We start from the raw sequence: 141,200 nt of genomic DNA, 5'->3' as shown, positions 1-141,200 counted from the left end.
GACGGTATTTGTTGAGCGCCCACCAGGTGCCCAGCGCTGTTGTAAGCGCCGAGGTGGGTATCGTGGAAAGAGCCCGGGCTTTGGAGTCACGGGTCATGGGTTCAAATCTCACTTGTCAGCTGGGTGACTTTGGGCAAGTCACTTCACTTCTCTGGGCCTCAGTTCCCTCATCCGGAAAATGGGGATGAAGCCCGGGAGCCCCACGTGGGACAACCTGATTACCTTGGATCTCCCCCAGCGCTTAGAACAGTGCTTGGCACGTAGTAAGCGCTTAACAAATACCAACATTATTATTATTATAGTAATAATAATAAAGTCATGATGGTATTTGTTAGGCGCTTACTAGGTGCCGAGCGCTGTTCTAAGCGCTGGGGTGGATCCAATAATAATAATAATAGAGTCCTGATGGTATTTGTTAAGCGCTTAGTAGGTGCCGAGCGCTGTTCTAAGCGCTGGGGTGGTTACAATAATAATAATAAAGTCCTGATGGTATTTATTAAGCGCTTACTAGGTGCTGAGCGCTGTTCTAAGCGCTGGGGTGGATCCAATAATAATAATGATAGAGTCCTGATGGTATTTGATAAGCGCTTACTACGTGCCGAGCGCTGTTCTAAGCGCTGGGGTAGATACAATAATAATAATAATAGAGTCCTGATGGTATTTGTTAAGCGCTTACTAGGTGCCGAGCGCTGTTCTAAGCGCTGGGGTGGATCCAGTAATGGTGGTATTTGTTAAGCGCTTACTAGGTGCCGAGCGCTGTTCTAAGCGCTGGGGTGGATCCAGTAATGAGGGTATTTGTTAAGCGCTTGCCATGTGCCGAGCGCTGTTCTAAGCGCTGGGGTGGATACAATAATAATAATAAAGTCCCGATGGTATTTGTGAAGCAGTTACTATGTGCCGAGTGCTGTTCTAAGCGCTGGGGTGGATCCAATGATAATAATAAAGTCCTGATGGTATTTGTTAAGCGCTTACTAGGTGCCGAGCGCTGTTCTAAACGCTGGGGTGGATCCAGTCATGATGGTAGTTGTTAAGCGCTTGCTAGGTGCCGAACGCTGTTCTAAGCGCTGGGGTGGATACAACAATAACAGTAGAGTCATGATGGTGTTTGTTAAGCGCTGACTAGGTGCCGAGCGCTGTTCTAAACGCTGGGGTGGATCCAGTAATGTTGGTATTTGTTAAGCGCTTGCTATGTGCCGAGCGCTGTTCTAAACGTTCGGGTGGGTACAATAATAATAAAGTCATGATGGTAGTTGTTGAGCGCTTACCAAGTGCCGAGCGCTGTTTTAAGCGCTGGGGTAGATACAGTAATAATAGTAGTCATGATGGTATTTGTTAATAAGCGCTTACTACGTGCCGAGCTCTGTTCTAAACGCTGGGGTGGATCCAGTAATGAAGGTATTTGTTAAGCGCTTACTATGTGCCGAGCGCTGTTCTAAGCGCTCGGGTGGATACAATAATAGTAAAGTCATGATGGTATTTGTTGAGCGGTTACTGTGTGCCGAGCGCTGTTCTAAACGCTGGGGTGGATCCAGTAATGAAGGTATTTGTTAAGCGCTTACTATGTGCCGAGCGCTGTTCTAAACTCCAGGGTGGATCCAGTAATAATAGTCATGATGGTATTTGTTAAGCGCTTACTATGTGCCGAGCGCTGTTCTAAACGCTGGGGTGGGTACAATAATAATCAAGTCATGATGGCATTTGTTAAGCGCTTACTATGTGCCGAGCGCTGTTCTAAACGCTGGGGTGGGTCCAGTAATGATGGTATTTGCTAAGCGCTTACTATGTGCCGAGCGCTGTTCTAAACGTTCGGGTGGATCCAGTAACACTAAAGTCATGATGGTATTTGTTAAGCGCGTACTATGTGCCAAGCGCTGTTCTAAACGCTGGGGGAATACAAGAGAATAGTAATAATAATGGTATTTGTTAAGCTCTTACAATGTGCCGAGCACTGTTTTAAGCGCTGGAATGGGTACAAGAGAATAATGAAGTAATGATGGTATTTGTTAAGTGTTTACTGTGTACCGAGCACTGTTTTAAGCGCCGCGGTGGGTACAAGAGAATAATAAAGTAACGATGGCATTTGTCAAGCGTTTGCTATGTGCCGAGCACTGTTCTAAGCGCTGGGGTGGGTACAAGAGAATAATAAAGTAATGATGGTATTTGTTAAGCGCTACGTGCCGAGCATTGTTCTAAGCGCCGGGGGGATACAAGAGAGTAATAAAATAATGATGGTACTTGTTAAGTGCTTACTATGTGCCGAGCACTGTTCCAAGCGTCAGGGTGGGTACAAGAGAATAATAAAATAATGATGGTATTTTTTAAGTGCCTACTATGTGCCAAGCACTGGAGAAGCAGCGTGTCTCAGTGGAAAGAGCCCGGGGTTGGGAGGCAGAGGACGTGAGTTCTAATTCCACCTCCGTCGCTTGTCTGCTGTGTGACCTTGGGCGAGTCGCTTCAGTTCTCTGGGCCTCAGTGACCTCCTCTGGAAAATGGGGATTAAAAAAGTGTGAGCCCCACGTGGGACAACCTGATTACCCTGTACAGTAATGATAATGATGGTATTTGTTAAGCGCTACACTGTTTGAAGCGCTGGGGTGGATACAAAGCGATCAGGGTGCCCCACGTGTGGGGCTCACAGTCCTCATCCCCGTTTTCTAGATGAGGCCACTGAGGCCCAGAGAGGTGACTTGCCCAAGGTCACACAGCCGAGAAGTGGCGGAGCCGGGATTAGAACCCACGACCTCCGACTCCCAAGCCCGGGCTCTTTCCGCTGAGCCACGCGGCTTCTCATGGGCGCTGGTCATCGTGGCGGTGCCCCGCACTGCCCTAAGCGCTGAGGGAGGCGGAGGACACCCGGCTTCATTCGTTCCAGCGTATTTATTAACCCGTCTCTATCTGTTGCCGAATGGTACGTTCCAAGCGCTTAGTCCAGTGCTCCAGTGCACATAGTAAGCGCTCAATAAATCAGTGGAGTGAGTGAATAGTGGGCGCTTACTGGCTGCTGAGCACTGGACTAAGCGCTTGGGGTCCGGGCTGTGGTCCACCTGGAGCTCCCAGCCCCAGGACCCCCCTCTTCCCACCCCGAGGCCGCCCTCGGGGGATGCGAGGGTGACCCAAAAAGAGAGAAAATTGGCAACCTGGTGCCAAATTGGACTAAGAAGCAGCGTGGTCTAGCAGCTAGGGCACGTCTTGGGAGTCAGAAGGACCTGGGTTCTAATCCTGGCCCTGCCATTTGTCTGCCGAGTGACCTTATAATAATAATGATGGCATTTGTTAAGCGCTTATTATGTGCAAAGCACTGTACTAAGCGCTGGGGAGGTTACAAGGTGATCAGGTTGTCCCATGGGGGGGCTCACAGTCTTAATCCCCATTTTACAGATGAGGAACTGAGGCCCAAAAAAGTGAAGTGACTTGCCCAAAGTCACACAGCGGACAGTTTGGCAGAGCCGGGATTTGAACCCATGACCTCTGACTCCGAAGCCTGGGCTCTTTCCACTGAGCCACGCTGCTTCTTGGGCAAGTCCCTTCACTGCTCTGGGCCTCAGTGACCTCATTCAGAAAATGGGGATGAAGACAATGAGCCCCATGTGGGCAGGGACTGTGTTCAGCCTGATTACCTTGCATTTACCCCAGCGCTTAGAACAGTGCCTGGCACATAGGAAGCGTTTAACAAATACCATCATCATTATTATTATTCTCTGTGCCTCAGTCACCTCATCTCTAATACAGGGATTAAGACTGTGAGCCCCTTTGGAGGACAGGGTCTGTGTCCAGCCCAGTTTGTTTGTATCCACACAAGCGCTTAGTACTGTGCTTGGCACGTAGTAGGCACTTAACAAATATCGTCATCATTATTATTATCCTTTGTGTCTCATTCATTCATTCAGTTGTATTTATTGAGCGCTTACTGTGTGCAGAGCACTGTACTAAGCGCTTGGGAAGTGCAAGTTGGCAACACAGTTACCTCATCTCTAATACAGGGATTAAGACAGTGAGCCCCATTGTAGGACAGGGTCTGTGTCCAGCCCAACTAGTTTATATCCACACAAGCGCTTAGTACAGTGCTTGGCACGTAGTAGGTGCTTAACAAATACCGTCATCATTATTATTATCCTCTGTGCCTCATTCATTCAATCGTATTTATTGAGGGCTTACTGTGTGCAGAGCACTGTACTAAGCGCTTGGGAAGTGCAAGTTGGCAACACAGTTACCTCATCTCTAATACAGGGATTAAGACTGTGAGCCCCATGGTGGGATAGGGACCGTATCCAACCCAGTTAGCTTGTATCCTCTTCAGCACATAGTACAGTACCAGGGACACAGTAGTGCGTAACAAATATCACAGTTATTATCATTGTTGTTGTTATTAAATTACCGGAAGATCAGCCCCCTCTGGACAGGGCCCAGCCAAAAAGTAGTAAGCTCTTGATCACTGCTGGCAGTGACAGGGGTGGAAGTTTGGTCAGAAGGAAAGACGGAGAGGAGATTGTGGTTAGTCACTTGATCAGTCCCCTCTGGAAATCCTGCGGAAGGAAACTCGGCCATCATTAGCACCATTTTCATTTTTTTCCTCAAAACCAAACTGGTGTATTTGGCCTTCTGCGTCTCATAAGAATTCGGTTAAGTTCATGCTTTTATATTTTAACGGGAAGAGAAATCTTTTCTTGGAATTTTTGGTTGTGGTGGAAAAAAAGAGCAAAAGTATTCCAAAGCCGAGCCCACGTTCATTCATTCAGTCTTATTTATTGAGCGCTTACTGTGTGCAGAGCACTGTACTAAGCGCTTGGGAAGTACAAGTCGGCAACATATAGAGACGGTCCCTACCCAACAGTGGGCTCACAGTCTAGAAGATTTCTTCTCTACCGACCGAGTCACACGAATGCCACGGAGAGAAGCAAATTGGAATTTAAATCTGCCTCAAAACGTAAAGGAAAGCCAGGGTTTGTAAAATAAACAAACCTAGAGCCTGATGATTCTTAATCTACCTCTAATCTCTTGCTTGGTTTTAAACATTCCCTTTTCTGGCTCTAATCCGTGAAGAATGTCTAACTGTCCAAGCAAACTCATTGCCAGAGATGCGGTGGCCTTATCTCCCATGAATTTCTGGGGGTGCTAAAGATATCTGAGCTTTCCTCTTCCCGGGGCAATAGCAAGACAATGCAGTAATGCACACATCAAGCCGCGACCTGCCATCGAGAGAGCGTCGGCAGAGTTGCATTCACCTGAAATGTTGGTGCAGACAATAGTTTACCCTTTCCGAGGAGTGTGAAGGTTTGATACACTTCTCATCGCACACCCTTTTGTGTGGTGTATCTCCCAACGTGTCGCTCTGTGGGGTGGGTGAACGAGAGGGGTGTGTGTTTGGAGAATGGTTCATAAAGAATGCTGATAAACCTGCTCTAGAATGAATCACACCCAGAAGAGCCTTTTTTTTTTTTAGCGTGAGTCATGTGGAATTATAGAGGAAATGAGTCGACAGAAAGCGAATTTTGGTAGGGTTTACTTGCAAGGTTTTTTCTAAAAAAGGAAATTAACTCTGCTCACCCGCAGACGGCATCGATATTGGCTTTCAATCGATTAACCTTAAAAATCTCCAGAGGAATTTTCTCCCTTAATCGTCTGGAATGACCATCGCAATCCGAGATCCTGGCTTCCTGGCGGATTTCTCCCGCTTCACGCTTTTGAAATTGGACGCCCTGTTGAGGATCTGAGTTCCCCCGAATGCCATGGGGGCCAGTCAGCCAGGTCTTCTGAAGCAACCAAAAACCAGTCGTTAGCGCAAAAAGTCGAGAGCGACTCGGTAAATTTTCTGCCTTTTGCTGAGAGAGGAGAACGGTTATCTGCCCTCTGTGGCCACGTGCACGGGCAGCTAGGGCAAACACCGTCGTCCAGTCTGAGACGAGAAATGTGCCGAACCCTGTCACTTTGGGGTTCTCCCATCTATCTCTAACTCTTTCTTTTATCTGAATAACCTGGAACCTCATACGGCACCATCCCCCTGCCCTGCCCACTGTTAAAGGCAGAATATTTAGAAACACCGAGGCAGAGTAGGGCTGTTTAATAATAATAATAATGATGGCATTTATTATGCGCTTACTATGTGCAAAGCACTGTTCTAAGCGCCGGGGAGGTTACAAAGTGATCAGGCTGTCCCACGTGGGGCTCACAGTCTTAATCCCCATTTTACAGATGAGGGAGCTGAGGCACAGAGAAGTTAAGTGGCTTGCCCAAAGTCACACAGCTGACAAGTGGCGGAGCCGGGATTTGAACCCTTGACCTCTGACTCCAAAGCCCGGGCTCTTTCCACTGAGCCACGCTGCTTCTCTTAGGCTTTATCCTCAGCGAAACTGACGATTCCCCCTGTAAAAAGAAAAAAAGTCCTGAAACTGCCACAAACACAGCCAGGTAGCTTCGCGTCGGAAATCGAGAGGAGGTATTTTGTGTCAGTTGCTCCCCACAGCTGCGGTTCCTGAGAACCCTCTGCTGGAGAAAAATAATAATATTAATGATTGTGGCATTTTGTTAAGCGCTTACTATGTGCTAGGCACTGTACTGAGCACCAGGTGAATACAAGCAAATTGGGTTGGGTACAGTTCCGTGTCCCACATGGGGCACGCCGTCTCAATCCCCAATTTCCAGATGAGGTACCCGAGGCCCAGAGAAGACAAGTCACCCGGCGGGTAAGTGGTGGAGACTGGATTAGAACCCGGGTCCTTCGGCCTCCTAGGCCCGGGCTCTGATAGGAACGCCCCCCTCCCTCCGCCTGTGTCTCACCTAGGGATCCGATGATTTCTTTGCAGAGGTTTGGGGCAGTGCCCAGTCTCCCAGCCATGCCCACTGGCGGATGAAGCCCGAGGGAATGATGGAGCAGCTGCAGAAGCAGCAGCCCCCAGCCCCGCTGCAGATGGAGTCCCGAGAGAGGCAGGAACGGCAGCTGAGAGAAGCCCAGCTCCTCTACGCTCAGCAGCTGGCGGCCCAGCAGGCGATCCTGACCACCACGTCCGGCAGGGCTTCCGGCGGCCCAGCCCTGGGGCCGCTAGCCAGAGGCCCGCCGGCCACGGGAGCCCCTCGGGCCTTCGACCAGAGCAGCGTGACCTCGGAGCCCGATGACGATGAGGAGGAAGGGGGCTTAGAAGAAGAGGAAGGGGAAGGCGAGGACCCCGAGGGGATGGAGAAAGACAGCCAGGTGGCCCTGAAGTACTTCCCCACCCAGAAGGTCACCCACCTCGACTCCAGGGCGGCTCCGGCTTCCAACCCCGCTCCGGCGGCGGGGCTGCCGCGGGGGCCCCACGGGAAGGAAGGGCAGAGTAAAGACGCCCCCAGAGCGGCGCCTCCGGGCTCTCCGCCGGGACGGCCCACTTGGAACCTGGACGAGCAGCTCAAGCAGGTCAGTGGTCGCGCCGTCGTTTTGGCCCAGAGGAGAGGTGTTAGGCCGACTCCGTCTGTGGCCGCCGGTGGCCCGCCCAGGTGAGAGCCCGGCCAGTGCGTCAGCCCTCCCTTTGCCCCTCCGGGGATTAGGCCGGGAAATCCGGACACCCGAGGTCCTCTCCCGGTAGCTGACGCTGGCTCCCCGGACGATCTCGGACGAGGTATCCGAGCTCTCTGCTTCCGAAAAACGGGGCTCTTCGCCAGCTACTTGAGACGAGGTCAGGCGAGGCGAATGGGCCGAGCGTCTGGGTTTCCCCCCGGGGTTGCATTGCCCTCCGGGACTCCGCTGTACCTCGGCTGGGGCTTGGCGGGGATTCGGGTCGGGGAGTGAACGAGGAAAGGTCACGGGGCCGCAAGCGAGACCCCGCCGTGTCTCGAAAATCCGAGTCCTCTGAGTTGAGGCCTCCTGAGGGGAGATTCTTCGGCTCCCAGTATTCGGGGCAAGTGTCAAAGGCCTGACTTCACCTGGTCCCACCTCTCGTGTCACTGTCTTTTGTCGTCTTCACCAACGTGGCAACTCTGAGTGGGTAGAGTGGGGCTGGGATGCTTCCCTGTCTCATCATCCGGGGGGAGGATTCGAATCCATCCCTTCCCCGTACCCTCCCCGCGGGGCACCTGATCAGAAGCCAGCGGCAGGGCCGGAGGCAGGAGTCCCGATCCCCGAGGCCGGGGACGCCCCTTGGCCACCGGGCTAGGTACAGCCCCGGCTGATCACTCTGCTTCTTGGTCCCACCGGCGAAGGGGCAGCGGCTCCGCCCGGCGGGCAGCGGGGCCCATCTGGGGCGGCTTCCCGACAGCGCGAGGGAAGTGCCGGCGGGAGGCGGCTGGCGGGGCCGGCCGGGGGCTTGGCGGCCGGCCAGGCTCCTCTCGCACCCGGCCGTTCCTCGAAAGAGCAGCCCGCCGAGCCAGCCTCAGAGCCTTTCTTCAGGAAATGAGGCAGAGTCGGGTCAGGCCCCGAGTGCCTGGGGAAAGGCCCTTTCAGAATCGGCAGAGAGAGCGAGGGAGACGCATTGAGGGGCTGGCAGCGGGAGAGACACACAGAGAGAAGTAGCGGCAGAAGTCCCTCAGTGGGGCCCACCGAGACCCGCCTCCCGTCTCTGTCGTTCGGAGCGCTCTGGTGCCCAAGGGGACCGTTGGCCCAGTTGCTTTGCGTTCCTCTTTCCTAGCCAGTTGCCAAGCTAGTGCAGCCCACAAGCTCGAGTTCCCATTCCATCCGCCCCTTTCTTTGCCTAGAGAGCTGCTTACCCCGCGCCTGCAACTCTCCCCTCTCCGGGATCCGGACCGACCGAGAGGTCGTAGTAGACGGCCTCGATCTGAGGGAATTTGGCTGCATTTGGTTTTTAACTCCCTGTTCTGAAAAGGTCCCCTGACCCTGCTCTCTCCTCCCCGACTCTCTCTTCAGCTGGAGCTCAAGAGCCTAGATTCTCCAGTGGGGAACATGTCCCGTCTTTGCAGTCTGAGCTCACACCCCTTGTCCCGCTTCTGTTTTGTGTGGCTCCTTTTTTTGAAATGTTGTTAGCACTGCCCCTGAACCGGGCTCTGTTCTACGTACTGGTGTAGATTCAAGCTCAGCAGGTTGGACACAGTCCAAGTCCCACAGCCTTAACCCCATTTTACAGACCAGGACACCGAGGCCCAGAGAAGCAAAGTGACTTGCCTAAAGTCACCCGGCAGACAAGCGGAGGAGCCGAAATTAGAACCCAGGTCCTTCTGATTCCCAGGCCCCTGCTCTTTCCAGTAGGAGCAGAAACCATCTATTCACTCATCAGCACTGAGGCCGTCTGGCGCGCCGGGCCCCTGGGTTTGAATGCTGTTTTTAGGAGGAAGTAAATTGTGAGTGGAAGTGGCGAACAATGGCCACAGAGTTCAAAGCAGTAGCCAATTTAACTCAGTAGCCATTTTTTGTTGGTGGTTGTGGTTTCGTGTTGCTGTTTCTTTTTTTAGATAAGTGGTGATCCACAGATGAACAGGGGATCTCGGTTGGATTGCATTTTGTTGGTAGCTATTTGATTGAGAAAACTGCTAATCTGAGATGAATTTGGAAAAGGCAGTTTGTTTTTAAAAGGTTTTCAGACTCAGCAGAAGGCAGGCTAAACTTTGTCGTAGGTGGGAGGCTGCATTTAAAACTCAGGTTTCAATGCAAACCAGAAAACGCTGAGCTCCGAGGACACTTTCGCTCTGTGATCTAAATAGTTCAGCCCTTCCCGCAAAAGCCACACTTCCTGAAACAACTATTTAAGTCTCCAGAGGTGCTTTTGTAAGTGTGAATCAGGAGGTTCTCGTAGACCCAGATGCGGTGAATTGATTGTGCCTTGTGTCTCGATCTTTCTTTTCTTTTTTTTGTTCTTTTGTTGTTGTTGTTGTTGTTGCTAAACACTTATAAGGTGCCAAGCACTGGGGTAAATACAAGGTAATCAGGTTGGACACAGTCCATGTCCCACGTGGGACTTGCAGTCCTAACCCCCGTTGTACAGATGGTGATGATGGTGCTCGTTAAGCGCTTGCTGTGTGCCAAGCACCGTTCTAAGCGCTGAGGTAGATACAAGGTAATCAGGTTGTCCTATGTGGGTCTCACAGTCTTCATCCCCAGTTTACAGATGAGGTAACTGAGGCTCAGAGAAGTGAAGTGACTCACCCCAGCTCACTCAGCAGACAAGCGGCAGTGCCGGGATTAGAAACCAGGTCCTTCTGAATCCCGGGCCCGTGCTCTCTTTACCAGGTCACGCTGCTCTTTTTGGTCAACCCCAGAACAGCCCCAGAAAAGAATGGCATTTTAAAATTGGAATACCAAGACATCTGCTGGGACTCTGGGGCTTCACAGAGCACCGTGAGGGACCCTAGACTTCTCACGCTTCCTTCTAAGGTGCTCTCGGAAAATATTTGCTTCCCTACCCCGTAGCGGAGGTTCTAACGCCGGGGCGGTGGGAAGACAGACGACTTTTTGAGTCCTGCTTCCCGAGCCCCGTCAGTCTCCGTCGGCCAAGTAAATAACGGTAGATCAAGGGAACGGGCTGAAAAGCCGATCCCCTCTTGACACCGGGGTGGTAGGAGAGTCCTGTCAACACAAAGCAGATGAGCAGCGTTGACCGCTTGTTGGGGGCGAGCCAGGAGGATGGGGGAGCAGAGAGGAGAGGAAGAAAAGTTATCCAGCACCTGCATGAGGGACCAGATTAAACCAGGGCTTAAATTTAGAGAGGCAGTGTGGCCTAGTGGAACGCTCACAGGCCTGGGTGTTGGGAAGACCCAGTTTCTCATCCTGGCTCCACTCTTCTCTTGCTGGGCAAGTCAGTTTGTTTCACTGGGCCCCAGTGACCTTGTCTGGAAAACGGGTATGAAGATCGGGTGCCCCATGTGGGAAAGTGGACTGATCCAGGCTGATTATCTCTAATCTGCCCCAGCGCTTAGTTGAGTGCCTGGCAGGTAGTAAGTGTTTAACCAATACCATTTAAAAGAAGCCAAAAAAAACAACAAACCCCAAAACCAAAAGAGCTCCACTTCCCTAGGTTATGGAGAAGGTGAATCAGGGATGGGCCAATCGGATCCAGGGAGAACGGGATTTTGAAAGCGTGTGAGGCAGCGGCTGGGATGGTTGTGTTGGACCGAGCGGTCACCCCGGAGCGGGGAGTGGGCGACCCCAGGGGCAGCGGGTGGCTCGGGCTCTCCGGTCCCTGGCACCCATCAACCAGAGACCCCCGTGGAAGCCTGATGGGACCCTCCGGGCCAGACCACACTTCCCTGGCAAGGATCTCTCTCTGCAACGTGGTTTTGGAGCTCAAAGCCTTTGGGTTCTTCTAAGTTGGACAGAAATCCGCCGGGTCTCCAGAGGCCTAATTTCCCGGCCAGCCTGCGGGGTGGAATGGGAAGAATGGACCGCCGGGCCCGGCCCGGCCCGTGGCCTTCAGGGAAAGCAGATGTTCTGAGACCAGGAGAAGAAAAGGTGCCGGGTGACCTTGGGCAAGTCACGTCACTTCTCTGGGCCATAGTTCCCTCAAACTGTAAAAATGGGGGTGAATGCCGGTTCTTCCTCCTCCTTACGCTGTGAGCCCCAGGCGGGACAGGGATTGGGTCTGCCCTAATTAACTTGTACCTACCCCAGTGCTTAGAACAGTGTTAGACACATAGTAAGTGCTCAACAGATATCCTCTTCACACACTCCCCCCCAAAAAAATGTCACGGAGAGCTGTAGGTTACAGGACCTCCCCTCCTGGGGCCAGTGGATGCAGCGGGGAGGGGCCAACCCTCTGGTCACTTTTCAGGGGTGGAGGGGGAAGGTCTCTGCACTGTCCTTATGGTTTCCAAAGACAGCCAGTAGGTCCCTGTGGGGCCATGTCAGTAGAATCGGTTCTGGGAAGGAGACTTATTTGGGCTTCCCCTCCTTCCTGCTCCTCCTGCCGAGGACCTGGGTCCAGAAGAAGCAGGGAGAGAGAGTCTATTCCCAGTCGGGCCCCCCGGGTCACCCTCTGGCCGGGGTAAGGCGGGAGCCAGCTCCCTCCCCGAAGCGGTGTGCGGACAGTGCCCTGAGATCGCTGAGCATCAGGTGGGCCGAAGTGCCACCGAGGGGCTGGGGTGCTCGGCGAGGAGAGGGCCGGACCGCTTCCCCATCAGCAGGAGCCCATGCCAGTAGAAACAAGGCAGGCCCGGTGAGGGCGAAGGCCCAGTACGAGCCACGTGGGCATCAGGTGTCTCCCTGGGGAATAAGCATCTTTCCCGTATGTCCTTGTACCCCAGTTCACCACATTGGCCCTGACGGTTTCAATGCTTCCAGCACCGAGACGAGATTGAAATTAACCTTCGGTCTTCTGCCAGAAGCCACCTCTGTCCACGGAGCCTTTTGAGTCGTGGCAGCCATTTCCTTGCCCGGCCAGGGAGTTCTAAAGATGTTTTGGGAAGGGGACAGTGGACGAAATCAAAATACAGGGAGCTCTGGCTGCCTGCCTCTCCCCGTTTCCCGCCACTTAATGGAGGGAGGTGCGTCTCAAGGTATTTTTCCAGGCCTCCGACTCGGAATCGATCTCTGTTGCTTGCGTAAGCAGCGGCCCGGGATTTTCATCGGTCCCTCCTAAGGTTACAGAGGAGGGAAGGTGTGGATCTGGTAATTATAACTCTAGTCCTCCTGGTGTTTGAGTGCCTGCAGCACCGAGCAGTAATCCTGATCTTATCGGGAGGGTTTTGTAGTGCAACAGTGCCTTAGAACAGCATCTGTTTCACTTCCTGGGGCTCCTCTCCACCCACAGAAGGAATTTCTGCTGATTCCCCTATAATCCTGCCATCGCCCTGTGCATGTCTCATTAACTCTGGGCGGTGGTTAAACCCGGTGGGGGCCGGAGGGGGGGCTTCATGGCCAAAGACCTGGTAAACAGCCACCGGACAGCGTGACTGCATTGAGAGTGGGGGTTTTATATGCTGGGCTTTTTTTTTGTTTTGGGTTTTTTTTTTTAAAAACCTCAAACTGCAAAATCCAGGACGGACTGTGGCACAACCCCCAAGCCACAGGCCAACGTAAAGGCCATCCAATTGATGGAGCCCCCAGGAGTCCCAAACTGCTTTCAGAACATAGTGACAACTGAGCTCTGTTGAAGACAAGCAGTGTGGTCTGGTGGCTAGAGCACGGGCCTGGGCGGCAGAAGGACCTTGGGACCTGATTATTTTGTATCTGCCTCAGAGCGTAATACCTGTAGCAGTTGCTTAATGGACATCACAGTTATTAGTAGTAACTTCGAGGGGCAGCTCTACATTGCCTTTTAAGTGTGAGGGAATAGAAATCAATAAAATGGGGTTAAATTCCAGAATTCATACCCGATAAGCAGCATGGCTTAGTGGAAAGAGCATGGACTTGGAAGTCAGGTCGTGGGTTCTAATCCTGCTCTGCCACTTATCAGCTGTGTGAACCTGTACGTATTTACTATTCTATTTATTTTGTTAATGATGTGCCTCTAGCTGTATTTCTATTTCTTCTGATGACCTGACACCTGTCCACATGTTTTGTTTTGTTGTCTGGCTCCCCCTTCTAGACTGTGAGCCCGTTTTTGGGTAGGGACCGTCTCTATATGTTGCCAACTTGTACTTCCCAAGCGCTTAGTACAGTGCTGTGCACTCAGTAAGCGCTCAATCAATACCATTGAATGAATGAATGAATGACCTGGGTTCTAAACCTGGCTCTGCCACATGTCTGCTGTGTGTCCTTGGGCAAGTCACTTCACTTCTCTGGGCCTCACAGTTCTCTTGTCTGTCAAGTGGGGATGAAGCCTGGGAGCCCCATGCGGGACAGGGACTGTGTCCACGATTTGCTTGTATCCACCCCATCGCTTAGTACAGTGGCTGGCATGTGGTTAGTGCTGAAATGCCATTATTATTACTAATATCATCGATAGAAGCCGAACCCCTCCACCCAGAGTAGGCCACGGTGTAAACCCTCTGGGGAAGGTGGGATGGTCACCTGTTGGAGCCAGCACCCGGAGTTGTGGACCTTGGAGTTTGGAGGCTGTTAAATTTTAGACAGTAGAAAGAAAACCAGCTTGGATTTCTCTCTCTCCTCCCCCAACGCCCCAAGTCCAGAGACTCAGGGAATCAGTAGGAATTTGCCTTGGTAAGAAAGAAAAATAATAATGGTACTTGACTGTAAGCTCCTTGTGAGCAGGGAATGTCGTGTTCTCTTCCAGGAACTTAATAGTGTGCTCTGCACACAGTAATCGACTCAATAAATACTATCGAGTGATAAGCGCTTGCTGTGTGCCAGGCATTGTTCTAAGCACTGGGGTAGATACGAGCAAATCGGGCTACATTTGCCCAGAAATTGAGAGACTTGTAGAGATTAACAGGGGAGCACGGAAGCAAGTGACTTTAGGGTATGGCCTCGATTCCTCTTACCGTAGACCTTAAGGGAAGGGTTAATGGTTTGGGGGAGGAGCGGAGAATGAGAAACTGAAATTGCTTTGGACATCTGATCTGTGCTTTAATAAGATATTCCAGGTGGTCAGGGAGTAATCCTAAAATAGCCTGGACTCTTAATTGCTTTTAAAGTCAGGCTTCTGGTCTGCGGGGAGGGGCAGCCCTAAGGACCTTAGTGCTGGCCTTTGGAAGTTGGGGTTTGAGGTGTTTGGTTGTGGGTTGTAGGGTGTGTGTGTGTGGGTGTGTATTAGGTTTGTTTTTCTAGGGACACTCACACATACACACAACCCCCACCCAGATTTCTGTGTTGAATGGGGAGATATTGACAGAGTGCTCAGATTTCCTGCCTCTTCCCAGCAATGGCAAGCTGACCCCCAGCCTCTGACTTCTTCTCAGTCTACCTTTCTCCCAGCAAACATTTGAGGTCACACCTCTCGGGGGGCTCCCCCGTACCCCCGCCACAAAGACACACGGCCCAGTGGATAGAGAACTGGCTTGGGAGTCAAGAAGCGCTTGGGAAGTACAAGTTGGCAATGTATAGAGATGGTCCGTACCCAGCAGTGGGCTCACAGTCTAGAAGGGGGAGATAGAGAACAAAACAAAACAAATTAACAAAATAAAATAAATAGAATAAATATGTACAAATAAAATAAATAGAGTAATAAATGCATACAAACATATACATATATACAGGTGCTGTGGGGAGGGGAAGGAGGTAAGGCGGGGGGGATGGGGAGGATGATGAGGGGGAGAGGCTCTGCCTCTTGTCTGCTGTGTGACCTTGGCCAAGTCCCTTCAGTTCTGTGGGCCTCAGTCACCTCATCTAGAAAACGGGGATGAAGACTGTGGGCCCCACATGAGACACGGACTCTGTCCATGTATCTACTCTAGGGCTTAGTACAGCACCTGGTACTAAATAAGCGCTTAATAAATACCATATACAAAAAAGTTATGGCCTGGGAGTCCAGGAGTTCTGTTTTCAGCTATCCCATTTTCTCACTGGGGGTTCAAGAATTGGGAACTGTAGACTCTCTCAGCTTCAGTTTGCCCATCTGGAAAATGGGGAAAATCCTCAATCTTGGGATGTCTTGAGGAATAAATAATCACTGAATTTACTGCCCATCCCCCCCGACACACACACGCACACCCAAAAAGGGCACTTAAATGATAAAAGAAAGAGGCCTGGTGTTTTCTTTGAGATGCTTATTTTATAGTAAAGCACTAATGAGACTAACTGTTTTCCAAAGCATTCCTTATTCAGAGGGCTCTCCCTAGGTCTTAGTGTTATTTCCTCCAGTAGCTCTCCCATTGCCCGGTGGGAAAGGTGTTGATTTCTCCAAGTGTTGCTGCTAATGCAGTGTGAGCTTCTCCCAGCTGCTGTGCTTGGGGCGATTGGTCTTTCTCCCCTGCAAAGTAGAGTTTTGAGGGGAGCTGACCCCTTTGACCTCCAGGTCAGGTGATTTATAAAATCAAGAAGCCCGTTATTATTTCGCTGGTTCCAGGCTGGAGGGTCCTGGCCCGTAGCAGGGAGATGAGGGAAGGGAGGATTGACACCTTCCTCCAGTCCCATGTCTGTCTCCCCCTCTAGACTGTAAGCTCCTTGTGGACAGGGAATCTGTCTACAGACGCTGTACCGTACCCTCCCGTGCGCTCAGTAGAGCGCTCCGCACACAGTACATGCTCAATAAATGCCATCGATGATGGTGCTATCATTTGAGCAGAGACCTGGTGGTTGTCGGGTAATAATAATAATAATAATGGCATTTATTAAGCACTTACTATGTGCAAAGCACTGTTCTGAGTGCTGGGGAAGATACAAGGTGATCAGGTTGTCCCACGGGGGGCTCACAGTCTTAATCCAGGAGGATTCCCAGATTGAGCCCCCTCTTTCCTCGCCCTACCTCTTTCCCCTCCCCACAACACCTGTATATATGTATATATGTTTGTACGTATTAATTACTCTATTTTATTTGTACATATTTATTTTGTCAATATGTTTTGTTTTGTTCTCTGTCTCCCCCTTCTAGACTGTGAGCCCGCTGTTGGGTAGGGACCGTCTCTATATGTTGCCAACTTGGACTTCCCAAGGGCTTATTACAGTGCTCTGCACACAGTAAGCGCTTAATAAATATGATTGAATGAATGAATGAATTAATCCCCATTTTACAGATGAGGGAACTGAGGCTCAGAGAAGTTAAGTTGACTCGCCCAAAGTCACACAGCTGACAAGTGGCGGCGCTGGAATTTGAATCCATGACCTCTGACTCCAAAGCCCGGGCTCTTTCCACCGAGCCACACTGCTTCTCTATGCAAAATGAGCGAGCGAGCCCCCCCAGTCTGGAGCTGGAGCCGGAGAGCTGAAGGAGGCCCGGGAAACTGGATCTTCTGGACTGAGGCTAGCAAGTGGCTTCCTCCCACTAACAACCTCCAGGCTCCCTAGGTGGAGGGGGCATTCTGTGGGCAGTCCCGCTACGACAAGGGTTGCCATCACACCATTTGGACATTCATTCATCGCTGGTACTCATTGAGCGCTTACTATGTGCGGAGCACTTGGGAAAAGTACAATACAACATTTAACAACAGAGAAGCAGCATAGCATAGTGGCTAGAACATGGGCCTGGGGTCAGAAGGTCATGGGTTCTAATCCCGGCTCCTCCACTTATCTTCTGTGTGACCCTGGGCAAGTCACTTCACTTCTCTGCACCTCAGTCGCCTCATCTGTAAAATGGGGAGCGAGATTGTGAGCCCCACATGGGACTGTGTCCAACCCAATATGCTTGCACCCACCCCAGCGCTTATACAGCGCCTGGCACATAGTAAGCGGTTAACAAATGCCATAATTATTACATTCCCCGCCCACAACGAGTTTACAGTCTATGGGGAGGGGAGACAGACATCAATACAAATACATAAAATTACAGCTTTGTACATAGGTGCTGTGGGGCTGGGAGAAGGGAAGAGCAAAGGGAGAAAGGGCAATTCAGAAGGGAGTGGAAGATGAGGAAAAGTGGGACAGTCTGGGAAGGCCTCTTGGAGCAGATAATAATAATGATAATGGCATTTGTTAAGCACTTACTATGTGCAAAGCAATGTTCTAAGCGCTGGGGAGGTTACAAGGTGATCAGGTTGTCCCACGGGGGGGCTCACCGTCTTAATCCCCATTTTATAGATAAGGGAACTGAGGCCCAGAGAAGTGAAGTGACTTACCCAAAGTCACACAGCTGGCAAGTGGCCGAGCTGGGATTTGAACCCCTGACCTCTGACTCCAAAGCCCGTGCTCTTTCCACCCAGCCACGCTGCTTCTCTATGAAGATGTGCCTTCAATAAGGCTTTAAAGGTGTGGGAGAATAATTGTCTTATCGGATTTGAGGGGGGTAGGATGTTCCAGGCCAAAGGCAGGATGTGGGCCAGAGGTCGGGGGTGAGACAGGTGAGGCCCAGTGAGAAGGTTAGCACCAGAGGAGCAAAATGTGTGGGCTGGATTGTAGAAGGGGACAAGGTGATGGAGAGCTTTAAAGCCAATGGTGAGGAGTTTTTGTTTGATACAGAGGTAGATGGGCAACCACTGGAGTCATTCCAGGGTATTTTTCGAGCGCTTACCAAGTGCGGAGCGCTGAACTTGGGAGGAGATTATACAATCGAGCGGGTCGATATAGTCCTGGCCCTCAAAGAGATGACGGTCTAGGGACCCGGTGGAAGGATTAGGGAACGATCCTCCGCCAGCTCCAATCTGTTCCGTTTGCCATCCACAAGTTGGCTCCAGTCAGTTTGGGGGCGGAAGAGCCAGTTTTGCGTCTGGGCGCAGCATCAGCCGAGGCCCGATAGGCCGCTGAGCTTCCCGGGCTCGGCCCCGGCCTTTCTGGGCCGTTGGGTACGTGGGCCCGTGCTTAGTACAGTGCTCCGCACACAGTAAGTGCTCAGTAAATACCACTGATGGCCGACGATGGTGATGGCGTTTCTGCAACTCCCCAGGATTTACAATGCTCTAAACATTGGACGGTAATACCGAGAAGCAGTGTGGCCTAGTGGATAGAGCGTGGGCCTGGACATCAGAAGGGCTAATCCCAGCTCTGCCACTCGACTGCTGCGTGACCCTGGACAAGTCACTTCACTTCTCTGGGCTTCAGTTCCTTTATCTGTAAAACGGGGATTAAGACAGTGAGCCCCATGTGGGACAGGGACTGTGTGTCCCCCAGTGCTTAGTACAGTGCCTGACACAGAGTAAACGCTTAACAAACTCCACAGTTATTACTGTTATTACTATAGTAAATACAGCATGACAAAGAGATAAAGCATTCTGGTTGTGGAGGACGTAAGAGTCCAGGCACTCCTCAGGCTTACAACACAATCGGCTCCTGAAAACGGCACCGAGCCGCAGTGGACGTTGCGGTCAACTTCCCCAGGAGGGACCGGTTCCCCATTTTGACCCAAATGACCCAGAGTGGGGTTCTCAGATTAATTCTAGCAGAGCCCCATAGTTACATTAGCATGTTGCTCTTGCGAAAGGCAGCCGACTGGTAAAATGGACGGGGCCCCCCTCCCCGGTGACTCCCTTCCTCCAGCTGTCAGCACCTTCCCTCTCCCGAATCACAGTGCCACTAGCGCTTTTTAAACTTCCCCCTTTTATCTCCCCCCCCCCATCACACACAGAGACATACACACACCCCGCTGATTTCAAAACAGCCTCTCCATTTCCCCGCAGCCCCCCACGCACGGGGGGTACCCACCCTAATGCCGGCAAGGTGGCCGGCGCCGACGAGTCAAAACCCACATGTCGCCAGGCGGGGACCAAGAGGCAGATTTGTTCATCCAAACTCACTAGGGCTTCCCGACTAGAAATCTGGACGGAAAACCCGGCAGTCGTGTTGGGGTCGCCCAGTGCCCCCTGCCCCAACCCGTCGATCCCCAGGGAAACGTCCATCACTCCGACGTGACCTTCCCATAACACGCTGCTCATCGAGAACAGAGCGGCCTTTACCTTCTGGCTCCTTTCATTATCTGGGGGGCTTTTACCTAATCAAAACATTCTCCGGAGAGGGGGCGGGGGGCTCAGGGGGCCACGGTAGCTACAAGCCGTCAGCTACTGCTTGGGATTCGGAGAGTGTTTGTGTCAGGGGCCTCCGGTGAGGTCCAAGATTTATGAAGAGGGCAGAAAGCCCACAGGAAGTATAACTAGCCCTGAGGGACCTTTTGGGGGCTGGGCTATCACTGGCCTCCCCCTCCTACCCTTTCAGGGTTGTCCGGTCCTCCTTTCAGTCGTATTTATGGAGTGCTTACCGTGTGCAGAGCACCGGACTAAGCGCTTGGGAGAGTAAGAGAAGCAGCTTGGCTCAGAGGAAAGAGCTCGGGCTTTGGAGTCAGAGGTTATGGGTTCAAATCCCAGCTGCGCCAGTTAGCTGTGTGACTTTGAGCAAGTCACTTCTCTGTGCCTCAGTTCCCTCATCTGTAAAATGGGGATGAAGACTGTGAGCCCCCTGTGGGACAACCTGATCACCTTGTAACCTCCCCAGCGCTTAGAACAGTGCTTAGAACAGTAGTATTATTATTACTACGGTACAACAATAAACAGACACATTCCCTGCTCCTGTCAGCAAGGCATCAAAGCGTGTGCCTTTCCATGTCCTCAGGGTTGTGCTTTGCCATTGTCCGAGGGCCAGGTGAGCCAGAGCCTCCTCTTGATGTCCACATTATGTCCCCAAAGAGCAGTCAAGAGCAGGGTCCCTGGCCCCCACGTCCATTTTCCGAGCCCCGAGTTCCCGACCGGTCCCTCCTTGGCTCACGTCGACCGGGACGTAATTCAGTCCCTGCCACGCGGTGATGCTCCTCACGGTTGCCACGATTAGTAGTCCCACTGGCCAAAGAGGAGAGCCAGGACAGGCGTGAGGTTCCGGAGGAAAACCGCAAAGCAGGGGGGCTTAGTGGCTAATAAATAATAATAAAATAATAATGGCACTTATTAAGTGCTTACTATGTGCAAAGCACTGTTCTAAGCGCTGGGGAGGTTATAAGGTGATGAGGTTATCCCAAGGGGCTCACAGGCTTAATCCCCATTTTACAGATGAGGGAACTGAGGCCCAGAGAAGTTAAGTGACTAACCCAAAGTCACACAGCTGACAAGTGGTGGAGCCTGGATATGAACCCCTGACCTCTGACTCCAAAGCCCGGGCACTTTCCATTGGGCCACGCTGTGCTTGGGCCTGGGAAGCAGAGATCCTGGGTTCTCATCCCAGCTCTGCCATTTGCCTGTTATATATCCTTGGACAAGTCACTTCACTGGGCCTTGGTTACCTCCGGGAAAATGGGGATTAAATCCTCCTCCCTCCCACTTAGACTGTCAACTCCTTGTGGGACAGGGACGGAGCGTTCAACACGATGAAATTGTATGTACCCCAGTGCTTTGAACAGTGCTTGACACACAAAGCCTAACAAATATCATATCAAACCCGCGTTCAACCTGATAAAGTTGTATCTACCCCAGTGCTTTTAACAGTGCTTGATACGTAGTCAAAGCCTAACAAATATATCAAACCCGCATTCAACCTGATGAAGTTATATCTACCCCAGCGCTTAGAATAGAGAAGCAGCGTGGCTCAGTGGAAAGAGCCCCGGGCTTTGGAGTCAGAGGTCATGGGTTCAAATCCTGCCTCCGCCAATTGTCAGCTGTGTGACTGGGCAAGTCACTTCTCTGGGCCCCAGTTACCTCATCTGTAAAATGGGGGTTAAGACTGTGAGCCCCCCGTGGGGCAACCTGATCACCTTGTAACCTCCCCAGCGCTTAGAACAGTGCTTTGCACAGAGTAAGCGCTTAATAAATGCCATTATTATTATAACAGTGCTTGACCCATAGTAAAAGCATAACACATATCATAACGAATCTGCCCGTAGTACAGTGCAGAGTGCTTAATAAATGCAATTACTGCTCCTCCACCCCTCTTCCCCCCCACGAACAGTGTTTTAGCCCTGAGGAAAGCATTTACTCCTCCTGCCATAAGACAAGGAGGGAATGTTCTGACTTGTCTGGGGAGATGGGTTAAACAATGGGATCATTTAAAGGTTCCATTTAGTTCCTGCTGATCTCCGGGGGCTTGATAGTCACTGTGATTAGGGAGCTGGCTAATGGCATTGCAAGTTAAAATCCTATCTAAGCTCTTTAAGAAGTTTGCACTCTGAGGGCTCTCCAGGCCTGACCTGTCTTGGGTGGGAGGCCTGGGGTGGAGACGAGCCTCTGAATCCTCAGTCAATCAATCAATCAGTCGTATTTATTGAGCGCTTACTGTGTGCAGAGCACTGTACTAAGCCCTTGGGAAGTACAAGTTGGCAACAGTCCCCGATGAAGGCACCCCGGGTGGTTTCATCTGTTTCCCACTGCTCATTTTGGCCCTTCCCGGCTGAGCGTTCACACATACATGCTGCTTTTCACATGCATACTCACCCATCTCACACATGCATGTTTGTTTTGTACTCCCAGCTCACGCAAGGCACACTCTGTTGTGCCTCTTCCTCCCCCTTGCCTCCTGCTGAAAGAGTTCAGCGTATGGATTCTGCTCCGTCAAACCCAGCTGAGTGTTAACTGGCTTCAGATTGAACTTCCTGGAGCAGCTGGAGGTTACTGTAATTAGCCAAAAGCTGCCTTTTAATCTCCCTCTCAGGGAGGAATACACAGATGAAGCCTCCTGCGAACAAAACCCCGGGTTCAGCTCTCCGACTTGGGAATCGACCTGCCGCAATAAACAGCTGACATAACAGAAGCGGCAATAATCCCCCATTAAACGTCTTTCCGCTGATGGGGGCTCACTGGGAAATTGACTTTCCAGCAGGAATTACTGGCTGAAACGAATTAGGTCGGCCCACGGCTCTGTTTGAAAGGGAGAATGAAACGCCGCCTGGTTTTGCTGACGGGCGCTGTTTATCTTTATATTTCAGTGGGTTGGCCACAACCGGGTGACTCCGGGGTTCTGGATCTGAAAACGATTCTACCTGAGATGCAGTCGGGGTCGATTCTCCTCTTCTCCCCCTCCTCTTCCCCATTGGGTCGTTAGCTCTCCTGAGGCCGGGAGGGGGTCTGGGGCCAAATGGGCAGGCCTGGTGGATCAGTCAGTGGCATCGGTTGAACACTTAATATGTGCAAGGCATTGTACTAAGCGCTCGGGAGAGCGCTGGCCTCTCCGTGAGCGAGTCAAGGAGCCACCGGGGCACGGTTTGCGTCGCCAACTGGGCCGTTTTCCTTGCCCTCTTCCTGCCACCGACCCGTCCGCCGGCTAACCCGCCGCTGCCAGAAGAATTAGAACACCTCTCCAAAGCTTACCACTTCATCCCGGGAAAATCCAAACTAGTGGAATCGGGCAGTGGCTATCGGCTCCAGGTTGGACCACCCCAGACCTCGTGTCATCCATCCATCTATCCCGGAAGACCAAAGGCCCAGCTTCGTGTATGTTCTTTGCACTTCCTAGCTCACCCCAGACATCCACTACATGTTAATGATAATTGTGGCATTTGTTAAACCTTTACTATGTGCTTGGCACCGTACTAAGCACTGGGATAGATACAGGATCATCGGGTGCCACATGGAACTCACAGTCTTAGTAGGAAGGAGGACGGATTTTGAGTGCCCACCTTGCAGGTGAGGGGACTGAGACCCAGAGAAGTGAAGTGACTTGACCAGTGTCACACAGCGAGTACGTGGCAGAGGTGGGATGAGAACCCAGGTCCCCTGACTCCCAGCCCTGTGCTCTTTTTTTCTAGGCTTCATCGAAATCCAAAGTCAGTGACTTTCTACTCTTTCCCCCTCGGGTCTTCAGTCTTCCCCCAGACCGTGCTGTTTCATTTGTTGTAGAGTCATTTGCTTAGCTAGATGGACTCAGGTATTTTAGCTCCCCTAATGAAAATGAACTTTTCACCTCTGTGCAACAGCGCTTCACCATTCCCTTGGGCGAGATACGGATTCACTGGCACTTCCCATTCCCGGGCGGGGGCTTCTGGTTGTTGGGTTAGCTAGGCAGCGGCCTGAGTAATGATAATCCGGGGATGTGTTAGGCGTTCCCCCCGTGCCAAGCACTGTAGTAAGCGCTGGGGCAGATACAAAATAATCCAGTCAGACACCGTCCCTGTCCCACATGGGGCTCACAGGCTAAGGGGGAAGGAGAACAGGAATTTCATCCCCATTTTGCTGACGAGGAAGCTGAAGCCAAGCGAAATTGTGGGTCGTGTCCAAAGTCACACAGCACGCAGTTTAATAAGACTCAGAAGGCAGGGAAGTGATGGTCTGTCAGTCGACGGATCGTATTTCTTGAGCGTTTACTGTATGCAGAGCGCTGTGTACTGAACGCACAGCTGGGCTTGGAAGCCAGGTCCTCCAACTTCCAGGCTCGGGTTCTTTCCACTAGGCCACACTGCTTCCCAAGGTAGCATCCTTCTACCCGCCGGTCTCTTCGCCCAGTGCCTCAGCCCATCCCGCGAGTTGGAGCCTGTAATCAGGGAACACAACTCTCTCTGAGGAAGATGGAGGGGTAACAGGACAGACGCAGAGAGAGCGGCTCTCCTCAGATCCAGACTCCGGACCCTTCTGGCCTTCATCCGTGGGGTCTCCAAAGCCCAGAAGTGATCACGTTATAGCTAAGTTGGAAACCCTGCTCCGCTCCCACTTCCTTGGATTTTCTTGAACTTCCCCTCTAACGAAGATGCAGAAACACAGAACTAGAGAAGCAGCGTGGCTCAGTGGAAAGAGCCCGGGCTTTGGAGTCAGAAGTCATGGGTTCAAATCCCGGCTCCGCCACTTGTCAGCTGGGTGACTTTGGGCGAGTCACTTAACTTCTCTGGGCCTCAGTTACCTCATCTGTAAAATAGGAATGAAGACTGTGAGCCCCCTGTGGGACAATCTGATCACCTTGTAACCTCCCCAGCGCTTAGAACAGTGCTTTGCACATAGTAACCACTTAACAAATGCCATTATTATTACTATTATTATTAATTGTGTGACTGAGAGATTTCACTGTGGCGGTCAGCTCAAAGGCCTTTTTATTGTCACGCTAATCGACAGCATCTTCCCCAATAAAGTAAGATACGCATGTAATGTGTTTTGAGGGTAGGGATGTCTCTAGTCCCACCGCCCCACATCATAGGATGAGAAAGGGAACCGTGCCGTGAGAGGACCGCCCAAGCCCATCCCGGGCCTGCTCTTGCTCCCCGACTGCAGATTTGGAGACAGGATCCAGAAGCCCAGGATCCGAGCCGAAGGGAGGGACCGGAGTTCTCATTCCGGCTCCCTCACTTTTTTTGTGTGTGACCTGGGGTGAGTCACTTCAGCAGTCCACCACCTTTCATTCATTCAGTCTTATTTATTGAGCACTTACTGTGTGCAGAGCACTGTACTGAGCGCTTGGGAAGTACAAGTAGCATGGGAGAAGCACCGTGGCTCAGTGGAAAGAGCCCGGGCTTTGTAGCCATTCATTCATTCATTCATACAGTCATATTTATTGAGCACTTACTGTGTGCAGAGCACTGTACTAAGCGCTTGAGAAGTACAAGTTGGCAACATATAGAGACGGTCCCTACCCAACAGCGGGCTCACAGTCTAGAAAAGCACTGAATGTATGGGCTTGGGCGGTCCTCTCGCGGCACGGTTCCCTTTCTCATCCCATGATGTGGGGCGGTGAGACTAGAGACATTCCTACCCATTCCTGCCCTGAGAGACATTCTCAGGTGGACAGAACCGTCTGGGAGCCACTTCTGACACCGGGGTCAGAGACCTGGGGGGAGGCATCAACCCCTCCCCTTTCCCCCTGCACTGCAGACACCAAGCCTTCGGTGGTTAATAATGATGAGAGTAATAACAGCGGTCTTAAGTTCATTCAGTTGTATTTATTGAGCGCTTACTGTGTGCAGAGCACTGTACTAAGCGCTTGGGAGGTACAGATCGGCAACATATAAAGACGGTCCCTACCCAACAACAGGCTAACAGTCTAGAAGGGGTAGACAGACAACAAAACAAAAGAAGTAATACAAGTGCATGGTGCATTTAATTCATTATACTCATACACCATAGTAAAAAAAAGGCCATATACACGAAGAGAAAATAATCAGGTTGGAAACAGTCCCTGTCCCACATGGGGCTCACAGTCTTTATCCCCATTTTACAGATGAAGTAACTGAGACCTAGAGAATAATAATAATAGTAGTAGTATTTGTTAAAGGCATAGTATGTACCAAACACTGTTCCAAGCTCCGAGGTAGATTCAAGTTACTCAGGTTGGACAGTCTCTGTCCCATGTAGGGCTCACAGCGTGAATCCCCATTTTCCAGATGAGGGCACTGAGGCCCAGAGAAGTGCAATGACTTAGAGCTTACAATGGGCCAAGCACTGCACTAAACCTGGGGTAGGTCCAAGATCATCAGGCCGGACGGAGTCCCTGGCCCATGTTGGTCTAAGCAGGAGAGAAAACACCTATCTTGCAGATGAGGAAAATGAGGCACGGAGAAGTTAGGTGAATTGCCCCCGGCCGGTCGGTCAGTCAGTTAATCAGAGGCGTTTATTGAGTGCTTGCTGTGTGCAGAGCACTGTACTGAGAGCTTGGGAGAGTAGAGTAGAACAGATTCAGTAGAAACATTTCTGGCCCACGTGGGGCCCGCAGTCTTAAGCAGGAGAGAAACCTCTATATTGCCAATGAGGAAAATGAAGCACGGAGAAGTTAGGTGACTTGCCCCAGCTCGGTCAGTCAGTCAATCAGAGGCGTTTATTGAGTGCTTGCTGTGTGCAGAGCACTGTACTAAGAGCTTGGGAGAGTAGAGTAGAACAGATTCAGTAGAAACGTTTCCCGATCACGCAGCAAGCTCCCGGCCGAGCCGGGACAAGAAGCCGGGTCCTCCAACTCCCACACCTGGGCTTTTCCCACTAGGCCCCACCGTCTCTAGCCCAGGACCGTAGCGGAGGGAGGGTGCCAACCTTCTGGACCGGGAAGGCCGCCCTGCTAATGCCATGAGGAAACCGAGGAATGCCGAGGCGGCCGATAAGCCTCCCTCCGAAACGGGGCAGTTCTCGGACCGTTTCGGCCCTGCGGTGGAGTGAATGGTGTTAGAGCAGAAGTTCAGCGTGTTAGCCAATTCTTTCTCTACGCTCCCTCTTCTCTTTTCCAGGTAACCTCCCCCCTGTCATTTTGTGTCTCTCATAGAACGGCGGTCTGACCTGGAGCGACGATGCCGACGGAGGCCGAGGAAGGGAGATCTCCCGAGATTTTGCCAAGGTCTGTGAAGGTTACTCCGGGGGGGATGAGGAGGCGAGTGATTGGGGAGAGCTTATTCAGAGGGAAAGCAGAGAGGGTTGTGAGCACTAGAACCAACCCCTTCCCCACTCCCCTCTCCCCCCCAACCCCATTACGGTCACCCGACGCAGAGACGAGGCCTCTTAGTATCAGCAGCGTGGGCCGGGTAGCAGGTTGGGATTGTGACGGCATCGTCTCTCTGCGGGGGGTGGCCTCTTGCAGCTGTACGAACTGGACGGGGACCCCGAGCGCAAGGAGTTCTTGGACGACCTCTTCATCTTCATGCAGAAGAGGGGTGAGTGTACGCTTTGCTCTCTGTCCGGCTGCCCCGCCCCGGACCGCTGTCTCAGAAGGCCCAAAGGGGAAGGTCACCGGTCGTGGCAGGAATGAGCTAGGGACTGGCATCCCGTCCGAACGGAGAAAACCTAGGTTGGGGGCCGGGAGAGCGGGGACTGTGGCTGAAATGGAGAGTCAGCCCTTGCTGCTTGGTTTTTGCCCTTCTCCCCCATTTAATGGGCTCCCCAAATCAGGGGCACCTGCCTCCATTTTAGCTCCACAGCCATTTTCTGACTTCTAGTCTCCCTGCCTTGGGCCCCAAACCTGTACTTGGGCTCCCAGCAGGGCCGCTCTCCCTTCGCGGAGAGCGAGAAAGGGAAACGGAAGAAAAGGGCTCCTTGTGATTCATCGGGAATAATCTGAAATAATCTTTCGGGAGGCGGGGCTGACTTTTCTTTGTTCTCCAATGACTCCTTGATCGTGATTTTTATTGTCTGGGGTGAGACAGTTAGTCCCTCGGCGTTAGCGCTGTTCGATTCTGCTGCCTACAGCCTGTCCGCCCTCCCCGCCCCTCGGGGCCGTGGCGTGACAGAGCCCTCGGGACTCAAAAAGCCACCTTCCTGCCCGACATCCTGTTGTAGGAACTGGGTCACTTGCCGGGTCACCCTCTCAGGAAGCCCAGGAAGGAATCCCCAGCTCGTCCCTCCACTCCGTTTCCCACCGACCTCAGCAATCGGGAGCCGTGGCGGGTGGGAGGGGAGTGGAGTGCCCTTTGGCCTCCTCGCTGCCGAGTACTTGAATTCCATCACTGGGTTGGTCTCCGGGTCCAGAGCGGGAAGATCTGTGGAGCAGGGGACTCCTTGAGGTTATGGCCCTCCCGTTCCCCCGAGCCTCACCGGTAATGTCCGTCTCCCACCGGCCACCTGAGGTCCTTTCCACCACCGGGCCGGTCCTTAGTGGTCCCTAGCTAAGACTTGCTGACGGGTCGGTAATTCAAGCTTTGCTTACTACGGGGGCAGCTGAGAGGCCCGAGCCCCCCACCCACCCTCCCGTCTCCACCCCAACCCAAGCGTTCAACTTCTCAGTGGACGGGGCCTGAGCGGGCCTAATCAGTTTACACGGATAACCGTTATCCGGGGCTCCTCACGGCAGCGCGAGCAAAGAAACAAGAATATAATCCCGAAAGAGGATGTGATTGGCAGCAATGAAAACCTCCCGGTTGCCCTGAGAGGGAGAAATCCACTTAATACTTTGGTCTCTCCTTCCAATTACCTTTTAATTATTTACAAGCTCCACAGGCCCAGCTGGTGCAGCGCAGGAGCCGATCCCGTCTCAGAGGGGCTGCCATAGCAATATAGATTTTAATCAGTGGTGTATTTCCACCGGTTTATTTTCCAGTTTATTGCCGTGCTCGTTTCCCCGAAGGATTTTTCCAGGGAAATGGAAGAGCACCAGCAATCCCGGGGAAATGAAACGGTGGTGTTTCGGGCCGCCGAAAAGTCGAACCGAAGGTCACGGGACCATCGGGCTATTCTCCTGCCTCCGACTCCCCCGGCCCTCGGTCAAAAGTCAGGAAGCGGCTGGATCGGGCCGAATTTCCAGCCGCTCCGTAGCCACCGTCTCACGATGCCGTCTCGTCGCCCTTGTCCGCCGGCGATGGATGGGGCCCCAGGCTCCATTCATTCACTCGATCATATTTATTGAGCGCTTACTGCGTGCAGAGCACTGTACTAAGTGCTTGGGAAGTACAATTCGGCAGCAGATAGAGACGGACCCTACCCAACAACGGGCTCACAGTCTAGGGGGTCAACAGAACAAAACAAGTAGACAGCCATCAGTAGCATCAAAATAGATAAATAGAATTATAGATGTATAGACATCATTACTAAAGTAAATAGAATAATAAGTATGTACAAATATACTCAAGTGACGTGGGGCGGGGAAGGGGGTAGAGCCGAGGGAGGAGGAGCAGAGGAAATGGGGGGCTCAGTCTGGGAAGGTCTCCTGGAGGAGGTGAGCTCTCAGAAAGGCTTTGAAGAGGGGAAGAGAGCCAGGGCACATCACCAACCTGGGGGAAAGGAACTTGTTCGTGGACGTGGGCGGAGGAGACAGATCCTCCGAAAGGTTAAACAGCAAAGGGGGAAAGAAAGAAACGAAAATAAGTAGGCTGAAAGGCAAGGTGCTTAGTACAGCCTCCGGGACTTGCCGTTGTCCCAGGTGAGAGGGTGGAGAAGTTTTCCAAATGGAGCCTCAATGGGCCAGGGAAGCCCATCACTGTCCGGTGAGGGTGACGTGGGGCGGGGAGACGGGGTGCCACACAACAAGGGGGTCTCTCCATTCTGCTGTTCTATCAACGCCATCTTACCCCAGAGGAACAGTTCGGTGAGAGCTTTTCAGTCCAGCCCGCTCTCAGTCGATCAGGTGATGACCGATCCTGGTCACTTGGCATCTTTCTCCTCCTTTCCTCGTCAACTGCCCACCTCTTGGGGATTTCCCTCCTGGCTAGCGTCTGGGCCGGACAGTGGATAAGGGAAAGGAGAAGACGTGAAACTCCCAGGAGCCCATTTTACTACTTGTCTCCTCTCGTGGCGATCCGACCTTATGGGAGAAGAGGTCGAAACCGGGGTCCAAATGAAATGCCAGGTTATCCCTGGATTTCAGTTATTCAGGCCGTCCCTGTCTCGGATCATCGAGGGCGGACAGTATCCGGTCTGGCCCCGGCCCCAGTTGAAATATTTCCTTTTAGGGGATGCTTCTCGTTCTAGGCACCGCACATGCCCCGTGTCTCTTCCACTTTCGACCTCCTCTCTTCTCCTCCCTGAAGCTCTTTTTGCCACACGAAGTGAAACGGAATGTCTCTGGGCCGAAATGTCTCTAGACTGTGAGCCCACTGTTGGGTAGGGACCGTCTCTATATTTTGCCAACTTGTACTTCCCAAGCGCTTAGTACAGTGCTCTGCACACAGTAAGTGCTCAATAAATACGATTGAAAGAGAATTTTTCTTCTGGGCGGCCCGGAGCGGCTCGCCTTCTCCCCTAGCCCTCCTAGGGCCGGAGATGGCCACTAGGATTGCCCCCACCCCAAAGTCGGTTATCGCCTATCGAGAATAAAGCCGGAAGGTCGGACTTTGTCCAGAGCTCTCCTCCCTCTCCCCTAGGCCCCATGGCATATCGATAACACCCCAAAGCTTGGGCTTCTCTGGGAGCCGGCTACAAAACGGGGCCGAGAGGAACCTGGAGTGGGCCGGGCCTCGGCTGCAGGAGGGGAAGCGGAGTGCCGGGCCAGTGAGGGGCTGTGGGGCCCGGCCCTGCTGTTTCTTGGTTGCCAGCAGCCACGGCTTCTCCCCAATCCCCGCCGCCACTCGATTCGTGCCGTCCCCAATGCTCTGGGCTGTGTGTTTTTTGCATGCTCTTGGAGCCAGGAGGGGCAGTGAGGTGATGGCTTCACTCCTTGCCCTCCGCTCACGGGTCGTGGCCCCCGGGTCCAGGAACTTGTGGGGGTGCCCATGGACCTCCCCTCCCTCTCCTTCCCCTCCCACCTCCATGCATGTGTGCACACACACAGAGCCCACTGTCCTCAGTCACCCCCAGGTTAAGGTTTGTTTTTTCATTAGACTTTCACCTATGGTTATGTTTCTTGGCGTGCAATCAATCAATCAATCAATCAATCAATCGTATTTATTGAGCGCGTACTATGTGCAGAGCACTGTACTAAGCACTTGGGAAGTACAAATTGGCAACACATAGAGACAGTCCCTACCCAACAGTGGGCTCACAGTCTAAAAGGGGGAGACAGAGAACAGAACCAAACATACCAACAGAATAAAATAAATAGGATAGAAATGTACAAGTAAAATAAATAAATAAATAGAGTAATAAATATGTACAACCATATATACATATATACAGGTGCAGTGGGGAAGGGAAGGAGGTAAGATGGGGGGATGGAGAGGGGGACGAGGGGGAGAGGAAGGAAGGGGCTCAGTCTGGGAAGGCCTCCTGGAGTAGCTGGGGGAAAGAGTAGCCCCCAGCCCCGCCTTCCGTTGGGAACGCTCCCGAGAAAGGCGGGTCGGCCGAGATTTGGGAATCGGGCTGGCTGCCGGGCCGAGGAGCCCGGCCCCAGCCACTGGCCACCCACAGCTGCACGGGATGAAACGGCCTTTCAGCGACCGTCAGGTCGAGCAAGGCAGGGGAAGGGGCAGGCGTGACTATACCTTTATGTGGACCGCTCTCCTTTATTGCCCTTTTTTTATGGTATTTGTTAAGCGCATACTATGTGCCGGGCGTTGTACTAAGCAGTGGGGTAGATACCAGTTATGTTGGACACAGTCCCTGTCCCAAGTGGGGCTCACAGTCTGCACCCCCGTTTTACAGGTGAGGGAACTGAGTGAAACAACCCGCCCAAAGTCACCCAGCAGACGTGTCGCGGATCCAGGATTGGAACTCACAGTCCAAGTAGGAGGGTGTAGGATTTAATCCCCATTTTACAGTTGAGGAAACTGAGGCCGAGTGAAGTGAAGTGTCTTGCCCAAGGTCATACAGCAAGGAATCGGCAGGACAGGGATTAGAACCCGGGTCTTCTGATTCCCGGGCCTTTTCTCTTTCCACCAGGTCACGCTGCTTCTCCCTCGTACTTAAACTGTGAGGCCCCATTTTGGATAGAGATTATGCCGGACGTGATTATCCCATCTCCCCCAGCGCCTGAGTACAGTCCGTGGCACATTAGGAAGTGCTTAACAAATACCATCATTATTCGTTATCATTATTATTTAGAGATTACCTTCCCAGTCTCCCTGTTCACCCACACACTCTCTCTGCTCTCGCTGATATTCTTGTAGGAGCCAAAGAAGCCATTCCCGAGCTGTTTGCTAGTTTTCTGGGTGGGGAAGAAGGGCTCAGCCAGGGGGCCACTCCAGAATTGAAATTGTTGGGAGTTCCAAATCTTTCCAAAATGTGTTAGATCCGGATCTCTTTTGGGTTAATGAAATTGCCCTGCTTTCCTCTCCATCTGTTTGGCAAACACCTTTTCCTTTTCTTTTTTTTTCTTTTCCTTTCCTTTCCTTTCCTTTCCTTTCCTTTCCTTTCCTTTCCTTTCCTTTCCTTTCCTTTCCTTTCCTTTCCTTTCTTTTCCTTTCCTTTTCTCTCCTTTCTTTTTCTTTTCTTTTTTTTTTTGGTAAGTGGTATTTGTTAAACGCTTACTACGTGCCAGGCACTGTTCTAAGCGCTGTGGTAGGTACAAGCTAATCAGGGTGGACACAGTCCACATTGGAGCTCCCAGTCTTAATCTCCATTTTACAAATGAGGTATCTGAGGCCCGGAGAAGTGAAGTGACTTGCCCAAGGCCATACAGCAGACGAGTGGCGGAGCCTTGATTACAATTCATCCATTCATTCGATCGTACTTTTTGAGCGCTTACTGTGTGCAGAGCACAGTACTAAGCACTTAGGAAAGTACACTGCAGCAATTAGGAGAGACAATCCCTGCCCACAATGACCTCACAGTCTAGAGGGGTGGAAAACTTGTACTTCCCAAGCGCTTAGTACAGTGCTGTGCACACAGTAAGCGCTCATTAAATACGATTGAATGAATGAATGAAAACAACCTTCTGACATCCAGGCCTGGGCTCTATCCACTAGGCTATGCTGCTTCTTCCTCAGAGCACGCTGGGGAAGTAGCCTGGCTCAGCGGAAAGAGCCCAGGTTTGGGAGTCAGAGGTCATGGGTTCAAATCCCGGCTCTGCCACTTATCAGCTGTGTGACTTTGGGCAAGTCACTTAACTTCTCTGGGCCTCAGTTACCTATCTGTAAAATGGGGATTAAAACTGTGAGCCCCCCGTGGGGCAACCTGATCACCTTGTAACCTCCCCAGCACTTAGAACAGGGCTTTGCACATAGTAAGCGCTTAATAAATGCCATTATTATTATTAAATGACTGGCTTGGCTTCAAAATCTCTTCTCCAGGCACAAGTCTCAAACAAATGGTCTAATTTTCCTGCCTTTGGTGGGTCTTTTTAGAGGCCCGGGCCACGAAGGTTCTCCGTACTTTATCATCTCCTGAAAGAGAAGCATCTTGAAGTCCCAGCCCGGGCAGTTTCTCCCCATAAGGAGCGGGCAAACCCCTTCTCTTCTGAAACCCCCCCATTTCCCTCTTGCCGCCCCGAGGATCGTGCTAATGACAGGTGTCTCCCCCCGGGTCACCGCGAGGTGAGTGGCTGGACAACAGCGGCTCCTTGTAAAGCCGGAGGTGGTGGGTTGACGTGATGTTTTTGCAGAAGAGGCTCCTCTTCTGCTTAAAGACCTGGACGGAAACTTCAAAGGCCCAAAAAGATGAAGTCAAGTGGGACGGTCTCAACTGCCCACTTAAATAGCCAGTAGAACTCCCGTTCTGTAACATTTATCTGTCCCCATCGCCAACAGTCTTCTTCCCTCCCCCCAATCAGAGTATGCTGACGTGATAAGGTAGGAAGCCGTTTTGTCGACATTTTAACGCTGGCTTCATGGCCACTCATTAGACCACCCTGATTGTACGGGCTTCCTATTTCCCCTCAAGGTTGCGAGCTGACCTTGGTTTTTCCCAGGTGGATTGTTGGCTCTGTTTTCGATGTGGATATACAAAGAGTTGCCTGTGGGAAAGGAGCTCGGGTAGCCCCAGAGTGCAATTGGAGTGTTTTTCCTTCTGTTGTGTGCTTATCTGTACATCTCAGGCAAGGAAACACTCGTGACATATGTATATTGCTTGGCCTGCTGCTGGTAAAGCACTTTCTAGTGTATTCTTTTCATCCTGCCATAAAAGTCCCGGAGCTCCAGACACCCTTCCTGGAGAGTCTGCAGTGTATTGTCACTGGGAAAGGAACCTTCCTCGCCGGAAAGCTTAAAGTTCATCTTGAAATTCGAGGATTTATCACTCAGTCAATCAGCGGTATTTTATTGAGCACTTGCTATGTGCAGAACACTATACTGAGCTCTTGGGAAATAGCGGACACGTTCCCTGCCCGTAACAAGCTTATAGTCTTCAGGGGAGGACAGACGTTAGCATAAATAATTATATAATTTAAATATATCGACTGTCCAGAGGCCACAGATCAAAGATGACGCAGAAGGGAGAGCGGGCCGGGGAAAAGAGGGCTTAATCAGGGAAGGCCTGTTGGAGAAGATGTGACCTTCACAAAGCTTTGACGGGAGAGTGATGGTCTGGCTCATATGGAAGGGGGAGGGAGTCCCGGGCTGGGAAAGGGGTCAGCGGCGAGATGGAGGAGATTGGGTCACAGTGCTTGTGCTAGAGGAGCGGAGTGTACGGGCTGAGCCGCAAGTAGATCAGTGAAGTGAGATAGTATGGGGCGAGCTGACTGAGGGCTTTAAAGCTGATGCTAAGGAGTTTCCGTTCGATACGGAGTTGGTTGGGCAGCCGTTGGGAGTTCTCGAGGAGCGGGGAGACCCGGACTGAACGTTTCTTTTGAAAAATGATCCGTGCAGCAGAGGGAAGTTCGGACTGGAGTGGGGAGACATCGAGGACTGGTGGTCAGCGAGGAGGCAGGTGCAGCCTTTGAGGCAAGATGGGGCAGAGAAGCAGCGTGGCTCAGCGGAAAGAGCACGGACTTTGGAGTCAGGTCAGGGATTCAAATCCCGGCTCCGCCAATCGTCAGCTGTGTGACTTCGGGCAAGTCACTTCACTTCCCTGTGTCTCAGCTACCTCATCTGGAAAATGGGGATTAAGACTGTGAGCCCCCCGTGGGACAACCTGATCACCTTGTAACCTCCCCAGTGCTTAGAACAATGCTTTGCACATAGTAAGCGCTGGCTGAATAAATGCCATCATTATTATTATTATTATTGATTGGTTCGGCATGGTAGCAGTTTGAATGGAGAGGAAAGGGCAGATTTTAGTGATGTTGTGAAGACAGAACCGACGGGATTCGGACACAGCCGAAATATGTGGATGGAATGAGAGAGATGACTCGAGAAATCTAGGTTATGGGCTTTTGAGGGACAGAGAGGATAGTAGTATTGTCTACAGTAATGGGAAAGGCGGGGAGGACAGGGTCGGCGGGGGAAGATAGGAAGTTCAGTTTTGAATATTTTGGACACTCTTCCAAATGGAGTTTTGCATTCTCTCTCCCTGCTCTGACTTTCTACCAGCCCTTCGGGGTGCATTTTTCCTTAAGCCCCATTCCCCATCCTTAAGGCCCATTCGGCCCTTTTTTCTTAAGGGAGGACTGTTTCCCCGAGTGGTTGTGTAGATCGTGAATTCATCCCAGTTAAAAATTGCTTTAGGTGGGCTCTCTCTGAGGAGAAATCACTCTGGCGTTCATTCAGATCCCCTGAAAGTGCACGCCTAGTTCCCCTTAGCGCTTCCCAAAACTCGTCTCGGCTGGAACCCTCTGCCTTTCAGGCGTTTTTCTCAACAGCGTTAACTCACCTTGGCCCCACCAGCCGGAGGGTCTCACTCGGGCCTTCCGTTTGGAAAGCTGGGCAGGGGAGCGGGTTTCCCGTTCAGCCGCGCAGCCAGTAGGGAGGACAGCGGACTGGGAACGGGTCACCGGGGACCAGCATCCATTTCCCGAGGCCTGTAGATTTGCCGTTTCAGAAATCTGCCGCCCGTGGCCAGGCACTCTTTTGGCGGGGGTGGCGCGGCGATCCTATCCTCAGTTCTACCGACACGTGGGTTCCCGCCCTGTCCGTCCACCGGCGCAAGCCCATCTGGGTGCAGCCGGGTCAGAAGAGGCGGTTTTGCCCGAACCCGAACACTGCAACATGGCTTCCCCTTAATGCCATGAGGATGCCCCTCCCTCTTCGGCTTGAGATGAATGAGAATTGGACCCTCTTTCAGCTCTCCCTAGTCCAGCTAGCTGTCTGGTCCATCCAGCCCGACGAGTAACGCTCCCCAATATTCCGGTAAGTCGAGAAGCGAGCGTGATCGAAATTGGAGTCAGCGGCGCTGGTGGTGGTTATGAGCCGGGCACGAGGGAAGGCCCCCAGTGTTAGTTTCCAGGGAGTTGGTTTCTAATTCAAATTCTCACTGGCCCCGCTTCGCAAACACCTCCCCTCGGGGAGCCCCGCGTGGGCCCGGGATGCCAGCCCCGGCCAGGCTTCAGTTCTCCGGGCATAGGCCTGCCAACCTCGTTGTGTTGTCCTCGCCTCAGTGCTTAGTTCGGTAAGCGCTCAATAAGTACCACTGACTGATCGCCCCAGTTGGGGGTGGGGAGGCGGGAGGGTAGAGAGCACCCGGCAAGTCCTCCAGTCCAGGCATTTCCCCTGACCAGGCTTCCTCCCTGCCCACCCTGAAATCAGTCAATCAACTTTATCAGTGGTGTTTATAGAGCACTTGCTGTGTGCAGATCACTGACCTAAGCACTTGGGAAAGAGAGCTGGTAGACACCTTCACTGCCCGCCAAGAGCTTACAAGTGCTTAGTACAGTGCTCTGCACACAGTAAGCGCTCAATAAAGTCGTTTCCCTGTCCAATCCCGGAGAGGACTGGGCTTCAGGGGGTGAAGTGTTAGTGTGCCAGGGCATGGCTTGGGATCCTATTTATTTTATTTTGTTAGTGTGTTTGGTTTTGTTCTCTGTCTCCCCCTTTTAGACTGTGAGCCCACTGTTGGGTAGGGACTGTCTCTATATGTTGCCAATTTGTAGTTCACAAGCGCTTAGTACAGTGCTCTGCACATAGTAAGCGCTCAATAAATACGATTGATGATGATGATGATCCCCGCAACCCCCCAACCGATTTGACGGTCCTCTGTGCCAAAATGACGAAGGCCCCGCCTCCAAGGCAGCACAGACAGTCAGGCTCCAAAGCAGGGCTAGGCCCCGGGCACGTGTAGCACCACTAAAGCAGCGTGGCTTAATGGAAAGAGCCCGGGCTTGGGAGTCAGAGGTCATGGGTTCTAATCCCGCCTCTGCCACTTGTCAGCTGTGTGACCCTGGGCAAATCACTTCTCTGGGCCTCAGTTGCCTCGTCTGTAAACTGGAGATGAAGACTGTGAGCCTCACGTGGGACAACCAGATTACTTTGTATGTACCCCAGTGCTTAGAACAGTTCTGGGCACATAGTAAGCGCTTAACAAACACCAACATTATTATTATTAAAGGGCAGCAGGGGCTTCTACTCAATCATTCAACCGAGAGGATCTATCAAGCGCTCAACTCTGTGCCGAGCACTGTACCGGGCGCTTGGGAGAGAACAGTACAGTGGAGCATAGACATGTGAGAGTAGGAGGGATGTCTCTAGAGTTTCCAATCCTAGGTTCTCCTTGCCTCCACCTCTGTTCTTTTTGCATTCATTCATTTATTCATTCAATCATATTTATTGAGCACTTGCTGTGTGCAGACCACTGTACTAAGCACTTGGGAGAGAACATACAACAATAAACTGACACTTTCCTTGCCTACAGTGAGCTTAGAGTTTAGAGGAAGCTCTCTTCAGCTCCCCCAGATCCCACTCCAGGTTCAGCCAGGACCCAGGCAGCCCCCCACACTCTCTCATAGCTCTCGTCACTGGATAGGTGGCTTAAAGAAAAAAAAAATTTAAAAAAAGGATGTTTGTTGTGGGGGGGCACGGAGCAGTACGGGAAGTCCTCGGACTTATGTCACAATCAGTTCCCAAAATCTGCATCTTCAACCGCAACATAAGGAAGAGCCCATTTACCCCTAGGAACAATCTTGCAGATGGGGTGGCGTGGTTCCTGACCCAAAGTAGATCACTTGTTTGGATCAAAATACAGCAGAATCGTGGACCGGGCAAACTAGTAACACAGAAGCACAAGCGAGTTTCTCTCCAGTCAGAGAGGTTCTGGGATAGGGTGATTTGACTTTCCGTTCATCAGAAGTAAAGTGAACGGGTTGACCCTCCCTGGCTGCTCTGTCTGGCGGTTAACCAACCCGCCCCTCCTCTCCCGACCTCCCTCCCCTCTGCCTCTCAGTCCACCCCACCTTGAAACTTCCCTCTTCCTTTTCTCACCCCTTCGCTGCTCGTAAAACGATTTCCCCATTCCCCACCTCCCCCGGTGCCATTAAGGAGGCGAGTGTTGTAAAATCGAAGCCGGCGCAATGTAAGGGTGAAACCTAGTGACGATTTAGGACTATCCTAAGTGCCAGGAAGCTTGTCTGGAAGGACTTCCTGGATGCCATGCCGAGCTAAACTGACTGGCCCGTTGGAACTGAATTTCCTTGGGGAGGATGGGAGGGGGATTGAGAGGACTTTCCCCTCCCTCCCCTCTTCCTGGATCCAGCCAGGCGTCCCATCCGGGCTCGGGACTTCTCTCCGATCAAGAGAACGGTACAATCAGTCAGTCGGCGGTATTTGTTGAGCATTTACGGTGTGCAGAGCACTAAGCGCCCGGGAGAGGCCCCTAGAGTTGGTAGACACGCTCCCTGGGGGCCTCAGGGGATCACTCGCGTCTAGCTGGTGATCGGGTCCCGTCCGCGGCCCCCAGTCAATGCCAGGGCCCGACAGCCTTCCCACCTCCAAGAGTTGAAGCCCCAGGAGTCCCGGCTCCCCTGAATGGTTTTTGCGGGCCGCCTCCGGGCACCACCACCACCTGGCCATCTGATAAGGAGCCTCTTTGTTGGAACTGTCAGTCTCCTTTATTGAGGAGGGAACCCGAGCCCAGTGGCATTTCTCGGGGTGCAGATAAGACCCAGGACTGCTGTCAGAGCGCATGATTAATCGCCTTCAATCCTAGCTTCCGCTTTGATAGCGGTGACTGACCGTCCGCAGGCTTAAGCGTCAGGGCCCCCTCCCTGTAACACCCGCGCCCGGGGATGCGGACGATGCCCGGGATGCCAGAGCCAAGGTGACTAGTTTGGGCAGCGGGATGGGGCCTGCTCTTACAGTGCTCTGCGCTTCTCCTCGGGTGGACCGTCTGCCTGAGACCCGGCGGGCTCGAGGCAAGGTGAAGTGAGGGCTTTTGGGAGAGAGGACCCTGCTAGGGCGCCTGGTTTCGTGGGCCCGGGGGCTCCCCCCGGGCTGAGCAGCCTGCGTTTCTATATCCAGAGCCTAAAGGCGCTTCGGAGAGGAAGTGCGATCCCAAGCCTGATGACCGGACATCTCAACCCCAAAGTCTCAGGGCACCGACCCCATCTGAAACGCCCAAGGCCCGTTTGAAACCGTTTCAATAATCATCGCCCCATGGTGGGGTTTTAGGTGGCCTCTAGCCCCTCCGATTCCCCCAAAACCTCCACCTTCCGAGTAAGTAATGCCTGCTTGGAAGAAGCGTTTCTTCTGCTCTGGTTTGGCGCAGTCACATGGCAGTGAAGTTCCAAGCCGTGGGTTCCCACTCAGTTAGTCAACATCGATCGATGGATGGTGTTTATCGAGTGCTTACTATGTGCAGAGCACCTGGACTAAGCACTTGGAGCACCTTACAGAAGAATTAACAGATGCGTTTCCTGCCCATAATGAGCTTGCAGTCTAGAGGGGGAGGAGAACAGGCACTGATGTGAATAAATAAGTCATGTATAATGTATAATTTAAAGATAAGCACATAAAAGCTTTATTGAAATCTCCCCTTTTGAAATCCGCATCAGTTCTAAATTGTCCCCCGCCTCGTCCCGCCAAGCTTCTACCACGTTCTCCTCACGCTCTGCTTTGCCACCCCTTTCTGTTTAAGTCCCTGCTTCCTCCTCGCGCCCCCCCGGGTCTCAGGGCCCCCCCTCCCAGCTCCCATCGGCCAGCCCTCACCCCATTTCCCCTCCGCTCACCTTTGACCCCGCGCAGTCAGTCACACAGTGGCGCAGACCCCGAAGCCGGGGGTGGGAGGGAGTCAAGGGCAAGCAACCCACAGTCAGTAGCGTCAAGACCTCCATTTCTCCATCTGGAACCCCCCATCCTGCCCCGTTAACCTCAGTAGAACCCGCTAGGAGTAAGTGGAACTCCACTGACGTATTCACAGGCCGGACCCTTGAATGAAGCCAGTGAGGAGACGGAATGACCAGATCCTCAACTGGGAAAGAAATGAAAATGCTCTTAACCAATTTCCATCCTGGGTCACCTCTGCTTCGTTTGCGTTTCCTCCGCTTAGTCTCAGCCACACTCCCCACCCACGTATGGATGCAGCGACGATTAGTACAGTGCTCTGCACATAGTAAGCGCTCAATAAATACGATTGATGATGACGATTTGCCAACTATCTGCTTGGGCCCGGATGAACGGGGACCTGTTGCTCGCCTAACCCTGCCCCTCCCGTTGCAACGCTCTGCGGCCCCCGCCTCCCAGAGCTTGTTCTTGGAGGGCCGTAGGAGTCTCCCAGAAGGACAAGGGAAAAGGCGATGCGGTCAATTCAGTAGCCCAAAGGAGCTGGCACTCCTGGGCTAGGCTGGCAGCCTTTGCCCGTTCCAGGGGCTTACGGGGCACCAGGGAGTAGAAGGAAGGAGGCCGGGTTTGGTTTGCTGATCCACCACAGGCTCTTTCAGTGGCTGTAGGCCACATCCCCTGCCTCCTTTTCCCCTTTTGAGAAACGGTGAGAATGCTTCGGGAATCTAGGCGGGAGGACGATGCTCGGATTCAGGGCTTGCCCCTGCCGTACCCCGTGATCCTGAGTGAGCTGTTTCCGAAGCGGTCGGCGGGGAGCGGGACGTTGATCTTTCTCCTCTGGAAAATGGGGTATTGTGATTTTTCTCCAGTGTTCCACCCTCTCGGGAAAATTTAAGGAGAAGAAAGGCATTTGGTGACGTGGCTCGACAATTAGAACGTGAACTTATTCCCCGTGGGTCCCAAATGGACAGGCCAACGTGCCAGAGAGTTTCCAAATCAAAGAGGCTCAGCCTCTCCTTTGGCCTTGACCTTGAGGAGATGACAGACATGTGTTGGCGACGGGGGGGGCTCCCCGACGTGTTGAGTTGGACCCGTCGCTTCCCAACGCATCGAACCGATCCCCGTCCCGTCCCCCTCTACGGACACACATCCCATTATGCCATCTACGGAGGGGGCTTGGGAGGCAGCTCCGTCTGACTTTGATTATCCTGTCACAGAGGCAGCCCCGGGTGGCGGGCTGCGATTGGGAACCCGGGCGGGAAAAGATCCGTTCCCTTCTTTAAAAGAGCCAGGGGAAGGGAAACGTGGGGAGCGGAGACAAACCGCCCTTATCTGATCGAACTGAATAAGAGATCTCCTCAAGCCAGGGGGCCTGGGGGAAGCGGGGGGGGGGGGGACCGTACACTCCAACGAGTTTGCCATCAAAAGGCAACAAGTCTCGTACCCTGCCCCCGGCCGCTGACCCTTCCCTCTGGAATTCTCCCCTCTGACCTCCGGATCATTAATCCCGAAGCTGCCAAATGACAGTAATCCATCACGGCCCCTGACAAGCGGCTGTGAAAGGGTGGGCCGGCCCCCGGCCCCCTCCCCGCCCCGTCCCCCGATGCTCGTTAGCAGCCCTTCCTGCCCGGTGCCCGGTTTCCTAATAAAATCCCCGGCTCTCGGCTCTTCCCATCGTTGGCGGAAGCGGTCTCGGCGCCCCCCCCCCCTCCACCTCCCTTTCAGGGGGCCGGCTCCCAGGGGGAGGGGGCGGGGATCCCCCGGAGCCGGCTGCCTTCCAGTCCCATCGAGACCTGTCTGTCCAGCGGCTCCCCTGACCCGGCGAAACGCCAACGGCAGAAATACCAGAGCGCACGGGGAAACGGACCCGCTGCCGAACCGGTTTGGGGAAGCCCGGGGTGATGATGATTTCGAAACGCTCGTTTCGTGCCTTACCCCCGCGGCGGAGGAGACCCCCGCGGGGTCCCTGGAATGGGCAGGACTTGGTTTATCGGCCGCCCTGTTTACGGCTCTTATTTAATGGGTATTCGCTATTTAATAGGCCACGGGATGGACCAGAGCCACGACCAGGCTTTGCTCTGGAGCTGGTGATCTAAGTGGGATTCCAGCTCCTGGATGGTGATGTTGGGGTTTCCTCTCCAGAGCGGCCGACGAGCCTGGACGCCACCAGGCACTGCCCGTCACATACCCCCCGGGGCGCGGAGTGCCACGAGCAAGTCGGCAGGCAGGGGTGCCGCACGGGCCCACCGTGGCCTGAATGGGCACAGCTCAGAAGCAGCGTGGCCTAGTGGATAGAGCACGGGCCTGGGAATCAAGGACCTGGGTTCTAATCCCGGCTCTGCCACGTGTCTGCTGTGTGACCTTGGGCAAGTCTCTTAACTTCTCTGGGCCTCAGTTACCTCATTTGTGAGACGGGGATTAAGACCGGGAGTCTCACGTGGGACAGGGACTGTGTACCACCTGATTAGCTTGTATCCTCCCCCGCGCTTAGAGGACAGTGCCTGGGACATAGTAAGCCCTTAATAAATACCTTTAAAAAATGGGGAGGCAGCGCCTCAAATCAAGAGGTGCTTGTGTGGACAGCCACTAAGGCTTCAGGCAGACACCTTCAGCTCTGGTGGCCAAGCCGGGACTCGAACCCAGGTCTCCCGATTCACAGAGAGTCCTTTAAAACCAGACCATCAGCAGACGGCATAAGGCCCGCACGCTCCGCCTTTCTCGTTGGTTCCCATCGGGTCCGGTCTGGACGTTGGGACTCCCGGATGCAGCCCAGCCTCCGAACACCCTGCAAATAATAATAGTAATAATTGTGGTATTTTTCTAAGTGTTTACTAGGTAATAATAATAGTAATGATGGCATTTGTTAAGCGCTAACTATGTGCAAAGCACTGTTCTAAGCGCTGGGGGGGGAATACAAGGTGATCACGTTGTCCCACATGGGGCTCACAGTCTTCATCCCCGTTTTGCAGATGAGGTAACTGAGGCTCAGAGAAGTGAAGTGACTTGCCCAAGGTCACACAGCAGACACGTGGGAGAGTCGGGATTCGAACCCATGACCTCTGACTCCCGAGCCCAGGCTCTTTCCACTGAGCCACGCTGCTTCCGAGCACCGTTCTAAGCACTGGTACAAGGGGATCATGGCGGACCCGATCTCTGTCCCACATGGGACTCGTCGTTTCAGTAGGAAGGAGAACAGGGATTGATTCCTCGTTTTACAGACGAGGAACCTGAGGCCCCGAAGAGTCAAGTGAGTTGTCCAAGGTCACACAGCAGGGAAGCGGCAGAGCTGGGGTTAGAACCCGGGTCCTCAAACGCCCACCAGGCCACACAGCCCCTGTAAAACACCTTCCCGGTCTCACTGAGAGAGGGTGAGGGTTTGCCAGGGGGTCCAGCTTGGGTTCTCGGGGCTGTTGAAAAGGGCACCCGGAGAGAGGATCCTGCCCATCCCTTCGGGCCCGGGCCTTGATTTTGGTCCAACCAGCCTGCGGACCGATTCCTGGGCACCCGCACCTAGCCCTGGAAGGGGGAAAGACCGCCAGGCCCCTCCCCGCCCCCCAAAATGACCTCTTTTCCCAGCGGGTCCCCCAAACCCGGCCCGTCCTCCCCCCACCAAAACCCCTCTCTCTTCCCCCCCTCACCTTCTCTCCCTCTCCTCCCCATGGGGTTTTGGCAGGCACCCCCATCAACCGGATCCCCATCATGGCCAAGCAGATCCTGGACCTCTACATGCTGTACAAACTGGTGACGGAGAAAGGGGGCTTGGTGGAGATCATCAATAAGAAAATCTGGCGGGAGATCACCAAAGGCCTCCACCTGCCCACATCCATCACCAGCGCGGCATTCACCCTGCGGACCCAGTGAGTCCCCTGGGAAAGCGGGGCCGGGGGGTGGGAGGGACCCCCCCGCCCCCCAACTGCAGTCCTGGTTCACAGAGGAGGCGGGAAAGTCATTCACACCAAGACCGGGCAGGAGGGGAGGGAGAGATTACGGTGTGGAGGTGGGTTTCTGTCCTTCCCAAACTCTCTTTTCCCCCACTCTGTCCTCCCACCGACCCTCCCAGGAGATGGTGGCAGGACGGGCCGGGTTTGGGGGAAATAACAATAATAATAATGATGGCATTTATTAAGTGCTCAGTATGTGCAAAGCACTGTTCTAAGTGCTGGGGAGGTTACAAGGTGATCAGGTTGTCCCCCGGGGGGCTCACAGTCCTCATCCCCATTTGACAGAGGAGGGAACTGAGGCCCAGAGAAGTGAAGTGACTTGCCCAGTTGGCAGAGTCGGGATTCAAACCCACGACCTCTGACTCCAAAGCCCGGGCTCTTTTCCACTGAGCCACGGTGCGGGGACGGCTCCTCGTGGGGGCTTACCCGTGAAGAGCAAGAGGACTTCTCTGGTCTACCCCGCCGGTGGTCGTTTGTTGCAAATTGTCCTAGGAAATCCCCCACCCCCCACCAAAATGGGGTACGGGTTGGTGTTTTTTGTTTGTTTTTCCTCCACAAAGTGCCCAAACCCCACTGGACTAAAGAAGGTGGTCTTGGGAGCATGGCAGTCTTCGGGGCCCAAAATAGGAACGGGGGAACCCCTGGCCGGTGGAGAAGACCGCCGACCAGACAGGCGGGAGACGCTTGGCGCTGCCTTGGGGGTTCCGTGCGGACGCACCGGGCCGCTTCGTTCAAGCTGGGGTGGTCAGGACCTCCCACCCTTCCCGTTCCCTGGTCTGTCCTCCCACGTTTGGCTTGGCCTTCGTTTAGGAGGCTGGGTGGGTTCAAAACGCCACTGAGTCCTGAGCCAAATTCTCCCTGGACCTCAGCTAGCCGGTCAGTCGGCGGTGTGTGTGGAGAGCCCTGTGGGGAGACAGTACAAAATCAGGATAATAGTAATAATAATAATTGTGCTATTTGCTTAACACTTAGTATGTGCCAGGTGGTGTACTAAGCACCGGGGTGGATACAAGCACATGGGGTTGGACAAAGTCCCTGTCCCATGTGGGGGTCACCCCCCCACACCCTTCTAGACTGGGAGCCCACTCTTGGGTAGGGGCCGTCTCTATATGTTGCCAACTTGTACTTCCCAAGCGCTTAGTACAGTGCTCTGCACACAGTAAGCGCTCAATACGATTGAATGAATCCCCATTTTCCAGGGGAGGGAACTGAGGCCCGGAGGAGTGAAGCGACTTGCCCGAGGTCACCCAGCAGGCGAGTGGTGGAGTCAGAATTAGAACCCAGATCTTCCCGACTCTCAGGCCTAGGCTCTGTCCACTAGGCCATGCTGCTCCTCTGATTTCCCCGCCCTCTGGGAGCTTAAAAAATTCCGTTGGCGAGCCAGGGACGATCGGCCGCCGGAGTTGGGTTCGGGAGCCCGAAGCAGGTCCTGGGAGGTGCGACGGCCCGAAGGGGGAAGGCGGTTTCCCAAGGTCACCAGCCCGCGGGGGACCGAGGCTCTCGGGATCCGTAGCCCCCTCTTCCCGGCAGTCTCGGGGAGGGGACGGCATCCGCGTGCAGCCCCCTCCTCTGAGCGTCTCTCCCCTGCCCGCCCGCCCCAACCAGGTACATGAAGTACCTGTACGCCTACGAGTGCGAGAAGAAGGCCCTGAGCTCGCCGGCCGAGCTCCAGGCCGCCATCGACGGCAACCGGCGGGAGGGCCGGCGACCCAGCTACAGCTCGTCTCTCTTCAGCTACTCGCCCAGCGCTCCCAGCGGGCCCCCTTCGCTCCTCTCCCCGCCCAAGATCCGCTTCCCCATCCTGGGCCTCGCCTCGGGCGGTACCAGCAGCCCCCGGCCCGCGTCTTCGGCGGCCGCCCTCAGGAAAGGTCGGTGACGCTCGGGTTTCTCCTGGGATGTGGTGGCGGGGGCCCCAGATCCAGCCGGCGACTCGTTTCTCCCGCCCGGGGTGGTCAAGCGGAGGGTTTGGGCCAGTCCTCCGGGCGTTGGTCGCCTGGCAGGCCGGGGCGGCTCTGGGCTCATCGAGGGGCCTCGCGGTGGCCCCTGCGGGAGGTCCCGAACCCCGGGCGGGTCCGGGCAGGTCAGCGCGCGCGCCGGCACAGCTCGCTTCCTTTCCAAGGCGACGGGGTGCCCCTGACGGTGTCCGTGCCCAACCGCCTGGCCGTGCCCGGGCCCTTGGCGAGCCAGCCGGCGGGCGCCCGGACGGCCACCCTGGAACAGCTGCGGGAGCGGCTGGAGGGCGGGGAGCCACCGGAGAAGAAAGCGGCGGCGGCGGCGGCGCGCATGTTGGAGGAGGAGCAGCGGCTGGTCCAGCAGGCCTTCCAGCGCAATCTCTTCAGCGTGGCCCGGCAGCTCCCCATGAAGATCAAGATCAACGGCAGGGGTGAGTGCCCAGAGCGGGGGCTCCTGCCCGCCCCTCCTTGCGGGAACCCTGGAGGGGGGTCTTCAGGGGCAACGCCTCTTTTCTCTTCCTCCCCACTGATCCTTTCGAGCCACTCAAATGAGAGAGCTCAGCCTGCAGCCAGTCTCACCTCCAGATGGAGGCCAGGCCCGGGCCGGGGCGGAGGACGAGGCGGCCGGCCCGAGCAGAGCCCTGCCGGGACAGGGGAAGGGCAGCGGGGAGAGCCCTCTGACCTCTGTGAAAGTCCCGGGCCCTCAGGGTGACCAAGAAAAAGGAGCGGCAAGTTGGGTGGCATAATCGGCCGCTCTTCCCCGCGCCGTTTTTTCCTCAGCCTCCCTCGTCCCAAATGCCCCTTGGCCCCACCCAGCCTCAGGAACTGGAGTCTGACCCGGCGGCCGAGGCATCAGTCCCCAAATCCGCCCCCTTTTCCAATCCTCACGGCCTCCACATCCTGTCGGTCCCCCCTCCACGACATTCCCAGAATCCACCCCTTCCTCTCCATCCAAAGGGCCACACCATCACTCCAGCCACTTGTAGCGTCACACTTCGACAACTCCGTCAGCCTCCTCGCCGACCTCCCTGCATCCAGTCTCTCCCCCGCGCCTGTCCGTGCTTCACTCCGTTACTTGGAATTTGAACCCATGACCTTCGACTCCGAAGCCCGGGCTCTTTCCACTGAGCCACACTGCTTCTTTATTTCATCTTTTTTGGGGGGGTTTTGGTGGGTTTTGGGGGTACTTGTTAAGCCCTTACTACGTGCCAGGCACTGTGCTAAGTGCCAAGGTAGCCGCAAGACAACCAGTTCGGCCATTGGCCACTGTCCCGGTCTTAATTGGGAGGGAGAGTTGAGGGACAAGGGACCGGGTGTGACGGAAGCATACCCTCCCCAGCACTAAGAATAATGTGTGACACATAGTAGGGGTTAACAGATACCATAAAAGCGCTTAGTACAGTGCTCTGCACACCGGAAGCGCTCAATAAATAGGACCGGTCCGTTCTTGGCTCCCAGTCCCGTTCAGGTAGTGGCTTCTCCTGCTGGCTCTCAGTGGGACTGAACCCCCCATCCCAAGGTTGATCCAAAGATGCAGGGACTTCCCTTTTTTCTTATTTCATCTTTTTTGGGGGGGTTTTGGTGGTTTTGGGGGGTACTTGTTAAGCCCTAACTACGTGCCAGGCACTGTGCTAAGTGCCGAGGTAGCCGCAAGGCAACCAGGTCGGCCATTGGCCACTGTCCCGGTCTTAATTGGGAGGGAGAGTTGAGGGACAAGGGACCGGGTGTGACGGAAGCATACCCTCCCCAGCACTAAGAATAATGTGTGACACATAGTAGGGGTTAACAGATACCATAAAAGCGCTTAGTACAGTGCTCTGCACACCGGAAGCGCTCAATAAATAGGACCGGTCCGTTCTTGGCTCCCAGTCCCGTTCAGGTAGTGGCTTCTCCTGCTGGCTCTCAGTGGGACTGAACCCCCCATCCCAAGGTTGATCCAAAGATGCAGGGACTTCCCTTTTTTCTTATTTCATCTTTTTTGGGGGGGTTTTGGTGGTTTTGGGGGGTACTTGTTAAGCCCTAACTACGTGCCAGGCACTGTGCTAAGTGCCGAGGTAGCCGCAAGGCAACCAGGTCGGCCACTGGCCGCTCTCCCGGTCTTAAATGGGAGGGAGAGTACAGTACAACAGAGTGGGCAGACACATCCCCTCCCATAAAGAGCATACAGTCGAAAGAAGTCTTTAATTTCCATCTTACGGATGAGATGACCTAGGCACGGTGAAGTGACTTGCCTAAGGTCACGCGGCAAACGAGCGACAACTTCCTTTTCCACCGTACTTAATAATTGCGGTAGTCGTTGAGCACTTTAGGAAGTGCCAACGGTAGGGCAGCTACGAGATAATCAGGGTGGACATGGTCCTGCCCACCTTTAATAAAGGGTTGGGGGGTGGGGAACAAAAAAAAACCCATGCTCTCTTCACTAGGCCTCGCTATTGCCACGTGGTTACAGGGCACCGTGGCCGTCGGGATTATCTCGAAGCTACCAATGATCGGATTATCTCAGAAGCAGCGTGACTCAGTGGAAAGAGCCCGGGCTTGGGAGCCAGAGGTCGTGGGTTCTAATCCCGGCTCCGCCACTTGTCCGCTGCGTGACCTTGGGCAAATCACATTCATTCATTCAATCATATTTATTGAGCGCTTACTGTGCGCAGAGCACTGTACTAAGCGCTTGGGAAGTCCAAGTTGGCAACATATAGAGACGGTCCCTTCCCAACAACGGGCTCACAGTCTAGAAGGGGGAGACAGACAACAAAACAAAACACGTGGGCAGACGTCAGGTCATCAGAATAAATAGAAATAAAGGTAGATGCACATCATTAACAAAATAAATAGAATAGTAAATACGTACAGGTTCACACAGCTGATAAGTGGCAGAGCAGGATTAGAACCCACGACCTCTGACTTCCAAGCCCGTGCTCTTTCCACTAAGCCATGCTGCTTATCGCATCACTTCTCTGTGTCTCGGTTAGCTCATCTGTACAATGGGGATGAAGACTGTGAGCCCCACGTGGGACAACCTGATTACCTTGTATCTCCCCCAGCGCTTAGAACAGTGCTTGGCACATAGTAAGCGCTTAACAAATACCATTACTATTATTATTTTTATCACCCCTGCTCGGCACATTATAAGCAGTGTTAAATGCCACTATTATCATTTTCAGCCCCTGCCCTGGGGGCTAAGCGTCATAAACTTGTACTTCCCAAGCGCTAAGTACAGTGCTCTGCCCACAGTAAGCGCTCAATGAGTGTGATTGACTGAATGAATGAGTCAATCAGTGGTATTCAGCGCTTACTGTACGCGGAGCACGTCAATCAGTGGTATTTATTGAGCGCTTTCTGTACGCGGAGCACTCTACTAAGCGCTTGGGAGAATGCAACAGAGTGGGTAGGTACGTTCCCTGCCCACAATGAGTTTACAGTCCAGAGGGGAAGACGGGCATCAATAGAAGAAAACGTCAAGGGGAGGCACTTGCGGAGGGGGAGGATTCCAGCGTAACAGAGCCCCGATTTTTCCATGTCCCCCGTCCCCCCCGACTCCCCAGCAGAAGATAAACCGGAGGCGGCAACGGCAGCGGCACTAAACTTGTCCACCAATGGGATCGGCAGCATTAACATGTCCATGGAGATCAATGGCACCATCTATGCAGGTGAGGAGCCCCCTCCTTCCTTCACGGGTCCCGTCTCCCTCCCCAAGCCCTCCCACGGCCCAAGATCAATCAATCAATCAGTCGTATTTATTGAGCACTTACTGTGTGCAGAGCACTGTACTAAGTGCTTGGGATGTACAAGCTGGCAACATCTAGAGACAGTCCCTACCCAACAGTGGGCTCACACTCTAGAAGGGGGAGACCGAGAACAAAACCAAACATACTAACAAAATAAACTAAATAGAATAGATAGGTACAAGTAAAATAAATAGAGTAATAAATATGTACAAACATATATACAGGTGCTGTGGGGAAGGGAAGGAGGTAAGATGGGGGGGATGGAGAGGGGGACGAGGGGGAGAGGAAGGAAGGGGCTCAGTGTGGGAAGGCCTCCTGGAGGAGGTGAGCTCTCAGTAGGGCCTTGAAGGGAGGAAGAGAGCTAGCTTGGCGGATGGGCAGAGGGAGGGCATTCCAGGCCCGGGGGAGGACGTGGGCCGGGGGGCGATCAAGATCAAGAACCCAATTCCTCAGGCGGCAGCCGGACCCGTCCCCCCCGGCGCCGGGGTCAGCGAGAAAGGCAGGCGGCGAACGGGCCTTCAGGGAGCTGCGGGGAAATGGGCTTCCTCTGTCAAACAATAATAATAATAATAAGGATGGCATTTATTAAGCGCTTACTATGTGCAAAGCACTGTTCTTAGCGCTAGGGAGGATACAAGGTGATCAGGTTGTCCCACAGGGGGCTCACAGTCTTAACCTCCATTTTACAGATGAAGGAACTGAGGCCCAAAGAAGTTAAGTGACTTGGCCAAGGTCACACAGCTGACAACTGGCGGAGCTGGGATTAGAACCCATGACCTCGGACTCCCAAGTCTGGGCTCTTTCCATTAAGCCCCACTGTTGCGTGCTTACTATGTGCAAAGCACTGTTCTAAGTGCTGGGGGCACACAAGGTGATCAGGTTGTCCCCCGGGGGGCTCCCAGTCTTCATCCCCATTTTACAGATGAGGGAACCGAGACACAGAGAAGTGACTTGCCCAAAGTCACCCAGCTGACAAGTGGCGGAGCCGGGGTTTGAACCCATGACCTCTGCCTCCAAAGCCCGGGCTCTTTCCACTGAGCCACGCTGCTTCCCTTGGGGCTTACAATCATAATAATAATATTAACGGTATTTATTAAGCGTTTACTGTGCACTGTTCCCGGCGCTGGGGGAGATACAAGGTGATCAGGTTGTCCCGCGTGGGGCTCACAGTCTTCATCCCCGTTTTCCAGATGAGGCAACTGAGGCCCAGAGAAGTGAAGTGACTCGGCCAAAGTCACACGGCTGCCAGGTGGTGGAGCCGGGAGTAGAACCCACCATCTCTGGCTCCCGAGGCCGGGCTCCCGCCACCGAGCCCCGCTGCTTCTCCGTTACCCCTCTCCGATTGTCATCATCATCATCATCATCAATCGTATTTATTGAGCGCTTACTGTGTGCAGAGCACTGTACTAAGCGCTTGGGAAGTACAAGTTGGCAACATATAGAGACAGTCCCTACCCAACAGTGGGCTCATTATGAGAATTAGGGTTGGCAAAGGAAAGTGCCAGAGGAGGAAGTGTTCCTTCACTTTTCACTTCCACTTCCACTTTCAACTTGTTGCCAACTTGTACTTGCCAAGCGCTTAGTACAGTGCTCTGCACACAGTAAGCACTCAATAAATACGATTGATTGATTCTTTCAGCGTAGACTTCCGGGGCCGGTGGGCACCTTCATCCTCCCCTCTCAATCAGTCGATGGTATCTATTGGGCCCTTACCGCGTGCAGAGCACTGGGAGAGAGTCAGCAGGCGCTTAGAGAAGCAGCATGGCTCAGTGGAGAGAGCCCGGGCTTTGGAGTCAGAGGTCATGGGTTCAAATCCCGGCTCCGCCAACCGTCAGCTGTGTGACTCTGGGCAAGTCATTTAACTTCTCTGGGCCTCAGTTCCCTCATCTGTAAAATGGGGATTGACTGTGAGCCCCCGTGGGACAACCTGATCACCTTGTAGCCTCCCCGGCGCTTAGAACAGTGCTTTGCACATAGTAAGCGCTTAACAAATGCCATCATTATTATTATTATTATTTCCATGCCCACGATAAGCAGAAAGCCTCCACCCTGCATGGCTGAACCCGGGATGTGCTCACGCTGGGGGTAGAAAATAGGGAGACGCTCACCTTTATCATCATCAATCGTATTTATTGAGCGTTTACTATGTGCAGAGCACTGTACTAAGCGCTTGGGAAGTACAAATTGGCAACACATAGAGACAGTCCCTACCCAACAGTGGGCTCACAGTCTAAAAGGGGGAGACAGAGAACAAAACCAAACATACTAACAAAATAAAATAAATAGAATAGGTGTGTACAGGTAAAATATTATTCTTATTTCCATGCCCACGATAAGCAGAAAGCCTCCGCCCTGCACGGCTGAACCCGGGATGTGCTCACCCTGGGGTAGAAAATGGGGAGACGCTCACCTTTATTATTATTATTATTATTTCCATGCCCACGATAAGCAGAAAGCCTCCACCCGGCACGGCTGAACCCGGGATGTGCTCACGCTGTGGGTAGAAAATAGGGAGATGCTCACCTCAAGCCAGCGGCAGAAACGTTTCCCGCGCGTGAGAGTCGGCTGGCGAGCCGAGGGCACGACCGCTCTGGGCCGGTCCCCTCGCCGTTCGGCTCTCCCCGGGCTAAAAAATGGGCCAGCCGGATGCTCGCTTCCTTCCTTCCTTGCTTCCTTCCCGCTCCGCTCACCCCTTCTGGTGTCCCTTCCCTCCGTCCAGGTGTGCTGTTTGCCCAGAAGCCCGCGGTCCACCCTCCGGCCGGCTCCGGCCCGCAGAGCGGCGGCGGCAGCGGCGGCGGCAGCAGCAGCAGCGGCAGTTCCCACTGCTCGCCCAGCCCTACCTCGTCCCGCGGCACCCCCGGCGCGGAGCCCTCCACCAGCTGGTCCCTCTGACGGACCCCCCCGGGACGGGACCCCCGGCCCTCCCCGCCTCTCCGGCCGGGGGAGGGCCCGCACAGAATTATTACCTCATCTCACAGAACCCGCCCTCCCCACCCCAGAGCGTGCCCCCTCTCCTCTCCTCCCCGCGCGCCCTCCCATCTTCCCATCTCCCGGGGGCGGTGGGCGGGCAGCGTTGTCCAATCAGGGATCATCCCAGGTGGCGGTGGGAATGGGTCCGGAAGGGTCGTCGGGACAGGTGGCAGCATGTGGCGGCCCCGGGGGTCCGGGGGATGGCGGGGGAGCGTCTCCTCCGGGCTCCCGTGGGCGGCCTCCTAACCCAGGGCACAGTGTATTGACAATCTGAGAGTCAGGGGGTTGGCTCCCCTCCACCGGCCCCTCCCCTTTAATTTATTTCTCCTCCGATTCCCCCTTCCCCCACGAGGCCGGGGTCACCGGCGTCCGCGAATCCCCTGGGACCAGCGGGACCTCCGGGGTCAGCCGCCCCCTCAGAACCGAGACCCCCGGCCCCAGGAATCGGAGCGAGGGTCTCCCTCCCCGCCGGGGGTGGACGGCGAGCTCCCGAGGCCGGACAACGGCGGCCCGTGGGCGGTCTCCCACCCATCCCCTTCCACCTGCAGACCCAGGGGCTTCAGGCCCCCCGCCCTTCCGCCCAGATCCCCCCGCCCCCGGAGATGGTCCCCCTTCCCGCCCCTCACACCCGTCCCCAAGCCCTTCGGGGGTTCTTTGAGCAGATGAAATACCTCAGATTTGTAATTGTTGATGTTTGATTCTTCAGGAAGTATTTGCATCTCTGAAATCTTTTTATATGTGTTTTGCTGACCTTTTTTAATTATTATATTACCGTAGCACCAAAGACGAGAAAAAAAAAAACCTACAAAAAAAAAAAAGCACCAACCCGCTAGCCGAGCGAATGGAGGCGTGTGGCTTTGCTGCCCCGTCCACAGTGGCCCTTCCCCGGGGCCACAGCACGGGTACCAAGGAGGGGCAGAGAAAGCAGGAGGAGGAGGAGACAACTCAGGGATGGGGGAAGAGACTGGGGGGGGGTCCCCGTCCCCCCCCCGAATCCCGCAGGAGCGGGGGTCTCGCACGGGTTCCCCGCCGAAGCAGGGTGTCCCCCCGACACGCTTCCTCTCCCAAAGCCACCACGTCCCGCCGACTCGGGCGGGGCCGAACAACACACTGGCCGGCTCCGGCCGGAAGAATCGGACACGATGGCGCCGAGGCGGGGAGCAGAGCTCAGGGTGATGGGCCGGGGGTCGGGCGAAACGCTGTTGGTCGCACAGAACGCCCATCTCCAGTGAGAAAACCGAGACCGACCGGGCCGTCCACGGGTCTGCCGGGGCGAAGAGCCGCCGGCCTGGGGTGCCCGCCCCCCCGACGCTGTTCCCGTCCAGCCCAAGAAAGGGAAGGAGAAACGTGTGAATGCAAAACAGATACCTCAGTCAGATAAGCTGCACCTCTGGCCCGGAATAAAGTCTCCCTCCACGCTGTAGCCACGGAGAGCTAGGGGCCGGAGCGGGAGGCGCCCCGTGCCCCCCTCTCGCCCCCCAACTCCCCGAGCCATTGGAGGGAGGGGGATGCCGGGAGAGAGGTCGGGCCCGCCTCGGTCAGCTCGTTCAAGACTAACTATTGTGTCGTCGTTCTCAGGGTTTTAATTGTGCAGAGAGGACTGTCCCCGGCCGGGGGAGAGGGGCGACGCCACGCGACGCCTTGGCATCGCCCGGCAGGGCCCCCCGGGAGTCCGCCCGCCCGCCCGTCCTCGCCAGCCTCTTGGCAGCGGGAGCGGGCGGACGGAAATCCAAAGCCGGGAGACCCCCCCGCCACCCCGGGGCGAGACGCCCTCGTCCCGCACGGGGGACCGGCTCCCCGAAACCTTTCTCTTTTCGTTCGTTTGTTTTGTTTTTTAACCCAACAGCAATGGCAGCCTTGTTACCTTTCCCTCCTATCTATATATTCTAAGAAAGAAAAAGAAATGTGATAGCACACAGATAGCCTAGGCGGTGGATAAATACCTCAGATGTCTCCTACAGCAAGTGTCTGTATATGTTGTTGTTATTTTCTATCTTTAAATGTTCTCTGAATGTTTATATTCCAATAAACTTCTACCTCTTCACACACCCCGGCCTCTTTCTTGGGCTCCCCACCCATTTAGCCAATGTTCACATTACAATAAACTTCCACCTCTTCACACACTCCGGCCTCTTTCTTGGGCTCCCCACCCATTTAGCCAGTGTTTATATTCCAATAAACTTCTACCTCTTTTCATTCAGTCAATCGTATTTATTGAGCGCTTACTGTGTGCACAGCACTGGACTAAGCGCTTGGGAAGTCCAAGTTGGCAACATATAGAGACGGTCCCTACCCAACAGCAGGCTCACAGTCTAGAAGGGGGAGACAGAGAACAAAACAAGACATATTAACAAAATAAAATAGAATAAATATGTACAAACATATATACTGGCACACTGCGGCCTCTTTCTTGGGCTCCCCACCCATTTAGCCAATGTTTATATTCCAGTAAACTTCTACCTCTTTTCAGTCGTCATTCAATCGTATTTATTGAGCGCTTACTGTGTGCAGAGCACTGTACTAAGCGCTTGGGAAGTCCAAGTTGGCAACATATAGAGACGGTCCCTACGAAACAGCGGGCTCACAGTCTAGAAGGGGGAGACAGACAACAAAACAAGACATATTAACAAAATAAAATGAATAGAATAAATATGTACAAATAAAATACAGTAATAAATATGTACAAACATATACAGGCACACTCTGGCCTCTTTCTTGGGCTCCCCACCCATTTAGCCAAGGAAAGCCTGTTTTTTTTTTTATGGTATTAAGCGCTTACTATATGTAAAACACTGTTCTTTTAGACTGTGAGCCCACTGTTGGGTAGGGACTGTATATGTTGCCATCTTGTACTTCCCAAGCACTTAGTACAGTGCTCTGCACACAGTAAGCGCTCAATAAATATGATTGATTGATTCTAAGCCCTGGGATAGATACAAGTTACCCAAGTCCCCGTCCCTCGTGGTGCTCCCAGTCTAAGTAGGAGGGAGAATAAGAGAACTGAGGCCCAGAGAATCAATCAATTGTATTTACTGAGTGCTTACTGTGTGCAGAGCACTGTACTAAGCGCTTGGAAAGTACAATTTGGCAACAGATAGAGACAGTCCCTACCCAACAGTGGGCTCACAGTCTAGAAGGGGGAGACAGAGAACAAAACCAAACATACTAACAAAATAAAATAAATAGAACAGATATGTACAAGTAAAATAGAGTAACAAATATGTACAAACATATACATGCCTCAGTTACCTCATCTGTAAAATGGGGATTAAGACTGAGCCCCAAGTGGGACAACTTGATCACCTTGTATCCCCTCCCAGCGCTTAGAACAGTGCTCTGCACATAGCAAGCGCAGTGACTTACCCCAGGTCACACAGCTGACGAGTGACGGGGCCAGGAATTAGAACCCAGGCCCTCTGACCCCCAATCCTGGTGTTCAGAGGGAAGCCGGCCCTTGGCCTAGTTCACCTTGTAACCTCCCCAGCGCTTAGAACAGTGCTTTGCACATAGTAAGCGCTTAATAAATGCTATCATTATTATTATTATTTTATTGTAGCAGCCGGCCTCTCCCCCATCGCCAGATGGGAGATGGCTTAGTGGGAAGCAGCGTGGCCTCGTGGCAAGAGCCCGGCCTTGGGAGACAAGAGGACGTGGGTTCTAATCCCCGTCCTGCCCGCTGTGTGATGTTGGGCAAGTCGCTCGACTTCTCTGTGCCTCAGTTCTCTCATCTATAAAACGGGGATTGAGACCGTGAGCCCCACGTGGGACAACCTGATGACCCTGTATCTCCCCCAGCGCTTAGAATAGCGCTTGGCACCTAGTAAGCGCTTAACAGATGCCGTTATTATTCCCAGCGAACAAGCTTGCACTTGAAAATAATGATGAAGGTATTTGTTCAGCGCTTACTAGGTGCAAAGCACTGTTCTAAGCGCTGGGGAGGTCACTAGGTGATCAGGTTGTCCCGCGGGGGGCTCACAGTCTTCATCCCCATTTTACAGGTGAGGTAACTGAGGCACAGAGAGGCTAAGTGACTTGCCCAAAGTCACACAGCTAAGCGGCGGAGCCTGTGGGACAACCTGATTTGCTTGTATCTACCCCAGTGCTTTGCACATAGTAAGCACTTAATACCATCCCCTCCCCACCAACCCCGACTCAGTCTTTGCTCCCCATCTTACCTCCTTCCCTTCCCCACAGCACCTGTTTATATGTATATATGTTTGTTCATATTTATTACTCAATCAATCAATCAATCATATTTATTGAGCGCTTACTGTGTGCAGAGCACTGTACTAAGCGCTTGGGAAGTACAAGTTGGCAACATATGGAGACGGTCCCTACCCAACAGTGGGCTCACAGTCTAGAAGGGGGAGACAGAGAACAAAGCCAAACATATTAACAAAATAAAATAAGTAGAATAGATATGTACAAGTAAAATAAATAGAGTAATAAATACGTACAAACATATATACATATATACAGGTGGGAGACAGAGAACAATACCAAACATACTAACAAAATAAAATAAATAGAATAGATAGGTACAAGTAAAATAAATAAATAAATAGAGCAATAAATACGTACAAACATATACATATATACAGGTGGGAGACAAAGAACAAAACAAAACATATTAACAAAATAAAATAAATAGAATAGATATGTACAAGTAAAATAAATAAATAAATAGAGTAATAAATGCATACAAACATATATACGTATATACAGGTGGGAGACAAAGAACAAAACAAAACATATTAACAAAATAAAATAAATAGAATAGATATGTACAAGTAAAATAAATAAATGGAGTAATAAATATGTACAAACATATAACCTGGTCACCTTGTATCCTCCCCAGCGCTTAGAACAGTGCTTTGCACATAGTAAGTGCTTAATAAATGCCATCCTTATTATTATTAAAATGGGGATTAAGACTGTGTGCCCCTGTGGGACAACCTGATCACCTTGTAACCTCCCCAGCGCTTAGAGCAGTGCTTTGCACATAGTAAGCGCTTAATAAATGCCATCCTTATTATTGTTAAAATGGGGATTAAGACTGTGAACCCCCTGTGGGACAACCTGATCACCTTGTAACCTCCCCAGCGCTTAGAGCAGTGCTTTGCACATAGTAAGTGCTCAATAAATGCCATCCTTATTATTATTAAAATGGGGATTAAGACTGTGTGCCCCTGTGGGACAACCTGATCACCTTGTAACCTCCCCAGCGCTTAAAGCAGTGCTTTGCACATAGTAAGCGCTTAATAAATGCCATTCTTATTATTATTAAAATGGGGATTAAGACTGTGTGCCCCTGTGGGACAACCTGATCACCTTGTAACCTCCCCAGCTCTTAGAACAGTGCTTTGCAAATAGTAAGCGCTTAATAAATGCCATCATTATTATTATTAAAATTGGGATTAAGACTGTGAACCCCCTGGGGGACAACCTGATCACCTTGTAACCTCCCCAGCGCTTAGAGCAGTGCTTTGCACATAGTAAGCGCTTAATAAATGCCATCCTTATTATTATTAAAATGGAGATTAAGACTGTGTGCCCCTGTGGGACAACCTGCTCACCTTGTAACCTCCCCAGCGCTTAGAGCAGTGCTTTGCACATAGTAAGCGCTTAATAAATGCCATCCTTATTATTATTAAAATGGGGATTAAGACTGTGTGCCCCTGTGGGACAACCTGATCACCTTGTAACCTCCCCAGCGCTTAGAGCAGTGCTTTGCACATAGTAAGCGCTTAATAAATGCCATCCTTATTATTATTAAAATGGGGATTAAGACTGTGTGCCCCTGGGGGACAACCTGCTCACCTTGTAACCTCCCCAGCGCTTAAAGCAGTGCTTTGCACAATGTAAGTGCTTAATAAATGCCATCCTTATTATTATTAAAATGGGGATTAATACTGTGAACCCCCTGTGGGACAACCTGATCACCTTGTAACCTAGAGCAGTGCTTTGCACATAGTAAGCGCTTAATAAATGCCATCCTTATTATTATTAAAATGAGGATTAAGACTGTGAACCCCCAGTGGGACAACCTGATCACCTTGTAACCTCCCCAGCGCTTAGAGCAGTGCTTTGCACGTAGTTAGCGCTTAATAAATGCCAGCATCATCACCAGGCCTTGCTGTTTCAGAGTGAAGTGGTTAGTGGAGGCGGGGAACGTGTCTACCAATTCCATTGTTTGTACTCTCCCAAGCACTTAGTACAGTGTTGTGTCCACAATAAACACTCAATAAATATTGTTTGTACTCTCCCAAGCACTTAGTACAGTGCTGTGTCCACAGTAAGCACTCAATAAATACCACGCTGACTGAGTCAGTCAGTCCTGGCCGGGAACACCCTCCCTCTTCACGGCTGACGGTGACTCTCCCCCTGCTTCAAAACCTTACTAATGATAATAATAATAATAGTAGTAATGGTATTTGTTCATTCAATCGTATTTATTGAGCGCTTACTGTGTGCAGAGCACTGTACTAAGCGCTTGGGAAGTACAAGCTGTTAACATACAGAGACGGTCCCTACCCAACAGTGGGCTCACAGGCTAGAAGGGGGAGACAGAGAACAAAACAAAACATGTTAACAGAATAAAATAAATAGAATAAATATGGACAAATAAAGTAAATAAATAAATAGTCATTCATTCATCCAATCGTATTTATTGAGCGCTTACTGCGTGCAGAGCACTGTACTAAGCGCTTGGGAAGTACAAGCTGGCAACATACAGAGACGGTCCCTACCCAGCAGCGGGCTCACAGTCTAGAAGGGGGAGACAGAGAATGAAACAAAACATGTTAACAGAATAAAATAAATAGAATAAATATGGACAAATAAAATAAATAGAGTAATAAATACGTACAAACATATACATACATACAGGTGACATACAAACATATATACGCTTGGCACATAAGCACTTAAATACCACAATTATTATAGTAAATGCTCAATCAACACCATTGATTGCTGAATAAAGTAGTATTCAATCAATCAATCGTATTTATTGAGTGCTTACCGTGTGCAGAGCACGGTACTAAGTGCTTGGGAAGCACAAGTTGGCAACACAACTTATTCCCCTAAAATGTAATGCATGGGTAGGGCACATGTCTACCAACTCTCAATCAACTATTTAATTCATTCAATCGTATTTATTGAGCACTTACTGTGTGCAGAGCACTGTACTAAGCACTTGGGAAGTACAAGTTGGCAACATATAGAGACGGTCCCTACCCAACGGTGGGCTCACAGTCTAGAAGGGGGAGGCAGACAACAAAACAACACATATTAACAAAATAAAATAAATAGAATATGTATGCATTCATTCATTCCATCGTCTTGATTGGGCGCTTACCGTGTGCAGAGCACTGTACTAATCGATCAATCAATCAATCGTATTTATTGAGCGCTTACTGTGTGCAGAGCACTGTACTAAGCGCTTGGGAAGTACAAATCGGCAACATAGAGAGACGGTCCCTACCCAACAGCGGGCTCACAGTCTAGAAGGGGGAGACAGACAACAAAACAAAGCATATTAACAAAATAAAATAAAGAGAATAGTAAATATGTCCAAGTAAAATAGAGTAATAAATCTGTGCAAACATATATACAGGGGCTGTGGGGAGGGGGAAGGAGGGGGCTCAGTCCGGGATGTGCCAAGCACTGTTCTAAGCACTGGACTAGATACAAAGTGATCAGGTTGTCCCACGGGGGGGGGGTTGACAGTCTTCATCCCCATTTTACAGATGAGGGAACTGAGGCCCAGAGAAGTTAAGTGGTTTGCCCAAGGTCCCACAGCAGACAAGCGACAGAGCCGGGATGGTTGAAGGCCCACCTCCTCCGGGAGGCCTTTCCCTGGCTAAGCTCAGTTCTGGGTCAATCAATCAATCAATCAATCAATCGTATTTATTGAGCGCTTACTGTGTGCAGAGCACTGTACTAAGCGCTTGGGATGTACAAGCTGGCAACATATAGAGACAGTCCCTACCCAACAGTGGGCTCACAGTCTAGAAGGGGGAGACAGAGAACAGAACCAAACATACTAACAAAATAAAATAAATAGAACAGATATGTACAAGTAAAATAAATAAATAAATAGGGTAACAAATATGCACAAACATATATACATGCCTCAGCTACCTCATCTGTAAAATGGGGATTAATCAATCAATCAATCATATTTATTGAGCACTTACTATGTGCAGAGCACCGTACTAAGCGCTTGGGAAGTCCAAGTTGGCAACATATAGAGACAGTCCCTACCCAACAGTGGGCTCACAGTCTAGAAGGGGGAGACAGAGAACAAAACCAAACATACTAACAAAATAAAATAAATAGAACAGATATGTACAAGTAAAATAAATAAATAAATAGAGTAACAAATATATACAAACATATATACATGCCTCAGTTACCTCATCTGTAAAATGGGGATTAAGACTGTGAGCCCCAAGTGGGACAACTTGATCACCCTGTATCCCCCCACAGCGCTTAGAACAGTGCTCTGCACATAGCAAGCGCTTAACAAATGCCATCATTATCATTATTATTATTTACAGATGAGGGAACTGAGGCCCAGAGAAGTGAAGCGACTTGCCCAAGGCCACACAGCTGACAGCCGGGATTGGAACCCACGACCTCTGACTCCAAAGCACGTGCTCTTTCCACTGAGCCACGCTACAACACACACAAAACCACAACCACGCATCCGTACAGACACGGGAGAGAGATGCCTGAGAGGCGGTGACTCACATGAGCGCCCCTCAAAACAACGTAGGGAGTCATCAGGTGGGGAAACTGAGGCTCGCGGAGGGGCAGGAACCAGCCCCAGGTCCCACGGAGAGTCAGCGGCCTAGTTGGTAAGAGAAGCCGGGGCTCCGGATGGTCCCCACCACCCGTTCCCTGGCTGCCGGAGTTGTTTTTTCCGCGGGGTGACATTGTCTTCCCTCTCTCTTTCTCCAGTCCAGCCTCTGAGAGGCCAAGAGGGCCGCTCTCCTTCCCCACTTCTGGATGTGGGAGTCCAGCAAGGTCGGTGTTTTCTTTCCTCTCTTTAGCGCTTGCTCGCCCGTCCCAACATGGAAAAATAGAGGTTGGGTTCCTAGGCCGGAGAGAATAGCCGTTCGGCGGTGAGGACCGTCTCTAGAAGTTGCCAACTTGTACCTCCCAAGCGCCTAGTACAGTGCTCTGCACACGGTAAGCGCTCAATAAATACAATTGAATGAATAGGGACCGTCTCTATATGTTGCCAACTTGTACTTCCCAAGCGCTTAGTACAGTGCTATGCACACGGTAAGCGCTTAATAAATGCGATTGAATGAATAGGGACCATCTCTATATGTTGCCAACTTGTACTTCCCAAGCACCTAGTACAGTGCTCTGTACACAGTAAACGCTCAATAAATATGATTGAATGAATAGGGACTGTCTCTATATGTTGTCAACTTGTACTTCACAAGCTCTTAATACAGTGCTCTGCACACAAACATTTAATGAATGAATAGGGACCGTCTCTATATGTTGCCAACTTGTACTTCCCAAGCGCTTAGTCCGGTGCTCTGCACACAGTAAGCGCTCAATATTGAATGAATGAATAGGGACCGTCTCTATATGTTGCCAACTTGTACTTCCCGAGCGCTTAGTCCAGTGCTCTGCATCATCAATCGTATTTATTGAGCGCTTACTGTGTGCTCAATAAATACGATTGAATGAATGAATAGGGACTGTCTCTCTATGTCGCCAACTTGTACTTCCCAAGCGCTTAGTCCAGTGCTCTGCACACGGTAAGCGCTCAATAAATACGATTGAGTGAATAGGGACCGTCTCTATATGTTGCCAACTTGTACTTCCCGAGCGCTTAGTACAGTGCCCTGCACACAGTAAGCGTTCAATACGATTGAATGAATGAATGAATAGGGACAGTCTCTATCCGTTGCCAACTTGTACTTCCCAAGCGCTTAGTCCAGTGCTCTGCACACAGTAAGCGCTCAATAAATATTAAATGAATGAATAGGGACCGTCTCTATATGTTGCCAACTTGTACTTCCCAAACGCTTAGTCCAGTGCTCTGCACACAGTAAGCGCTCAATAAATACGATTGAGTGAATAGGGACCGTCTCCATGTTGCCAATTTGTACTTCCCGAGCGCTTAGCACAGTGCCCTGCACACAGTAAGCGTTCAATACGATTGAATGAATGAATGAATAGGGACAGTCTCTATCCGTTGCCAAATTGAACTTTCCAAGCGCTTAGTCCAGTGCTTTGCACACAGTAAGTGCTCAATAAATACGATTGATTGATTGATTCCCGAGCGCTTAGTACAGTGCCCTGCACACAGTAAGCGCTCAATACGATTGAATGAATGAATGAATAGGGACAGTCTCTATCCGTTGCCAAATTGAACTTTCCAAGCGCTTAGTCCAGTGCTTTGCACACAGTAAGCGCTCAATAAATACGATTGATTGATTGATTCCCGAGCGCTTAGTACAGTGCCCTGCACACAGTAAGCGCTCAATACGATTGAATGAATGAATGAATAGGGACAGTCTCTATCCGTTGCCAAATTGAACTTTCCAAGCGCTTAGTCCAGTGCTTTGCACACAGTAAGCGCTCAATAAATACGATTGATTGATTGATTCCCGAGCGCTTAGTACAGTGTCCTGCACACAGTAAGCGTTCAATACGATTGAATGAATGAATGAATAGGGACAGTCTCTATCCGTTGCCAAATTGAACTTTCCAAGCGCTTAGTCCAGTGCTTTGCACACAGTAAGCGCTCAATAAACACGATTGATTGATTGATTCCCGAGCGCTTAGTACAGTGCCCTGCACACAGTAAGCGTTCAATACGATTGAATGAATGAATGAATAGGGACAGTCTCTATCCGTTGCCAAATTGAACTTTCCAAGCGCTTAGTCCAGTGCTTTGCACACAGTAAGCGCTCAATAAATACGATTGATTGATTGATTCCCGAGCGCTTAGTACAGTGTCCTGCACACAGTAAGCGTTCAATACGATTGAATGAATGAATGAATAGGGACAGTCTCTATCCGTTGCCAAATTGAACTTTCCAAGCGCTTAGTCCAGTGCTTTGCACACAGTAAGCGCTCAATAAACACGATTGATTGATTGATTCCCGAGCGCTTAGTACAGTGCCCTGCACAAAGTAAGCGTTCAATACGATTGAATGAATGAATAGGGACAGTCTCTAGATGTTGCCAACTTGTACTTCCCAAGCGCTTAGTCCAGTGCTCTGCACAGTAAGTGCTCAATAAATACGATTGATTGATTGATTCCCGAGCGCCTAGTACAGTGCCCTGCACACAGTAAGCGCTCAATACGATTGAATGAATGAATGAATAGGGACAGTCTCTATCCGTTGCCAAATTGAACTTTCCAAGCGCTTAGCCCAGTGCTTTGCACACAGTAAGTGCTCAATAAATACGATTGATTGATTGATTCCCGAGCGCTTAGTACAGTGCCCTGCACACAGTAAGCGCTCAATACGATTGAATGAATGAATGAATAGGGACAGTCTCTAGATGTTGCCAACTTGGACTTCCCAAGCGCTTAGTCCAGTGCTGCGCACACGGTAAGCGCTCAGTAAATACGACTGAATGAACAGGGACCGCCTCCGTATGGCGGCCAACCTGTCCTTCCCGAGCGCTTAGCGCAGCGCTCCGCACACGGCCCGCGCTCAATGAAGAAGGTGGAATGAATGAATGAATGAACGAAGGAGCGGAGGAGCGGTGGGTCCTCCGCGGGGATCGAGTCGGGGCTAGAGCGGCCGCGGCGGCGGGCGGGGGCCGCTCTGGGCGCGACGTACGGCGCGGTGACGTCACAGCGGCTCTGCGGGCGGTGAGGGGAGGGAGGGGGGAGTCCCCCCTTCCCCCCTCCCCCCCCCCCGCGAGGGAACCGGAAGCGGAAGAGGCGCCCGTCCGGAGCTCGGGGCGCGCGGGGCGTGAGGCCTGAGGCCTAGCCCCCCTCGGCGGAGCCCGGACCGGCCGACCGACCGACCGACCGACCGACCGACCGCCCGCCCGCCCGCCCAAGGTGAGCGACCCACACCGTCGGCCCCCTCGTCACCTTCCTCCTCCCCTCATTCTCCTCCCCCCCCCGTTTCCCTTCCGTCCCCCCCCCCCCCACTCCTTGCCCCGCCCCGCCCCTGCCCACCCTCCTTTCAGTCGTACCCATGACGGCGTTTATGAAGCGCTCACTCTGTGCCAAGCAGTGTTGTAAGCGCTGGGGAGGTTACAAGCCCCCCCCCTTTCCCAGACGGAGTCCTTTCCCCCCCCTCCCTCCTCATCCCAGACTCCTTTTCGCGGCCTGCTCCCAGACTCCCTTTTCCCCTCCTCGGCCCAGACTCCTTTCCTCCCCCCCCACCTCTCAGACTCCCCTGTCCCCCCCTCACCCCAGACTCCTTTCTCCCCCCTCACCCCAGACTCTTTTTCCCCCTTTTCCTCCGTCCTCGTCCCAGACTCCTTTCCCCCTCCACATCCCAGTCTCCTTTCTCCTCTCCTCATCTCAGAGTCCTTTCCCCCTCTCATCCCAGATTCTTTTTCCCCTCCTCATCCCAGAGTCCTTTTCCCCCTTCTCGTCCCAGACTCCTTTTCCCCTTCTCATCCCAGAGTCCTTTTCCCCCCTCATCCCAGATTCCTTTTCCCCCTCCTCATCCAGTCTTTTTTCCCCTCCTCATCCCAGAGCACTTTTTTCCCCTCTTCATCCCAGATTCCTTTTTTCCCCTCCTCATCCCAGAGTCCTTTTTTCCCCTCCTCATCCCAGAGTCCTTTTTTCTCCTCCTCGTCCCAGAGACCTTTTTCCCCCTCCACATCCCAGTCTCCTTTTCCCCCATCCCAGATTCCTTTTCCCCCTCCTCATCCAGTCTTTTTTCCCCTCCTCATCCCAGAGCACTTTTTTCCCCTCTTCATCCCAGATTCCTTTTTTCTCCTCCTCATCCCAGAGTCCTTTTTTCCCCTCCTCATCCCAGAGTCCTTTTTTCTCCTCCTCGTCCCAGAGACCTTTTTCCCCCTCCACATCCCAGACTCCTTTCTCCTCTCCTCATCCCAGAGTCCTTTCCCCCCTTATCCCAGACTCTTTTCCCCCTCCTCATCCCAGAGTCCTTTTCCCCCTTCTCGTCCCAGACTCCTTTTCCCCTTCCTCATCCCAGAGTCCTTTTCCCCCCTCAACCCAGATTCCTTTTCCCCCTCCTCATCCAGTCTTTTTTTCCCCTCCTCATCCCAGAGTCCTTTTTTCTCCTCCTCATCCCAGAGTCCTTTTTTCCCCTCCTCATCCCAGACTCCTTTTTCCCCTCCTCATCCCAGACTCCTTTTTTTCCCTCCACATCCCAGACTCCTATTTCCCCTCTTCATCCCAGAGTCCTTTTTTTCTCCTCATCCCAGAGTCCTTTTTCCCCCTCCTCATCCCAGACTCCTTTTTCCCCTCCTCATCCCAGACTCCTTTTTCCCCTCCTCGTCCCAGACTTCTTTTCCCCTTCCACGTCCCAGACTCCTTTCTCTCTCCACATCCCAGAATCCTTCCCCCCTCATCCTAAACTCCTTTTTCCCCTCCTCATCCTAGACCCCTTTTCCCCTCCTGGTCCCAGAGCCCTCTCCCCCTCCTCGTCCCAGACTCCTTTCCCCCTCCTCGTGGCCCAGTTCCAAGAGCGCGAGCTTGGGAGTCGGAGGACGTGGGTTCCAACCCTTTATCCGCCCCTTGTCATCCGGGTGACTTTGGGCAAGTCACTGCTGCATTTGTCCATTCGTTCAGTCGTATTTAGTGAGCGCTTCCTGGGTGCAGAGCGCTTGGAAAGTACAGTTCGGCATTTCTCTGGGCCTCGGTTCCCTCATCTGCAGAATGGGGATGGAGACCGTGAGCCCCATGTGGGACGTGGACCGTGTCCAACCGGATTACCTTCTGTTTATCCCAGCGCTTAGAACAGTGCCCGGCACATAGTAAGCGCTTAACAAACGCCATTATGATTATTATTGTTATTGTCCCCCAGTCTCTCCTGACCCCGCCTCCCCCGATTTCCATTCCGCCAGGTGTTTCCCGGCCTTAATGCCCCGTCAGCCCTGCCCGGGCCGCCTCCCGTCCAAGCCGTTGCCATATGGCGATGCTGGGGGTCCTCCAGACGGCTAGGAAGGAAAGCAGAACGAGCCCCCTTCCCGGTCCCCCTTCCCTCGGCCTGGGAAGCCAAAAATATGCCCCCCTCCCTTGTGTTATGATGAAACTGAGGCACAGGGAGTGAAGTGACTCCTCTGAGTCCACACGGCAGACAAGTGGCGGAGCCCGCTGTTGGGTAGGGACCGTCTCTATATGTTGCCAACTTGTACTTCCCAAGCGCTTAGTACAGCGCTCTGCACGCAGTAAGCGCTCAATAGATACGATTGAATGAATTAGAACCCACGACCTTCCAATTCCCAGGGCCGGGCTCTGTCTGCCACGCTGCGCCGTGTTAATTCACTCCTGTGTGCAGAGCACTGGACCGAACGGTGGGCCAAGAATCCAGACCCCAAGGCCCTGTGGGGAGGGAGGTTTGGGCCCCGGGCGGGGGACCCCGTCGGGAAGGGTGCAGGGAGCCTTCAGGAACCCCTGCGGAGTTGGTAGCTTTCCACTTGACCCCAGAATCCTCCCCGCCGTGAGGACTGGAGACGTGGTGATGCGGCAGTCTGCGAGCCGTGGCCAAAAATAACCCGGGGATGCTGGGTTTGTGGGTAAGGGTGTGTGCGTGTGTGTGTGTGTGTACACATATGCCACCCTGGCTGACGACAGGCCCAACTCGCCGCTCTTCCCGTCGGCCCAGTTCTTCTTCTGACGACGGCAGCAAACGAAAACCGTCCCGGAGCCTGCCCCGTGAGGGCCTTCCGAGCCAACGGCGGGCATCTTGGCGGGGCGGCAGCCTCCCCTGGTTCGGTTCCACCTCTGAGCGCTTCCCCCGGGGCGGCACGGGCCGGGACACCGCAGGAGCGGGGGCTTTCCAGCTTGGGACCCCGACCTCTTGGCGGCTTTCTTTTTAAAAGCTCTCTTGGCGACGCGTCCTGGGTCGGGTGGTACTTCAGTGCCCCAGACGCTCCACCCTTTTGACGTGGGGACGGGGGCTGGAAACTCGTGTGTGTGTGTCCTTGTGTCCCGCCTGCCGAGTCGTCCCCTTCCCAGGGATTTCTCGGGCCCCCCAGGCTAGGGCAGGAGGACCGTCCGGTGAGTCCGAAAGATGAAGGCAGCCCTCGTCCATTCAGTCGTACTTATTGAGCGCTTACTGTGCGCAGAGCACTGCGCTAAGCTAAGCCCCCTCCTCCCTCTGGGCAGCCTAAAAGCTTTTACTCTGGGCGGTGCTGAGCTGTCTTAATAATAATAATCATGATGGCATTTATTAAGCGCTTACTATGTGCAAAGCACTGTTCTTAGGTTGTCTTAGGTTGCTGTTAATGAGATGTTTCCTTCGTACCACAGCTTGGGCCCTCTCTGCCTCGCGGGGTTTAAAGCAGGAGAGCAGTAAAACATTAGTCAGCCGATCAGAAAAGGCATCCTCAACAGACAAACCCCAGCCCGGTTTGAAAATTGGCTAGGGTGTATTTATAATGTTTACCTCCGTGGAGCTCAGAGGGCTTCGGGGACACTGATTCATCTTTGGGAGGGAGGTGAATTCGGGGAGGGAAACTGAGGCCCGGTTAGGCGACTTCCTCATGGTCACTCGTCAGATGAGGGCTTCCCTTCCCCTCTTTGCCATTAAATGAGACACCTCATGGTTTTAGTCACAACCCCCCGACTCTTCCCCGTCGGGTCACACGTCCTCTGGTGTCTGTGGCCTGGGTTCAGCCCCCCTGCCCGGCTTATTAAATCTGCCCTTGGGCCGAGCCGCTGCCCACGTGGTACACCGGAGCCCCGGGGTCCATCCGAGGACCTGCCCGAGGTAACAGTACAACTGTACACGCCGAAAAGCAGCATGGCTCAGTGGAAAGAGCCTGGGCTTGGGGGTCAGAGGTCATGGGTTCTAATCCTGGCTCCGCCACTTGTCAGCTGGGTGACTTGGGGCAAATCACTTCACTTCTCTGTGCCTCAGTTACCTCATCTGTAAACGGAATTAAGACTGTGAGCCCCACCTGGGACAACCTGATTACTTTGTATCCCTCCCCCCCAGTGCTTAGAACGGTGCTTGGTACATAGTAAGCGCTTAACAAATATTATTATTGTTAATGCAACACAATTAGCAGACCCATTCCCCTCCCACAGGGAACTCACAATCTAGACGGGTGAGAATTGATGGGCCTCGGCCAGTCAGGAGCGGGCACGTCCTCTGCCGTGGCTGTGCTCTAAAGGCGCTCATCATGTCCCCAACCTCCCTGGGGGAGGGGGTCCCCTTGAACCCCAGTGTCAACAAGGGCGTGCCGGGCAGCGGTGACCTCACTGTGGTTCCCTTCTGCTGCTGCCCCTTGGAGAGAAACCCGGCCCTCCCGGAGAGCGGGGGGCAGCTGCCCTCGTCTCGCTCGTGCCCAGGGAGTGAAGGGGAATCCAAGACAGTTCCTCCTCCCCGAAAGCGAGGCACCAAGAACTGGATGGGAGGAGGAGGAGGAGATGGGATGGCGGCAGGTCTCGGGGCAGGGGCAAGGCCAGGGATCAGGGCCCGACTCCAGCGGGCCGTCTGCCCCCAGGGCACCTTCCTGCAGGGAAAGGCCCCACTGTGGGACCTTGAGAAGCCCAGGGGAAAGAGCCCAGGACTCTGCCACTTTCCCGCTTTGTGACCTTGGGCAAGTCACTTCACTTTCCCGTGCCTCAGCTTCTTCCCCTGTAAAATGGGGGTTCGCTATCTGTCCTCCCTCCCTCTTAGGCCTGGAGCCCCATCTGAGACGGGGACTGTGTCCAATCCGATCGTATCGACTCTGCCCCGGTGCCTAGCGTAGGGTTCGTTACATAGCATCTAACCAAACCTCTTATTATTATCGTTGTTATAATCATTCTGGGATCTGGGGGCCCTCGTGCTCTGTCCGGCCATCCTCGGGGCAGCCGGCAGGCCTGAGGCCTTGCACTGGGCAACTCTGGCTGTCAAGATGGAGCCCAGACAGGGCTGCCCCTCCCCCAAGCCCCTCAGTCCCCCCCTCCGGCCCCGTCTGCCCAGCTAGTCTCTTCTCTCCTGCTTGGGAACGAGAGGAAGGGTGGAGGAGCCAGGGAATTACCTAGAGGAGAATTTGGCGAGGTGACAGCCCAGCCACACAGGCCTCTTCCCCCCTTGCCTGCCAGCCCTCCACGGAGGTCACTTCAAGGAGGATTGAACCCATGGGGTGCAATCCGCTGTTGCCCAGGGACCTGCTCTCCCCCACTGCCTCCTCTTTTTCCTCATCTGATTCCTCCTCCCGCTCCTCCTCCGTGCCGGCTCGGTCTGGCTGCAGTTTCTCCTCTGGGGCCGTTTTTTTGCGTAGCCCCAGTGTCCCGGAGGCCCGGGCAGAGGGCCGGTGTTTTGTTTTCCGGCAGGGCGGGGGGAGCCGTTCCTCCCGTGCCATTTGCCAAGAGGTCTGTCCTGTTTGACAGGCGGGGCCGGCCCGGCGTCAGCCAGCCTTCTCCTCCCTCCTTTAACGAGGACCCCCGTGGGAGGGCCGGGGGGGGCGGGGGGGGACACACGGGTGGGAAAGGGGGCGGCGGCCCGCCAGAGCACCGTGGATGCTCTACTTAGCATCCCCCTTCACGCAGCCAGCCGCCGCCCAGAGCCCGCGGGGCCGGGCCGTAAAGCATCCTCCTTGCCCCCTAGATGCATCACTGCAAGAGGTACCGCTCCCCCGAGCAGGATCCCTACTTGACCCCCAAGTGGAAGCGGAGGAGGTCCTTCAGCCGGGAGCACGACGGGAGGCTGCGGTACCCGCCGCTTCCGCCGCCGCCCCCCAGGAGATCTCCGTCCCGAAGGTGAGCGTGGGGCACCGGAGGACGGGCGCTGGAAGGCCGGACCCCCCCCCCCCCCCCCCCCCCCCCCGGCACGTCCGGCCCGGATGGCCAGCCGGGGGCATTAACAAAATAAATAGAATAGTAAATATATACAAGTAAAAAAAATAGAGTGCCGAATCTGTCCAAATATACATGCAGGTGCTGTGGGGAGGGGAAGGAGGAATGGGAGTTTTTTTGTTACGGATCAGTCACCACATTCCTAGATCCCTTCAGTTTTGGCTCCCCATCATTCATTCATTCATTCGATCGTATTTGTTGAGCGCTTACTGTGTGCAGAGCACTGGACTAAGCGCTTGGGAAGTACAAGTTGGCGACATATAGAGACGGTCCCTACCCAACAGCGGGCTCACAGTCTAGAAGGGGGAGACAGACAACGAAACAAAACATGTGGACGGGTGTCAAGTCATCAGAATAAATAGAAGTAAAGCTAGCTGCACATCGTGAACAAAATAAATAGAATAGTAAATATGTACAGGTAAGATATAGTAATAAAACCGTACAAACATATATACAGGTGCTGTGGGGAGGGGAAAGAGGTAGGGCAGGGGGGATGAGGAGGGGGAGAGAAGTCAAGTGACGACTTGCCACCTGTCCACATGGTTTGTTTTGTTGTCTGTCTCCCCCTTCTAGACCGTGAGCCCGTTGTTGGGTAGGGACTGTCTCTATATGTTGCCAGCTTGTACTTCCCAAGCGCTTAGTACAGTGCTCTGCACACAGTAAGCGCTCAATAAGTACGATTGAATGAATGAATGAATGAGAAGACCACCTGAACAGGCGGAGCTCTCCAGCCCTCATTTCCTGCCGCCCTAAGATGCCCAGCTCCAAATCAATCAATTAATGGTGCTCATTGAGCACTTACCATGTGCAGAGCACTGGACCGACCGCTCGGGAAGAGGACAACACTTGAGAAGCAGCATGTCTGAGTGAATAGAGCACGGGCCTGGGTGCCAAAGGACCTGGGTTTTAATCCCGGCTCTGCCACTTGTCTGCTGTGTGGCCTAGGGCAGGTCTCTTCACTTCTCTGGGCCTCAGTTCCCTCATTTGTAAAATGAGGATTTAAGACTGTGAGCCCCATGTAGAACAGGGACTCTGTCCAACCTGACAAACTTGTATCAGCGAGCGGTCAGTAAGGTACATGGCACATAGAAAGCGCTTAACAGATACCATAAAAAACAAAAAAAAGCCACAGCAGAGCTAGTAGACGGGTTCCCTGACCTCAGTGCGCTTACAGTCTAGCGGGGGAGACAGACGTCAGTTAACACGGATAAATTATGGCTATGTCCATCAGGACGGAGGGGCTGGGGAAGGGGCAAACAAATGCTGCGAGGGTGGACGCAGAAGGGAGCGGGAGAAAAGGAAATGAGGACGCACTTGGGGAAGGCCTCCTGGAGGGGAGGTGCTTTTAATAAGGCTCTGAAGGTGGGGAGGGTGATCGCCTGTCACATATGAAGTGTTCCAGGCCAAAGGCGGGACAGGGGCGAGAGGTCGGCGGCCAGATAGAAAGGATCGAGGTGCGATGAGTAAGCTTAGTAACGTGAAGTGTGCGGGCTGGAAAGTGTGTAGGAAAGCAGCAAGGTGAGGTAGAAGGAGGCAAGGTGATTGAAGTTGTCGGTGAGAAGCTTCTGTTTGATGAAGAGGTGGCTGGGCAACCGCAGGAGTTTTTCGAGGAGTGGGGAAACATGAACTGAACAGTTTTGCAGAAAAATGATCCGGGCAACAGAACCAAGTATGGACTGCAGTGGGGGAGACAGGAGGTGGGAAGGTCAGCAAGGAGACTGATGCAGCAATCAGGTCGGGATAGGAGAAGTGCTTGGATTAATGTGGTAGCAGTTAGGATGGAGCCAGGGGAGATGGGGCGGTAACTGGAGGGAGCCGTGGGGTCAGGGAAGGGGTTTTTTGGATGGGGGAGACGTGAGCCGGCTGGAGAGCGAACAGTTGAAGATGGTGGTCAAGGAGGGAGCAAGTGTGGTGGTAAGATGCAAAGGGTTGGGGTTGGAGGTGCAGGATTTGGAGAGGAGGCAGGAGATCTCTTGAAATACTGCCGGGAAAGATGGGAGAGTTGAAGGAGGGGCAGGAGGAGGGAAGGACTGGAGAGGAGCAGGGGAGATTTTAGGGAGACCACACTTGACGGTTTCAGTTTTCTCAATAAAGTTATGTGGCTAGGTCATTAGGGCAAGAGATGGAGGGGCAGGGGGAGAGGGATTTTGAGGAGGGAGTAAAACGTCCGGAACGGCTGGCGAGGGCGATGGGCATCCGAATCAGTAAGGATGGAGAAATAATTTCTCTGGGCGGAGGAGAGGGCAGAGTTTAAAGCAGGCAAGGATGAACTCGGTCAACCAGTAATAATAATAAATAATTACAGTATTCGTTAAGCGCTTACTAGGTGCCAGGCACTGTACTAAGCGCTGGGGTGGATACCAGCAAATCAGGTTGGACACAGTCCCTGTCCGCAAAGGGCTCAAAATCTTCACCCCCATTTTACAGAAGAGGTAGCTGAGGAACAGAAGCGAAGTGGCCACCCAGCAGACAAGTGGTGGAGCCAGATTAGAACTCATGACCTTCTGAGTCCCAGGCCTGGGCTGTATGTCCACTAAGCCATGTCGCTCCTCTACTGCTCCATGCTGCTCCTCATACTGAGCGCTTACTGTGTGTAGAGGGAGAGTACAATATAACACGAGTCAGTGGATGCGTTCCCTGCCCACAGATGTCGGCCTGGTATCTGCTGCTCGTGCCCAGGAGGGAAGGGCTGTGGGAGCGCTCCTGGGCTGTGGGTTAGTGAGAGGGGAACGACTGAGTTGAATTCAGTAGAGAAGGCGGTGTAGAGTCTCGTCGTCAAGGGAAGGTAGTTTGGTCACGGCGGCTAAATGGGGCATGATGACTTGAGAAAACCCAGTGGGGTCACAAGATCGGGGGAGGTCTCTTTGGGGGAACAGGATAGACCTGCGGGCCGGGGTGTGGGGGAGAGGAGGTGGTGGTGGTGGGATAGGGAGATTTCCGAGTTGGTGAGGGACTGGAGACGATGAGCTCGAACGGGTGTCCAAGTCGGTGAGTGGGTGGGGTGAAGCAAGGAGGTCGGTGGAGTTGAGGAGAGCTAGAAAGCGGGCAGCGGAAGTTTCGTCGGGAACGTCCGTGCGGATGGCGGAGTCCCCAAGGATCGTCGTGGGCCGGGAGAAAGAGTGGAAGAATGTGTGAAAGGGATCAGAAGGGTTCAGAAAGTTGGAGGTGGGGACCGGGGGGTGGCAGATGACCGGGACCGGTAACTGGAGGGGGTGATAGAGGTGGGTGATGTGGGCTTCAAAGCCAGGGAAAGAGAGGGATGAGGGAGGTGCATCCGGGAGTAAGAAGGAAGCCAACTTCTTCCCCATTACCCAATGAGTCTAGAGAGGCTTTTCTGTCTGCCCTCGGCCTCTATAGACCTAGCTGCTTGTTGCTGCAGAGGTCCTCCTCTCCCGTCCGTTTCCTTTGCCCCCCATTAATTTATTCTGAATAGCGTGTCTCCCCCTCCACAGCGTGAGCTCACTGGGGACAGGGAGTGCTTAGTACAGTGCTGTGCACACAGTAAGTGCTCAGTAAATCCCAACGGTGGTTCCCACAGCAAGTCTGACTATCTGGGCCTTCTGGGCTCTGCCCCGGGGCCAAGCCGGCTCCCTCAGTTCCAAGCACGCCCGTCCGGCCTCCGTGCCGGCTCATTACCCCCGGATGGGCCGGAGGCCATTTAGCCCCCATCCCTCCTCCTCTAGGCCAGGATTCGCCTTATTCATCCCAGACGGGGCCGCCGAAGGCCCCTCTCCCCGTCCGAATGCCCGGTGAGGGAACCCGAGCCCTGGGTGCCCGGGAAATCCTCGCGCCTTCCCGCCTCGTGCCTGGGTCCGGACCGGACCCCTGCCTGGGTTGGATGGGAACGCGGGGCCTCGCGGGACCTCATGCCCAGAGCCAGCGCCGTCCCCGGGCTGCGCTCGGGTGTCCCGGCCTAGGCCGAGCGGGGAGCCGGAGGAGACTGACCGGAACGGTCCATCTGTGGATCGTCTCGGCCGGGAGGCAGAGCCCCAGACTGGGAACGCCGGGAGAGGGCCGGTCAGAGGGAGGGCATGACCCCCGCCCCCGAGGAGCCGACAGCCTAGCGGGGGGGTCTCGCCGGGGCAGGGCAGGGTCGCCCGGAGCGGGAGAGGGAGGAGGCGGCCCCGGCCCGACCCGGCCTCTCTTCCGCCGCAGCCACGACCGCCTGCCCTACCAGAGAAGGTACCGAGATCACCGGGAGAGCGAGGCCTACAGGTTTGCGGAGCGGAGCCCGTCCTTCGGAGAGGATTATTACTCGTCGCGCCCGCACCACCGCAGGAGGTCCCGGGAGAGGGAGCGCCGCCGCCCGCGGAAGCACCCGCATCACTGCCGCAAACGCCGCACCAGGTCTTGTAGCAGCGCCTCCTCGGTGAGTCGCGGCCGGAGCCCGCCGGCCTATGCGTCGCCCCTCTAACTTACTCTCTCGAGCCTTCTTTCAGATGTGGGTAGCCTGGGTGAGTACCTCTGATCCCTCGTGTGTGTCTCGTCCGTCTGGTTCTGCGCCGTGGGGTGGTCTCGCCGGGCGCGGCTCGGGGCCCGTGCCTTCCCCGGGCCCGGGGGCTCACGGCAGGGCCGGCCGGCGGGGAGACCCCGACCTTCCGGGGCACCGTCGACGGGTGTGTCAGGGATCCGGAGCCGGTAGCCGGAGCGGTCCAGCGCCGCCACCCCCCAGCGGGCTTCGTTCCTCTTCCCCAACCGCCGGACCCCTCCCCATCCTTCTCGCCTTCCTCTCGCCCTGGCTGCGGGGGCCCGCAGCGATGCCAGGCGCCGCGTGCGGCCGGGCCTCGGGGCAGAGAGAGCGCCAGGGATTCGCTTACGGCTGTCCGGGGCCCCCCGGACAGGAGCTTTGGCTCGGAGCTCCTCCTCCTCGCACCAGGGCCCAGAGAACGGGCTGCTCGGTGAGGGGCCGAGCGGCCGGGCCTCCCGGGCGTAATCACGGTCGCTTCCTCTTGGCCGGGGGAACCCGTTCCCCCGGCTCCTGTGGTTTCTTTGGCCTCCCCAGGGGGAGAGTCTGATTTGTGCTGCTTCGAGTCGGGTTGCTTTCCTTCCTGGGCTCTCGCCAGACCAGGAGAGTTCGTGGCGCCGTTGGTCGGGTCGGCGCCTGGAGGGCGGGCCGCTCGCGGGGGGCCGCTTTGGGCCCCCCGCCCCGGGCCGGGCTCTCCGGTGGCGGCGGGTCGCGGCGCGGGGCCGAGACGAGGGGCCGGCCGAACCGCCGCTCCTCGACCGTGTGTCTTAGCGTGAGGGCGTCCGTCCGGCGCGGCGGACGGTCCCTCGGTCCTCTGACCTCTGGGCAGTGCTTTGGGTCTGTGGCTCCGTCTGTGGTCTGAGCCCCCGGCCTCTGGGCCGGGCCGGAGCGCCAGGCGAGGCGGGCCTCGGCCCCGACGGGCCGGCCCGGTGTGTGTCTTTACGTTCGGAGTCCCTGAGCCCGCGGCCGACTCTCGGAGGAGAAGTTTGGAGCGGCGGCAGCCGCGAGCGGCTGTCGGCCGGGTGGTAGAACGTGTCTCCATGTGGGAGCGGAGAAGTGAGCGTGGGATGCCGGGGAGCGAGGCCTCAGAGGAGTCCTCGGTTGGCCGCTCCCGGGGCAGGAAGGGCTGAGTGGAAGCAGGCGAGGGGCAGGCTGGGAGACTTGGGTGGCAGAGGGCCGCCCCCCCACACGTACACACACCCCCGTCTTGCCTGGCATCAGTCGGGGCGGGGCCCGGCTCCTCCCGGCCGAACGAGCCGATCGATGCTCCCTTCAGCGCGCCATCCACCCGTCCCCCTGCTCTGCCTGCCCGGGGCGGGGTCCCCGGCCCGGAGGAGCGGCCCGGGGTCGCGGAGGGTGGGAGGAGGAGAGAGACTCGGCGGCGGGCGCCCCGGGACTCAGTGCTCCCAGCCACCCGGCCGGCCGGCCGGCCCGCCCTCCGGAGAAGAGGCCGGTCTTTTTCCGTCGGAGCGCCTGCGGCCTTTCCCGCCCGAGAGCTAATGCCAGAGTTTTCTTGCCATACCTGTAGCTGTTTTTACTTTTCTGTTTTTGAAGTCAGTCTGTGTCTTGACGTGTCCCTTGCAATATCCCTATCGTTATATATGCCGTGTGCCTTATGAAATGCTGGGAACTGGAAAATGCATCCATCCATCCAACCAACCAACCAACCAACCAACCCACCACCCGGCCGCGTCTCCTCGTCGTCGCCGCCTCCGCCTCTGACCGACACCTCAATGTGCCAATCGGATCCGCCCGCCGCGCGATCGATCGGTCGGATGGATGGCGTTTGCGGGGGGCGGTGCGTGCAGAGGAGCCGCCAGAGCAGTAAACGCAGCAGCAGGAGCGTGGAAGATGACAAGGAGGGTCACCTGGTGTGCCGGATCGGCGATTGGCTCCAAGAGCGATGTACAGCCACCTTTCGTAAAACTTTACCTCTCTACTCCCTATCCCCCCGTTAGACCAGCTCTCTCTCCTTGTTCCGGAGGGGGCCTCTGGGGCTCACGGCTCGCTAGCGGGGGCCGGCCGGGATATGCCCGAAGGGAGCAGACGCTAGCGGCTTCTGTTTTTAAAGAGGGTAGCGCTGAGAGAGAAAGCGAGCGAGAGAGAGAGAGAGAGAAAGAGAGAGGGAGACCTCTTTTTTTTTTGGAGTATTGAATGCTGTGAAATTGCAGGCGCCGCCTCCCCCCCGCTCCCCGGCCACTCTGGGGGCCTCACGCCGCCCTTCTTTTCTCTCCTAGACGAGATCGTGGGCAGTCTCGGGGAAGGAACCTTCGGCAAAGTGGTGGAGTGCCTGGACCACGCCAAGTAGGTGACGCCAGACCCCCCCCCGGGGCGGGCGGGGAATCTCGGCTCTCGGGGCCGTCCGGGGGGCGGGGAGGGCGGAGGTGCGAGGGGTCCCGGCGGTCAGACCGAGTCCCCGGAGGCCGGAGTGCTTGACGCGCACGGCGGCGGTGGTGGTGGTTTCCCCCCGGGGCCAGGACTGAAACGGGCTTCCCCGATGCCGGGCCGCCTCGGCCCTCCCCTACTGGGCGGCATTCGCCCACGGCGGGCTCTCGGCACTTCCCGCGACCGGCAGCGAGGAGCCGTGCGACGGCAAGCAACCGACCAGGCCCCCGGGCCTGGTCTCTCCCGCAACCCCAGGGGAATCCACGAGGCCGGCTTGAAATTTCCCTCTCAGAAATAGTCAGGCAGTCGCTTGCCAGGGATCCCCAGCCGCTGGGCCCGTAGGGGTGCATACGTGGCCTATCCTCCTTCCCCCCACCCGGCCCCCCGCTTCCCCTCTTAGCTCTGGATCCAACTGGGGGCCCTGGGGTCCGATTTTGGATATTGGCCTTTCAAGAAGCATCCGAGAGGGGCATTAGGTGGCCCCGGTTGCGTTTTCTCGGGAGCGGTAATGGACCTTGGGGGTTCAGCCCCCAGCTGCGGCCAGAAAATTCCTCCTGCGTGACCACGGGATGTCATCCGGGGCCTATCCCAGGTCCCTGGGCCCTGCTGTTGTGCCTCCCACGGTGGCCCGCAGCTGCTTGGTGGAACTAACGGGGGGAGGCCCTTCCTGGCATCCCTCCTCCCGGTCGGTCAGGGTTGGGCCAGTGAATGGCTCAGGGCTAAGGACCGACGGGGTCCGCGGATTGGGCCGAACCTCACGGCGGAGTCCGAAAACTTGAGTTTTCAGCCAGGTGGAGAACGTCACTCCCCGCCCTCCAACCGGGCCAGGCTTTCTCCTGCTGATACCGGAGCCGTCGGGGACCCCGGGAGCGAGGATGCGGCTTCTTGAGGAAGCGGGATCAGGGAGGTTAGGTGCAGGTGGGAGGCCCTCTCCTTGTTTTGCAGCCGCTCCACCCGGGCCACCTGCCGTGGTCACTGGCCACTCCAAGGAGCGATGCTGGGGTGGAGAGGGACCCAAAGGGTAATTTCCAGTTGAAGAGCTCCTGGGAACCATATGGGCCTGATCGGTGGGGCGGGGAGCAGATGTGTCTCCCCTCGGGGCCTGACTTTTCCTAACTCTAAAGCACATCTCTCCCGAGTGAATACCTCTATCTTTTATTCTGGAGGAACACCACAGACCCCACTGACGGCGACGTTCACCTTCAGGTGCGGGCGCGGCCGCAAAGGCCGTCGAGGGGAGCCACGGTCCCGTCCGCGTCGTACGCACAGAGTGGCCATCCCTTGTTGGGATAATAATAATAATGATGGTATTTGTTAAGCGCTTACTACGTGCAAAAGCACTGCTCTAAGCGCTTGGGAGGTTACAAGGTGATCAGGTTGTCCCACGGAGGGGCCTCACGGTTTTAGTCCTCATTTTCCAGATGAGGTAACTGAGGCACAGAGAATTGAAGTGACTTGCCCAAAGTCACACAGGTGACAGTTGGCAGAGCCGGGATTTGAACCCATGACCTCTGACTCCAAAGCCCGGGCTCTTTTCCACTGAGCCACGGTTGTCATAATTGATGTCGGCGGTGCCTGGTGCCAGTCATTATTAGTATTGTTATTATCCATAATAATAATAACCATAATAATCCGATGACAACAATCATAATGGTGGGATTAAAGCACTTACTATGTCCCAGGCACTGCGATAAGCGTTGCGGGTTGATGTAATTCAACCAGATGGACAGAGTCCCTGTCCCGCATGGGGCTCAGAGTCTAAAGGGGAGGGAGGACAGGGATCAAATCTCCATTTTAGCCACGGGTGAAGGGACCTGCCCCTGGTCACACAGCAGGCCGGGGGCGGAGCTGAGATTCAAACGCAGGTCCCCCCCACCACCCAAGCTCTTCCCCCTGCACCTCGTTCCTGGTCTCGCCCTCCCGAAGCCCGGCAGCCCCGTCCTTCTCTCGCCCCAAACCCACCCGGCTCATCTCAGTTATTTCTTGTCCGCCTGGCGCTCTGCTTATCTGCCCCCGTCCCTTCCTCCCTCTCCTCTCCCCCGTCCTCTCCATGTTCCCTCCAGCCCTGGAGGAGCAAGCAGCTTTCAAGCTGCTTCAGCCTAACAAAGGGAGGTCTCACCCATCGAAGGGCAGAAGCGCCGGACCGCGTGAAAACGCGTAGGGGTGGGGGCGGGCCGGCTATCCCGGGGGGCCTCTGACCGGCGAACCCAACAGCTGAGTCTGGAAACACGCCATTGGGCCCGGGAGAGTGATGACTCCGGCCAGGCCTAGAGTCCAGAACGGGGAGGTTCCGCTTTTTCTTCTCCCTGGAGAGAGTGGAGCGAGGCGAAGGCGGACTGGTACCTTCCTGCTCCTTATTTGCCGGGCCAAGTTGCTGCCACCGGCGATCCGAGGGTGCCCCGAAGCAGCTGGAGCTCGTTCTGTTTCCCCGCTTAGCTTGGTGCCCTTGCCTTCCCCGGCCCCCGAGTCTGGGATCCCCCGGACCACCTTCTTTCTGAACAGAGCCAGGCTGGGAGGAATCTGGGAGAGAAACAAACCCGGAGAGGGAGTGGGGACCAGGACTCACCTTTCCCTGCTAGCCCAGCGTGGCCACGCCAGAGCTCACCCTGCCAGCCGAGACAGCTCTCAGTTGCCTGCTAGCCCAGTGTGATCACTTGTGGGAAGGGAATATGTCTGCCTGTCTATGATAGTGTGCTCTCCCAAATGCTTAGTACAGTGCTCTGCACACAGTAATGCTCAATAAATAGGGTCGACTGACACCTCTCAGTACCCTGCTAGTCCAGTGGGGCCATGGCAGATCTCACCCCTACCCAACCAGCCCAGCATGGTCACCATAGCTCTCTCTACCCTGTTAGCCCAGTGTGGCCACGGCAGATCTCCGTACCCTGCTAGGCCGGGTGGCCATGGCACACCTCAGTCCTACCCAGTTAGCCCAGTGGGGCCACAAGCTCAATACAGACTCCCCATTCTCCCCGTCCCCCATCCAGCCATCTGGTAGTGTTCAGTCCGGGGCCTGGGGACCGCGTTCCGGGCCACCGGGGGCCGGGCGGGGGTGGCGGGAGGCCTGATCCCCACCCACCCCCCCCGCCTTCTCTGTCCACCCCGCAGAGGCAAGTCCCAAGTTGCCTTGAAGATCATCCGCAACGTGGGGAAGTACCGCGAAGCGGCCAGGCTGGAGATCAACGTGCTCAAGAAGATCAGAGAGAAAGACAAAGAGAACAAATTGTGAGTGTCTCCCTGCCGCGGGGCCGGCTGGGGGATGCCAAGGGCACGACGGCCCCGGTCCCCACCGTCCTTGGCCTCGCTTCGGGGCGGGAACTGGGACCTGTTACGCTCCTGCCCTCTTTGTACTAGGCCTTCAGATGGCCACACTCCCAGGGCGTGCGTACAGAGGCGCAGACACCTGTTTTCGCCAGGGTTTCCATCCCCAAAGCTGGATCCTTCTGGGTTATCTGAATCCCCCAGTTTGTCAGTGCCGAGGCGGTTTAAGGACCCTCTCCCGACACAGAGGCCCAAGGCAAGAGTGTCGACCTACTAGTACGTTTAGGGGGGAGATGAGCCGTCCAGGTGGGGTTTCCCGAAAAGGTTGCCGCATCCCCACTGCTTCTCTCCCAGAAGCTTATTTTTCCAGGAGGGTAGTGGACGGCGTGGGAGCCAGGGCTGGGTGCAGGGGAGGAGTCGAGTTTGATGTGTGCATCCTCCCCTCTACTCCCCACCCTCTAGCGATGCTATTTTTGTAACAGGACTGTGGCCCCACAGCCCGATTGTAAAACTGAGCAAGTTACCGAAGGGGCGGGGAGAGGCGACACGTCTCACCCCCTCTCCCCGTTACTACCCCAAGCCGGGGGATTGTTTGCTCTAAAGAGATAGTCTCCCACCTAACAACTTACAGAAACGCTGGCATTGGCAGCAGATTGTTCCCGGGTTCTTCGTTGCTGTGTCGAGCAGTCGGAAGACCCGAGAGCCCTAGCGTCTGCCCCTTTGCACACTGCGGGTGAGCGGGGTGGGGGTAAGCCCCTTCTCTTTCAAGAGAAGCAGCGTGGCCTAGTGGAAAGTTGGGAATCAGAAGGACCTGGGTTCTAATTCCGGCTCCGCCATTTGCCCGCCGGGGGACCTCGGACACGTCGCTTCACTTCTCTCTGCCTCAGTTCCCTCGTCTGGAAAATGTGGGTTCCCTCTTATTTAGACTGAGAGCCCCATGTGGGACGGGGACTGCCTTGTATCTACCCCAGCGCTTAGTTTAGCGCCTTGCACGTAACGCTTAACGAATGCCATTTAAAAAAAGAAGCACATGCCGCCGGGGCCGAGCAGCCACACTTCATCCCGCCCCCGTCCCAGCTGGGAGCTGTGTCCACGTCCTTCCTGTCCCCCGGCCCTGCCCCCGGGAGAACTGGCCGCACCCTGAGTTTGTGACCCGCGCCCCTCTCTTTCAGCCTGTGCGTCCTCATGTCGGACTGGTTCAACTTCCACGGCCACATGTGCATCGCCTTTGAGCTCTTGGGCAAGAACACATTCGAGTTTCTCAAGGAGAACAACTTCCAGCCCTATCCCCTGCCCCACGTGCGCCACATGGCCTACCAGCTGTGCCACGCCCTGCGATGTAAGCGCGCCTTCGAGCCCGGGCCCTCCGGCCGCACCCCAGATGGAGGCCTCGGACCGGGAGGGTCGGTCCGGCCATCTCCCGGTGACCCCGATGGCCCGTGGCCAAGCCGTCGCCACCGCCCCTTTTCCGGGGTTGCCCCGGAGAGACCCGGCGGGCTTGGCTCCTCCGGAGTGGGCAGAGGCAGTCCCTGTACGGGGGCTGGGCCAGAAACTCATCACGGGTCGGGATGCAGCCCCTTTCCCTCCTCCCTATTCCCAGGCCGTTGGGATGATGTCGAATAGTCCGTGCGGGGCTTGGCCCGAAAACCCACAGGTCCAGGATTTTTAGCTCCGGCCACCCGCGTGCCCAAGTGAAGAGAATATTAGCTTTTGCCTGGGGCCCCCGCGGGCACTGAGTCTCGCCCCTTCAGTGAGGGAACCCGGAAAAGCAGACGAATTGTTTCTTTCCCATGAGTTCGGCTCGATGCCGGGTTTCTCGTGGCCCTTGGGCCTCTGGGTACGGGCTCGGTTACCGAGAGGTGTGGGCGGCCTCCGGGGCCCGAGAGATCATTCCCGTCCCAACTGACCCCTCTGCTCAACGGGGAGATGGGCATTCCTGGCTCTGGCCCAGTCCAGAAGGGATTCTTTGTGGCTCAGTAACGGGCTGGAAGCCCCTGGCTTCCTGGGCCAAACCAAGCCACAGCCTCCGGCAAGAGAGGCAGGGAGTATTCCCTCAGTCACCCCGGGGGAGCAGCGAGTCGGGCCGCAAACTCGGTGGTGGCGGCGAGCGTTGGCGTAACCGGCCGTTCCTGCCGCTCATTCTGCCTGTCTGTCCATCTGTCTCTTCCCCGCAGTCCTGCACGAGAATCAGTTGACCCACACTGACCTCAAACCCGAGAATATCCTGTTTGTGAATTCCGACTTCGACACCCTGTACAACGAACACAAGGTCTGATGGGTGGACTGGCCCCAGGGGGGCGGCGGGGCCCGGGGCTCCGGGCTGCCCTGAGGCCAGCGGGCGAGGCCCCTGACGGCCGCCCGCCCGCCCGCCCGCCCGCCCTCCGTTTCAGAGCTGTGAAGAGAAGTCCGTGAGGAACACCAGCATCCGCGTGGCTGACTTCGGCAGCGCCACCTTCGACCACGAGCACCACACCACCATCGTGGCCACGCGTCACTACCGGCCCCCCGAAGTCATCCTCGGTGAGCAGTGGTCCCCGCAGGTCCCAGGATCTCTTGGCTTGGGTGGGGAAGGGAGAGAGCAGGGGCCCGTGGCATCTGACTCTTTGGCCTTGCTCCTCGGGGTCTCCCAGTGTGCTGCATTTCCCCCTCACCCCAGAAATCTTCCTTCTCCCCCGCGGAGCGGTGTTCCCCACCCCACCCCTGCCAGCTGTCCGGGGGCAAGTAGTGGTCAGAGGAGGTCCAGGGAGACGCGAGGCGCTCTGGGGCGGAGCAATTGGCCGGACGAGGGCCCCGGGTATCGCCCGCGGGGTCCCGCTGACCCTCTTTGAGATGTCCCGTGGCTTGGGTGACCTGATTGGACTCCCACTGCTTACTTTACACACTCTATTCCTTCCTCCCACCTGTACTTGGTTCTAGCGTCGGTGTCCCCTACTAGACTGTAAGCTCCTCCAGGCCAGGATTGGATCTGCTGACCGTCCTAGATTCTCACAGCGTTCTGCCCACAGTAATAATAATAATGATGGCATTTATTAAGCGCTTACTATGTGCAATGCACTGTTCTAAGCACTGGGGAGGTTACGAGGTGATAGGTCCCACGGGGGGGCTCACAGTCTTCATCCCCATTTTGCAGATGAGGTAACTGAGGCACAGAGAACGTAAGTGACTTGCCCAAAGTCACATAGCTGACAAGTGGCGGAACCAGGATTTGAACCCATGACCTCTGACTCCAGAGCCTGTGCTCTTTCCACTGAGCCACGCTGCAGTAGATGCTCAGTATTAGTTGACAGGTCTGTTTCAGTCAATCAGTGGTATTTACTGAGCGCCGAGCACTGTACTAAGCACTTGGGAAAGTACAGTATGATAGAGTTGGCAGATGTGTTCCCGGCCCACAAGGAGCTTACAGTCTATAAGAGACAGACGCTAACGTAGTTCACAAAGAGGGAAAATATTTGAGTATAAAAAGGTGCCGGGGGCCTGAGCTGAGTATCAGGGGGCTTAAGGGGTGTCCGACCAAGCGCAGAGGCAACGCAGAGGGGAGAGCACATAGGGGAAAGAAAGGGCTGAGCCAGGGAAGGCCTCTCGAAGGAGTTGTGATTTTAGGAAGGTTTTGAAAGTGGGAGAATGATGGACACCGAGAAGGAGGGCGTCCCAGTCCCAGGGGGGAACGTGGGAAGCGGGGTCGTCGGCAGGATAGATGAGATTGAGGTCTGGAGAGTTGGTGGGCGGTAGAGGAGCGCAGGTGCGGCTTGGGTTGCAGGAGGGGCTCAGCGAGGTCAGGCAGAAGGGAGAGAGCTGGCCGAACGGAGTGTCCCTTTGCAGAGGCGGGCGGGTGGTTCTTGAGTGGGAAAAGTGAACTACACGGTTTTTCTTTCGGATCTGTGCAGCAGAGTGGAGTAAGGACTGGAGAGGGCAGAGGTAGGAGGCCGGGGGAGGTGAGGAGACGGGTTCGGCAGTCAGGGTGGGAGATCAGTGCTTTGACCAGCGGAGTAGCAGTTTGCATGGAGAGGGAAGGGCGGATTCTAGAGATGCGAAGAACCAACAGGATTTCGTGGTATTAAATGTGGGAGTTGTAGAGAAGCACCGTGGCTCAGTGGAAAGAGCCCGGGCTTTGGAGTCAGAAGTCATGGGTTAAAATCCCGGCTCCAACAATTGCCAGCAGTGTGACTTCGGGCAAGTCACTTCATTTCTCTGGGCCTCAGTTACCTCATCTGGAAAATGGGGGTGAAGACTGCGAGCCCCTCGTGGGACAAACCGATCACCTTGTAACCTCCCCAGCGCTTAGAACAGTGCTTTGCACATAGTAAGCGCTTAATAAATGCTATCACTATTATTATGAGAGAGGTGAGTTGAGAATAATGCCAAGATAAATAAAGGGCTTGTGAAATAGGGAGGAGGGTGGTGCTGTCTACAGGGATGGGAAAATCACGGGGAGGACAGGGTTTGGGCGGGAAGATGAATTCTTGCTTGACCGTATTAAGTTGGAGGTGTCGGCAGGACATTCCAGTAGATCTGTTGGAGGAGGAGATGAGAGATTACGGGAGAGGGAGATCAGGGCTGGAAGGGTAGATTTGGGGATTATCTGTGTAGAGATGGTAGTTGAAGGCATGGGAGTGAATCAGTCAAAGGCATTTAGTGAGCGCTTACTGATCGCCGAGCACTCTTCTACGTGATTGGAAGAGTACCGTCCACCAGAGCTGGTAGGCATGGTCCCTGCGCACAAGGAGCTTACAGCCTAGCAGGGGAGACGGACATTAATATAAACAAATAATGCATAGTATATAAATTCTAGATATGTACATAAGTGCTGTGGGGCCGAGGGTGAACGGATGAATGAGTGCTCTAAGGGAGTGGGTGTAGATGGAGGGTAAAATGGGACCGGGAACCGAACCCTGAGGGACCCCCGATGTCAGAGGGCAGGAGGCCAAGGAGGAGCTATGAAACAGACTGAGAAGAATCGGTCAAAGAGATAGGAGGGGAGTCACGAGAGGACGACGGTTTAGGTTAGGTAACGTTTCCAGGACAAGGGGTTGGTCCATCATGTCAGAGGCGGCTGTCTGGTCCGGGAGGATTAGGAAGGAGTAGAGGCCGTTGGATTTGGCAGAAAGGTCACTAGTGACCTTAGGGTGGTTTCCGTGGAATGGAGGAGGAGGAAGCCAGATTGCAGGAGGTTCAGGAGTTTGGACAGGAGTGGTAGGAGGGAGATGGGGTGGTAACTGGAAGGGGAGCCGTGAGGTTAAGGGACTTTTTTTTAGGATACATGGACATGCTTGATAGCAGTGGGGAAGGAGCCATTGGAAAGTGAGTGGTTGAAGATGGCGGTCAGGGAGGGGAGAATGGAGCGGGCAGATGCTTTGATAAAGTGAGAAGGGATGGGGGTCAGAGGCACAGGTGGAGGAGGCCGATTGTGAGAGAAGGTGGGAGATCTGCTTTGAAAGATGGGAAAGTCGAAGAGGGGGCTGGAGGAGAAAGGAGGGGAGATTTTAGGGAGCCCGTGCCAAATGGTTTACATTTTATCGCCCAAGTACATGGCCAGGATATTAGGGGTAAAAGATGGCGTGGGATGCGGGGGCAGGGAGACACAGTGTGAGGAGGAAGGTAAAAGTCAGAAATAGCTGTCACAGGCCATGACCATGGGAATCAAAAAGGATGAAGTATTGTTGCTCAGTGGGTGGGGAGGGCAGAATTGAAGCAGAAGAGGGCGAATTTCAGATAGATGAGGTCGGCCTGTTGGGATTTTTGCCAGCGGCGCTCCACAGCTCAAGGAGAAGAGCAGAGAAAGCGTACTTCTTGGGGTGATTCCGGGCTGTGGGTTGGTGGTGCGAGATGGGTGGAAGGACGGGGGAGTGAGGGAATTGAGTTACCGGGAAGTGTTGAGGGTATGGATTTGTGTATTGAGAGAAGGTAGATTGGGTATAGAGACTGGATGGAGTATTCTGACTTTAGAAAACTGGATGGGATCGAAAGGTCGGAGGTCTCAGTTTGGGAAACAGGTCAGATTTGCAGGGGAGGGAGCCTGTGAGAGAGAATGCTGGTCAGGAGGTTGTGGTCGGAGAAGTCGGAGATTATCAGGTGAGTAGAGATGATGAGATGGGATTGAGTTTGTGGCCAAGTCGATGAGGGGGCGAGGTGGGCTGGAGCGGGAGGTCGGTGGAGTCGAGGAGTGAGAGGAAGTGGGCAGCAGAGGTCGACGGAAGTGTTCACGTGGATGTTGAAGTCTCTGAGGAGCAACGTGGGATGTGGACTGTTGCACCTTATTAGCTTGCGTCTGTCTCAGTGCTTAGTTCAGTGCCTAGAACATAGTAAGCACTTAAATGCTGTTAAAAAAGGCTTCGGGCGGGGGAGGCGTGGCAAGGGGTCAAAATGTTCCAGAAAGTTGGAGGTGGCTGGTGGGAGGGTGGGAAATTATGGCAGTGAGGAATGGGAGTGATAGAGGTGGATGGTATGGGCTTCAGAGAAAGGGAATGAGTGGGATGGGATTGTATGAAAGAGGCACTGCGGGGCAAGGAGGGGGTCAACTCCTCTCCCTTTCCACGGGCGTCTTGGGGAGTGGGAGAAGATGAGGCCCCCCTGGAGAGAGCAGCAACCGTGTCCTCTGGGGCGAGCCAGATTTCACCAGTGGCCTGGAGGAGCAGTGAGTAGGTGAGGAGCAGATCAAGAATGAAAGGCAGCTTTCCCTTGATGGAGCGGCAGTGGCGGGGATGGAGAATTTCACTGAGGAGGATGTGGAGACCGAACTCCGTGCTGTCGGGTCCAGTGACCAGAGTCATCCCATCCGAAGCCGGTCCGCTGTCCAGGTCCCCCGGCCTTCAAAAACCACTCCCCGGAGAGGCTGGGCCCCGCCACCTCCCTCCCTCACCCACCGCCTCCTCTTTGGTTTCAGAGCTGGGCTGGGCACAGCCGTGTGACGTCTGGAGCATCGGCTGCATCCTGTTCGAGTACTATCGGGGCTTCACCCTCTTCCAGGTAGCTAGCGGCCACCCTCCTCTTCGGGCCCCCCGGGTCCGAGGTCCCGGCAGGTGGGGTGCCCCCATGGGCCGGGACCCTAGTCCACCCCTTCCCCCTGCAGGGAAACCACCCGCCCTCTTGTCCTTTCCTGGCCGCCCAGCTCTTCTCCAGCTCCAGAGGGCCGGGGGAGCTTCGGCATCATTCCCCAGCCCCCTCGCTTTCTGCCGAACTCGCAATAACCGCCCCCCCTCCGCGGTGCTCCCTTCTCCCCCAGACCCACGAGAACCGAGAACACCTTGTGATGATGGAGAAGATTCTGGGGCCCATCCCCTCGCACATGATCCACAGAACCAGGTGAGCGGCCGCCCCCCTGCCTTCTGGGCGCGGGGACTCAGTGGGCAGGGCCCGGTGTCGGCCTTTGGGTGGGGAGCGTCCCCAGGAGCCGCGACCTTTCTTTGGCAGCAGGGCTGCAGGAGGTGAGGCCTGGCAGCAGCCCTTCTCACTCCGGGCCGGCAGCTTGTCATTTTAGGGTGTTTAAAGATTCGCCCCTGCCCCCATGGACATGTCCTGACCACCGCTTCATCATCATCATCATCATCAATCGTATTTATTGAGCGCTTACTATGTGCAGAGCACTGGACTAAGCGCTTGGGAAGTACAAATTGGCAACATATAGAGACAGTCCCTACCTTCTCCCACTGCTTGCCTTATCCCACAACCCACTCCTCTCCCAACCTCAAGGTTCCCAAGATCCCAGGAAGCCGTCAGGAGGGTCCCCAGCCCCCCGCGGGTCTAGGCCGGTCCGCAGCGGCCATTCGCGGTTCCCCGGGGGTCCGTTCATTCATTCAGTGGTATTTATTGAGCGCTTACTGTGTGCAGAGCACTTGTGAAGTACAGAGAAGCAGCGTGGCTCGGTGGAAAGAGCCCGGGCTTTGGAGTCAGGGGTCATGGGTTCAAATCCCGGCTCCGCCAACTGTCAGCTGTGTGACAACTGTGTGACAATTGCATTTCCCCACCGCCTCACACACCCCTCTGCGCGTTCCAGGAAACAGAAGTACTTCTACAAAGGTAGCCTGATCTGGGACGAGAACACCTCGGATGGCCGATACGTGAAGGAAAACTGCAAACCCCTGAGGGTAGGTGGTCCGGCCCGGCCCTGCCCCTCGTCACGGGGCAGCCACTTCGGGTCTCTTGGGCTGGTGGGACGAGCCGTACGGGGGCCGGTCACGTAGGGGAAGCGGAGGGACGGCGAGCCGGGGTGGGGAAAGACGATGATGGTGTTCGTTAAGCACTTACTTTGCGCCAAGCACTGTTCTAAGCGCCGGGGGAGATACCAGGTCATCAGATTGTCCCACGTGGGGCTCACAATCTTCATCCCCGTTTTCCAGATGAGGAAACTGAGGCACGTTGTGACTTGCACCAAGTCACTCAACTGACAAGTGGCGGAGCCGGGATTAGAACCCACGATCTCGGACTCCCAAACCCGGGCTCTTTCCGTTAAGCCACGCTGCTTCTGCAAAGACGAGGGGCCCTCAACTGTTCTCGGTGGTCAGAGTCCAGTCGTGGGGGGTGAGAAGAGGCCGCCGTTAGCCCTGGCTCCTTTCTGGCTTTCTCCTTGGGCGGGTCACTGCACTTCCCAGTGCAGTAGAGAAGCAGCGCGGCTCAGTGGAAAGAGCCCGGGCTTGGGAGCCTGAGGTCACGGGTTCAAATCCCGGCCCCGCCGCTTGTCAGCTGGGTGACTGTGGGCAAGTCACTTCTCCGCGCCTCAGTTGCCTCACCTGTAAAATGGGGATGAAGACCGTGAGCCCTCCGTGGGACAACCCGATCACCTTGGAACCTCCCCAGCGCTTAGAACAGTGCTTGGCACATAGTAAGCGCTTAATAAAGGCCATCAATAGAGATATAACATTCCCAGAGCTTCGGTTCCCCCCGCTACCGTCCGTGGTGTTCTCGCTGCCTTGAGACAGCTGGGATGGGCGCTGGCGGTCATTGTCCGTCGGGGAGGGAATTGGAGGAGGGCCAAGAGCGGGGGTGCCGCCTCTAGACTGTAAGCTCCTTGTGGGCAGGGATCGTCAACTGTATATTGTTGCACTGTACTCGACAGACGTGCTTAGTGGAAAAAGCCCGGGCTCGGGAGTCCGAGGACGTGGGTTCTAATCCCGGCTCCGCCGCTTGTCAGCTGTGTGACCTTGGGCAAGTCACTTAACTTCTCTGAGCCCACTGTTGGGTAGGGACTGTCTCTATGTGTTGCCAACTTGTACTTCCCAAGCGCTTATAGTCCAGTGCTCTGCACACAGTAAGCGCTCAATAAATACGATTGATTGATTGATTCCCTCATCTGTAAAATGGGGGTGAAGACTGTGAGCACCACGTGGGACTTCCTGATCACCCTGTATCTCCCCCACCGTGTAGAACGGTGCCTGGCACACAGTAAGCGCTTAACAAATAACCATCGTCATTATTATGCATTCATTCAATCGTATTTATTGAGCACTTACTGTGTGCAGAGCACTGTACCAAGCGCTTAAATAACCATCATCATTATCATGCATTCATTCATTCAATCGCATTTATTGAGCACTTACTATGTGCAGAGCACTGTACTAAGCGCTTGGGAAGCGCTTCTAGACTGTGAGCCCTTTTTTGGGTAGGGACCGTCTCTAGGTTGCCAACCTGTACTTCCCAAGCGCTTAGTCCAGTGCTCTGCACACAGTAATGATAATAATAATAATAATAATGGCATTTAAGCGCTTACTATATGCAAAGCACTGTTCTAAGTGCTGGGGGGATACAATGGGATCAAGTCGTCCCATGTGGGGCTCACAGTCTTAATCCTCATTTTACAGATGAGGTCACTGAGGCTCAGAGAAGTTAAGTGACTTGCCCAAGGTCACTTGGGCAGCAGATGTGGCAGAGCTGGGATTCGAACCCCTGACCTCTGACTCCAAAGCGCTCAGTAAATACGATTGAATGAACGAATACAAGTTGGCAACATGTAGAGACGGTCCCTACCCAACAACGGGCGAGTGCTTACCAGCGCTTAGAACAGTGTTCTGCACACAGTAAGCGCTCAGTAAATACGATTTAACGAATGAATGAATACAAGTTGGCAACATATAGAGACGGTCCCTACCCAACAATGGGCGAGTGCTTACCAGCGCTTAGAACAGTGCTCTGCACACAGTAAGCGCTTAACAAATGCCGTCATTATTATTACAGTGCTCTCTGCACACAGTAAGCGCTCAGTAAATACGATTGAACAAGTGAATGAATACAAGTTGGCAACAAATAGAGACAGTCCCTACCCAACAACGGGCGAGTGCTTACCAGCGCTTAGAACAGTGCCCTGCACACAGTAAGCGCTCAGTAAATACGATTGAACGAATGAATGAGTACAAGTTGGCAACAAATAGAGACGGTCCCTACCCAACAATGGGCGAGTGCTTACCAGCGCTTAGAACAGTGCTCTGCACACAGTAAGCGCTCAGTAAACACGATTGAACGAATGAATGAATACAAGTTGGCAACAGATAGAGATGGTCCCTACCCAACAATGGGCGAGTGCTTACCAGCGCTTAGAACGGTGCTGTGCACATAGTAAGCGCTTAACAAATGCCGTCATTATTAGTACAGTGCTCTCTGCACACAGTAAGCGCTCAGTAAATACGATTGAACGAATGAATGAGTACAAGTTGGCAACAAATAGAGACGGTCCCTACCCAACAACGGGCGAGTGCTTACCAGCGCTTAGAACAGTGCTCTGCACACAGTAAGCGCTCAGTAAACACGATTGAACGAATGAATGAATACAAGTTGGCAACAGATAGAGATGGTCCCTACCCAACAATGGGCGAGTGCTTACCAGCGCTTAGAACGGTGCTGTGCACATAGTAAGCGCTTAACAAATGCCGTCATTATTAGTACAGTGCTCTCTGCACACAGTAAGCGCTCAGTAAATACGATTGAACGAATGAATGAATACAAGTTGGCGACACATAGAGACGGTCCCTACCCAGCAACGGGCGAGTGCTTACCAGCGCTTAGAACAGTGCTCTGCACACAGTAAGCGCTCAGTAAATACGATTGAACGAATGAATGAATGCAAGTTGGCAACATATAGAGACGGTCCCTACCCAACAACGGGTGGTTCTTACCAGCGCTTAGAACAGTGCTCTGCACGTAGTAAGCGCTTAACAAATGCCGTCATTATTAGTACAGTGCTCTGCACACAGTAAGCGCTCAGTAAACAGGATTGAACGAATGAATGAATACAAGTTGGCAACAGATAGAGATGGTCCCTACCCAACAATGGGCGAGTGCTTACCAGCGCTTAGAACAGTGCTGTGCACATAGTAAGCGCTTAACAAATGCTGTCATTATTAGGACAGTGCTCTCTGCACACAGTAAGCGCTCAGTAAATACGATTGAATGAATGAATCAATACAAGTTGGCAACATATAGAGACAGTCCCTACCCAACAACGGGCGAGTGCTTACCAGCGCTTAGAACGGTGCTGTGCACATAGTAAGCGCTTAACAAATGCCGTCATTATTAGTACAGTGCTCTCTGCAGACGGTAAGCGCTTAATACTTAATACTAGAGAAGCAGCGTGGCTCAATGGAAAGAGCCCGGGCTTTGGAGGCAGAGGTCAGGGGTTCGAATCCCGGCTCCGCCAACTGTCAGCTGTGTGACCTTGGGCAAGTCACTTCACTTCTCTGGGCCTCAGTTCCCTCATCTGTAAAATGGGGATTAAGACTGTGAGCCCCCCGTGGGACAACCTGATCACCTTGTAACCTCCCCTAGCGCTTAGAACAGTGCTTTGCACACAGTAAGCGCTTAATAAATGCCATTAAAAAAAAAATACGAAGGAACGTGTCTCTGTCCCCCGGCCAGAGTTACATGCTCCACGACTCCCTGGAACACGCCCAGCTGTTCGACCTGATGAGGAGGATGCTGGAGTTCGACCCGGCCCAGCGGATCACACTGGCCGAGGCCCTGCAGCACCCCTTCTTCGCCGGCCTGACCCCGGACGAGAGGTCCTTCCGCTGCGGCCGCAACCTGAGCAGATGACAGGTGGGGGAAGAAGCGGCGGGGGGGGCGCGCGGGGGCGGACCGCCCCCCGCCCCGGCACGACCAGTGCAATGTGGAGGAGGCAGGACCCCGGGGGGGAGGGACGGGAGCAAAGCTACGGGAAAAGCACAGATTTGACCCGAGATATTTATATGTTGTAAAGTTAAAATAAAGTGTTTCTTACTGTTTGATAACTCCCTTGTCCCCCGAGTGTCCTTCCCCACCTCCCACCCCGCCTCGGAGCTTGTGAATAAAAGTAGTTTCTTAGCAATCCAGTCTGGAGAACCAAGTGTGAAGAACCTCTTTCCGGGCCGAGGGGGAGGGCGGACGCCCTACCCACACCCGCCGGCCCCCTCTCCCTCGTCGGGGCGGACCCGGGGACAGCCGGTGAGGGGGCCGTTAAAAGCTCCCGCCCCCCACCTCAATCGCGCAGAATTAGCCGGCGTGGGATTTCGATGGCAGGGATGCAGGAGAGTTAGGTTCCCGTGGGGCAGGGTGGGCCGTCATGGCTTTCCACCCAAGCCCCTAAGGTGGTCTGAGGGGGATAGACCTCCCCATCTGCTCGCCCACGGGAAATCCGAAGCAAAACTGGCCCACGGGATGGGTGCGGCCGCTCCCGCCCGGGGTATGTGACCCCAGAAAATCTCCAGGCTCGCTGTACTCCCGGCCCTGGCAGAGAAGACAGGTGGTGGAGCGCAAGCCCCGGGCGTGGGCACCCATTCCTGGGAAGCGGTCCTCCGCCCCTCAGCGTGTTGGGAAAAGGGAGGTCAGGATGGACAGGAGCTTTAGTCCAGCAACGGAGCTATAAACACGCTCCGGCTGCTGAGCCAAGGTTCCCCTTCTCAAACCTACCACCTGGAAATGCTACTCTTATTAGGCAGTAACGGGGCCCGGCGCTGTTTTAAACGCTAAGGTAGACGATACAAGGTTATCCGGGCCCACAGCATAAAGGGGAGGGAGTCCCCGCTTTACAGATGAGGAAACGGAGGCACGGTGAAGTTACTCACCCATGGCCACAACACGCGAGTGACCAAGCCGAACTCCAGTCCTCTGGCTCCCAGGCTCTTCCCGCTAATAACAGTAATAATGGTATTAAGCACTGGGGAAAATACAAAATAACGAGGTTGGACACAGTCCCTGTCCCACACGGGGCTCAGAGTCCAAATAGGAGGGAGAAGACTGTACGCCCATGGGCAAAGAATGTGTCATTATTGTTATACCGTACTCTCCCAGGTGCTTAGTACAGTGCTCTGCACACACTAAGTGCTCGGTGAATATGACTGAATGACAAATACACATACTGAATCCTCATTTTGTACAGCTGAGGGAAACCGAGGCAAAGAGCAGTGAAGTGACTTGCCGTGGCTCCTGTGACTCCATGCGGGCCCTTGCTGTTCTGTCGAGGCAATGCGTCAGGGGATTCAGGCCCTGGGACCCATCCTTCCCCCTTTCACACTTAAGGCAGGAAAAACAGAGAAGGCCCCCACTTCCACTCAGCACGGGGGCTTCCATTCCCCTCACCCTCTACACATCCACACCGGGTCTCGTTCCTTCGCCTTTATTTTAGTGCTGGGTTTTTTCCAACAGCCGCACGCGTGTTCCTCCGCAATTTTACAGCCCCACCTTGTCCCGTGACGGCAGCGGGGGCCAAGCCTTCCCGCCTTCGCTCGGGGAACCAAACCTCCCCGCTTTCGCTCGGGGAACCAAACCTCCCCGCCTTCGCTCGGGGAACCAAACCTCCCCGCCTTCGCTCGGGGACTGACGGGGGTAAAGAGAAGACCCGACCTAGGTGGGGGTTAGATGCCCCTTGGGGGGAGCGGGGCCGCTTTCGATTCGGCTCCGTCTTCCTTCCTGCTTCGGCATCCGAGCCTTGGGCCGGACTCAGCAGGGGAAGGGGGAAAATTTGGCTGCCCCAGCTCCCCGAGCTGGGCACGGGAATGGTTTGGCCGGTGGGGCCCTGGCAGAGCAGAGCCCCCATCGCCCGGGGAAGGAAAACCAAAGAGGCAAAGGCCCCTGCCAGTTTCCGCCACTGACCACACAAGGACCACATGGCTGAAGCTCAGGCTCTCTCACCATGGGCCCCCTCCCCACCCGTCCCGGGCCAGGAGACCGCCCGGACATCCGTCCACCGGCCCGCTGCAACGGGCTCCCGGACCAAACCCTCTCGGATCCCGCCTGGACCCTGGCTGAGCCGTCTCTCCCCTTTCCTCCGCCGTCCCCTCCTCGAGGTCACAGACTCTCCCTCGAAACGGGGCCCGGTCTGTGTCCAGTAAAAGCCGAGGGTCGGGCGGAGGCGGGGAAGAGACAGAGGAGGCCACGCACATCCCCACCCCGGCCATAATCGGAGCGCCGAGTCCCCTCGCTCTCCCCCGCGGCGCGGGACCCAGCAGGAAAACGGGAGGAGCCCGTGGCCCTCGGAGCCCCGGACACGGAAACTGGATCCCCTCAGCCGGGAGAGGCGGAAGGGGCCCAGACGGCCACAGCCTTCTCCAGGGGACTTCAAAATAATCAGTCTGCTTCCTTTCGGTCCCGCGCTCCGCTCTGGCTTGGGCCTAGAACCGGTTCCGAGGAGGAGGGCCCCGCTTCTTCCCGCTGGTCATCGGCCCTGAGCTCGGGAAGGGTGTGCGTACGCCGCCGTTTCGATCCCCCGGCGGACCCTCCCCTGAGCAGAAAGGCTCCACGAAAGGCCGGGCTCCAGAATATTGAGCCAAAAAGCCCCCTGCCCCTCTCTCCAGCCCCAGAGGGGGCTCGCCGGGGAAACCCTCCTTGGGGGCGAGGGGAGGTCCCGTCACCTGTAAAACCAGGAGAGGCCACAGCCCCGTCCCCATCTAGGGCCACTGGCGCTGCCCCAAGGTCGGCAAACCCGGGCAGCCCAACGGGGCAGAGGAACTGGGGGGCCGGAGGCCACTGCCGGCTCTCGCCGTGGGCCCGCAGGGAAAACTAAAGATGGCACAAACTTGTTGGGGGGGAGGAGAGGGGAAGGGGCACTGAGGTTCTACAGTAACACGTCCCAACACTACCCGTGCTGAGCACAAAAATCGAGGAGCATCAAATCAAATCCCATAACATCGGTTTGATTCCCCCACCTGTCCCCCTCGGTCGGGGGAACGACAAAAAAAAAATAATAATAATCCCTCTTATAAAGTCCACCTGGCTCAACTCAGGAGGTGGGAGGGGAACGCCGACTGCCATGATGAGCCACGTACTGAGGGTGGGGAGAAGCCCCCCTGATTCGTACATGATTAGTGGGAGGCGCTGCCCATAAAGCACGCGGGCCCTGGGCGCCCCTCTGAAGACGATAACCCTCCCGCCCAAGCCCCCACCCCAGGGACCCCCGTCTGACAGCCCCTCGCGTCTGAAAACGAAAACCTTGCCGGGCCAGAGGGGCGGTTTGCCGGGGCCTTCGAACCGAAGACGCCCCGGGCAGCAGCGACTGCCGTTCCCTTCCCCACACGCCTGGGTCCTCGGCTTTAAATACGCTCTGTGGCATACAGAGCAAGCACAGAGTAATAATGACAACAACAATAATCACCGTGACACAGACAGAACCTCCCATCCTTAAGGCGCTCCGGGGAGGTGTCAGGCCCTCCCCATTCCCCCTCCCCGCCTCCCCGGAGGCGGCCCCCTCTACGTGGAGTGCAGGGGGATGACGAACTTGCAGCCGAAGGGCGAGTGGTAGTCGATGCCGGCCTCCTGGAAGACGCGCTGCGGGATGCCGATGTCGCACAGGTAGACGCGGCCGGCGCGCTCGCCCAGCGGCAGCGGCAGCCCCAGGGCCAGGGACCACTTGGCGTCGATGCCCTGCTCCACCTCGCTCACGGGCGGGTCTATGCTCAGGACCGGGGCCCGGTTCCCGTTGGCCCAGTCCACGGCCGCCTTGTACCAGGGCTGGTCGCGCAGGAAGGCATTCTCGTGACAATCCAGGCAGTTGATCACCAGGTCCACGGGGCTGGTGGGGAGATCTGCCGGGATGGGGGGGCGAGGAGGGACGGGAGTCAGGGCACCCTCCCACCGACGGCCCATCCCTTTCCTCCGTTGCCCCCGGGGAGCCGGGAACCCGGGCGCGGGCGTTTCCAGAGGGAAAACCGGGCGCATTCCCCACTCGCGGGGACGGCTGCTTAGGGCCCCGACCAATACCGCAGAAGCCTCCGGTTCTCCCTGCGGCCCTGCCCGTCCCTCCGGGCGGCCCCTATCCCAGCTCTCGGAAGACGGGCGAGGACCGGCTCGCCAGCCTCTCCGGCCAAACCCGCCTTACTCCCGCAGGGGTCCAGAGAGGCCCGCAGACCAGCCCGAGGACCAACGCGGTGACCGACGGAGGCGGAAGGTGGGCTCTTCCCATCCGGCGACAGCAGCTTAGACGAAAGCCCGCCTGGGGTCTGGGTTTCCCGAAAAGCCTCGCTCCCTGTTCACGTGGGCAACATCCCGCCGAGCGCGGACCGATGCCGCGGCTGCCAAGCTTAGAGCAGTGCTTGGCACATAGCAAGCACTTAACAGATACCATAATTATCATTATCACCACGCTGGGATATTCAGATCCGGGAAGGGGCCCAACGTCCCCCGTGACGGAGAAATGGCAAACTTTACGACCGGCCTCGGCCCCCGTGTTACAAGATTCAGGGCTGCTGTTGCTGCATTCATCATCATCATCATCATCAATCGTATTTATTGAGCGCTTACTATGTGCAGAGCACTGTACTAAGCACTTGGGAAGTACAAATTGGCAAATTGGCATTCAGACCACCTCACCCGAGATTCACAGGAAATCTCAGGTCCTCCACCCTGCATCCTGTCTTTCCTACCTGCTGGGCATCGGGGACCCCCTGGGAGGAGATGTGGAGGGGTGACAATTTAAAGCCAGAGAGGTCAACCACCTCCGTGCCCACCGATTCTACGGCACTTTCTCCAACGCTTGGGACGGTGCTCTGCGCACAATAAGCGCTCAAACACCGTCAAACTGAGTGACCCACAGTCGGTCTCAGGACCAACTCCATCGCCATTCCCAGGTGCGTGGCTCAGTGGAAAGAAAGATCACGGGCCTGGGAATCAGAGGTCGTGGGTGCTAATCCCGGCTCTGCCATTTGTCAGCTGTGTGACTTTGGGCAAGTCACTTCACGTCTCTGGGCCTCAGCTCCCTCATCTGTCAGATGGGGATGGAGACTGGGAGCCCCCCGTGGGACAAACTGATCGCTTTGTAACCTCCCCAGTGCTTAGAACAGTGCTTTGCACATAGTAAGCGCTTAATAAATGTCATTATTATTACTATTACTATTATGACCTCTGACTCCAAAGCCCAAGCTCTTTCCACTGAGCCACACTGCTTCTCTGTTGTCAGCTGTGTGGCTTTGGGCAAGTCACTTCACGTCTCTGGGCCTCAGCTCCCTCATCTGTCAAATGGGGATGGAGACTGGGAGCCCCCCGTGGGACAAACTGATGGCTTTGTAACCTCCCCAGCGCTTAGAACAGTGCTTTGCACATAGTAAGCGCTTAATAAATGCCCTCATTATTATTATTACTATTATGACCTCTGACTTCAAAGCCCAAGCTCTTTCCACTGAGCCACACTGCTTCTCTGTTGTCAGCTGTGTGGCTTTGGGCAAGTCACTTCACGTCTCTGGGCCTCAGCTCCCTCATCTGTCAAATGGGGATGGAGACTGGGAGCCCCCCGTGGGACAAACTGATGGCTTTGTAACCTCCCCAGCGCTTAGAACAGTGCTTTGCACATAGTAAGCGCTTAATAAATGTCATTATTATTATTATTACTATTATGACCTCTGACTCCAAAGCCCAAGCTCTTTCCACTGAGCCACACTGCTTCTCTGTTGTCAGCTGTGTGACTTTGGGCAAGTCACTTCACGTCTCTGGGCCTCAGTTCCCTCATCTGTCAAATGGGGATAGAGCCTGGGAGCCCCCCGTGGGACAAACTGATGGCTTTGTTACCTCCCCAGCGCTTAGAACAGTGCTTTGCACATAGTAAGCGCTTAATAAATGCCCTCATTATTATTATTGCTATTATGACCTCTGACGCCAAAGCCCAAGTTCTTTCCACTGAGCCACACTGCTTCTCTGTTGTCAGCTGTGTGGCTTTGGGCAAGTCACTTCACGTCTCTGGGCCTATCTGTCAAATGGGGATGGAGACTGGGAGCCCCCCATGGGACAACCTGATCGCCTTGTAACCTCCCCAGTGCTTAGAACAGTGCTTTGCACATAGTAGGCGCTTAATAAATGTCATTATTATTATTATTACTATTATGACCTCTGACTCCAAAGCCCAAGCTCTTTCCACTGAGCCACACTGCTTCTCTGTTGTCAGCCGTGTGACTTTGGGCAACAATAATAATAATAATAATGATGGCATTTATTAAGTGCTATGTGCAGAGCACTGTTCTAAGCGCTGGGAGGTTACAAGGTGATCAGGTTGGCCCACGGGGGGCTCACAGTCTTCATCCCCATTTTACAGATAACTGAGGCCCAGAGAAGCGAAGTGACTTGGCCAAAGTCGCACAGCTGGCAAGGGGCGGAGCCGGGATTTGAGCCCATGACCTCTGACTCCGAAGCCCAGGCTCTTTTCACTGAGCCACGCTGCAAGCGCTTGGTACAGTGCTCTGCACACAGTAAGCGCTCAATAAATACGATTGATTGATTGATTCTCTGGGCCTCAACTCCCTCACCTGTCAAATGGGGATGGAGCCTGGGAGCACCCCCCGTGGGGCGACCTGATTGCCCTGTAACCTCCCCAGCGCTTAGAACAGTGCTTGGCCTTCCCAGACCGAGCCCCTTCCTTCCTCTCCCCCTCGTCCCCGTCTCCATCCCCCCATCTTACCTCCCTCCCTTCCCCACAGCACCTGTATATATGTATATATGTTTGTACATATTTTTTTTACTCTATTTATTTAATTTATTTGTACATATCTATTCTATATATTTTATTTTGTTAGTATGTTTGGTCTTGTTCTCTGTCTCCCCCTTCTAGACTGTGAGCCCACTGCTGGGTCGGGACTGTCTCTATATGTTGCCAACTTGGACTTCCCAAGCGCTTGGTACAGTGCTCTGCACGCAGTAAGCGCTCAATAAATACGATTGATTGATTGATTGATTGATGATGATGGGGGGGCTGTCCCAGTTGCGGCCACCAGAGGGCGCTGCCAGATTAGGCCTTCCTATTGGGGCGCTGCGGGCCCCGGTGCTGCCCCCTTGCGGCGGGACCCAGCAGGTGCACCAGCCCTCGCCTTGGGGGTGGGGTGGGGGGGTGGGGGGGGGGCACTCACCTTTGAGGCTGGACACCTGCTGCCCCTGCGTCTTGCTAAAGAGGCTCAGCTCGTTGGTGATGGACTCCAGCATCTTGACGAAGTTGGGCAGGAAGAGGATGACGTGGACATCGTGGTTGGCGAGGTGCCGCCCGCAGCTGATGCCCTGGGCGCCCTTCACGTGGGGCCCGCAGAGCAGGGCCACCGTGGGCCTTTGGTGAACGTTCTTGGGGTTTAACCTGCGGGAGGGGGAGGAGAGTCACCTCATCAGTCGCCCGGTCTCGAGGCCCACCAGCTTATCACCCTGCCAACCAGGACAAAGCTAGCTCTCTTCCTCCCTTCAAGACCCTACTGAGAGCTCACCTCCTCCAGGAGGCCTTCCCAGACTGAGCCCCTTCCTTCCTCTCCCCCTCGTCGCCCTCTCCATCCCCCCCATCTTACCTCCTTCCCTTCCCCACAGCACCTGTATATATGTATATATGTTTGTACATATTTATCACTCTATTTTACTTGTACATATCTATTCTATTTTGTAGTATGTTTGGTTTTGTCTCCCCCTTTTAGACTGTGAGCCCACTGTTGGGTAGGGACTGTCTCTATATGTTGCCAATTTGTACTTCCCCAGCGCTTAGTACAGTGCTCTGCACACAGTAAGCGCTCAATAAATACGACTGATGATGATGATAATAATAATGGCATTTGTTAAGCGCTATGTGCAATCAATCAATCGTATTTATTGAGCGCTTACTAAGCGCTTGGGAAGTCCAAGTTGGCAACATATAGAGACGGTCCCTACCCAACAGTGGGCTCACAGTCTAGAAGGGGGAGACAGAGAACAAAACATATTAACAAAATAAAATAAATGGAATAGATATGTACAAGTAAAATAGAGTAATAAATATGTACAAACATATATACATATATACAGGTGCTGTGGGGAGGGGAAGGAGGTAAGGTGGGGGGATGTGCAAAGCACTGCTCTAAGCGCTGGGGGGATACATGGTGATCAGGTTGTCCCACGGGGGGCTCACAGTCATCATCCCCATCCTTATTCTTAGAACAGCGCTTAGAACAGTGCTTTGCACATAGTAAGCGCTTAATAAATGCCATCATTATTATTATTCTCTCCTATTTCCTCTAGCTGTGATCCATTTTAGTGTCCGTCGCCCCTGTAGACTGCAGGTTGTTTTTTTAAAATGACACTTGTTAAGCACTTACTACGTGCCAGGCGCTGTACTAAGCATTGGGCCAGATATAATCTCATCAGATTGGATGCAGTCCACGTCCCACGGGGGCTCTCGCTCGTAATTCCCATTTTACAGGTGAGGTTAACTGAGGCACAGAGCAGTTAAGCCTAAGGTCACACAGCCAATATGTGGTGGACCGGAATAAGAACCCACGTCCTCTTGAGTTCCGGGCCCGTGCTCTGCCCACTAGGCCATGCTGCTTCTCTGTCTGAGGGCACGGATCGCGCCTACCAACTCTACGATGTATTTTCCCAAGTGCCCAGTACAGTGCTCGGCACAAGGAAGGTGAGAAGCAACGGGGCCTAGTGGATAGAGCGTGGGCTTGGGAGTCAGAAGGATCTGGGTTCTAATCCCGGCCCCTTACTTATCTGTTGTGGGACCCAGGGAGAGCCATTTCACTTCTCTGGGCCTCCGTTACCTCATCTGCAAAATGGGGACTAAGACCGTGAGCCCCAAGCGGGACGGGGACTCTGTCCAATCTGACAACCTTACACCTAGAACAGTGCTTTGCACATAATAGGCGCTTAATAAATGCCATCATCACTTAGTACAGTGCCTGCCACACAGCCAGTGCTCAAATGCCATTAAAAAAAAGGATTCAGTAAGTATCACCGATGGACTGACTGAAGAGATAAACCCTTCAGTCCCAGACTGAGCCCCCTCCCTCCCCTCCCCACAGCACCTGTATATATGTTTGTACGGATTTATTACTCTATTTTACTTGTACATATTTATTCTATTTATTTTATTTTGTTAATATGTCTTGTTCTGTTGTCTGTCTCCCCCTTCTAGACTGTGAGCCCGCTGTTGGGTAGGGACCGTCTCTAGATGTTGCCAACTTGGACTTCCCAAGCGCTTAGTACAGTGCTCTGCACACAGTAAGCGCTCAATAAATACGATTGAATGAATGAATGAATGAATAAAAGTCAACTTGGCCTCCAGCCCGGTTCCAGGGCTTGCCCCGGAGCGACAGGCCAGGATCTGAGGGAACGGCGCCCGCTGTTAGGTAGGGACCGTCTCTATATGTTGCCAACTTGGACTTCTGAAGCGCTTAGTCCAGTGCTCTGCACACAATAAGCGCTCAATAAATACGACTGAATGAATGAATGAATTTATCACTCTATTTTATTTGTACATATTTATTCTATTTATTTTATTTTGTTAATATGTTTTGTTGTCCGTCTCCCCCTTCTAGACTGTGAGCCCGCTGTTGGGTAGGGACCGTCTCTAGATGTTGCCAACTTGGACTTCCCAAGCGCTTAGTACAGTGCCGTGCACACAGTAAGCAGTCAATAAATACGACTGAATGAATGAATGAATTTATTACTCTATTTTATTTGTACATATTTATTCTATTTATTTTGTTTTGTTAATATGTTTTGCTGTCCGTCTCCCGCTTCTAGACTGTGAGCCCGCTGTTGGGTAGGGACCGTCTCTAGATGTTGCCAACTTGGACTTCCCAAGCACTTAGTACAGTGCTCTGCACACAGTAAGCGCTCAATAAATACGACTGAATGAATGAATGAATTTATTACTCTATTTTATCTGTACATATTTATTCTATTTATTTTATTTTGTTAATATGTTTTGTTGTCTGTCTCCCGCTTCTAGACTGTGAGCCTGCTGTTGGGTAGGGACCGTCTCTAGATGTTGCCAACTTGGACTTCCGAAGCGCTTAGTCCAGTGCTCTGCACACAATAAGCGCTCAATAAATACGATTGAATGACTGAATGAATTTATTACTCTATTTTATTTGTACATATTTATTCTATTTATTTTATTTTGTTAAAATGTTTTGTTGTCCGTCTCCCCCTTCTAGACTGTGAGCCCACTGATGGGTAGGGACCGTCTCTAGATGTTGCCAACTTGGACTTCCCAAGCGCTTAGTACAGTGCTGTGCACACAGTAAGCGCTCAATAAATACGATTGAATGAATGAATGAATGAATGAATGAATGAATGAATGAATGAATAAACGTCAACTTGGCCTCCAGCCCAGTTTCAGGGCTTGCCCCGGAGCGACAGGCCAGGATCCGAGGGAACGGCGCCGGCTCGGGCGAGCGTCACCTGCAGGGCCAAAGCCTGGTCGAGACGTGAGGGTGCCAGCGGGGTCGAGCCTCTAAACCATCCCCCGGGCACCCTCTGTTCTGCTTTGAAGCCGCAGAAATCTCGGGAGCCCAAGGGGCAGCAGGGTGCCCACCTGACTCCCAGCCTGCTCTCCAGGAGGACTGGAGGGCGGGTGGGGGTGTCCCGGGTGGCACCGGTCCCACCTTGGCACCACAGCTGCTCCGCGCGATTTAATCGACGGGGCCATGCCGCCCGACGGGCAGAGGGAGAGAAGCTAAGGAGTCCGCGCCCGGGGCCTTTACCTGTTGGGTCCCCCGAGCAGGGTCAGGGCCATCTGGCTGGCGCAGACCCCCGTCATCTCCAGCCTCCGTTCCAGCGTCAGCCCGTGCTTCTCCGCCACCGACAGCAGCTTTTTGTGCAGTTCGTAGGAGACACATGGAACCACCAGGCCAGAGTCTGTGACCCCGCAGACAGAGGGAGAGAGAGAGAAAAGCAAGTCAGGCAAAAAGAGGCTTCCGGCGGGTGCCTGGCAAAGCGCTGCTGCCCGAGACCTTCCCTCCCTCCCACCCTCGAGGGCCGGGCCCACCTCAGCTAGTTTCCACGGCCCTCAGAGATGGAGTCGGCCGGGGGCGGGACCACTACTCGCCTGCTGTGACCTTGGACAAGTTCAACTTCTCTGTGCCTCAGTTTCCTCAACTGCAAACTGTCAACCATAGCAGCGTGGCCTCGTGCAAAAAGCACGGGGCTGGATGGCAGAGAACCTGGGTTCTAATCCCGGCTCTGCCCCTCGTTTGGTGTGTGCCCCGGCCAACTCACGTAACTTCTCTGTGCCTCAGTTCCCTCCACTGTACGATGGGGATTCAATGTCTGTTCTCCCTCCTAGTTAGACTCTGAGCCCCGTGTGGGAAAGGGAATGGATCTGGACTGATTAACCTGAATCTGCCCCTGGGCTGGGTTTGACGCAAAGTAAGCGCTTATCTAGACTGTGAGCCCACTGTTGGGTAGGGACCGTCTCTACATGTTGCCAACTTGTACTTCCCAAGCGCTCAGTCCAGTGTTCTGCACACAGTAAGCGCTCAATAAATACGATTGAATGAACGAAGGAATGAAATACCATTTGGATAATAATAATAATGATGATGATGGCATTTGTTAAGCGCTTACTATGTGCAAAGCACTGTTCTAAGCGCTGGGTACAACAGGAGAGGGAGTTCCGAGCCAGAGGAAGGACGTGGACGAGGGGACGGCGGCGAGAAACCTGAGATCGACGTAACGTGAGGCGGTTGGAGTTAGAGGACCCACATGAGGGTGGTGGGGTGATTTAGGAAATCGGCACGGAAAGACAAGATAAGGTGTGGTCAAGACATCTCTCCTGCCAATTCCCCTGCTGAATACCTCTAGACTACTTACTCTCATCCTCCACCGTGGGCCTCTGTAGTTTGGGGGAGTTTTTTCATTGTATTTGTTAAACGCTTACTATGTGCCAGGTTCTGTTCGAAGCACCGCGGCCTCGTCCCACGTAGGGCTCAGTCTTAATCTCCATCTTACAGACGGGGGAACTGAGGCCCAGGGGAAGTGAAGTGACCTGCCCAGAGGTGTCACAGCAGACGAGTGGCAGAGCCGGGATCGGAACCTGGGTCCCCTGCCTCCCGGCCCCTGCTCTTTCCACTAGGCCACGCCGGGTTGAGTAATTGAGAGCCGGCAACAAGCATTCCAATAAAGTATTTCTGATCCCCGGGATCTGGCGGGAGTTAGTCACGGCTCTAGCAGGTGCGTGTTAACGGCGGATGATTAAATCCCACGGGTCCGGCCGCGCTAAAGCCCACGGTGAGGGATTAGGCATCAAGACACGAAGCGAGGACCCACACTCTGTTTTCTAGTTCATCAGGGAGACCCTGGTGGGAACTGGGGATTAATTCATTCATTCAATCGTATTTATTGAGCGCTTACTGTGTGCAGAGCTTGGCAACATATAGAGACGGCCCCTACCCAACAGCGGGCTTGAGACCTTCAGCGGGCTTGGTGATACAAAACAGATCACACGGTCACTTAAAACTCTCCCAAGCGCGTAGTACAGTGCTCTGCACAAAATAAGGGATCAATAAATACCAGGGGTAGGTCGACTGATTAGCAGCCAGCCTTTCAGGGATGAGGGCAAGGTGGCAGGCTGGCACCTGCGCCGGTAGCATTTCACGCCTCAGTCTCCAAGGCGGGGGACGTGTCTGCTAATTCCGCTGCACTTGTCCTCTCCCAAGCGCTTAGTCCAGCGCTCTGCACAACTCAATAAGCTTTAGCTCTGTTTGTTCTGACGATTCTGACACCTGTCTACGTGTTTCGTTTTGTTTTCCGCCTCCCGCTTCTAGACTGGTGAGCCCGTTATTGGGTAGGGACTGTCTCTATATGGTGCCGACTTGTACTTCCCAAGTGCTCAGGACGGTGCTCTGCACACAGTAAGCGCTCAATAAATACGATTGGAGAATGAATGAATGAATACGACAATGAATGAACGATAACGCTCAATAAATACAACTGAATGAATGAATGATAAATCCCCCCAGATTGACTGATGGCAACCGAAGCCTCCAAGTCAGGCCGCGCCGTTCCCGGAGATCCTCCGGCCCACCCCGGGGCCCATCGGGTGTTCAGGTCGGCGTCTGCCCAAGTCATCCGGCCAGAGGCGACGCGACGCGAGCCCTCGACTGCAAAGGTGGCAAGGGGGCGGTTGGGGCGGGTGGACCCGTACGCTCGGGTGGATTTAACGGCTCGGAGAGGCCGGGACCCCACACCCTCCAGGCTACCCAGGGAACGCAACACACGCTCGAGCAGCTCTTCCTTCGCATAGTGCAGACCCCCAGCCACGTGTACGGCAGGGATCTGAGATCTCAATCGATCCATTTATTTTGTTAATGATGCGCACCTAGCTTTATTTTTATTTATTCTGATAATAATAATAATAATGATGGCACTTATTAAGCGCTTAGTATGTGCAAAGCACTGTACTACGTGCTGGAAGAATAATGACGGCAATGACGACTTGACACTGGTCCACAAGTTTTGTTTTGTTGTCTGTCTCCCTCTTCTAGACCGTGAGCCCGTTGTCGGGTAGGGATCGTCTCTATATGCTGCCGACTTGTACTTCCCAAGCGCTCAGTACAGTGCTCTGCACACAGTAAGCGCTCAATAAATACGACTGAATGAATGAATGAATCTATCAAGCGCTTCCTGCCTGCAGAGCACCGAACTCAGCGCTTGGGAGAATACAACGGAATCGGTAGGCACGTTCCCTGCCCACAATGGGCTGACAGCCTGCCTCATCAGTGTCTGCCAGGCTCCAATCAATCGTATTTATTGAGCGCTTACTGTGTGCAGAGCACTGTACTAAGCGCTTGGGAAGTACAAGTTGGCAACATATAGAGACGGTCCCTACCAAGGTCTCTCTTTTTTCTTTTTGTGGTATTTGTTAAGCGCTTACTGTTTGTCAGGCACTGTACTAAGCGCTGGAGAAGAAACAAGCTAGTCAGGTCGGACACAGTCCCTGTCCCACATGGGGCTCACCCTATCAATCCCCATTTTACAGATGAGGGAACTGAAGCACAGAGAGGCTGACATAATAATAATAATTGTGGTATTTGTTAAGCGCTTACTTCGCACCAGGCACCTGTATGAAGCGCTGGAGTGGATACAAGCTAATTAATCATAATAATAATAATGATGGCATTTGTTAAGTGCTTACTATGTGCCAAGCACTGCTCTAAGCGCTGTGGGGGGGTACAAGGTAGTCAGGTTGTCCCATGTGGGGCTCACACTTTTAATCCCCATTGTACAGATGAGGTAACTGAGGCACAGAGAAGTGAAATGACTTGCCCAAAGTCACATAGCTGACAAGTGGCGGAGCCGGGATTAGAACCCATGACCTCTGACTCCCAAGCCCGGGCTCTTCTCACTGAGCCACGCTGCTTCTCTAGGTTGAATAGTCCCTGCCTCACGTGGGGCTCAAAGTCTCAACCCCCATTTTACAAATGAGGCAACTGAGGCCCAGGCAAGTAAATAATAGTAATAACGAGGATGGTATTTGTTAAGCGCTACGTGCCGAGCACTGTTCTAAGCGCGAGGCTATATACAAGGTAATCAGATTGTCCCACGTGGGGCTCACCGTCTTAACCCCCATTTTACAGATGAGGTAGCTGAGGCACAGAGAAGTTAAGTGGCTTGCCCAAGGTCACCCAGCAGGCAAGAGAATTAGAACCCACGTCCTCTGACTTTCCAGCCCGCGCTCTTCCCACTAAGCTACGCCGCTTCCCTCGACTCCCGGAACCGCGCCGGACTATCCACTGGGCCCCACTGCTTCTCTTTTTGACCAGAAGCGTGCCGGGGAGGGGAGGGCGCATCTGGTTCTGACCCCGCCGGGGGCCGCTTCCCTTTCTGGCAGCGGCTCCGAGCCAGCAAGCTACTTGAGAGGATAATAATCATAATAACGTTGGTATTTGTTAAGCCCTTACTATGTGCAAGGCACTGTTCTAAGCGCTGGGGTAGATACGAGGTAATCAGGCTGTCCCACGTGGGACTCACAGTCTTCACCCCCATTTTACAGAGGAGGGAACTGAGGCCCGGAGGAGTTAAGTGCCTTGCCCAAAGCCGCACGGCTTATAAGTGGCAGAGGCGGCATTGGAACCCACGACCTCTGACTCCAAAGGCCGGGCTCTTGCCACTGTGCCACGCCGCAGCCCCTCGGCCTCGCTCGGAGGGTCTCTCCTCTGAGGGCAGAACAGCCGCTTGGTCTTAGGCCCCTGCCGTCTTCACCCGCCTCCAACGCGGCAACCGCTTCCATTTCCCCTCCTCCCGGCCGGGGTGGCTCCCGGGCAGCGGGCGGGGCCTCCCGGACTGGCATGTTAGCCGTGCGGCGCCGCGGCCACCGACGGGGCCCGTTTCGTGACCGCCGCGTGCACGATCAGAAATAACTGAGGACCGTTGACAGCAGCGATGAAAACTTGATTGGACGCGGGGAGTCATAAGCCACTCACCATCCGTCCGCCGAGTCACACGCTTGCCCGCCTCCGGTCGGTCCGCCCTCTTACCCTCCACAGAGTCACGCGAGGTTGGCTTTCACTCGGGGGACCCGTTCCCTCGTCGGGCCTCACTTCTCCAGCCCCGGGAGGGACGGGGGGGGGGACAACCCGTCCTCCAGTCGGGAATCTCGGCCTGGAGGCGGGTCACCCCCGTCCAGGATGCGGGGGCTCCTCGGGCCGCCCTTTGGCATCACCCGGGCCAGGTGGCGTGTGGGAAGTCGCGTGCTTGTCACCCGCGGGCCCCCCGCCGCTCAGGACCCGCTCCGGGAGGCGAGCGTTAACGTACGGGGCGTGTTTTCGTAGCCTAGAGAAAGACGAGGCGAAACCCAGCCCAGCGCCGGGGCCGGCACGACAGCCGGGACCCAACCGACATCACACTTTGCCCTAATTGCTTTCTGACAGGAGCGTGCGAGCGCCAAGAAAACTTCCCTTCGGAGCACACACGCAAAGTCTGACCGGTCGGACCGGCTTATCAGAAACAGGCCACGGGAGGAAGATAAACTCCGGCGGAAGGGAATCAGGGACGTGGCGTGTCAAACGGCAAACAATAACACCGCCGAGGGAAGGGGGGGAGAAAAAAAAAACCTGAACGCCTGCCAAACCTAATTATGTTTGGGTTGGAAGGTGGATTTTTACTGCTGGGGAATCAAGGCGGTAAAATAGGTCGGCAGGGTTTCTCTTAATACTAATACAGATTTTACAGCTGCCTGGGAAAAAAGGGAGATATAATTATAACAATTTCGTGGCACGCAAGGCACGGTTTGAAATCCGATTGAACTTCGGGGTGCTGAGAAAGTGTCTACGGAAGCCCGCATGCTGCCCAGAAGAGTGGACGGGGGGCTGACCCGCGCCGACCCCAGCCGTGGGCGGGGAGAGGCGTGGGGGAACACAAACAGGACGAATCGAGGTCTCTGTCCGTTCCTGGCTTCCACCGGACGCCTCCTTACCCTTCTCCCGGGGCTTGACTTCCCGGGCCTCACACGTTCCTTCTCACCCCTTCTCCACCCTCCCGGCCCGCACGGAGGCATCTCTCCACGCCTCACCCATCGTCCCCGCCCTCCGGCTCCTCGTCCGCACGTCCCCGGGTTTCTGGGGCAGGGGGCCAGCTTCTCCCCTCCTTCCCCCGGGCCTCTCCCGCTTCCCCACGTAGCACCTGGAGAGGACCCTTTCGACAGGACTCCGGGCGCCACCCTGAGCCGGAGATTCTCCAAATGGGAGAGCCGGGGAGTCCGGAGCTTGGTGGGGGCACCGGGGCGGTTCGTTAGCAAACCTCCTCTCCTCCCTCAGAATAATTCATCACATTTCCAACGACGGTATTTATTAAGCTCTGACGACACGCCAAGCGATGTTCCGAGCATCGGAAGAGATACCCATGGGGTCGGAACCGGTCCCTGTCCCCCACAGTGGGGCTTCTCGTCTAGAGACGCACTGCGCTCTTCTGCTCCCAGGCCCACCCCAGATCACCCTCCTCTCCCTCCCGGGAAGGAGCGGATACTAGGACAGGCGGAGCGGCTCTCGGGATCAGCGGTTCTCAGCGGGCGGATGATGCTGCCAGGGCAGCCGGACGTACAGAGGTGGGGTCGAGAGCGGACCCTCTGGGAAATCACGTGCGCTATATGTCACGGGACATAACGCCGCCAACGCAGGCCCCTCTGTTCTGTTGGCCCCATCAGGGTGGGTGAAGGCCGGGACACGGACCTAATCCCGCAGGCTAGGAGGCCCTTTCGACTGCTGCTTCCGCCCAACAGACCCTCCACGTTCGCCTCTCCGGCTCGGGGCAGAATAAAGGAAAAACGTCACCATCGCTCATCCACGGCACGGAAATCCGGCCACAGTTTTACTGGGCGGTGGATAGCGCGGGGAGGCAGGAATGGAAGGGTGGTAAAGCATCCTGGGGTCACAGGCTGGGGGCAAAAAAAAGGGGTCAGTCACTGCCACAGTCACTAGGAAAATATGGTCCCTGCATACAAGCAGAAAGCTAATTAGCCACATTAATTGGGGCTGACTGGACAGCCAATCCTGAGTTCTCTGGAGGGAGGGCAAGAGGGCAATTATCCAAGCTAGCCTCAGTTCTGCATCATCCATGCATTTGGATCTGTCTCCTCTGGGCACTTGGTATTCACCCCTCCCTCTGCCCCACGACACTCACGTACACATCCTACTTCAACTCGGAGCCTATTATGGGACAGGGACTATGCCCGACCTGATTAATAATAATACCTGTGGCATTTGTTGAGCGCTCACTACGTGCCAGGCACTGTACTATGCGCTGGGGTGAACAGATACAAGCAGATCGGGTTGGACAGGGTCCCTATCCCACATGGGGCTCCCTGTCTCAATCGCCATTTTACACGTGAAGTAAATGAGGCCCAGAAAAGTGACTTGTCCAAGGTCACACAGCGGGCTGGTGGCGGAGCAGGGATTAGAACCCGTGACCTTCTGATTTCCAGGCCTATGCTCTATTCACTACACCACACACCCACCCCAGTTCTCAGAGCAATGCTGGACACACAGTAAGCGTTCAAATACCGTAAAAGAGATAATTTATTTATATTAATGTCTGTCTACCGCTCTAGACTGGAAACTCCTCGGGGGCAGAGAGCGCATCTTTCAACTCTGTTGTAGTATACTCTCCCAAGCGCTCGGTACAGTGCTCTGCACACAGTAAGTGCTCAATAAATACCACTGATTGACTCAAGGACGTCACCGTTCAGCTCGGAGGTAGGCATGTGAGCGTTTCTAAGGTGGAAGCGGGGATTTTTTTAAGGCTCTGATCCCAGCCCAGTAGCAGCTGTAGGGATTCAGGGAGACTTGAGTTTAGGGCCCACAAGGAGTCCTCCCCAATCCAGATGAGCCACAAGATCGATGGGGATAACAATAATAATAATAATAATAATAATAATAATAATAATAATGATGGCATTTGTTAAGCGCTTACTATGTGCAAAGCACTGTTCTCAGCGCTGGGGGGGATACAATGTGATCAAGTTGTCCCACGTGGGGCTCACAGTCTTAATCCCCATTTTTACAGATGAGGTAACGGAGGCTCAGAGAAGTTAAGTGACTTGCCCAAGGTCACACAGCAGACTTGTGGTGGAGCCGGGATCCGAACCCAAGACCTCTGACTCCAAAGCCCGGGCTCTTTCCACTGAGCCACGCTGGGATCACTCTTCTAAGCAGACAGAAGACCCCCCCAAAAGATCCTAAGCCCCCCAAGACAGGGGGAATTGGGTTTCCGACTTCCACCGTCCGACCACCTCTCCGACAGAGCTTTGCGCCCCAAAAGGCCTTTAACCTGCTGCAGCAGGGATCGTGTCTACCGACTCTGTTGCACAGTACGTTCCCAGTCAACAGTATTTATTGAGCATTTACTGTACTGAACTGAGGGCACTGTACTAAGCACTTGGGAGAGAGGACAACATAGCCGATCCATGGCGATCTTACAGTCTGGAGGAAGCAGTTAGTACGGGGAAGCAGCATGCCCTAATGGTTAGAGCATGGGGCTGCGCATCAGAAGGACCTGGGTTCTAATCCTGGCTCTGCCACTTGTCTGCTGTGTGACTTTCGGCAAGTCGCTTCACTTGTCGTGCCTCAGTTACCTCATCTGCATAATGGGGATTAAAACTGTGAGCTTCATGAGGGACAGAGAATGTGTCTGCTATATTGTACTCTCCCAAGCGCTTACTACGGTGATCGGGACACAGTAAGCGCTCAATAAATATGACTGACACAGGGACTGCGCCCGTCCTGATTAGCTTGTATCTTCCCCAGTGCTTAGAACAGTGCTGGACACATAGTAAGTGCTTAACAAATACCATCAGTATTATTATTACTATTATTAGTGCCCTGTACAAAATAGACGCTCAACAAGTAGTGTTGATTACCTGCAAGTATTTTCTGTCAGAGCAGCGCATTTCTACGGCCCCAAACACTACCCAAACTGCTCTTTCTCCAGTTCTCCAAGCATCACAGACCTTCCTCACTGGAGGCGAAGGTGCCACATGAACCCTCTCGCCAGGCTACAGACACACACAGCGGCAAAATTTCCAACGGTCCCGCTTCTGGCTTAGGGAATCGACGGAGAACAGTGCCTTGCACATAGTAAGCGCTTAACAGATGCCAACATTATAAGCAGGACAATTAAAAAAAAGAAAATCAAATCCCTTCCCGTTCCAGCTGACCACCTGTACTGAAGAAGGACCAAGCCAACGTCCTCAAACGCCCCTCACGCCACTGTCCTCGGAAGGCTTCTGCGATCAAACTCCGGCATTCTGGCGGTAACCCCGCGAGGATTTTTCCAACCGATCGCCGGAAGGAATTTAAGGCCGGAGAGCGCTAATTACCGAGGCTGGAGTTTGGCCAGGGCACCTACGCCAATAGCTCTCCTCTTGCCTAAGATGTCACAAGATTTCTAATGACCTCCCAGGGGGTCAGGACCTCAGTTCGGTGTCTCGGCTGGAAGGCTTGGGCTAACAACCCAAACAGCGTGGCCTGTGGAGAGAGCATGGGCCTGGGTTCTAACCCCAGCTCTGCCAGTTATCTCCTGAGACACCTTGGGCAAGTCACTTAACTTCTCCGGGCCTCAGTTCCCTCATCTGTGAAATGGGGATTAAGACTGTGAGCCCCGTGTGGGACAGGGATTACGTCCAACCTGATTAATTTATATCTAATCCAGAGCTTGGGACAGTGCCTGCCACCATAAAAAAAATAATAATAATGAAACAACCCCTTTCCGTTCATGGAGATTCAGCACCCTGACGGATTCCAGACCCCTTTAGGGTCACGGACTCTGGAGGCTATCATCATCATCAGTGGTATTTACTGAGTGCTCACTGTGTGCAGAGCAACTGTACTCAACGCCTGAAAGAGTACAAACCCAAAAGAGACAGCAGATTCCCTGCCCGCAACGAGCGTCTAGCCCAGAGGGGCTCTCTGGATGGGCAGCGGCCCGATCCAGCGGAGCCGGCTGGCACGCACAAAACGTCGGGAGCCGTGGTCATTAGAAAGTTGCGTGACATTTCATGCGAGAGTAGGTGTGTTGAAGCAGGTGTCCTGGCCTAGATCCAACAGTTGTAATTTACATTCTGTTCCTCCGATAAATCCCTGTGGCTCAAATTATTCAATTTTCCCATTCCCAGGGAGAATGTGCAACTGGTGCGGAACGGAGGCTCTGTTCCAGCCCCGGGGCGCGGATCTCTCATGTAATTACACCTTTTGGTGGGGCGGGTGGGAAGGAGGCCGACCTCCACAGCAATCCGAGTTTCCTGCTGTATCCAACGCCTGAAAGGAAAGCTTAAAGGTGAAAAGTGGCACCCTGAATTGGGAGTGGCGGGGAGAGGGGAGGAAAACACCGTATTTTGATTCATCCCCCCTACCCCGAGTCCCACAGCACTTATGTACATATCCATAATTTATTTATATTAATATCTGCCTCCCCCTCTAGACTGTAAGCTGGTTGTGGGCAGGGAATGTGTCAGTTATACTTTCCCAAGTGCAAAGTATAGTGTTCTGCACACAGTTAGTGCTCAGTAAGTAAAACTGATTGATTCGCAAGCTTTCTCTGACCGCAAAAAATCATTTCTCCTTAACTGCCCTCAGGTGGGTTTTTTTTTTTACTGACCATTTCAATCGTAAAAGCTTTAAATTAGAAAAAAAGTTCACAGTTGCTTTCCTATCTGCTCCTCAGCAGCATTAAGATCTGCTCCTATTAAATGGACACAAGGAGCTTGTCGGGGGACTGGTGGCTTTGGAACAGCGAAAGACAGAGGCGGCGGAAGCAGCCTGGGCTAAGAGACGAAACAAACCTCAGTTTCCTCACCACTAAGACGACATCATCATCATCATCATCAATCGTATTTATTGAGCGCTTACTATGTGCAGAGCACTGTACTAAGCGCTTGGGAAGTACAAATTGGCAACATATAGAGACAGTCCCTACCCCTGTCCTCCCTCCTGCTTTACGAGCCTCAAGTGGGACAGCGACTGTGTCTAATCTGATTCTTTTGTATCTACTACCCCTGTGTCTAGAAGAGGGCTTGGCACAAAGTGAGGGCTTGGCACAAAGTGGGGGTTTAAATACTACAATTATGAGGAAGCTTGCTGTGGGCAGGGAATGCGTCTGTTATATTGTTGTACTGCACATTCCCAAGTGTTTAGTACAGTGCTCTGCACACAGTAAGTACCACTGATTGATTGATAGCACTTCAGAGAAGAAGAACTACAAAGTAGAGTTGTCCTCGGAAGACTCAGTGCTGCTATACACACACCCTTCTGGGAATACTTCGTCACCAGGAAAGCTTTACTGGCCATTTTGAGGCGTGTTCCCGGGCCCAGACTAAGTGACCCGAAAACCAACCCTAAGCCCCACAGAGCTCCCAAAGGCAACTGGATTCCATCTTGACTCGAGGTCAGTTGTAACCCTGGACACGGACTTCGGAACTGACCCAACTGGGAGGTTCTTAGGCCATCACTAACTCAGAGAAGCAGCCAGTCTACTGCATCTGAGGGCTGTCATTAAAAAAAAAAAAAAAGGAAAAAGAAAAAAAACCCACCGGCAAGAGCCAACAACAGGGCCAGAGGCCTGAAATGTTTTCCAGAGAGAAAAGGGCCGGGTCAAACAAAAGACTAAAATTAGCTGCTTCGCCAGAGGCTGGAGAGGTGTTTTTCCAATCAGCTCCCTGACCTCCTTGGCCAGTCTGAGCCGAGGTTTATGGGGAGAAGCTGGAGACTCATTCATTCATTCACTCAATCGTATTTATTGAGCGCTTACTGTGTGCAGAGCACTGTACTAAGCGCTTGGAAAGTACCATTCGGCAACAAATAGAAACAATCCCTACCCAACAACGGACCTCCTCTCCCCCGCTCCCTCCCGCAACCGCGTCGGGCGGCAAAGACACCAGAAGGAACGTGCAAAGCCCAGAGTTGGAAGCCTTCTTGTTCCGTGTCAACACTTGCGACATTTCCACCAGGAGCCCATCTGGGGAGAGCGGGTGGGGAGGAAAGAGAGATTCTGGCCGCTGCCGTCTCCCTCCTCCAGCTTGGCCGGGGCAGAGGGTCTCCAACGCTGCCAGAATCCCCCCGGGGGGTGAGCATCACCCGCACCATCGCCCTGCTCCTGTCTCATGGCAAACGGGCAGCGCTGGCACTGCCCCCGCAATGCCCGGTCCCAGGCCTTGGCTCGAATCCCTCTAGACTGTGAGCTCGTTGTGGGCAGGGAACGTGGCTGTTGCACTAAACTCTCCCAAGCACTTAATACATTGCCCTGCACACAGTAAACGCTCAATAAATACCACTGATTGACTGACCCGAGGGGTTGCTTTTGAATATTCTCGGTGGTGGCAACCGAGGGTAAGGAGTGTCAACGTACCCGAGAGCCCTTTTTAGTCAACAGCTTTTAGGTGAGAGAACAGAGGCGAGGAGGGTAAGAGGAGAAGCAGTGTAGCCAAGTGGCTAGAGCACGGACTTGGACGTCAGAAGGATCTGGGGGCTAATTCCGGCTCCGCCACTTTTGTGCTGTATGACCTTCGCTTCGCTGGGCCTCAGTTACATCATCTGTCGAATGGGGATTAAGATTGTGAACCTCAAGTGGGATGGGAACTATATCCACCAGAATACCTTGTGTCTATCACAGCGCTTAGTACGGTGTCTGGCACATGCTAAGTGCTTAACAAATACCATAAAATAAAAAGAGAGAGAGAGAGAGAGAGAGAACACAAGAGTCACTTCCTTCCACACTTGGTTAAATTCAGGTCAGGAAAACTTTCCCAGGCTGATTCACAGGAAGGGAAAGTGTTCGATTGCTTCCCTGCTCTTGACTTCCCTACTTAAGGCCACTCAACACTGATGTAGCCATCCCCCATGTCCCTTGTATGTCGTGAATTCCTGCCCGTCAAGAGGCTGCAGAGGTAGCCGACATGCTGCGGCCCCTCTCCCAACTCCCCGAGGGTGGACTGATGTGGGCTTAGTACCAAGCACTTAGTGCCAAGCGCTTAGTACAGTGCTCTGCACACAGTAAGCGCTCAATAAATACGATTGAATGAATGTGGGCAAACCCGGGGGCTCTGCTGAGAGTAGCCCATGCCAGACCTTCAGGGGAAAAAACAGGGAGGAGGAGGGGCCCGAGGGGACTGGGCTGTTGAGAACCGACTTGCCCTCTCAGAACCGGGCGAGGAAAAGCTTCGTCCCTGGAGCCTTCGGCTACCTCAGGCCCTGATGGGGTTGCTGGTTTTCCCCAAGGACAAGGAACCCACAGCCCCTCGGGAAACCATCCCTCTTTCTGGAGGTGAAGCCTCTTCAGTCTTTCAGCTGAACACTGAACAGGTTACTGATTCCCTCCTGACTTTTCCTTGCCCATTAGAGGGTGGCCACACCCTGCAGCGAGGAGAAAGAGACAGACCCAGAAACACGGGGAGAGAGAGAGAGAGACAAACAGAGAGACAGGCAGAGACACAGACAAAAATTTGAGCACTGGGGCAGACACAGGATAATCAGGTTGGACACAGTCCCCATTCCACATGGGGCTCCCAGTCTGGCTCCGCCAACTGTCAGCTGTGTGACTTTGGGCAAGTCACAACTTCTCTGTGCCTCAGTTCCCTCATCTGTAAAATGGGGATTAAGACTGTGAGCCCCACGTGGGACAACTTAATCACCTTGTATCCTCCCCAGCGCTTAGAACAGTACTTTGCACATAGTAAGCGCTTAATAAATACCATTATCATTATTATTATTATTGAGGAGGGAGAACAGGTATTTAAATCCCCATTTTACAGATGAGGACACTGAGGCCCAGAGAAGTGACTTGCCCAAGGCCACACAACAGGCAACCAATGGGGCTAGGATTAGAACCCAGGTCCTCTGCTTTCCAAACCCGTACACTTTCCACTAAGCCACGCTGCTTCGCCCTCCTGCCAACCCCTGCCCTACTACAGGTATTCAAAGTTCCCAGATCTAGTCCATGTTCCCCGACGTCAATTTATCTAACTCAGAGTGCATCACTCCCCTAGGGCTTTCCCACGTAAATCAACGTTTCCTCCAAATAGTGTGAAAAAACAGAACTGCACCATATCAGGGTGCCAGGAAGACAGGGTCTCTATTCAGATTTAAAACCATGCTTACACAAGAGTTTTCCTTAGTTACTGGTACTGAACAAGGGAATAAGCATTCATTTCTTCTCTGCCAGGGTTATACCCTCCCCACCTGTCCCCTCAACACTTCTGTGCCACTTGCATACTTTTTTTTAAAAATGGTATTTGTTAAGCACTTACTATATGCCAAGCACTGTACTAAGCACTGGGATAGATTACGTACAAGCTAACCACGTGGAACATAGTTCACGTCCCTCATGGGCTCACAGTTTTAAACCCCAGTTTACAGATGAGGTAACCGAGGCACAGAGAAGTTAGGTGACCCGTCCAAGGTCACACAGCAGGCAAGTGGCAAAACTGGGATTAGAATCCCGGTCCTCTAACTCCCAGGCCCTTGCTCTTTCTACTAGGTTACACTGCTTCCCACTTGTGAGCGACTGTAAACTCACATCCTCCTGTTATTCAAAAATTCACCTCTGACATACCCCATCATCTCTCCCCTTCTCTGCAGTTTTGCACTTCCTCCAGCCTTCAGGACGTGCCTACAAGGGGTCCCGCCGACACCTCAAGTTTAATGCGTCCAAAACGGAACTCCTCACCTTCCCATCCAAATTTTGTCCTCCCCTGGCCTTTCCCGTTACGACAGCCAGCACCATCATCCTCCCTGTCTCACAAGTGCATATTCTTGGCATTATCTTCGACACCACTCTCATTCAGTGTCAGGAAATCCTGCCAGTTCTGTGTTTGCAACACTGCTAAAACCCACCCTTTCGTCTCCATCCGAACCGCCACCATGCCGATCCAAGCACTTATCCTATCCCGCCTTGATTACTGTATCAGCCCCCTTGCTGACCCCCCTGCCGCCACTCCGACACACTCCGCTGTGCAGCTTATTTTTCTACAAAACCGTGTCCAAGTCTACTGAACTCCTCAAGAACCTCCAGCGGTTGCTCATCCATCTCTGCATCCAACAAAAACTTCTTCCAATCGGCCTTACAGCATTTAATCACCCCTCCTCCCATCTTGCCTCACTGCTCTCCTCCCGCAGCCCGCACACACCACTCCCCTAACGCCAAAGCTACTCATTATACCTCCATCTTATCCATCCCATCGTCGACCCCTTCCCCACATCCTCCCTCTGGCCCGCCAGCCCCTCCCACTTCACATACAACAGACCGCCACTCTCCCCACCTTCAAAGCCTTATTAAAAATCATATCTCCAAAAGGCCTTCCCTAAGCCCTCATTTCCCCTATGCCCTCCCCCTTCCGTGTCACTTGGATCTGTACCCTTTAAGCACTTGATATTCACTCCACTCTCGGCTCCACAGCAATTATGTATGCATCCATAATTTAATTATATTAATCAACCATCTCTCATTCAGCTCCTTGAGGGCAGGGAATGGGTCTACCAACTCTATTGTGCTCTCCCACATGCTTAGTACAGTGCTCTGCACACAGTAAGCACTCAATAAATACCACTGATTGACATTTAAGAACTCATGTACATATTCTTCCTCCTACCTGTCAGTTATCTTTCAGTCTGTCTCTCCCACAAGAACGTAAGCTTCTGGAGGGCAGGAACCATACCTACTAACACACACAAATACTGTGTTCTGCACACAGCAGGCACTCAAATACCACTACATGAATCAACATGGAGAAAAAAAAAAGGACACTAACACGCTTTCAGTCAACAGTTGCTGCCACCCCCGCCCCAGGAATCAATCGCATTTATTAAGCACTTACTGTATGCAAAGTGCTTGGAAGAGTATGATAAAACTGAGTTAGTAGACCTGCTTCCTGCCCACAAGAAGTTGACAGTCTAGAGGCGGAGACAGACATTAATATAAGCTCTGGATAATGGATATGTACATAAGTGCTGTGGGGTGAATGAAAGGTGAAAATCAAAGTGCAAAGGTGATGCGGGAGGGAGTGGGAGAAGAGGAAATGAGGTCTTAGTCCTCTTGGAGATGTGCTTTTAATAGGGCTCTGCAGGTGGGGAGAGTAATCATCTCCAGGACACCTGAGTTTACTTTATTTCCCTCAGGGATACAGCCAAAAGTCATGCAGTAAGACAGAGTTGGAGCAAAGCAAAAATCCCAGGCGGATATTTAATCCCCCAAATGGGTAATAATAATGATACTAATATGGTACTTGTTAAATGCTTACTATATGCCAAGCACCCTTCTAAGCATTGGGGTAGATAAAAGATAATCAGGTTGGACACAGTCCCTGTCTCACATGGAGCTCACAGTCTTAATCCCCATTTTGCAGAGGAGGTAGCTGAGGCACAGAGAAGTTAAGTGACTTGCCCAAGGTCACTCAGCAGACAAGTGGCAGAGCCGGGATTGGAACCCACGTCCTCTGACTCAGCTAGTCAGTTCCTGAAGAGCTCAAAGTTGATGCTAGATGAAAACTGAACCAAATAACAACCGCATCAGACCAAATTCTTTTGGGAGTATAGGTTAGGATTTGGTAGGAAATCAATTAACTCGGGTCTGAAATCAATTCTTCCTCAAATGTTCTACCTGATGGTCTGAAAAAAGAACTATACCAGAAACAATTCATATTACTGAGCAAAATCTAGCTTGTGGAGGTGGCAAGAACTAAAAAAAAAAAAACACTCCTTCGATTAATTCTTCATTGTTTCAAATCCTCTCTTGAGAATGATTCATACACAGCCGTCAGCCCTCTCTAGTACCTACATACTTAGAGAAGCAGGATGGCGTAGTGAATAGAGCACGGGCCTGGGACTTAAAAGGTCATGGGTTCTAATCCCGGCTCTGCCACTTGTCTGCTGTATGACCCTAAGCAAGTCACTTCACTTCTCTGTGCCTCAGTTCCCTCGTTGGCATAATGGGGATTGAGGCCGTGAGCCCCACGGGGGACAGGGACTGTGTCCAACTCCATTTGCTTGTATCCACCCCAGCACTTAGTACAGTGCCTAGCACACAGTAAGCGCTTTACAAGCACCACAATTATTATATTTATTTGGTAACCACTTTCAGCTCTTTTGTGTACTTGTTTATTTAACTGTACATTCAAGAATCTTTTTCTGTCTGGCTCCCGGATTAAAGGGCAAGCTCCCTGTGGGCAAGGAATGTGTCACTTTTTAGTTTTGCTCTTCCCAAGCCCTCAGTGTACCGCACCTAATGGATGCTCAGTAAGTACTACTACTTTTACGAAGGATAACCATGGAATTTATTAAGTGCTTATTACCTGCCAGGCCCAGGGGGCAACAAGATAATCGTATTGGATGCATCCCTGTTCCGCTCAGGGCTCATAATTTGAAAGAGGGAGAACGGGTATTTTACCCCCATTTTACAGAGGCAGAAAAAGAGGCCAGAAAAAAGTGAAGTGACTTGTCCAAGGTCCCAAAGCACGTAAAGGATAGAGCCGGGACTAGGACCCCTCCCACCCCGCACTCATCTGGGGCTCTTTCCGCTATACTTCACTGCCTCCCAAGAGAAGAGAGCTGCTCCGGAAGGGGAGAGGGACTCCGACGGGGCTCACCGGTACAAAATTCCTTGTTCGAGTTCTGGGGCACGACGATTCTCCGGTAGACAATGGGCTCAGCCTCCAGGATGTTCTCGTCATGGCGGTAGCGGGCGGGCCTCTCGTTCGGGGTGCCCCGGGAGCGGGTACCGCTCCGCCTCTCGTACGTGTCAATCTCTTCAAACACGGCTGCTTTGTCAAAGAGCGCCAGGTTCCCTTCGAAGTCAAAATCCGTATCTGGGATCTCTTCGATATCATCCCCGAAACACTCGTCGTCTTTATTCTTCATCTGGCCGTTCTTTAGGCCGCTCTTCTTTGGAGTCGCCTGATTTGGGTGTCGGCTGCTGGATGACCCTAGGGTTGGAGGGGGGAGAAAAAGAGACCATTAAACCAGGCATCCTTTGACCTTTGCTTCCTGATCCTCGGGTAATTAATGAGATGTGTATAAAAGCCAGCCAACTTTTAACTTTCCTCTTTTCCCCAACGTTTCTCCATTCTGCTGTGAGGCCTGGTGGATAGAGCACGATCTGGAAGTCAGAAGACCTGCGTTCTAATGCTGCTCCACCAATTTTTTTTAAATATTTGTTAAGCGCTTACTATGCATCAGACACTGTTCTAAGCACTGGGGTAAGTACAGTTAATTAGGTCGGACAGAGTCCCTGCCCAGCAATGGGGTACACTAAGTAGGAGAGGGAAGAGGTATTTAATCTCATTTTACAATTGAGAACTGAGGCCCAGAGAAGTTAAGTGACTTGCCCAAGGTCACACAGCAAGAAACTGGCAGAGGCGGGATTAGAACCCGTTTCAGGCTTTTAGTTTCCGCTAGGCCGTGCTGCTTCCAATTTGACTGCTGTGACACCTTGGGCAAATCACTTCAATTCTCTGGGCCTCAGTTACCTCATCTGTAAATGGGAAGTAAGACTGTGAGCCCCATGCGGGACGGGGACTGTGTCCAACCCGATTTGCTTGTATCCACCCCAGTGCTTAGTACAGTGCCTGGCTATAGTAAGCGCTGAACAAATACCACGATAACAACACAGATCAGGAACGCTCCCTACTCCTGTCCTCGGCATCTTGTCAACGTGCCAAATACCCCCAGTTCTCTAACGTGAGGCAGTTTTTTCAGTGATGGGGCAGGGCTGGGCCCAACCCGGCTCGAGCTGTCATATGAACACTCCCCAGTCGTGTTCTAACTCCTAACTAATCCTGGAGTTCGCCTTTACTCATCTCTCCGATTCGACCCACACGTTCCACCTGTCCCCGAATCCTGACGGATCTACCCTCACAGCATCGCAAGTGGCAGAAAAAAAAATCAATCTTATTTCTTCCTCAAAAACAGGTGGGGCAATTATGTGAGTAAATGCAATACAACTGTCGATAGCTGTATTCGGAAATGTCAAAGTCCTGCACATACTCCTTCCCTTCTGCCTTTAGATCGCAAACTCTGCAAGCAGGGTTAGCATCGTTTTACCTATTGAGCCTAGCTCAGTGCTAAGTATATAGTAGATAATAAATGTTAGTTGACTGGCATTCCACTATTTGGATGTGTAACTCCATTATGGATATCAGGAGAGTTGTACTTCCCAAGCGCTTAGTACAGTGCTCTGCACACAGTAAGCGCTCAATAAATACGATTGAATGAATGAATCCTCTCCATCCAAACTGCTATTGTGCTGGTCTCTGCGCTTTTCCTTCCCCGCCTCCTGTCTCCCCCCACTCCACACTTCACCCTGCTACTCAGATTCTTCTAAAAATTCATTCAGCTCTCCTCTAGCAAGAACCTCCATCTGCCTCTGTTTCAAACAGACACTCCGTACCATAGGCTTTAAAGCGCTCGATCGGCTCGCCCACTCCAATCTCACCTTGCTGGTTTCCTGCAACCCGGCCCACACACTTCCCCCTTCTTGTCCCAATCACCTCACAGTAACCTGATCTCATCCGTCTCACCATCAACGCCTCATCCGCATCGCCGCAACCCCCTCCTCTTCATACATGAAGGACCACGTGCTCTTCGCGGAAAGCGCTCAGAAGCATTTATTCACTGATAGGCAAAGTGCACATTGAGAGGATGTACAGTAGAAGAGAGGACACAAGGCCCCATCCCTACCTAGTGGGTACTCAAACCACTCTGGCAGAGTCATTATTATCCTCAGGACCCGAGGGCTTCGCTCACCTCATCCCAACCATCCTCTCGGATCCTACTCACCTCCCCTGAACCCCGCCAGCAAGGAAGGTGAGTGGGAATCCACTGTATAAGACTGGTCACTGATATCTGAGTGCTGAGTAAAAGAGCACTCTGTACTAAGCACTTGGGAGAGTAGAATACAATACAGTTGGTACACGTGTTCCCTGCCCACAGGAAGCTTACAGTCTAGAGGGGGAGGCGGGGAAGGGAAGAATGGCACCCAGAAAGCCCACAGATCCATCAGCAAGTTGGCGGAAGAGCCGGAAGTTGCTCCTGCCCCACCGATTCCAAGCACCCCTACTAACTCTTGTTACATTGTACTCTCCCAAGCGCTTAGTACAGTGCTCTGCTAGCAGTTAAGCACTCAGTAAGTACCAGTGATTGACTTACTGAAGCTGCCATTCTCTCTGTAAGGTCGCTCAGCTGGGAAGTGGCGATTCGCCCAGGCCTCTTGCTTTTCCAGAATTTGCCCCGCCAAATCTTGCAGCCCCACTGCTTTCGTGAAACCCACTCGGCGCTCTTCGCTCTGCCCAACCTCAACTTTCAATGAGAAGCAGCACGGCATAGTGGATAGAGCAGAGCCTCGAGAGTCAGAAGGTCATGGGTTCTACTTCCAGCTCTGCCACTTGTCCGCTGGGTGACCTTGGGCGAGTCACTTCACTGTGCCTCATTACCTCATCTCTAAGATGGGGATCAAGACTGTGAGCCCGCTGTGGGACAGCGACCTGGGTCCAATCCGACTTACTTGTATCCACCCCAGCGCTTAGCAGAGTGCCTGGCCCATAGTAAGTGCTTGACAAGTATCACAATTATTATTATTATCGTCTCCAAGCAGTCACCTGGGAGGTCTCAGTGCTCAACCCTCAGCCAACCCATTTGCCGTGCTTAGAGAGAGTCGAGCCCTGGGATGCGCAGGAAAAGGAGACCTTTGTCTAGCCTAGAGTACTCTAGCCATCGTGCCAACTGGCCTGGGATAGAACCCAAGGAATCCCCACCCACCTGGGACTTTCAGCTTATCAGTTCCTATCAATCGATGGTATTTATTGAGCACTTACTGTGTGCAAAGCACTGCAGTAAGCACTTGGGGAGGTACAACAAAACAGAGTTGGTAGAAAGGAGCATGTCTAAAACACCACCGTCTCATGAGTTTCCGGCCTCCGGACCGTGGCTGGATTTCAAGACCCGCTCGCTACCGGCCATCAGGATGGCAGCTCTTGGTGGATGCAGTGATTACAAGGGTTCATATTCCTACCGCACTTGAAGTTGAACTTCGCCCTCGAGCTCTTTGATGCTGAACATGCTCTCTGCATTCCCAAGGGGAAGTCCACTGCAAATCTCCTTATTCATTCACTCATCGGAGCCACTCTATGCGGTCACACCTTTTTTTAAGGCGCACCAAAGCGTCCTCTCCCCAAGTCAACCCACAACATCGGGCCAGTGGAGAGACATCCAACCTGCTGAGAGTCACCGATCCCTCCGAGGCTACACTGATTTTTTCATTCTAGGTGGAGAGCAGCTGCTGGAATCTCACAGGGACTAGTAGAATATTGAAGTCATTTCTAGCCTGTCAAGATGGACATTGGCAATGACGGGGCTGCGGTTTAAAGAGCCCCCACACTTCCTGACCAACCTGCCTGTAAGTCATGGGGTTCCGGCGGCCAAAATTTAATGTCCCGCTTTCCCAGGCCGACGAGATTGCTTTTTGCTATCTGCCTAAATCCTCTACTTAAACTTGGATCTTTAAGCAGCTAATCTTTGTGACTGTCACCAGCAAGTGACAGAATGACAAATACAGAGAAGGCGCGTGGCCTAGTGAAAAGAGCACAGGCCTGAGAGTCAGAGGACCTGAGTTCTAATCCCAGCCCTGCCCCTTGTCTGCTGTGTGGTCTTGGGCAAGTCACTTCATTCCTCTGGGCCTCAGTTACCTCGCCAGTCAAATGGGGTTTTGACTTTTAGACTGTGAGCCCACTGTTGGGTAGGGACTGTCTCTATATGTTACCAACTTGTACTTCCCAAGCGCTTAGTACAGTGCTCTGCACACAGTAAGCGCTCAATAAATACAACTGATTGATTGATTGATTAAATCCTCCAATCTAGAGCCCCATGTGGGCTGGGGCTGTGTCCAAAGGGATTAATTTATAGCTATCCCGGTGTTTAGTACAGTGGCAAAGAGTACGCAGTTAACAAGTACCATAAAAAAGTGACCTCGAGCTATAAATCTACATCCTCTCCTTCCTTATCCAACAATTTTCCCTTATTAAAAAAAATCATTCCAAATCAATATTAATTCAGAAATCGAGACAAATAAACCCTGGTTATCGCTGACGCCGGGAACCATAAAGCAAACTATGAGTCACTTCAAAGGGCCAATTCCGTGACAGAGATAACGGGGAATTACATGCTCAGGGAAATTTTCTGAAGCGTCCCACTATTCTTGGGAAACCTCCCTTCCTCTGTAGCTTTGAGCTGGGAGCGTACCAACTCGCCGCCCTCCATCGGACGAGGATGGGCTGAAGAAAGGTGGATGTGCCCAGAACAGACAAGTGGCTGGGATTAGAACCCAGATCCTTCTGATTTTCAGGCTTGTGCTTTATCCACTGAGCCAAGCTGCTTCTTGGCTCATGGGGGTCTACAAAGCATGCTTCCTGGTTGAACTGGGAAGTCCCACGATTGGCATCAGATTGTAAAGGTCTCCCAACAACAGCCCGTATGGAATCGAAGGATTTGCCTTGAAGCCAACAAAGTGGATAGCAGGGAATGTCGAAACTTAGAAATCCTCCCTATAAATCATGGAGATGGGAACATCTGTACACTGCACTGTGTGGGGCTGCTTTTTAAGGCCCACGGAACATTTCACCTATTAATAACGTCAGCTCTGGATTGGCACCATGGGTCACAAAGACTTGGGTTCAGCAACTAGAAGATTGTGGGTGCGGAAACAGAGCTGGAAATAGTCAGCAGGATACTCTTTTCATGCCACACGGCTGCCCAGGGAGTCCTCGTTACAGAAGAGCTCAGGGACGGGGGGTGCGGTCAATTATATAGCCCGACAGATCAGTTAAAAAACTTTCGGCAGCCTCCGTCCCCTTCCTAACCAATTTCCCGATCCACAGTTTCACTAGCCCTTTGTACACTTTCTAACATCAACCCAATGACGTGGTAGGCGTGGAGCATCAGTAGCTGGAAGGAGGGTATCGGTGGGCCCACTAAAATGCCCCTTTTGCTAGAATTCTCACTTGCTCACTGCTGATTAAATCATTCAGGCCCTGGGAAATAATTTTACCCAGAAAAAGACTGGTCCTTAGGTCTTGTGGGACCCAAACCGGTCAAACCCAGAACTGAATCCTGCTGATACTGGGTGGGCCAGATCAGTCCCTGCCATCAACCCACCCCGACGAGCTGGGGCCAAGCCTGGCGTTGCAACCACCGCCCAGAAATCTACAGGGGCCACACATCCTCCCACATCAGAAAATCCTTGGTAAGCTGGGGCTCGGGCTGGCCGACCTGATGCTATTTCAGAATGTGATACGGGCTCTGGAGAGGAACAGTGACGGTGAGCTTAGGAAGAGTGAAGGAAGTCTGGGCAGGAAGAGAGAGACCGCCCAGGTAGGAGACTCTAGTGGCCTAGAACAAAAACCAAAACAAAAAGTGAACTTGAAGGAGGCAGTTAGTGGGGAGGCAATTAGCGAAGGCAATAAAAAACCGTTTGGAAAGGGCTGTAGGTGAGAGAAGGGGATACTGGAAGTAAAGAAAGTCCGCAGAGCAGATGATTGAAGAGGGAAAGAAAGGAAAAAAGACAGTTGTTCAAAGACTGTGAAGAATGAAAATGCACTTTAGCCTGAAGATGAGATAGGCGAGGGAGAGAAATCCACAGTTATGCTGAGGTTGCGTGTTTGGGAACCGGAAAGGAAACCTATCAAAGATAACAAGAGGAGGGACTGGGAGCAGAGGGTTTTAGAGAAAAGATAAGGCATGCAACCACCTAAATTTGAATTGGCAATGAGATATTCAGGAGTTGTCTGTGAGAGAGTAGATGAAAGATAATGCAAGGGGGGGAGAGGCAATTTGGGAAGCCATCAACATTAAAATGGGGGCTGAAACCAGGAGATTATCAGTGAGGGCTGCCCAAGAATACTAGGTGGAGACCCAGAAGAACACAGAGATACAGGGATCAATTGTACTTTCCAAGCACTTAGTACAGTGCTCTGCACACAGTAAGCGCTCAATAAATACGATTGAAGGAATGAATGAACTTCTAGGCATGGGCGATTCCAAAGGAGAACTAGAAGAGTTCCAGAAGAAAACACTGTAGAGCAGAGGGACGGCCACCTTCGTTCTGTCTCGGAGTGACCAGTCCATCTACACTCCATCTAAGTGCTCCAAGGAAACTCAAAGACTTACGGCCTGATAAAAATTCCCAAACCCCAGGGAGACCCGCTCTGAGAGGAGAGGGAAGAGCCTGCACTGGCTGCTTGACAGTGAGATCCGTGGCTTCTTCTAACCAAACCACGGGCTCCCAACAGCCACAAGAGGCTTATTAAAAGTCGGGAAAAGAACCACATTCTAGTCAGTTTAAAAAAAAAGTGCAAACCCCAAAGATTTACGGAAGCCTAGGTTGAGCCAGGATAATAATAATAATAATGATGATGATGGTATTTGTTAAGTGCTTATTATGTGCCGAGCACTGTTCTAAGCACTTATCACCATGTGGTTCCTCGAGATTGAGGCCCAGCTGAAACAAAGAGCTACTAGGCTAGCCCCAGGTGGAAATCCTGCCAACGGCCATTGCCTTCGAGCTCAGCACCTGTCCGAGGCTTTATGGAAAGGGACCGGGATAATAATAATAATGGCATTTGTTAAGCACTTACTGTGTGCAAAGCACTGGGGGGATACAAGGTGATCAGGTTGTCCCACGTGGGGCTCACAATCTTCATCCCCATTTTACAGATGAGGGAACGGAGGCCCAGAGAAGTAAAGTGACTTGCCCAAAGTCACACAGCTGAGGAGGAGCCAGACCGGGATTCTGGTTCAATCATTTAATCATATTTATTGAGTGCTTACTGTGTGCAGAGCACTGTACTAAGCGCTTGGAAAGAACAATGTGGCAACATATGGCGACAGTTCCTACCCAACAACGGGCTGACAGCCTAGAAGGGGGAGACAGACAACAAAACAAGTAGACAGGCAACACTTCCAACACTGCCCTCAACCATCTATGTGGGTAAGTCACTAAACCTCTCTGGGCCTCAGTTTCCTCACTTGTTTTGCTGTCTGTCTCCCCCTTCTAGACTGTGAGCCCGCTGTTGGGTAGGGACCGTCTCTATATGTTGTCAACTTGTACTTCCCAAGCGCTTAGTCCAGTGCTCTGCACACAATAAGCACTCAATAAATACGACAATGAATGAATGCACAAAACACCCATCCTCCCTTCCTCTGACTGAGCTCTGTGTGGGATGGGGACTGCTGAGCTGGTGATCTTCCCAGGGCTGTGCGCATTTTAAGTGCTTAAGAAGCACCAGTATTATTAGTAGTATACTAAGCATGGACCTCCAGACCCTCCTACCACCAGGGTCAGCTATCTCCATTTGGTGATAAGAGGTCCTCAGGGAAGGCCAGAAGAAAATACAAAGAGCCCAAGAGGAAGACCAGCACAATTAAAAAAAAATATATATATATATATATATATTTCCTATATTTATATATTCCTATATTTATATATATATATTTATATATATTTTCACATCTTCCTCTTTCCTTCTCCCTCGCCAAAAGCAGAAGAGCAAGGGCTTGGGAGTCAGAGGACGTGGGTTCTAATCCCAGTTCTGCCACTTGTCTTCTGCGTGACCTCAGGCAAGTCACTTCACTTCTCTGTGCTTGTTACCCCATCTGTAAAATGGCGATTAAGACTGGGAGCCCCAGGTGGGACGGGGACTGTGTCCAACCTGATTACCGTGTATCTATCCCGGTGCTTAGAACACCGCTTGACACACAGTAAGCGCTTCACAAATACCACAATTATTATTGATACTATTATTAAGCAGAAAAATACAGGCTTTTCTTTTCTAGGGTGGACTGCTTCCATGTGCTTAGCTTATTAAGCGGGACCGTGCCCTGGCTTTGCATCAAACTGGCCACTGGCCACGGGGCAAGACAAGAGCCTCCTTTGGAAAAGGTAAACAAATCTTCCCCGATTTCTTTACCTTCCAAGTCCGAGGGCCAAGCACGCATCAAGTCTCCGCAGGCTGGCTGACCTCCCGCGCCATACCTCTCAGGGATTCTGCTGCCAAAGCCTGGTGCCAACGGGTCCCGGTGCCAGGGCTGTACGTAACCCATTGTTGGGAAACGCGTGATGCCATTTGTTGTTTATTGGTTTCTGTCACACGAGTATTGTAAAGGGGAACGCTGGCTCTAGCTTTAGCACGCTAAAGGGCAACTGAAGGTCAAGCAGCAATGCTTTAACCCTACCAACCGTGACAGCCTGCGTGAGAAGACGCCTGATAACATCTCGGGACATTCCTCTGGAGGCTCCCCAGCTCCTACAATCAGCCGGCCCCTTGAGCCCCGCTGCTGGGGGTCCCGCCTTACTGGGGGGGAGAGACGGGGGACGGGGAGAGAGAGGAGGGAGAGGAAAAGCCACCCACCCCCGAGGCTTCCTGCCCAAAGCCAGCCTAACTATTCCCTGCTCCACCCGGCCCTGGAGATCCTCACAGTCGCGGGCCATCCAACATTGTTTTCCAGCCTCTCTGAACGCCACCCAACTGATCTCCTTCATCACTCACCACCTCCACACACCAGGGGAGGAGGAACCGTGCACGGGCTAAGGTTCGATCCCAAGGGATCGCTCACCTCCACCCAGAAATACCTCAGGACTCTCATCTTTCAAGTGCCGACAAGGCTCGTCTTATTCAACGGTAGGCGTTCCCTCTGAGTGGCCGTCTGGCCCCGACGGGGGCCCAGCTGGTTTAGAGTTCGAGGTGCTAGAACCCGATCTCTTGGCGGCCGGGCCTCAGTTCCGTCACCACGATACCCGAGAGGAAGGGAGATCTGACTCGGTTAATCCGGGTAACCTGAGACCTTCAAATTCTCTACCTCTTTCGACTGCTCAATCCTAGCCTTGAAATCGAGCAACACGAGTAGAGGCAAAGTGAGACGTTTTCTGGCTAGGACCCAATGTGCCTGCCAGATTCGGTGCCGGCGAACCGAGGCGTCACCCAGATTCTCAAGTATTTCCAACCTGGATGAGGTCTCCAAACTGACTGCTCCTTTACGGGCTAAAATAATGGGCTAATTCTGTTTCATTGTATCCTCCCATGCGCTCAGTACAGTTCTGCAAATAGTACGAGCTCAATAAATACCACTGACTGAAAATCTATTTTAAGGCATCTAAGAATCTCAACAGCCTCATGCTATTGGCTAACTCACATGACCAGATGGAGTTTGGCGGTTCACAGCCTCCACTAGTCAGCTAAAAAAATGACAACAGTGGAAATCGACATTACCAGTGAGAGAAGAAAAACAAACCATTCCAGGGAAAAAGGAAAACAACGAAAAAAAAAAAAAATAACTGGGGGCTGATCCACTCCACAGCCCACTTGTCCACCAAAAAGGAAATAGCCTGGCAGTTGATTTCACAAGAGATGCAACTGACGGGACTTGTTTCATTGCCGAGCAGCAGTCCAGGCGGTGACAAAGGAATGTGTTGTTGTCGGCAGCCTCTCACCAAATGCACTTCCCAGATTAACTTTGGGTCCAGATGTACACAGGGCACAAAATGGCAGACAGTTTGGCGCTCACTCCTCCTGAACACTTAGATCTGGAGCTATCCAGAGTGCAACCTCACCTGTCCCTGAATGGAGAAAAGCAGGAAGGGGGCCCCTGCACCTTTCCATACACCAACCACGAGCTGAAAACCACGAGCTGTCGCGACAGCCGGTTGCCGAGAAACAATTAGCTGGGTGCTGGCTTGGCTTGGGCTAATTTTCGAGATGTTCCCAGCATCCAGGTGACAGCAGAGTTCAACTCAGAGGCTTAAACCGTAAGACTATTTCCGACTACAAAATGGGATCGTCTGGGCTCTTGAAAAGTAGCTAGGAATCTTCTAGTACTGGTGGGTACCCAACTCTGTGCCATCTGCCCAAAGGAGAACTTGGAAGCTACTTGCAGAGGTAACTGTAAGACACATTCCACCTCAAAAAAAAACTATGGTATTAAGTGCTTACTATGTACCAGACACTGTATTAAGCACTGGGGTAACTACCAGCTAATCAGGTTGGACACAGTCCATGTCCCCATTTTACAGAGGAGGTAGCTGAGGGACAGAGCAGTTAAGTGATCTGCCCAAGGTCGCAGAGCAGACAAATGGCGGAGCTGGGGTTAGAACCCAGCTCCTTCTTCACAAAGACAGGTCCCTTAAGAGCACCATTGTTGAAAAAATCTCACATCTTTGAAGAGCTCCGAGATAACTGTTCAGAGGCCTCATGTTGGACAGAGAAGGCTTCATAAAGGCCTTAGAGCTAGCGAGTCACTATCTCTTAGGGAGAAGCAGTGTGGCCTAATGGATAGAGCCCAGGCCTGGGAATCGGAAGGACCTGGGTTCTAATCCCAGCTCCACCATTTGTCTGCTGTGTGACCTTTGGCAAATCACGTCTTCTCTGTGCCTCTGTTCCCTCATCTGTAAAAATGGGGATTAAGACGCTCCCTTGTGGGAGAGGGACTGTTTCCAACCTGACTGCTTGTATCCACCCCAGTGCTTACTACAGTGCTTGGCACAGAGTACTTGCTTAAATACCATAATAATTATTATCATCATCATCATGGAGAACGTTCAGACATCGAGAGATTAAAGAGGGTGAAAGTTGCTAGGAAGACCTGCAGGCAAAACAGTCAATTAATTCACTTCAAAGATTTCTAACATACAGATAAAGGCCACAGATTTTTCAAAAAAACTATTTATAGGTCACCTGACTTTGGACAACCTTCAATTATTGGGTAGAGTTACATCACAGTTTGGAGTATTTTGGCTTGACCAACAAAATCAAAGTTTGACTGCTCGTGTCTGTTAGAACCAGTTCTTATCTGCCTACATACTTCCAATTTAACCCATTTGTCATCATTAGACTAAGGAAAAAAAGGAGGTAACTGCAACAAAACGTTCTTGGCAAATCCCTGTTATAGGGCAGAGCTAGTGAAGCTAAGCGATAAGGAAAGAACTTAAGCGAGCTGGGAAAAGACTCCTTCTCTGCTCTGGGCAATTGGTAAGTGTGGCAAATTGGTGGCAAATTCCCTCATTTGCTAATCCCAGCTCTGTGGTCATCAACCATCATCAAATATAGCCCCAAGGGGGGCTAAAAAGTAGTTTGTTAAGAAAAGTTGGTTTTAGTTTTCCTGAGCCTTATTATTTTTCCTAGCTCGGCAGCAGATGTCACTGAACTGACCCCCCAAAATTTTAATGCCTAGTTTCAGGAAGCAGAAGTAACTTTAAAAAAAAATAAAAAACAAACTTAAAAAGCTGATTTCTCATGTGTTCACTTGGGTGCACCAGAGCATATAGATGCTCTCCTCTGAGAAATGGTGCTTCCAGATGACTCTGTATTCGCTTACATTTGCACCAGCCTAAAACATACCACTGCAAACACTGTCATTTCACAGGATGGGATTGGAGATCAAAGCATATCAGGCTAACTTCACCCCTCTAGCTCCTTCCCACCCAAAGAATAGTTTTTTATAACTCAGGCAGAGAAAAGCAATGCTTTTATCGAAAGCAACAAGTGTCTCTCCAAGAGAACAGCTGCAAATACTGTTTTTGGGATCCTCTGCTTCAGTTAGATTAAAAGCACGGTGAAGCTTCATGACTGTTTTCCATCTGGTTTTTGATTTACAGCAAGACGCAAATCTTGAACTCCGAGACTCCTTTAAGGATTGGGGGGTACCAAGGGCATGTGACCTTCTGTTTTTCCCTTTTTTTAAAATGGAATTTGTTGAACCCTTACAATGTATCAAGCACTGGTCTAAGCGCTGGGGTAATACAAGTTAATCAAACGGTACACAGTCCCTGTCCCACCTGGGATTCCCAGCCACATGGCGTAGCAGACAGAACACAGGCCTGGGAACCAGAAGGTCATGGGTTCTAATCCCAGCTCTGCTACTTGCCTGCTGAGTGACCCTGGACAAGTCACATCTCTGTGCCTCAGTTGTCTCATCTGTAAAATGAGGACTGCGAGCCCCACACAGGACAGACACCATGTCCAACCTGATTTGCTCATATCCACTCCAGCCCTGAGTACACTGCCTAGCACAAAGTAAGCACGCACTACCGTTATTATTATCGTTGTTGAGTAGGAGGGACAACAGGTATTGAATCCCCATTTTGCACCTGACGAATCTGAGGCACAGAAACGTTAAGAGACTTGCCCAAGGTCACACAGCAGACAAGTGGTGGAGCCGGGATTAGAAAATAGGTCCTTCTGATTCGCAGGCCCGCTATGGCACGCTGCTTCTCTTAAAAATCTGCGAGGGGGCGGGTGTGATAGCAAACATGAAACGTCACAGCCACGGAGGCTTTTAAGTGAAGTCTTACTAGCTTCCTTTTCATGGCCACAGTAAAGGGATTGAAGGGCCAAAATGGATGAGGAGTTACAATCCGGGAACGTGGAAGTTAGGGAGAAACACCAACATGCTACTCACAGGAATTGTGCCTCCGACGGAAACTTTTGGCCTGACTCAAAGACTCCATGTGCCTGTCTACGTAGCTTTTGGAGAACTGTTGCTGCTGGGGGGAAATGGCAACCTCTTGGTTCTTCAAGTCGGTCCTCCTGGGGATGTTCTGGGGAGCGCTGCTGGGAGGCGCTTTCCTTAGCATCTTGCCTGTCCCGTTCTGATCGGTGCCCACTGGGTAGCCAACACCGGGGATGCCTAATTCGATCTGCTGCAAGTCCCCACACTGCTGGCTGTCCCCGAGTCCTGGAATCTCCAGAATCTTCAACTCCGTAATGTCGCCTGCCCTGAAACGGCAGAAGTCCCCCACCGCGAAAAAAATAATCAGTACATCGATCACACCTCTTAAACGGAAGTTAGCGTGCTGAGGGAGCGGTGATCGATCACAAAAACTGGCATCTGCCACCTGTGGTCATCTTCGTGGCGCTTTCCTTCATCCCTAGGAAGTTTTCAGACTCATCGCAATCTCAGGCTGGAGCCCAAAACACCTACTCGCCTTCTGATGCTATCGAACCAAAGTTTCCAAAAAGAGAACCGAGTAAAAATCCTTTGGCACACTCTGCCCTGGCTCTGATCTTTTCAAAAACATGAGCACGAGGTGGGGAAAGGGGGAAAGATCGCTTACTAAGAAAAGGTTGCTTAAGGAAGACTGCTGGTAAGAATAGTCTGCGGACAGAACATTTTTGCTATAATTAGGATCTTTTTAGTCACGTGAGGTTAATAGGGCCAGCGAGGACAAAGGAACAGTCCTTTGTACCAAATCTAGATTCCTTGGAGCAGGTGATAATTGTTGGGGTTTGCTACCAGCTTTTCCTGGGTGTCTCAGGGCAGGCAGGAGCAAAAAACTACAGACATATTCATTCAGTGGTATTTATTGAGCGCCTACTGTGTGCAGAGCACTGTACTAAACGCTTAGGAAGTACAAATTGGCAACAGAGACGGTCCCTACCCAACAACGGGCTCACGGTCTAGAAGGGCAAGCAGGAACTATGTTATAGGAATAAGAGGATTTCTGGGAAACAAAAAAATGGGCACTTGATACTACAGACTTGAGGCAAAAAAAAAAAAACCCCACCTAAAGTCTTAAGAGAAACAAACAAAAAAAAATTGTTTTGGAAACTATGAGTTAAATAATAAGCTACTGTGTTCCATCTGCATGCTCCAAAGCGATGAGGCAAAAAAACCGCCCTGCCAAAGATCACAGAGTTTGGATCACTTCACTGGGAGTCAATTAACACGCGAGGTCCCAATTAAGAACCGCACTTGCCAGCTTTCTTTCAGGGATGGAGAGGAGATAAAACCCTTGCCCTTGGAAAATAAGACAACACACCACCCTCCAAAGAAAGGCTCCTCCCGCCCAAGGGAATTTTAAGCAGTGAGGTATCGCCTTGAGCTCACCCCTGCAAATGTCTGACACCCCCCAACCCAAACCAGACTATAAGATCCTTGGGGGCAGGGATGGGGCATCTCTCCCAAGCGCTTGGTCCTGGGCTTTGCGATAAATACCAGCGACTGACTGATGGAATTTCCCAGTTCAAACCACCTGCCACACTGGTGAACGGAGGCCGGGGGGACTTACCTGAAGGTTACCTCTGGCACAAGGCACTTCACTCCATTGTGGAACGGTCGGGTCAGGGAGATGGTCTGGCTGACCTGATCCACGGCTGACACTTTTCCTTGATAAACCCCCAAGCTGTCCCCGCAGTTTATGGACACGATGCTACCCAGCCAATCTGCAGCCATATTTCCGATTGATCTGAGACCCTGGAGGGAGAAGGAACACAGCAGTAGTGGTTAGGGCATATACGGGGATGAATTTATCGGGCACTGACTCCCAAATGAGGATTTACCTCCTCTGAGGGAAGAAGCTGAATCCATGAATCCCAAACAGAAAGAACTGGTTCCTGGAGAGAAGCAGAATGCCCCAGGGTTATATCACATTATACAGTCATTCATTCAATCAATCGTATTTGAGTGCTTACTGTGTGCAGAGCACTGTACTAAGCGCTTGGGAAGTACAAGTTGGCAACATATAGAGACGGCCCCTACCCAACAGCGGGCTCACAGTCTAGAAGGGGGAGACAGACAACAAAACGAAATATATTCACAAAATAAAATAAATAGAATAAATATGTACAAGTAAAATAGAGTAATAAATATGTATATATATATATATATATACAGGTGCTGTGGGGAGGGGAAGAAGGTAAGGTGGGGGGGATGGGGGGAGGAGGGGGGGAGTTATAGAGAGAGTTATAGCTACCCCAGCACTTAGAACAGTGCTTGGCATATACTAAGCATTTAATACCATAATTATTATTATTATCATTATTATTAAGAGTTGTGGAATGTAATTTTTTTAAATCATCAAAATAAGCATTCTTAGCTACACACAGCCACACACCGAACCTACTCTGACATCTGACATCTACCCTCTTTGAATGCTGAAATCTAACTGATGCACAGAATGATACGCACAACCGTGGAAACTTCCTGGGAATAATCTTTGTCCTTTAACTCAAAATGAGGTTACACCAGCAGCACGGCATAGTAAATATAGCACAGCCTTGGGAGTCAGAAGGTCATGGGTTCTAATCCCGGCTCCGCCTCTTGGCTGCTGTGTGGTCTTGGGCAAGTCACTTCACTTCTCTGTGCCTCAATTACCTCATCTGTAAAATGGGGATTAAGACTGTGAGCCCTATGTGGGACAGGGGTTGTGTCCAACCGATTTGCTTGTAACCACCCCAGTGCTTAGTACAGTGTCTGGCACTCAGTAAGCGCTTAACAAATACCCCAATTATTACTAGAGCTTTACATGGACCAAACTGAGCCCCAAACCCCAATCTAACACACAGGCCAGATGAGGGGAAGATATGGGAATGGTGGGGCTGGCTCATCTAGGGCAAACTCTGCACCCCAACTTAATCAATCGTATTTATTGAGCACTTACGGTGTACAGAGCACTGTACTAAGCACTTGGGAGGATACAATATAACAGTTGTTAGACACATTCCCTGCCCACAACAAGCTCACAGGCTACAGGATGAGACAGACATTAATCTAAGTAAAATAAATTACAGATATGTACATAAGTGCTGTGGGGTTGAGGGAGAGGTGAATAAAGGGGGCAAATCAGGGTGACACAGAAGAGTGTGGGAGAAGAGGAAATGAGGGCTTGGTCAGAGAAGGCCGCTTGGAGGAGATGTGCTTTTAATAAGGCTTTGATGGCGGAGCGGGTTATTGTCTGTCAGATATGAAGAGGGAGGGCATTCCAGGCCAGAGGCAGGACGTGGGCGAGACGTCGGAGGTGAGAGAGAAGAGATGCAGTGATTTCAGCAGTCCCTACTCCCTTTCCCTTCAGCATCGCCTAGGCACTTGGAACTGTCCCCTTTAAGCACTTGTGTGCAGCGAACATGTCCATCAACACCTCTGTATTGTACTTCCCAATTGCTTCGTGCAGTGCTCCGCACACAGTCAAACCCTCAATAAACACCACTGATCGATTCTCTTCTCCCCCAGGGGACAACAACCCTCGGCAAGCATCCCGTAAGAACAGAAGACCCTATGTACTTGCTAGAATTACAAATCCCGACAGCCCTCTTGGACAACTGGAATCGCCTGACCCTCCTTCCACTCCAAAGTGAGACTTTAGCCAGCTGGGGGCTTCAGGCCCGGTCCCGATCCAAACTCCAAATCAATCAATCAGTCGTATTTATTGAGCGCTTACTGTGTGCAGAGCACTGTACTAAGCGCTTGGGAAGTACAAGTCGGCAACACATAGAGACAGTCCCTATCCAATAGCGGGCTCACAGTCTAGAAGGGGGAGAAGTGCCTAAAGACCAGACCATAAACCCATGAAGCGCTCTAGGTTACACTACTTCGGATGAAACGTCCGTTTGGGAGTTTCTATGACAGATTCGATGAAGAAATAGACAGACCCCTTTCCAGGACATATTTTAATGGTCTGATCGATTTCTTTAATGCTATTTGTTAGGCACGTGGTATGTGTCAAGCACTGTTCTAAGTGCTTGGGGTAAATATTAGTTTATCAAGTTGGACACGGTCCCTGTTTCCCACCCTAAATTGGAGGGAAGAGGATTTAATTGTCATTTTACAGATGAGGTAACTGAGGCACGGAGAAGTGAAGTGACTTGCCCAAAGGCACACAATGGAGTCAGGTCATCTGCCACAAACTAACCACCAAGATGCCACGATATCACCAAGAGTCAACACCAACTGGGAATTTTCTACTCTCTCGGGAATAGTACTAAACTCTTTACATATGTCCATGTGAACACAGAATAGAAGATTACAACAGGGACACGGTGTTATGAAATTAAATTGTATATGAGTCTTAAAACACCGGATATTAAACATTCTAATTTCATGCCTATGGCATCCTAGCACTTTATCTGCACAAACTCTTTCCCCTTAGGAACAGAGGGAGTTAAGATTGATAGCAGCGCTAGTTTCACTTGACTCCTTTGTGAAATGAAACTAAGAGCTGAGTGAAAAAAAATTGTAGATTCAGACAGGAGGAAAAAAAAACACAAAGAGAAGGGATGGAGGGGAAGTGCAGGGTGTGACGACAGAAGCAAAAATAAAACCCGCGCTGTGGGCAAATATTTGGACAAAACATTCCATTAGACTGTAAGCTCTTAGAGGCATGGGAATGTGTCTGCTAATTCTGCTCTACTGTGCACTCTGCACATAAGTGCTTAATAAATACAACTGATTGATTAGGAAGTCAGAACTCTTAACAAGGAATCTACGTACGGAGAGAGAAGGATTCACTGCTCTGTAGTGACATATTCAACAAACAGCACCGGTAAGATCTACTTTCAAACCAAACTACTTCAAACCTGTGGAAACCAAGGCATTCTCACGGAGTGACAATTACACAACAGGTCAGACTTTGCCACAGGACTCTGCTTTAGACACACTGTTCTGCATTTTCTCGCCACCCTGCTTATTTTCAGACTAGAGTGAGTAAAGTAACAAACACACACACACAAAAAAAAAAACCTGGAAGACTCTGGTTCTATCACTATTGCCACATTAATATAATCACTCATCCTCTCCTGCCTAGATTACTGCATCAGCCTCCTTGCTGACCTCCCAACCTCCTGTCTCTCCCCAGTCCAGTCCATACTTGGCTCCACTGGCCAGATCATCTTTCTACAAAAATGTTCAGGACACGTCACCCCCCTCCTCGAAAATCTCCAGTGGTTGCCTATCCACCTTCGTATCAAACAAAAGCTACTCACCATTGGCTTCAAAGCTGTCCATCTCCTTGCCTCCTCTTTCCTCACCTCGCTTCTCTCCTTCTACAACTCAGCCCGCACCCTCCGCTCCTCTGGTGCCACTAAACTTCTCATTGTGCCTCCATCTCGCCTGTCTCGCCACCGACCCCTGGCCCACATCCTACCTCTGGCCTGGAACGCCCTCCCTCAAATCCCACAATCACCATCTTTGAGTAAGACTCCTATCTGTATATTTTGGTGGTATTATAAAGTAAGTTTGGGTCTCTCCAAATAAAGCAATCAACTTCCCATTATTTACGGGCTGTCCTCCTCTTGCTGTACCAAGGGGCAGAGGAAGGGTCCTGGAATCATCACTTAATTGCGGTATTTGTGAAATGACTTGCCCAAGGTCTCACAGCAGACACAAGGCAGAGCTGGGGGTAGAACCCAGGTCATCTGATTCCCAGGCCCACGCTCTTTCCCCTAGGCCATGTTAACATGTCTTTTTGCCCCCAAAGAAACATCCCAAGGCCAAATATTTGGAACTAGGAGACTTTGGGCAAGTCAAATCACTTCTCTATGCCTCAGTCATCTCATCTGTAAAGTGGGGATTGAGACTGGGAGCCCCATGTGGGACAGGGACTGTGTCCACCCCGATTTGTTTGTATCCACCCCAGCGATAAGTACAGGGCCTGGCACATAGTAAGCACTTAAATACCATTATTATCATCATTAATGATCATTTAAGCGCTTACTACAGTGCTCTGCACACAGTAAGCACTCAATAAATACAATTGATGATGATGATTTCTAGACTGTGAGCCCACTGTTGGGTGGGGACCGTCTCTATATGTTGCCAACTTGCACTTCCCAAGCACTTAGTACAGTGCTCTGCACATAGTAAGCACTCAATACGATTGATTGATCGATCATTATTCTCTGGGCCTCAGTTCCCTCATCTGTAAAATGGGGATTGAGACTGTGAGCCCCACATGGGACAGGGCCTGTGTCCAACCCAATTTGCCTGCATCCACCCCCACGCTTACTATAGTACTACATAGGAAGCGCTTAATATTATCATTATTATGTCCATACCCTTAATTTATATGAACATCAGTTTCCCTCTCTAGACTGTAAGCTCCTTATGAGAATGAAGCTATTTTTACTAAGTGCCGTCGAGTCGTTTCCCATTCATAGCAACTCCATGGATATACTTTCCCCATAACGTCCTGTGCTCTGCCATAATCTGCAACTTTCTAATGGTTCTTCTGTTATCGGTGTTATGGTTTCTATCCCTCTAGCTGCCAGTATGCCTCTTCCTCATTTTCCCTGGACTTTTCCTAGCATTAGTGTCTTCTCCAGAGAATCAGTAGTCCTGTGTGTCCAAAATGTGCTCATCTAAGCCGAGTCATTTGGATATACTCCAAAATAAATAGAATATGTACAAGTAAAATTAAGAGTAATAAATACGTACAAACATATATACAAACACAGTGCCAGCTCAGGAGATTGAGGCCTAAGCCGTGTGGATATATATGTACATGTGTATGTGTTTGTACGTATTTGCGTGGATATATATATAGGTACGTGTGTATGTGCTTGTACGTATTTATTACTCTATTTCATTTGTACATATTTATTCCATTCATTTTATTTTGTTAACATGTTCGGTTTTGTTGTCTGTCTCCCCTCTCTAGACTGTGAGCCCACTGTTGGGTAGGGGTCGTCTCTATGTGTTGCCAACTTCTACTTCCCAAGCGCTTAGTCCAGTGCTCTGCACAAAGTAAGCGCTCAATAAATACGATTGAATGAACGAATGCGTGGAAGCCGCGTGGCCCAGTGGAAAGAGCACGAGCTTTGGAGTCAGAGGCCAAGGGTTCAAATCCCGGCTCCACCCATTGTAATAATAATTATAATTTTGGTATGTGCAAGGCACTGTTCTAAGCACTGGGGATGATACAAGGTGATTAGGTTGTCCCATGTGGGGCTCACAAGCTGTGGGACTTTGGGCACTTCTCTGTGCCTCACTTCCCAGTGCTTAGAACAGTGCTTTGCACGTAGTAAGCGCTTAATAGGCCCTACTGAGAGCTCACCTCCTCCAGGAGGCCTTCCCAGACTAAGCCCTCCTTCCTCTCCCTCCCCCCGTCTTACCTCCTTCCCTCCCCCACAGCACCTGTATATATGTATATATGTTTCTACAAATTTATTACTCTATTTATTTATTTATTTTACTTGTACCTATCTATTCTATTTATTTTATTTTGTTAACACGTTTGGTTTTGTTCTCTGCCTCCCCCTTCCAGACTGTGAGCCCACTGTTGGGTAGGGACTGTCTCTCTATGTTGCCAACTTGGACTTCCCAAGCGCTTAGTACAGTGCTCTGCACACAGTAAGCGCTCAATAAATACGATTGATTAATGAGAAGCAGCGTGGCTCCGTGGAAAGCGCCCGGGCTTTGGAGTCGGGGGTCATGGGTTCCAATCCCGGCTCCGCCACTTGTCAGCTGGGTGACTTTGGGCAAGTCACGTCACTTCTCTGGGCCTCAGTTGCCTCATCTGGAAA

The 141,200-nt window shown here is 53.0% G+C and overlaps 3 protein-coding genes across 6 annotated transcripts in view; 2 read left to right on the top strand and 1 right to left on the bottom strand.

Moving 5' to 3' along the window:
* ARID3B (AT-rich interaction domain 3B) overlaps nt 1-52,777 on the top strand; it is a 54,147-nt gene extending 1,370 nt beyond the window's left edge. The window contains exons 2-9 of one of the 2 annotated variants that reach the window (XM_038767166.1): nt 6,801-7,387; nt 26,480-26,551; nt 26,792-26,864; nt 43,267-43,450; nt 45,140-45,402; nt 45,654-45,917; nt 49,032-49,133; nt 51,931-52,777. In XM_038767166.1, the coding sequence (XP_038623094.1) occupies nt 6,845-7,387; nt 26,480-26,551; nt 26,792-26,864; nt 43,267-43,450; nt 45,140-45,402; nt 45,654-45,917; nt 49,032-49,133; nt 51,931-52,103 (1,674 nt within the window). In that variant the 5' untranslated portion in view covers nt 6,801-6,844 and the 3' untranslated portion in view covers nt 52,104-52,777. Of the gene's footprint in view, nt 1-6,800; nt 7,388-26,479; nt 26,552-26,791; nt 26,865-43,266; nt 43,451-45,139; nt 45,403-45,653; nt 45,918-49,028; nt 49,134-51,930 lie in introns of both variants that reach the window. The other variant, XM_038767163.1, reaches the window with a different exon arrangement.
* An 11,349-nt stretch (nt 52,778-64,126) lies between these two features.
* CLK3 (CDC like kinase 3) lies at nt 64,127-92,490 on the top strand. 3 transcript variants are annotated; one of them, XM_038767360.1, is made up of 13 exons: nt 64,127-64,206; nt 69,917-70,074; nt 74,326-74,539; nt 76,444-76,540; nt 76,873-76,939; nt 80,129-80,245; nt 81,454-81,620; nt 82,456-82,550; nt 82,672-82,801; nt 87,162-87,244; nt 87,501-87,580; nt 88,272-88,362; nt 92,120-92,296. In XM_038767360.1, exons 2-13 carry the CDS (start codon nt 69,923-69,925, stop codon nt 92,294-92,296), a joined length of 1,470 nt encoding a protein of 489 aa, XP_038623288.1. In that variant the 5' UTR covers nt 64,127-64,206; nt 69,917-69,922. The 3 variants fall into 3 exon arrangements, with proteins under 3 accessions (XP_038623288.1, XP_038623289.1, XP_038623290.1); XM_038767361.1 differs by lacking the exon at nt 64,127-64,206 and adding an exon at nt 64,208-64,236 and having other exon boundaries at nt 69,923-70,074; XM_038767362.1 differs by lacking the exon at nt 64,127-64,206 and having other exon boundaries at nt 69,923-70,074; nt 92,120-92,490.
* Nucleotides 92,491-95,622: 3,132 nt separating this feature from the next.
* EDC3 (enhancer of mRNA decapping 3) lies at nt 95,623-135,294 on the bottom strand. The gene is made up of 7 exons (XM_038767162.1): nt 135,246-135,294; nt 134,975-135,160; nt 133,366-133,682; nt 120,516-120,851; nt 103,156-103,309; nt 99,562-99,779; nt 95,623-96,258 (listed from the first exon to the last, which is right to left on the bottom strand). Exons 2-7 carry the CDS (start codon nt 135,136-135,138, stop codon nt 95,924-95,926), a joined length of 1,524 nt encoding a protein of 507 aa, XP_038623090.1. The 5' UTR covers nt 135,139-135,160; nt 135,246-135,294; the 3' UTR covers nt 95,623-95,923.
* Nucleotides 135,295-141,200: the final 5,906 nt, after the last annotated feature.

The sequence above is a fragment of the Tachyglossus aculeatus genome, chromosome 26 (assembly GCF_015852505.1).
Source record: "Tachyglossus aculeatus isolate mTacAcu1 chromosome 26, mTacAcu1.pri, whole genome shotgun sequence".
In the NCBI taxonomy this organism is placed as follows: domain Eukaryota; kingdom Metazoa; phylum Chordata; class Mammalia; order Monotremata; family Tachyglossidae; genus Tachyglossus; species Tachyglossus aculeatus.
The sequence above is the reverse complement of the archived record's forward strand: the minus strand, read 5'-3'. Positions and strand labels throughout refer to the sequence as shown.

What these genes read in the sequence shown, in the direction of transcription:
- CLK3 (XM_038767362.1), top strand. Translation starts at nt 69,923, where the DNA reads ATGCATCACTGCAAGAGGTACCGCTCCCCCGAGCAGGATCCCTACTTG. An exon ending in AGGAGATCTCCGTCCCGAAG is followed by an intron (nt 70,075 to 74,325) that starts GTGAGCGTGGGG and finishes CTTCCGCCGCAG; the next exon opens with CCACGACCGCCTGCCCTACC. An exon ending in GCTGTGCCACGCCCTGCGAT is followed by an intron (nt 81,621 to 82,455) that starts GTAAGCGCGCCT and finishes TCTTCCCCGCAG; the next exon opens with TCCTGCACGAGAATCAGTTG.
- EDC3 (XM_038767162.1), bottom strand. Translation starts at nt 135,138, where the DNA reads ATGGCTGCAGATTGGCTGGGTAGCATCGTGTCCATAAACTGCGGGGAC. An exon ending in GTGCCAGAGGTAACCTTCAG is followed by an intron (nt 133,683 to 134,974) that starts GTAAGTCCCCCC and finishes CTGCCGTTTCAG; the next exon opens with GGCAGGCGACATTACGGAGT. An exon ending in CCGTCGGAGGCACAATTCCT is followed by an intron (nt 120,852 to 133,365) that starts GTGAGTAGCATG and finishes CTCCAACCCTAG; the next exon opens with GGTCATCCAGCAGCCGACAC.